This window comes from Balaenoptera acutorostrata, chromosome 3, assembly GCF_949987535.1.
Source record: "Balaenoptera acutorostrata chromosome 3, mBalAcu1.1, whole genome shotgun sequence".
NCBI lineage: Eukaryota > Metazoa > Chordata > Mammalia > Artiodactyla > Balaenopteridae > Balaenoptera > Balaenoptera acutorostrata.
The window spans coordinates 60,459,770-60,603,948 of NC_080066.1; the positions used below are offsets into that span (position 1 = coordinate 60,459,770).

The 144,179-nt window shown below is 37.5% G+C and overlaps 4 protein-coding genes across 14 annotated transcripts in view; 2 read left to right on the forward strand and 2 right to left on the reverse strand.

Moving 5' to 3' along the window:
- The first annotated feature begins 5,632 nt into the window (after positions 1-5,632).
- On the forward strand, positions 5,633-74,150 carry UBE2Q2 (ubiquitin conjugating enzyme E2 Q2). Of its 2 annotated transcripts, XM_057544030.1 has the most exons (13): positions 5,635-6,137; positions 17,244-17,345; positions 21,992-22,096; positions 29,131-29,187; positions 32,069-32,209; positions 35,100-35,184; positions 36,537-36,597; positions 37,349-37,439; positions 57,179-57,237; positions 66,093-66,141; positions 66,595-66,690; positions 71,734-71,800; positions 73,703-74,150. In XM_057544030.1, exons 1-13 carry the CDS (start codon positions 5,949-5,951, stop codon positions 73,732-73,734), a joined length of 1,134 nt encoding a protein of 377 aa, XP_057400013.1. In that variant the 5' UTR covers positions 5,635-5,948; the 3' UTR covers positions 73,735-74,150. The 2 variants fall into 2 exon arrangements, with proteins under 2 accessions (XP_057400014.1, XP_057400013.1); XM_057544031.1 differs by lacking the exons at positions 35,100-35,184; positions 36,537-36,597; positions 37,349-37,439 and having other exon boundaries at positions 5,633-6,137.
- Positions 56,606-57,008, reverse strand: LOC103014162 (eukaryotic translation initiation factor 1-like). The gene has a single exon (XM_057544032.1). It carries the CDS (start codon positions 56,954-56,956, stop codon positions 56,606-56,608), a length of 351 nt encoding a protein of 116 aa, XP_057400015.1. The 5' UTR covers positions 56,957-57,008.
- A 3,418-nt stretch (positions 74,151-77,568) lies between the features above and the next one.
- Positions 77,569-107,820, forward strand: FBXO22 (F-box protein 22). 2 transcript variants are annotated; one of them, XM_007173429.3, is made up of 7 exons: positions 77,569-77,661; positions 78,174-78,312; positions 87,947-88,034; positions 88,839-88,934; positions 92,706-92,870; positions 101,119-101,284; positions 106,649-107,820. In XM_007173429.3, exons 3-7 carry the CDS (start codon positions 87,980-87,982, stop codon positions 107,064-107,066), a joined length of 900 nt encoding a protein of 299 aa, XP_007173491.1. In that variant the 5' UTR covers positions 77,569-77,661; positions 78,174-78,312; positions 87,947-87,979; the 3' UTR covers positions 107,067-107,820. The 2 variants fall into 2 exon arrangements, with proteins under 2 accessions (XP_007173491.1, XP_007173490.1); XM_007173428.3 differs by having other exon boundaries at positions 77,599-77,817.
- Positions 107,821-108,960: 1,140 nt separating this feature from the next.
- The window catches only part of NRG4 (neuregulin 4), a 134,002-nt gene continuing 98,783 nt past the window's right edge, over positions 108,961-144,179 (reverse strand). For all 9 annotated transcript variants that reach the window (XM_007173425.2, XM_007173427.2, XM_007173426.2 and 6 more), the window contains 4 exons: positions 137,692-137,841; positions 128,585-128,664; positions 119,195-119,278; positions 108,961-110,129 (listed from right to left, as the gene is read on the reverse strand). In XM_007173425.2, coding sequence (XP_007173487.1) covers positions 119,262-119,278; positions 128,585-128,664; positions 137,692-137,841 — 247 coding nt within the window. In that variant the 3' untranslated portion in view covers positions 108,961-110,129; positions 119,195-119,261. The remainder of the gene's footprint in view (positions 110,130-119,194; positions 119,279-128,584; positions 128,665-137,691; positions 137,842-144,179) is intronic.

Consider the following 144,179-nt stretch of genomic DNA (forward strand, 5'->3'; position numbering starts at 1 on the left):
GAGAAAATGTGAAATTTGGTCTTCTTTTAACATTTATTAAACACTGAGTCTGTCAGGCACTGAAGATATGGTAATTAGCAACAGATGGTTGCTGCTTTCAAGGAGTAAGGAAGGACAGACATGTTTTAAAAAGTGCTGGACTGAGCTAATATGCGGTATTATAGAATTACCTAGTGCTGTGCTGTCCAATATGGTAGCCACTAGCCATGTGTGGCTATTTAAATTTAAATTAATTACAATTAAATAAAAGTAACTTTCAGTTCTTCAGTTACGTTAATCACTTTTCAAGTGCCCAATGGCCACATATGGCTAGCGGACAGTGCAAATACAAAACACTTCCATCACTACAGAAAGTTCTACAGGATAGTGCTGCTTTCGACTTTCTCCCCAGAATAATATTCATATGCACATCTACTTCAAATTCATACAATTTCAGCGTGTTTGCACCTTGGTGAAAGCCCCTTACAATACAGGCAAGAGATGGGCATCAGTAACTAAAAGTAAAATCAAAGATAGGAGTTTTATTATAAGCCAGAGCCCAAACTTGTGAAAATTTCAGCTTAGAACAGTTTCTGGCTGAGTTGGTTGCAGCAGAATAATGAGTCACTTGTTCATTTCAACAGGGATGGGCCCCGTTTCCTGTGCCTCTTGGGGAGCCCTGTGGTCTGGGCATATGCGGCCACATGCTGATGTGTGCACTCTTCAGACAGGGAGAGAGGGAGAGAGGTCCTCACAGCTTCCCTGAGATTTCACTGAAACTAGATCACTTCTCTCACAACTTACTTGCAGTCTCTTTAATTGAAGACGTTACATGGCTTTCACTTCCAGTAGGCTATGTTCACTCTGTGATCACTTATTGGGTGCTTTCTATGTCCCAAGGATTGGGCTAAGTGCTACAGATATGAAGACAATTAAGACAAGAAGTTTATAATCTAGTAGAGGAGACAAACCTAAAACCAGCTAGTCATAACCAAGGCAAAACCAATGAAATAAGTGCCGGAACAGGCAAGGTACTGGGAAATTGGAGAAAAGGAGAGATTAAATTCATTTTAGAGGACTAGGGAAGGCTTGAAAAAGGATAAAGGCATTTGAGAGTAGCCCTACAGGATATGTTGAAACAGAGTAGCATGGAATATGCTGTCACTGGGAATTATTCCACATTCAAGTTCTTAAAGTTTGCAATTCTGTACACGTTGTGATTTCTCCCACTCGTTCTTTCATACTGAACTTGCGCTGTCTCCCTGGAGACTTCCAGACTCTCAAGCCCACCTTTTTCTCATGGTCCTTCATGTACATCCAGGTGGGACTCCATGGTCAGAGTTTTCAACACATTTTTGTCAGCGCTCCGTTGTCCTCTGTCTTCTGTATTTATCTGTCTTGCCCGTCCCTGAACGTGCCTTGCTATATTCAAGGTCATTTATTCAGCATGAGGTCTCTCAACAACCCTCCACTCTAACTCAACATTTCTTTGTGTGTTCCGCAGTTCTCTCCCCCACCCCCATCCTCCTTGGAGGGGGAATTCCTCTCTATGAGTAGCTCCTTATCCCGTCCTTTCCCTCCTCTTCCAGAACCTAGTTCTACGCCTTATCTCCCCTCTTGTGTCTTCAGTTTTCATTGCCTGTAAATGGCTCTCTCCTTAGGGGCAGATCCAGGTTTTGTAGGGCCTGAAGCTTATTCAATCTTGAGAGCTCTCTTCAAGAAAAAGAATACAAAATTACAAATACCAACTTAAAACCAAAAGCTAATATTTATACAGAAGGGGGCCTGTGCCTGTGTAAGGGGCCCTAAATCTTAAGTGACACAGTAAATCCACCTCTGTCCATACTATAATAAAAACAATACAAAACCCCAAAGCTTCCCTTTGCTATGCTACTACATGACTGTTCATTTCTCTTTCTCATCACTCTGAAACCTTTCAAGGTAGTAGTCTACATACACTGTCTCCACTTCCACCCCATGCCCATCATTCTATTGTTTTCTCTAAAACACCATTGACCTCCTAATCCCTAAAGCCCACGGCTTTTTCTTGGTCCTGATCTTTCTTGCCCTTTCCACAAATAATTTGACACACAGGTCATCCTCTGACTTTCGACTTCAACTATCATCCCATTTGGCTGATCCACAATTATATGTCCCTTGCTCTGACTTCCCTTATAAACTCCAGACCTATAATACAATTCTCTGTGTGAGGTCCCATCAGCACCTCAAATTCATCTTTGTCTGGCTGTGTCAGTAGTATCACTCCTTCCCAGCCACCTGCCCTAGAAATTTCAAATTGTTACTTTAAACAAAGCAACACTTCTCTCCCTTCCTCTATCCCTGAATCAGCTCTAAGATCTAGCAGTTCTACTTCAGAAATATCCCTAGAATCAGTGTAGTCTTTCCATGCCCACTGCCATTTCTATTTCGGTGTTTCTCACTATTGACTTGGACCAATCCAAAAGACTCTATTGTTTGGAGCTGGAGAATGTCTGAATTGGATGTGACTTGCCCCATGGAATTAATGGCATGCCAGATCTAGAATCTGGGTTTCCTGCCTCTTCTTCGTGGGCTACTTGACAGTTTTAAACCCATTGTAATCTATTTTGTGCACTAATGCCGGATTAATCTTCTTAAAAGTGATGACTCTCACCAAATGAAACTGTAGTAGTCCCAGGTGTTTCAGGGTTCCAAAATCCAGGCTCAAATAAAATCTGAACTATATCTTCTTTTTGGCACCTTGCTGTACTATATAATAAGCTGGGCTCTTGGATGTTCTCTGAACATGGCCATAATTTTATGCAAATAATTTCTGGAATTAATTTCTTCCTCCTCTGATATGTCTTAGTTCAGTAGTTTGAACCTCTTATCAAATGTGATTTGATGTTGTCTTTATTTTTGAGTCATTATGGTTGACTCCCCAGTATCCATTCCACCCCAGATGACTGGAAGTCCAATGAATGATCCCATCCATTTACCTGTGATTGGTTTAGGGGTAGGCTTGTGACACATTTCTGGCCAACGACACAGAAGAGAAGTCAGCTGGGTATATTCTTGGAAAATCCCCACGTCTTGGAAGGAGGCATGGAAGAAACAGTCCTTTCTGATTCTGGATATTGTTATGTCTGGATGTGACCTGCAAGAACAGCTCCAGCCACCTTGCTCTCAGCTTGACAAAGGAAATGGAGAGTCTGCGCTCTTGATATTATCAAAGCCTTAATCAACCAATCCTAGTGCCTGCCCTGATTCTGGACTTCCTATTACGTGAAGTAATATATTTCCTTATTGTCCAAGCCACTTTAAGTCACATTTTTCTGTTATTTGCACCAGGAAACAATTTTGTTTCTGATGCTAGATTTTAAGCTTCTTGAATTCAGGGACTGTATCTATTTACATTTCTAGCTCTCTTAGGGCTTGGAACACAGCAGATACTCAAAAAATGGGATTGTGAAATTAATATATATATATATTTCTGAGATATAACTAGTAAAAGTGTTTGCAATTTATAAAGCTCTATTTTCTCATAGCAATTTAGAGATAAAATAAAGTTTAGATAGATTAAATAACTTATTCAGGGAATTTTATTTCTCAAAGTCATACCAAGTTCTGAACAATTTGTTCTCTTTGTCTCAAGTCCTTGTCTGTGACTGCCATGCCTGTTAGGGTCCCAAGAGTACTGGGGACTGAAGGAAAAAAAAGCAGCAAGCCATACTTGTGCTTAACCCAGCAATGCCAATGCCAATACAGTATCCTAGTTATTTCTGGCTCAGAGCTCAGGACTGGAACTCCTTCTTCTCCCAGTCCCAGTTCATAGTGGTACCTCTAGTGCCAGGACCAGGAATCCCCATAAATACAACACTTTACATGCAGAGGTATTTTCCTGGTAAGATGGATCATAGCTTTTATTAGATTCTCAGAGGGGTCTGTGACCCCTTGAAAGGCAATATAACATGATACGATATTTCAGAAGTAAATGAAAATAAAAACTTTTAAAATGTTCCCCATTCAGTGGACTTACTACCTCCCAGTGTTGTTCTGAATTTTGTTATCTAAAGGACCAGTAGACAAGGGACCATTTGTAGATCATGAAGTAGGATACATTTAGGCAGCAGAGAAGGCTAGGTACCTCCAGTCAAGACCAGTGCAAAAGGAAAATGCAGAGCCCCTTGTTGGAAAATTATTAGCAGAGCATTAAACCAAGCACAAGGCCCTTCTAAGCCAGGACCCCTATGCAACTACAGGTTGCACACCCATGAAACTGGTCCTGCCTCTAGTACATACCACTAAACACACTATTAATTACCTGCCCAATTATGTTATATTCCTTTGGACTGCCACGCAGTCCTCCATTCATTTTGGGAGCATCTAGAATATGCCAGGGATTGTGTTAAGTGCTGTGGATTCCAGATAGGAGCATACATTCATAACATTGGGTGTCTATTACATAAAAGGCCTTGTTCTAGGTTCTGGGACTATGGCTCTGCATAAGACATTCATGTTGGGCAGAAACAATAAATAAACAGGAAAAATATCAGATAGTGACAGGTGATGAGAAAGAAATTAACATAGGATGATGTGATACAGGGTGACTAGGTGGCTATTTTATTTATTTATTTTTTAAACATCTTTATTGGAGTATAATTGCTTTATAATGGTGTGTTAGTTTCTGCTTTATAACAAAGTGAATCAGCTATAGATATACATATATCCCAATATCTCCTCCCTCTTGCCTCTCCATCCTATCCCCACCCCCCTAGGTGGTCACAAAGCACCAAGCTGATCTCCCTGTGCTATGTGGCTTCTTCCCACTAGCTATCTATTTTACATTTGGTAGTGTATATATGTCCATGCCTAGGTGGCTATTTTAGATTAGGTGGTCAGGGAGGCCCTTTCTGAGATGACATTTGAACTAAGACTTTACTGAAAATAGGCCAGCCCTGCCTCCATGGGAGGTGGAGAGAGTTACCTTAAGCTTGGGCAATCACAAAACCTCAAGGCAGGAAAGAGGGAGAGAAAATGAATGCCAGAGTGAACAGAGGTAGTGGGTAAGGGGAAGGATGAAATTGCGAGAGTTGGGAGGGAGCAGCCGGCAGAGACCAAATTATCATTTTTTGGTAAAAGGATTGTTTGAGAGCAAAGGAGTGAGCAGAGTCCGGCGAGAAGGTCCTGGCAGGAACTCAGGCTAAAGTGGTGGCTAGGTGACTAGCATGAGAATAGCGGAGATGAAGCTAGGTGGGCCGATACGGGTCCCGAATGCTCCCCGAAGCCCGCAGTCTCCCACCAGGGAGGGCCCGGGGCTGGGTCAGGTGAGTGGGTGGCCCGCTCGTAGCCTCGCGGAGCACCGCCCCCAGGGGCCGGCGCGCGTCCGCTGCCCCGCCGACGTGGCTGGTGCAGTAGGCCGCGCACGTGTCTGGTTCAGGGCTGGGGAACAGGGGCGCGCGGGGGTCTCAGGCTCCTGATGATCAGAGGCCGGGGCGCCAGCTGGCCCGAGCCTGGCGTCTGCGGGCGCGAGCAGAGCCGTTGGGCCGGGCGCAAGGGGGTTGGGTCACGGCGAGGAGGGGGCGGCCTGGGGGGCGCGCGCGCTAGCCGCGTGCACGCACCAGAACGGGGGCGCGCGGGAGCGCAGGGGCGGGGAGGGATGGGGGCGGGGTGGGGGCAGCCGTTTCCCAGGCGGTAGCGGGGGCAGCCGTTTCCCAAGGCGGTAGCGGGGGTGGTGTCGCTGTTGCCCTTTTAAGCCGCGGGGCAGCCGCCTCCTGCCGGTGGAGTCAGTTACAAAGGGAGCAGCCGCCCAAGCCGCCACACAGCCCCTCGCCATTTTCCAGCCTCGATCCGACGCGGGCCGCGGCGGCGGGGAGAGGCGGAGCCGCGAGAGCGCGGCCCGGGCCGGCCCCGCGGGGCGGTCGCGGCCGTGACGGCGGCTCCGGGCCCGGCTCCCCTTCCGCACCCCTCCCGCCGGAGATGAGGGGAAGATGTCCGTGTCAGGGCTCAAGGCCGAGCTGAAGTTCCTGGCGTCCATCTTCGACAAGAACCACGAGAGATTCCGCATCGTCAGCTGGAAGCTGGACGAGCTGCATTGCCAGTTCCTGGTGCCGCCACCGGCGCCGCCGGGCAGCCCTCACTCCCCGCCGCCGCCGCTCACACTCCACTGCAACATCACGGTGAGGCGCCCGGCCGCAGCCTCGCAGGGCCGGGCCGGGGAGGAAGGGGGCGCCCAGAGTCCCCGGACAAAGGGGAGTCTGCCCCGGAGAGGCCCCTCGGACCCCCGGGCGGGGCGGGTCCGCCCCTTTCCCCGGAGAAGGGCCCGGCCCAGCCCCGCCGGGACTGCGCGCGGCTCGGGTGGGAGGAGGCGGTCGGCTCGTTTCTCCGGCTCTTCCCGCCGGCTTGGGTTTGGGACTCCTGCCCCTTCTCGGCCCCCGTCGCCGCGCCCTGAGGTGGGAGACCGCTGCCGGCCGAGCCCTCGCTGGGTCGCCATGGCCGCCCACAGCCGGGGGCCTGCCCCTGGGGCCGCGGTGCGGCGGGTCGGCTGTTGTTTGAGCCCCGGCGGGGCAGGCGAAGGGCCCTCAAGTTTGAGCGCGTCCTTCTCCAGTCAGATTTCTCTGGTTCCGCGTATTCTCCCAATTATATTTTAAGTTTGTGTTTAAGGAAAAACTAACATTGAAAACGGACGCATTTGAGGAAAAAAAGTTTAGAAGGCAGCCTCTGGCACTGTTTGAATTATCCCCTTCCTCCTGGCCTGGCTCCGCGCTAAAGCGTTTCCGAAGGCGCATTGGACCTTGGATGCGGCAGGTGTTCTGGGAGTATGTTTGTGCAGCCCCTCCTGTGGGTAAGCCGTTCAGATTAGGAGCTGGCGAAAGGAGATACGTGCCCAAGTCTGCTGCCTAGTAGGATTGTTTTATGTCACAAAGCCGAGAAGACCCTTTAAAGCTCACTCTTTAACTTCATATGAAAGCTCGTCAGAAACGCGTAAAAAAAAAAAATTGAAACGTTAAATAAGTTTCTTCATAAAAGTGTATGATCAGGCTGTTCGTTGTGAAATTGACTTAGGGTATTGGTCCAAACTGCGGAATATGCCTCTTATAACAGGAGTTAATGTTTCACGTTCCTCTGTAAATATGGCTAAAACCGAGTCTGGCGTCTTTAAACTCCCTTTTGTTAAGTTAGTAGGTACTTAAGTGCCTACCCTGCAGCGTACCTGGTGCTCCGGAGTCTCTAAAAGCCTTGAAGTTATGATAATTAACATTAAAATAGTTATCAGAATACTGGGGAGCAGGTGTATATTTCAGAAAAAAAAGTACAGTAAAGAGCTGTACTCAGGTGTTCTGTTCTAGGCGCTGGTTTTGCACAACTGGGTAGCGCAGTCCCTGCTATCAGAACTCAGTCTTCTTGGGGGAAGAGTTTTACACAACGAAGTGTGACCAAGTTCTGTGGTATCATCATGAAAGCCAAAGAGAGCAATTAACGTTGACTTTGTTGGTGGTGGTGGTGGGGTCGCTTCTGAGAAGGCCTTGAGGAGAGGCTGATTGTGGAGTTGGGCTTTCACAGGTGAGTAGAATTTTGGAAGGGAGCGAAAGGGCATTTCAGGCAGAGGAAACTCCATCCAAAAAAGACAGCAGAGCTTGAGAAAATGTGGATTGATTAGGAGTAGAGAAGTTATAATGAGACTTGAGAAGCCCAGGATATAGGCTGGTGAAGGTGAAGATTTTCCAAGAATGGAAAACAGGAAGTAGTAATAGTGAGCATGAAGTAGGTGATAATAAAGAGACTGGCTAGTCTGAATGGTGATTATTCTGGTACAGGTTCAGGTATGGCCAGGAAAAAGTAGGGCTGGTTTCAATGATAGAGTGAACTTGTAGGCTTGTGGGGGAGCTGCTGAGTTAGTCAGGTAAGTGGAAAGATGTCTTTGCCATCCAGGACTAGGAGTGGGTTCTCTACAGTGGGTGGCATTAGGAAAAGTGTGTGGTTTTGGTAATCCCAGTGCGGGTGGGATGGTGGTGTTGCTGTGCTGTGCTGGCATTTAGTGGCAGGGGTACAGGGATGCCAGATGTCTTGTAATGTTCAGGCAGTCTGCCACGACAGAGAATTATCCCACTTCAAATGCCAGCAGTGCCCTATTGAGAACCATATTGGAGGCTGATGGAGTCAGCTGCACAGAAAGATACTGAGTGATGAGCTGGATTAGGAAGTGGAACAAGAAGTGAATTAGAGACACCTGGCAAAAGAAGGCTCTGGTGGGGACTAGTATAATGGTACCACTAATACAAACTATTCAAATTGAGATGTTAGTGAATTATGACACATTATCAGAACATAATTATCATGGTAGATGCTCAGTGTATACGAATGTGTGTTAACATTATTATGGAGAAACATCAAACATATAAAAAGTTGAATAGTGTGGAGAACCTCCACGTACCCAGCCTCAACAGTGATAAACTTTTGGCCAATCTTATTTCATCTATACCCCACCTCGGATTATTTTGAAGCAGATTCCAGACATATCACTTCATCTGTAAATATTTTGGTGTGTATCTCTAAAAGATAAAGACTCTTTAAACATGGCTGAGTGTTTAGATAAAATCACCATGGTTTGCTCTTGTTGATGCCATTTTCTTAGAGGGGAAGGAACAAGGAAAAAATGGGGCTGGATTTCATATGTCAGGACCTGTCTACTGTGTTTGATTTGCTATTCTCTAAAAAGTTTTAGCTCTTAAAAAATAATAATTTTGATCTATCTTTTAAAAAACTTTTCCTCTTATTTCCTCTTATTCCCAGATATTTATTGAGCTCTTCTACATGCCAGGCCCTGTCTTCTCCATGCTTATCAAGAAGCATCCTTAGGCAGTTTCTGTAATGTTTGAGTGAATGGTACCTCACTAGTTGTTTCCTTATACACCTGCATGTCAATTTCTGAGTATTCCTCTAAAGATATTGTGCCCCCTTTTTCTTTCAGGCTTCTGCATCAGCAGTTTTTCCCATGTGGAATGTGCCCCTTACCCTACCCCAATCTGTCTCGACATGTCTGACCATCCCCGAGGCTCTTCTAGTCATAAGCTGTTTATGCTGATATCTGTTTCCCTTCCTGTCTTCTATAGTCCTTAACTGTGTACTGCTTTGGCTATGTTTTCTTAATGTTCTAGTATAATAGTTGTGGATTTTTTAAAAGTCTTTTTTATGGTGGCAGGGGGGAATATTCTGTAGTTATATTTTTCATCTTCCACTCACTAAACGCTCAGTAAATATTTGTACTGTTGATGATATGGCCACCATTTTAGCTATATTCTGTTTGAACAAAAATCTTGACTACCATGCAAGTTAACTGCCAAGAGTTGGTCAAAAGGGCAGAGAAAACATCAAGAAAGTGTCATGGGTAGTGCATAAATATTTAAAAGGCCACTTAGGGTTCAATAGGAAATCTGCAATTTGACTTCACATGAAAGCATTTTAAGAAGTAAACAAAACAAAACAAAAAACAAACCAAAAAAAAACAATGCATAGATGTGTTACTCTTTAGGCCAAGGGAGTGAAGCTAAGTTTTTTTTCTGTTTTATAAATTTGTCCTAATCTTAAATATGGAAGGGAAAGAGTGCTATTTTCAACTTCAAGGAGTCTTTTTTTACTTGTTTTCTGTGCACTCATGATATGAAAGTTTGTCATGCAAACTTAGAAGTATTGTCTTTCCATTTTCAACAAATAGATCGAATTGCCAGTCAGTGCTAACATCCAGTTGTTACGATCACACCTAAAAGCAAAGCAGCTCATTTTAATAACCTGTGCAGCCTTATTGGGAGCTAGTGTAGGACTTTGTTTTAGTCCTTTTGAAATATTTAGCATAACTTGGCAACTCCATTACTCCTTTTATGGACTTCTTGGCATTTGGGAACTCTTGGTAGGGAATCGCTGTTTTAGAGTGAGAAATCCCCCCCAGGAAGTAAATTAGCTGGTAAACAAATAAAACCTCATAGTACTTTATTATTTGTGTAGCATAAGTCATTACTCTTTCTGCCTGAGTGGCTATATGCCAGGCTATTTGTGGTGGAACATTTTTTAAATTAAATTTCTATTCATCATTGCCAAAAAGGTTACCCCCTCCCCACCCTAACAGCAAGATACTAAATTAAAAATGTTAGAGCTGAGAGTTTAGGAGATGGAAAAAAATTTAGTCTTTAGTCATTGGGACCTTAAGCAAATTACTGCTTTCACTGTATTTTTCTATAAAATAGATAATACTTTTTGCCCCACATGAGAGCATATATAGGGAAGCTCTTTAACAGTGATAATGATCTCTACAAATATAAAAGTGATGGTGTCATTAGGGGCTGAATAACACTTTTGAAAATGCTTTTTAATAGCTTTTCATGGGAAATAAATCAGTGCCGTTAATTTCTTAATTTTTCTTGTTTCTAGTCTTTACATTGATAAAAAATAGCCCAGAGAAGGTTATACAAAGGAAATAACAAAACTTGACTAAAGAGCCCGAGACCTTTTCTTTGGTCTACTCTCCTGGGACAGATTACTTTTCCAAATGGAACTCCTGGAGAATCTTTTGGAAGTATCACAGCTGTCATGTTAAGCACCTCAGTGGTACTTTCAGTCCAGAGGAATCATTGTTTCCCTTCATTTGGCCAATTTATAATATAGAGTCAAATTCCTAGTTGGTATCTCTCTTCCCTCATCCCCATTTTTATGCCCTTCCTTGAAAGGAACAGATACATGAAGAGAGGAGACTTAGATTTCCATTTTGTGAATGGTGTATCCTTTAGTAACTTGTTTTTTGTTGTTGTTGTTAAGCTTCCTTAGGCCTGGAAAAGGATAGTATTAGATAAATGTCAGCTAGTTGAGGGGTGGGGAATTGAATTTTAATAGTCCCTGCCAAATAAAGCATTACTGGAGAGCCAGAGTGGTGAAGCAGAGGTCCCTTTTTCCAAGGCCATTGTAATAGTGTTCTGTGTTCTCTTCTGAAAGATCATTCTGAAAGACAAAGCAGACTCAGAACCAAGGAAACCAGTGGTTTCTGCAGATGAGGTGGTTTGAATTCTCTTCAGCACTTTTGTTTTCTCTGCCTCAGTGCCTTTAGAATGAGGTTTTGATTAGCTGTAATTTGCTATTCAAACAAACACTTAGGAATTTTTTTCAGATCACAGGGGTATATATGCATTTTTCTTTTACCAAATGTTAGTGTTTTTACTCTGCTTCTCTGGGCTCTGGTCATGTTAGATACTTAGTTGTATGTTGTTTACTTGTAAAATGATTATCAGGGAGCAATCTCTTTTTCTTCTTTTTTTTGGGTAGCTTTTTTATGTTGTCAGGTCATTTAGAATTTTATTAAGCTACCATATGGTAATTCTGTCAGTTTATTTCATTCTCCATCCCACATCTATTGAACAGCAAAGTGTGAAAATAGAGTGTCCCATAGCTGTTCTCCAGAAGAATTAAAACTGTTATACCTTTGAACCTTCAACAAGAAGTATGTGTATCAATTTTCAAAAAGAGTTAGGATACAGCCATCTCCAAGGATTTCATGTCATTTGGAAAAATGCCAGAAACTGAGCATTCTGGCAGGCAGTTTTGCTGGCTGGTGCTTGATATAGAGCCACACATTGGTCTCTTAGTGGATTTATGTGGAAAAATAGGTAAAGAAAGCTATTTCTGAACAAGACAAACTCCTTAGGCAATGACAAGCAAAGAAGTTGATTAACCTTGAGTTATGTTGCCTTAGATTAGGACAACACAACATTTTATGGTGGCAGTGGCCGTGGTGGTGAACTTCTTTGAAATTTGTCCACTTATGGTAACCTTTATGGTGGTGGTCACAGACAACTTCATCCTTCAAGCCTTAAAATCACTATAAAACTAATAGTAGAATTGAGGAAAAACAGGGTCCCTGAGTAATTAGATGCTTAGATAATTGTCTAAAATTTTCATAACTGGCGAGAAAGAGAGGTGTTAGAAGCACTTAAACATTTAATGTAAGGAAAGCTGCTTGAACTTACACTGGGATTTTAGAGCACCATCTGTTGTTTAAAAATTGTATATCATGGGTCATTTTAAAGAGAAATAGTAAGGAAACTATCTTTTCAAGATAGATACAAAGCTTAGTTGTTAACCTTGTAAAAATTTAAAAGCTTGAGGTATATGAGAGGTTGAAAGCATTAATGCTTAGTTTTAAATATTGGTGATAATTTTAGATGCCTTTCAAAGTATGTAGATTGTCTTCTAAATATTACACTGAACAAGCCTTGACCATGATGTAAAATTTGTGCTGAAGATTCAGTTTCCAGAGGTGATGGTAGTGGATATTTTATAATGTGGACAATAAGACATTTAAGAAGTCTAAAAACCAGATAAGCAAAACTAGAAAAAAAAAATCACCTGTAGTTCTGCCACTCAGAAGACACCACTGTCAAAATAATGGTACATATCTTGTCATCTGGTCATCTTTTTTCTCTTATGTTTATGTAGATTCCCTCTCCCTTTAAAAAAAAAATCAGGTTATTTTGTTATCTGATTTTTCACTCAGTAATATTGTAGACCTTTGTCATAAACTTATTCCTCCAATGTCTTCAATTATCATGTGCTGTTCTGTTATATGACTATAAGCATTGAGTCAGTCGTGTCTCCTACTATCGGTGGTTTCTGTTTTCTTCTATTTTAAGTAATGCTTTGAACATTAACAGCTAGAGCTAAATCCTTGTGCATATAGGTAACATCCTTTGAAATTTTCCTAGAAGTGATAGCTTTCTTTTTTTGTTGATGAATTGGTTTTTGGAGATGTTGTAACAAATTATATTGTATAGGAACTTTTTTTTTTTCTTCCAGGTAGCAGCTTTTATTTATCAGATTGGTAAAAATGTTAGCAGGTGTGAAGTGAAATGGGCATTCTCACAGTCATGGCACAAAGTATAGTATAAATATCTATGACCCTCTAGAAAACAGTTTGGTTTCTTTTAACCCTCTCTATTTTGGCAAGATAAATGCTGGCTACCCCGGTTGGCCAACATTGTCCTTGTTATGATAGATTTCCAAGAAAGACGGCTCTAGTCCCAGAGAAGACCCAGATTTGCCTGGTTTAGCTCATCTGACAGCTAACCACTGGGAGTAGGATAGGCTGGTAGAGACTTGTGATCAGGTTTTGGGTCAAGGGAGGGAGGTAGGAGGATGGGAAGGAGATAGGAAAACTAACCTCAGTAGAACCACAATATAGAATGATAAAAGGATGTTTCTTCCAAGGAAGAAATTCTGAGAGTGAGGGGGAAAAAGGTTGGGGGAAGGGGGGCAGGCAGCAGTTATCAAGGTTTTTGGAGTCAAGACTCTTTTACACTATTAAAAATATATTGAGGTCCCAAGGAGCTTTTGTTTATGTAGGTTATCTATCAATATTTATCATTAGAAATTAAAACAAATATTTAAAATATTCATTAAGATAAACTCATTACATGTTAATATAAATGTTTTTGTGGAAAATGACCTTATGTTCTAAACCAAAAAGTTTTAACGAGAATAGTGGCACAATTTTACATTTTTTGAGGTGAATCTCTGATGTCTGGTCTGTCATTTGCTTCTGCATTCAATCTGTGGTGATATGTTATTCTGGTTGAAGTAATAGGAAGAAAATCCAGCCTCACACAGATACTTGGTTGGAAAAAGGAATATTGTTAACAGCTATTTTAGATAGTTGTAGATATTCTTTTTGGATACTCTACCCAAACTTGTTTTTTTCTTGAACTTTGAATGGATCTTTTACCCATGATATTATGACATAATGCATTGGTCATTTGGAAAATCTTGTTTCACTGAAATCTTCTAAATGTTGATACATTTCATTAGGTGACATGAAAACATATTCATTAATATCACCATCAACCTCATCAGAATACTGTTAGGAAGCTGTCAGGCTCACAGTGGTGGATACAGGTTTTGCAAAATTCTAATTTTTGCTTGAAAGCTTGAATTTTATCACTGGCAATAAATACTGTCCTGTGTTTTCCTTGAAATGACAGGCTCTCTTCATTCTTTTTGGAGAAAACATCTATCAAAAATACAAGTTGGAATAACCATTGTTTGTCAGTCATTCTTTCAAGTGAAAATTGTGTCCTGTGAAAGTGGTTAGTTCAGCTCACAACTCAGTCATACAAGTGCTTTTTCTCATGTGTTCTGTAGGAGTGCTCATGTGTACTTCACATTTCATCACTTGCAATATTAAAAAGACATAAGGATTGAGATATAGTAAAATAACTGCCTCATCACAGACATTCATGAGTGAAATGCCTTTTTTTTTCTTTTAAACACCTTGAATGAATGGTGGTGAATACCATGTCTTCAAGTATAGTTTGGTGTCACTGCCTTTATCTGTGCTAAGGTACCAGCAGTTAGTTTTTTTTTTTTTTTTTTTTTTTTTTTTATAAATTTATTTATTTATTTATTTATGGCTGTGGTGGGTCTTCGTTTCTGTGCGAGGGCTTCCTCCAGTTGTGGCAAGCGGGGGCCACTCTTCATCGCGGCGCGCCGGCCCCTCACTATTGCGGCCTCTCTTGTTGCGGAGCACAGGCTCCAGACGCGCAGGCTCAGTAGTTGTGGCTCACGGGCCTAGTTGCTCCGCGGCATGTGGGATCTTCCCAGACCAGGGCTCGAACCCATGTCCCCTGCATCGGCAGGCAGATTCTCAACCACTGCGCCACCAGGGAAGCCCCCAGCAGTTAGTTTTACCCACCATTATGTCTGCACCATTGGTACAGATGTCAATGTGAAAAAAGCAACTAACATCTTAGTATTCTTGTAGAAATAGTTTGGACCTAGGAGTCCAAGGGCCCCACTTGAGAACTGTTAACATAGTTGCTTAGACCTAGTATATATCCTGTCTTCTTTTGTACAGGATTAGAAAAATATGGCAGAGGTAGTAACTGATCTCAGTATTTCTTTTCTTTTTTTCTTTTTTTTGCAATTCTCATAATATGGTTTTGAGGGGTTTTAGTCCAGAGCAACAATTCATATATTTTCTTTTGCTTATGCAGAAGTTTAATCTACACAATGAAGCTGGGAATTTAGTGCTTTTTTTTTTTTTAAGGCTAAAGAAAATACAAATCTAAAACAAAAAAAATGGTTTAGATGGTGTGTTCTCAAACTAGGCTGAAGAATTTAAAGAAAATGTAATAAGTAATTCTCTTTAAGAATAGGATTAATTTTGAAGACAGTCTATCTACCTTTTAGCCTGAAAGAGGTTTGGGACACAGTAAGAGTTTGAGGAATGAGAATACAAAAATAAACCATTACTGAATGGATATAATGATGTCCTACTTCAATACAGTTTTTCTTTCTTTAAAGAACGTTTTGTAAAATGCTCTAAAAATCATCAGTTTCTGTGGCTCCAACTATATTATAATTGAGATTCTAGTTCTCAAAGCAATGCTTCTTTAAACTGTTTCTGCAGAATTGTTGTTTCTCTATGACTAGAACCTAACTGTAGCTAATACTAATAATAATGGCTTTTCCCTAATATATAATAGAAAACAGTACAAATGAACAGAGTAAATGTCTGTTAATAGGTGGAAACATGTCATACTTAGTTCATTAACTTTTAAAAATCAACACATGTAATTGTGCTTTTAAAAATACATATGTAGTAATAGCATTTCTTGGTAATAGTTTGTGTGATGGAATAAAATATTGGAATTTTATGGTTGAATTAGTTATGTATTGCTCTGCAACAAGTTTAGCAGCTTAAAACAAAATTACCTCACAGTTTCTACGGGCCAAGCATCTGTGCATGACTTACTTGGGTTCCCTGGCTCAGGGTCTCTGACAAGGCAGTCAGGGTGTTGGCTGATGCTGCAGTCAGCTCAAGGCTGGACAGGGAGAGGCTCTGCCTCCAACTCATTCATGCAGTTGTTGGTAGGATTCAACTCCTCAGGCTGTTGGTCTGAGGACCTCAGATTCTAGCTGGCTCTTGGTCAGAGGCCTCTCTCAATCCCTTGCCAAGTGGATTTGGGCCTCTCCGTAGGGAGCTGCTTCCATCAGGGAGAGCAAGTGAAAGAGCAGGGGAGGGTGAGCAAGACAGAACTTCTCCTCTTTTTGTAACCTAATTTCAGAGGTGACATCCATTACTTTTATTGTATTCTGTTTGTTAGAAGTGAGTCTTCAGGTCTAGGGGAGGGAATTACATTGTACAGGGTGTGACTACCAGGAGGTTAAGATTATTGGGGCCATTTTAGAGGCAGCCTATTACAGTGTTCAAGAACATCATTGACCTCGATGAGCTGGAGCACACAGACAGTAGCTGTACAAGGAGAATGCCTGTCTCAGAGCCCAACTCCCGTGGCTAGTGAGCACTGGAATGCAGCCCTAAAACAGCTATGTTGCTGTTTGTTCTGCCTTTCTAACACCTTGCTATATTTAAGAAGTAATCTTAACCTCATTTAAGAAATTTGTCCTTTAGAAGCTACAGTCTTCCTTGCAATCTAAGAAGGGATGGAAAATTATTAGGAAAAAGGCAAAATTAAATGGGATTGATTTTTAGGGGCCAATTTTCTGTTGGAGAGAAATCTCAAAGTAACTTCTGTAATTATACTACTCAGAAGGCAAGTAGTATAGTGAGTAGAAGATTTAAAAAATCATTTTTAACATTTGTAAGGATTTAAAAACATGGGCCTAGATATGTATTCCTTTGCTTTATTTAAAAAATTCAGAGTTAGAGCTCATCTAGATAAATCTTAGAAATGTAGTTTTATTATATTAAAAGGCAAAAAGTAGTATGGTTTAACTCTGTAGACTGCTTCAAGGTTGGGGTTTTTTAGTTTTTGGTTTTAATTTGTTTTTGCTTTTTGAGGGATTTATTGTGATTCCAGATTTTAAAGCCCTTAAATGTTAAAGCTGGTGAATCCAGGCCATGATAGACCTTTCTTTGTAAAGAAAGGAAGCCTGTCTTCCTTGGTGCTTGCATACTTTTGATGAAGCATAACTTTTGCAGTGTATTCTCTTCTGTTTGTTTTAAATCATATTGCTTACTGGGTAAAATCCTTTTTTTTTTTTTTAAAGACTAATAAATTATGTAACATGGAACAGGAAAGATTAAACTGTAAAACTTAATTTTTGTTTAAAAAAATCCATTAAAAATTTTGTTTCTCCACACATGGATTTTAATGTGTTACTTTTCTTTCCATGATATGTTTTACTTAAATTTGTGGTCATCTTGCCATTTAGTGGTGAGGTTTAATTGCATATCCAGGTTAGCCTGTCTGTAAATGTGTTTAACGTAGGTGTCTCTGTAACAGGAATCTTATCCATCTTCTTCACCAATATGGTTTGTGGACTCAGATGACCCAAATCTGACATCAGTTCTGGAACGTCTAGAAGACACTAAGAACAACAATTCGGTGAGAAAATAAGCCACACTACTTTTTTTTTTTCTCATGAACATATAGAATTTAAGTGTTAAGAAGTAATGTGATATAGAAGCCTGATTAATGATTATTTGATAACCTGGGTTTTAGCTTCTCTAAGATTTTTTTTTTTTGTCCTTCATATTCTACTGTTTAATACCTGGTTTTTCATTTTTATTCCACATAGGTATAGTCTTAATTTAGATCAGGAATTAGGTGGTCTCTTTTCCATGAATCCTAATCATTAAACTAAGCAGGCCTTTTTGGTTGGGACCACTAGCCAAGGTAGGAAGTACAAAAAGGGAAAAGGACCAAGGTAGATGTGAGTGGGAAATAATGACAGAATGACACCAATTGCTGCTTCTGTCAAGAGTCTGTAACTCTGAGGTAAAAGTCAAAGGTATATAAATAAAAAGTTATTTTCTAATATATAAAACAATCTAACTTTCCATTTTAGAAACCTGGTCTCTTTGATTATAAAACTATAAGTGACCATTGTGAGAGAACTAATAAAGTTAAAAACAACAAAAAAATGAAAATAGAAATCTTATTTTCTCTACCTGATACAACCATTAGTTGACATGATGGCTATTTTTTATCAGTATTTTTTTCCCTTGCTAGTAAAATACACATACTCTTATACATATGTTTAAATAGTTGAGGCTGTATTTTGTATAATTTAAATGCTTTTTTAAAGTTAACATTATCATTACATTTTTCCACGATGTCACAAAGTCCTTATAGAAAAATACCAATTATTATTTGCAGGTGACATGATCGTTTACCTTAAAAAAAAAATCCAAAGGAGTCAGCTGAAAAAGCAATTTTTAAGATGACTGGTTAAAAGTTCTATTATATAAAAATCAAGTTTTCCCAAATATCAGCTATAATCAGAAAATATGGTGGACAAGTATTTTATTGACAACTCTAATTAAATTAAAAAAATTAAATACCTAGGAATAAGGTTAGGTGTGCAGGTTTTGTATCAAGAAGACTACAAAAATTTGCTGAGTAAAATGAAAGACTTGACTACTGTGTTCCTAGTTGGGCAGACTCCATATTATAAATATGTCAGTTATCTGTATAGCTTCATGTTAGTTTATAAATTGAATGCAATGCCAGTAAAAATCCCAACAGATTTATTTTTGGGACTTGACAAGTGACTCTAAAGTTTTTGAAGAGTAAGTAATCAAAAACAATAATGGAGTTGAAAAAACATGAGGAGAGACTTGTCTGACCAGATATTGAATAAAATAAAATATTGAGTACTGGCACTGAGCTGGACAAGTAAAGGCAGTTAGAAGTTTAGAAACAGAGTCATGCAATTGAGAATTTAGAATGAGTTAAATTGAACCAAAATACTCAATAAGGAAAGGATAGATTATTAATAGTAAATGGGAGAACTAACCATTTGGGGAATTTAGAGACTTACCTCAGATTTTTGTCACCATAAGTTAGAGGTGGTTTAAGCACATCTATTCTTAAAATTAAGAACAGAAGAACATTGGTTTATAGAGTATTATAAGAGTAATAAGAGAGCCATGAAAGTTAGAGGAAAAAATTAAAAGCTAGACAGGCACATGTTCACATCTCCAGCAGGGGAGGGGCAACAGGACAGGTAAAGAGGGATAGACTTAGCTCCCTTACTGCTTAGGAGGTTGCCTCTAAAGATCTAAAGGTGTAAGTTTTGTAATAGTAGAAATGAGTGGGGTTATTTTTTGATGTCTAAAGTATCCATCAAAAAAATGCTCATAAAGTAAATTGACATAGGGGCTTCCCTGGTGGCGCAGTGGTTGAGAATCTGCCTGCCAATGCAGGGGACACGGGTTCGAGCCCTGGTCTGGGAAGGTCCCATATGCCGCGGAGCGACTAGGCCCGTGAGCCACAATTGCTGAGCCTGCGCGTCTGGAGCCTGTGCTCCGCAACAAGAGAGGCCGTGACAGTGAGAGGCCCGCGCACCGCGATGAAGAGTGGCCCCCGCTTGCCGCAACTAGAGAAAGCCCTCGCACAGAAACGAAGACCCAACACAGCCATAAATAAATAAATAAATAAATAAATAAATAAGTAAATTGACATAGGATATAAAATTGGATCCAATTTTATAAATAAATATTTACATAAAAGAAAAAAACGAAAACTCACACTTCACTCTTTCTTATACTCTCTGCCAGTTATTTTATAACCTAGTTTCTTGAATAAGAATAAGCTATATTTCCTCACCTTTAATTCATTTAATTCATTATAATCTGGATTCTGCCATCTTTGTTGTACTAAAATTTTTACTTCTAGTTGCCAAATCCAGGACTTCTTTTTTAGTCCTAAAGTTTCTGCAGCATTTTGATACTGTTGATTCTTTCCTTACTGAAACATTCCTCCATTCAACAAACACATATTCCTTATTGTCCACCAATAAAGAGCTGGTTAAATAAAAATTACTGTATAGTTTTATGATAGAATATCATGTTGAAGTTAAGAAGAATGCAGTCAGTCTTTCCACAAGAGCACATACAATGTTCCAAGATATACTAAAGTGAAAAAGCAGGGCATAGCATATTGTCTATAATCTGGCTCCTTTAGTATATGGTGTAAAAAAATAAATATATATACCTATGCTGGATTATACATACCTTTTTTTTTCACCTGGGTGGATACAGGAAACTATTAGTAGTAGAACGCAGAAAAGTATTTTTTAAAAAATTGGCCTCTATGCCAGGCTTTGTGGTAAGTGGTGGGTATAAAAGACAAGTCATATCCCTGTCCTCTGGGAACTGATAATCTGATGAGGATTTCCATCAGATCACTGTCTCCTGGTTTTATATCTTATTATTGCCTTGCCTTGGTCTCCTCTGAGCTCTTATTCCTTGGTCTGCCTCTTTCTTCTCATTCTGCGCTTTCTCTGAGTAATCTCTTCTACCCCCAGTACTTAAATCATGGCCTATATTCCAGTGATTCCTAAATCTGTATCTCTAGATAAAATTTCTCTCCTGAGTTTGAAACCCGTTATCTGTCTATCACAAGATCCAGGAAATCTTACTCAGATGTGCCGTGGCTGTTCAAAATGATTACACCTAAATTTAAACTCATCTACCTCTTAGTACTCCACCTCCCGCATCATGTTTCCCCTCAAAAATTCTCTCTGTGATTGTGAATGGGGCAAAATGAAATAATGAAACTCGTTACCCATGTCTGAAGCTGGGAACTATCTTAGAGTTCTTTTTTATACCAGTGTTTCCTGACTCCCACCCCCTCAACCCCAAACTATCTAGTAAATTTCTAAGACCTGACCATCTCCCTTCTATAAATATTGCTTAAATACTTCCTTAAATACTTCCTTCGATCCCTCAAACACTTTTTTGGGGGGAGCGTGAAGTTGAAATTCCTGGAAGGTGTGCTGCTCTGTTTCTTACTGCTTGGTGCATCTCCACCACGCTGCTGTCTTTCCCACAGTGCTACCGTAGCTCTTCCTGTACCAGGGGTTGGAGTGTTGGGTCTGTGTCCAGCTCACCCTGCCTCGTCTTTGTTATGTACTGAGCACAAAACAGAGCTTATCTGACAGATAACAAATCCACGGTGGGGCTTTGCTGCTTTTTAAGCTTGAGGATATTTTTTGATACTAATTTACTGCTCAACTTTCCTCATTTTTACTTGCTCCATTGTCCACTTTGGAAAGGCTTATTCTTTGCTTTGTTTAACCCATTCTAATTCTGTGTCTGTTTTCCTTAGTCCTTCATAAACCTGCTCCTTTCTCTTCATCTCTTTTCTTGGTTAGAGACATCCAGGAAACTGTTCCTGACCAAGTGAAGTCAGTTGCTTTACTTGCTGCCAATCATGGCTACTGATAGTGACCATTCTTCTTAAATCATAATTCTAAACTTATACATTGAAGACAATTTTTTAAACAATGAAAAACATGTTTGTGCACATAATTTACCTTGCTTACTTAAAGTAAATATGCTTTAAAAAAATTTGGATTTAAAAATGGAAACGAGTTATTCTTTGCAGTTTTCCTAGTAAGGTCTTTTTTTGTTTGTTTGTTTGTTTAGACAAACACTTAAGAGCCTACTAAATGTCAAGTGTTTTCACAGAAGAGTTCATTTAATCTTTACCCTTATGAGAAGGTTTTAATTTCCTTGTTTTATAGATGGGGAGACTCAAAACTCAGGGCATTAGATATTGTATCCAAGGTCACCTGGATTCCAAGGCTCTGTCTGCTAGACCACATTTGCCTCTACTTTCAAATGAATGACTGTGAAATATATAATTTTATAACCCACGTGCAGCAACACTGCCTCTGTTTTTTGTAGCCTCATTAATGTATTAATGTACTCTTGTAAGTTACTAAGAAAAGAAGTTAACAACTGAAAATTAGACAATGTCTGGTGCCCCCCTTCCTCTGCCATTTTGTTGATGTCATTCTGCTAGGTATCAGTTGTAGGGATTGCACTAAAGCCATAGTAACTTTCTTACACTAGCAGCCCCTAAAATATTTTTTAAAGACTGTTATTTTATCTGTAGGCTGTAATTGAGCAGTAATAAACTTTTCTCATTTCCTACTGGGTTAGTTACAGTAGTTATAGTGTTATTCATGTCTTCTAAGGGCTCTTTAACATAATGCTTATTTACTGAAATGTGTTTTGTAGCTTCGTCAGCAGTTGAAGTGGTTGATATGTGAACTCTGCAGATTATATAACCTTCCTAAGCACCTGGATGTTGAGATGCTAGATCAACCACTACCCACGGGTCAGGTAAAGTAAAAATTCTCTAGTGTTCAAGAGCTAAAATAAATTGTCTCAAGCACAAGTAAAACTAGGATGATTTCTCATTATTATACAACTCATTTAGAACTTAGTTTTTGTTTCCCTGTTGAATTGTTTTGTTTGTTTTAGATACTAAAAATAACCTTTTCATTCTTGGGAGCTGCTCCTATTTACTATGACAGGCAAACAGTTGCCCCCTCCCTACCACCACCTTTTTGTTGCTAATGTTCCTGGTTTCCATAACTGTTCCTTGCTTCTGCAGTTGTTTGCTTTTGTTTATTCACTTACCTTCACCTGGAATGCCATCTCTATACCCATTTGTGCTTCTTAAGTCCTAACTCAAATGTTATCTCCTCCAAGCAGCAGAAGTAGCCACTAGCTCACCACCACTTCTAACCTCTCTGGATTTCTGGATTTACCTATTTAGGCATAATTTATTGATTTGTACTATAATAAAGATTTAGCTCTTATACCACCCACTTACCCACCCACCTCCCCTTCCTAAAACATCATTATATTTAGTCATATGAATAATCACCACTTATCATTAGAACTTTGTCATGTAGAGTTTTCTATTATATTTCCTCTGTACAGTTTTTTGTTTTGCAATGTCTTCCTTATAATAATAATTCTTAGTTTAAAAAAGTTATGTTCTGTCTCTTTTCTATGAGATCTCCCTCTCTTCTGGAGCCTTTGGTTCTTCTGCACCAGACTTGGCACGTTGTTTTCTGGGCTGGCTATTAAGCTGTCATCTTGAAATTTTTCTTGTCTCCTCTGCTGGAGTAGTAGATCCACTGTTTCCAGATTTCATGTCTTCTTTTCTTGGCTTACCTTTTCTCATTTTGCCTGAGTGAAATGATTTTATGCAAGTAAAATCTTAAAAAAATGTCAAGGGGTAATACATTTTCTGAGTTCTAACTTCTTAAAAAAAAAAGAAATATATATATATATTGTGTGTGTGTGTGTGTGTGTGTGTATATATATATATATATATATATATATATATGTATAGCCAGACCACCATGGGTTTGAATCTTGGTTTAATTACCTAATTAGCTTGGGCTAATTACCTAGCAATATGTACATCAGTTTCTCATTTGCAAAATGGGGAAATGGTAGTAATACCTATATTTGGGGGGAGCTATAAAGATTAAATGAGTTGGTACATGTAAATCATTTAGAGCAGTTCCTGATGCGTAGTAAATGCCCAATAAATGGTAACTGCTGTTGTATTCTGCCTTCACTTGACTGATAGTTTGGTTGAATATATAATTCTAGGTTGAGAATAATTTTCCCTGAGAATAAATGGTAACTGCTGTTGTCTTCTAGTCAATGGTGTTGTTGAAGCCTGATGCCATTCTGAGTCTTAGTCATCTCTGTGTGACTTTGGGAAGCTTTTAGGACTTTGTCCTTTCCCGGCTGTTCTGAAATATCACAGTGGTGTACTGAGTTGTGGTTTGTTTGTTTGTTTTTCCATTTTTGTTGGGCACTCAGTATGGATGGACCTTCTCAAATTTGGATTCTTGAATCTTTCTTCTTGGGTAAATGTTCTTATATTTTTTTCTGTGGTAACTTTCTCCTTTCCATTCTTTATTTGTTCATTTTGGAATGCCTACTAATAGGATTTTAGACCTCCTCACTTGAGTCTTTGTATCTCTTATTATCACTATATTCTGTCTCTTTGTCTTAATTTCAAATTCTGGAACATTTTTCTTATCTTTCAACTTCTGGAAATTTTATTTGAACAGTCATAACTTTAAGTTTTATTTTGGTTATTTATTGCTGCTTAACCAGTTACCCTAGAACTTAATGGCTTAAAACAACAATTCTGTCTCGCACGACTGTGTGAGTTGGTTAGGCTTAGCTGGACAGTTTTTCTGCTGACTTCACTGTGCAGTCAGATAGTGGCTGGGACTGGTAGTTATTTGGACATGTGACCGCACTGAAATGTCCAGCATGGCTTCTTCATTCACATGTCTGGTGCCTTGCTGTTTCCTCACATGGCCTTTCTGTCCACATGACATCTCTTCATTCCAGGGTCTCTTCACATGGCTTCTCTTTCTTTAGGAAGGTAGTCAGAATTTTTATTTTTGGCTTCTAAGAGCACAAAAGTGGAAGCTGCCAGGCTTTCTTAAGGTTTAGATCTGGAACTGGCCCAGTGTCATTTCTTCCATGTTTATTGGTTAAAGCAAGTCACAGGGCCAGCCAATATGGTGGGAGGGGTCCATATAAGGGATGAATGCTGGGAGGTGTCGTTCACTATGGGTCCTCTCCAAAGATGAACCATAAGTTCTTGTTCTCTGATTATTCCTTATTCATAGCATTCTATTTTTATTTTTATCAATGTAATATATTCATGAGTGTCTTTAAGGAGTTACTTTGATACTCTCCCTCAAGCATCTCTATTTTTCTTTAATAAGTTTAATAAGTCTTTAATAATTTTATTTTAGTTTATCTTGGTCTTTTTTTTTTTTGAAGATTTTCCTCATATATCTATTTATTCTCTATTGCTTATTCATGTTTTTTCCTTCTTTTTCTTCATTCATATTTGAGAGAGGTATACTGAAAGGCTGATTGGGAGTTCTTTGTTGCCAAGACTTGTCAACTGATCACTTTTAGGAGGAATTTAAGCTGACTTCAACCCCCTATCCCCCACCCCCTATTTCCTGGCATAATCATAAATGATGGCTGGAACTATTTGGTTTCTCTGGACATGAAACCTTATAATCTCTTGCTTGAGGTAGATATGTATGCCTGAGTTTTGCTTAAGGAGAGCAGTGTGTTTTGGTGGCTGGACAGTTTGTTCTGTATACAGGCTTTCAGTTAATCTACGTTTTCAATCCTATCCATCACTCCTGCTGTCGAATGTACCTGGTGTCTGAGTCTAGAGCCTCTCCAGGGTGCTGTGGGACAAATTAGCCTCCTGATTATCTCCTATCCTATGGCTTTACTTGTTTGCTCCATTAATTACCATTCTTCCATTCACTGTCATCTTCTAGCATGAGTGAATTCTTTTTTCTGCTGGTAGCCCCCTTTTATTTTTTGTTACCATTGTGTGTTTGTACAGTGTTTATTCTTCATCGTATGTCTTCATTGTAATTCTAGTGGAGCCTCAGGAAAGAGATGGGAGAAGAATATATTTTGTGTTCAATCTGCTTCTTTAGAATGTCTGCAACTTAGGTTTTTAACTTAATATATCGTGGACACAGTACATATAGATCTACCTTGTTTTTCACGACTGCATATAATTCCATTCACAAGATATAACTTGTGAATTACATGAAGAAATTTCCTAATTTTGAGTCATCCTTGCATTCCCATGATAAACGTTCAGCACCTACATAGGTTGGTAGTTGGGGGTGGAACACAATAGATATGATACTTTATTTTTGGATTTTTATACTTTAAGTGAGATTGTAATATAGTCTGTTTCCTTTTAAGCTCTTCTTGTTTCATTTTGGTATCAGGGTATAAGCAGTCTCATGACTTGGGAGGCTTTGTGTTTTCTTCCTAAGATCTAGAACAGTTTTAATTTTAAACTGGGGGCAGTTTTGCCTCCCATGGGACATTTGGAAAGATCTGGCTATATTTTGGATTGTCACAGCTGGCTGGGTTGGAGAAGTGTGCTATTGGCTTTTTGTGGGTAGACAGGATGTTACTAAACATCCTGCAACGTCAGGACAGTTCCCCACAACAAAGAATTATTTGGCCCAAAATATCAATAGTTCCAAGGTTGAGAAAGCCTGATTTAAACAAAGATCTGAACCTGATCCATTTTTCTCTTCTGTGTATTAGTCTATTTAGATTTTCCATTTCTTCTGTCAGTTTTAGTAATTTTAGGTTCTAAAAAATTGGTAACTTTATCTATACATTTGAAGCTGTTGGAAAGATGTGCAGAGTATTCACTTTTTGCATCATCTTCATCTGTGGTTATAATCCTGAAGTTTTCTTCATTACTTGTCGGAGGCTTGTCTGTTTTATTATAATGGTCTATTGAAAGAACTGGCCCTTAGTTTTATTTGTTAAATCGAATGCTTTTCTTTTTCACTCCAGTCTTAATAATTTCTCCTTTTTCTTTTTTAGTTTACTGGATCAATATGATTTAAACTGCTTTTTTATCAAACATGTAAGGGTGTTCGTTTTCTTCCGAGTGCTGTTTGACTTTATTGCACAGGTTTTAAAATTTAGTATACTTATTTTCTAAATAGTTTGTATTTCCTAAGTAGTTTGATTCCATCTCTTGTTTGTATTACTCTTATATTTTGCAAGAAAAAGTTCAAAATAATAGTATTGAAAGCATATAGACATAGGTTTAGTATAAAAGTTATGGTGAATACCTGACAACTATACCACCTAGCCACCACCCAGGTAAAGAAATAGAACATTGCTAGCACTACAGAATCTTCTGCAGGCTCCTTCCAGATTATCATTCGCTTGTATGCTAATCCTCTCCTTACTTTTCTCTAGTTTTATCACTCATATATGCAACCCTGAACAATATGGTTTAGTGTTGCCTGTTTTTTGAGCTTCATATTAAGAGTTATACTATGTATTCTTTCATGTTTGTCTTTTCTCACCATTGTGAGTATATTCATTTATATTGTGTGTAGCTGTAGTTCTTTTTCATTGCTGTATTTATTCCATTGTTTGAGTGTACCATAACATACTTATCCATTTGACTGTTTACTGACATTTGGGTTGATTCCAGTTTGCCATTAGGAACAGTGCTACCATGATCATTCTTGTCTGTAGTACATGGTACACCCGTGCAAGTATGTCTCTGGGCATGTATTTAAGAGTGGATTACTGGGGCATGAGGGTCCATTTCTTCTTAAATTCAAGAATTATTTAGAAAAAAATTTTTTTTAAAGATTCTCAGACGGCTTTGGGGTTTTTCGTTTTTCACTGTGGTCAGAGAATATGGCCTGTAACCTTTCAGCTGCATTAGCAGCAATTGCTTAGACTTAACCATTGATGTTGCTGTTGTCTTCGCTTATTGCTGTTTCTTGTATTCCATGGTTGCCCCTTTCTGAAATACATCCCTGAATAATGTCTTTTTTTCTAGAAAGGATTTGTGGGGATGTGTATGAAGAGTGTTCCTTGAATACTGTGTCTGTTTTTATTATTCATTTAACAAGTATTTATTTGACTCTGTGTAAAGTACTCTATGTAAGTGCTGAGGATCCAGTGCTGAACAAACACAGGTATGGCTTCCATCCTGATGGAACTAGATATCGAATTCTAAGTTCATAATTGAGTCTCTTCCAAGTTCTTTACACTTTTTTCTTCTGGTATTTGTTGTTACAGATGAAAAGTCTGATGCCTGTCTGATTCTTAGTTCTTTATATTTTTTCTTTCTGGAAGTCGGCATGGTTTTTTTCTTTAACGGTGAAGTATGGGGTTTTACTTTTCAACATTCCTTCGGGGCATTCAGAGCCACTTGCTATTATGAAGTCCTTCTTTAGGTTGGCAACATTTGTCTCTTTCTTTCCCTCATCTTCTGAATGAATGCTGGATGAATATTTGACCTCTGTATTCCTATCTCCATTTCCCTAACTCTTCTCTTATTTTAATCACCTTCTCCCCATCCCGCACCTCCTTTTTCTCCACATTTTAGGGGAATGTCACAGTTTGGTTGTCTTCTTTAGTCATAAATATTTTGTTCAGTTAGGTCCATTGTTCTCTCTGACCCCTCTGAGTTTTTTTTTTCTTTGAGGGGAGATCTTTTTGATTTCCCAGAACTTTCTTGTTCTTTACATAGTAATCTTGTTAGGTTTTGTGGATGCAGTATCTTCTCAATTACTGCTAAAGATTCCAATTATTAGATTTTTAAATTCTCTTTTATTGCCTTCATTAATAATGCTTCAGGTCACTTTTTCTGCTTGTTCAACTTGGTGCCTTTCTTTCAGATTGCTGGTTTTCTTCAAATATCTGGTGATGCTTGGTTATCTACTCATTTATAGATGAGGTATACCATTGATCAGTGTCAGTTGTTATGAGTGTCCTCAGCAATTGTCAGTCTTCTCTGCTATGGCCTCCCCTTTCTGGTTTTGCACACCTGTGCTCTGCCTGTGGCGCGTGAATGGGGAGGTGCCGGCAGGTGGACTTTTCCAACTCCTGAGTAAAAGGGAGAGAGAAATCTGTTAAGAAATTTCTGCTGCATTGAGTTACATTAAAAAATTGTCTTTTCTCTCTGGTTCTGACACACTAAGAGGCCAGCAAGGTTGGTGTCCTATATGAGTATGATCCTTACCAGCTGTAGTTGGAACAAATACAGCAAGAATTTCTAGGGGAAAAAATCCTACTAAGTTTTTATATATTGTGTCCTAGAGAACTGTGCTCTGGTCCAGGAAGCTTGTCTTTATGAACTCTGACAAAACTAAGTATGAAGGCCCTTCTTAAAATCTCATCAGATTCGTTGTGAATGAGTGTTAAATTGTGTCTCATATAGAAATATTGTGGTAAATGACATGTAAAAAAAAAAAGAAAAATAGCTCCTTAGTGAAACGGTGATCCCTTTATAACTTTTAGTTTTGTGCAGTGTCTATGGCTGTGCAACACATTTGACCTTTTAAAATGTAAGCCAGTAGCATTTATGGAAAGATTCAGGCTTTTCAAAACTAAAAAGGTAGATATTTTAAGAAACCCATCGTCTGGGGTATTTTAAGCAAAAGAAGCCATTAGCCTTATACACATAGCTATATGTGTAAAATGTTTTCTGACTTTAAATTAGAATATGTTTAAAATTTTTTTCTGTTTTGCTTTATATTTGACTAATTGCCTTTCTTAATTTCTAAGGCATCTATTAAGTTGAATTTTTCAAAATTGTTTCTTCTTAAAAAGCTGATAAATATTATTTGTCAAATCAAAGCTGAATTTAAAAGTAAATGTTTCAACTTTAATAAGCTCTTAGTGGAACTGCAGTGACAGATGATTGATAGTTTGTCCCTAAAATCTTCTGATGTACTCAGTGTGTGCTTACTTGTTCTGTGTAGTCCTGGCAAACTCTTTTTTCTTTGCAGAATGGGATAGCAGAAGAAGTGACTTCAGAAGAGGAGGAAGAGGAAGAGATGGCTGAAGTAGGTATTCTATATAAGAATAACATTTCATAACTATCTTCACTTTTGAACATTTTATTAATTTTCTAATCTCCTTTATAAACCATTGTTAATGTGGAATAATGAGAAGCACATTGAATTTGGAATTTAAAACAATTTCTAAAATCTGACTTTACCTCTAATTCATCGTATGCTTTTTAGCAAATTGCTTATTTGATGTCCTTGGATTTGATTTCATGGAAAATAAGAGCTCTTAACATTTAGCACTAAAATTATATTTACATTTAATAGTAATCAGTACTTAACCTGATTTGGTTTAACAATAGGAACTACGAAGTTTCAGAAGTTTTTTGTTTGAATAAAAGGAGAATTTGACATTTCAGCGACTATTCACTAGAAGTAATGAAAACTATCTCATGTTGAAAAATCATCTAAGAATATCAAAGAGGAAATTCCAAAGACACTGAGCTTAAATCAGTTTAGTTGCCAGCCATTGATAAAATTTTAGAGGTTTTCAGGCTCTGAATCTTTGTGTTTAAATTCAAACTTCATAATGAAAATCTGTGTCTCTACATTGACCTGATAAAAAGGATTTGAGTTCCACAGTCTTGGTTTTAAAACATTTTTCTGTTAGGATCTTAGAATTAATTTAGGTTATTACCTTAAATCTAAAATACACTTCTTAGAATGCCTTAGAACTAAAGTAGTTGTTGGTTTGTTTTGTGAGTCTGGAAGTAAAATAGTTCTTAACATTGTCCAGTTAGAATGATTTTTGGGGGGATAGATTTTTTTTTTAATGTTTTCATGCAGTTTAACTTAGGAATAAACTGCAAGAAAACATTAAACTGGGACTTCCCTGGTGGCGCAGTGGTTAGGAATCTGCCCTCCAATGCAGGGGGACATGGGTTCGAGCCCTGGTCTGGGAAGATCCCACATGCTGCAGAGCAACTAAGCCCGTGTGCCACACATACTGAACCTGCGCTCTAGAGCCTGTGAGCCACAACTATTGAGCCCACGTGCCACAACTACTGAAGTCCACACACCTAGAGCCCATGCTCCGCAACAAGAGAAACCACCACAATGAGAAGCCTGTGCACTTCAACGTAGAGTAGCCCCACTCGCCTCAACTAGAGGAAGCCCGTGTGCAGCAACAAACACCCAACGCAGCCAAAAATAAATAAAAAATAAAATAAGTAAAAAAAAAAAAAAAAAATTTAAACCTTTACCATGGGTCCGATGTACAATAAAGTAGACATTGTACTCAATGAGTTTATCATGTACCTTTCTTTTTTCCCCTCACAAGATAATATAAAGAAAGGACAGCAACATTTAGAGAAATCTAGAAAGGTAGGATGGACTTGGGAGATGTCAAATTAGGATAGGTGAAAAGATATTCTAGGCAACTAAAATAATGTGGTAAAAAGGCCCAGAACAACCCTGGGCATGCTGTGTTTGGGTGCATTGGAGGCTGTCCTTTTGGGAGAAGGAGATTGCTGTATTGGAGTCTTGGAAAGTAAGTTTGGCTAGAAAAGGCAGATGGCTAAGTCTTGAATTAGAGACAAACATGTTTATATTTGGTGTGATTGTTGATAAGGCCTTAAGCAGAGAATAGTGTACAGTGAATATTGTTTTGTAAAGACGATAATGATGAATTCTGTTCTGTGTTGATTAATACTCAAGTGGAGAAATTTTGTGCACTAGAACATGACTGAGGTTGAAGTTGGAGGAGGAGGAGGAGGAGGAGGAGATACAGGCCAAGGGTATTTGTGAGAACTCTGAAGAAAACAAGTGTAGGACAGAAAATTGTAGCTGAAAGGTGCAAACCAGGGGAAGGGAGCTTCATGAAGCATGAAGTCATAGACAAGGTATGAATAGGAAAGGAATGTAATAGGAGTTGAAGAGATGGCAGTCCAAGAAAAAGACCATTGAGTCTGGACAAAAGTGGTCTAAATTAACCTGGTCTAGAAATCACAGTGAATTAGTCTGCTTGATAAAGTGGAGATAAAGTATAAACTACTTCTTTAGAGATTTTGATGATTGAGGTAAAGTTAGAAGTAAGATAATAGAAAAAGGTTAGGATTTATTATACAAATCTATGCAGAATTTTTAAATATGTAAGAGCTGATGTTAAGGGAAAGGAGGGAGAAGAATGATGTAGTGATTAAAGATGTTGGCTTAGCGATATTCAAATTCTTTTTCTAACTTTTTTCCTAGTTATAAAAATCAATAGGTGCTCACTACAGAAAACTTGGAAAAAGAAAAGCACTAAATGTCTCTATTGATAATTATTAGTATTTCAGTATGTGTCCTTCTATTCTCTTTTTTTCTGTGCTTATTTTGGCATAATTAAGATTCTATATATTCATTTTTATATTCTGTTTTTTTCACTTCATTATTGATACAGAAGAAACCATTATGCTCTGTTGGCATTTTAATGGTCTTCTGGTATTCCATCGAATTAAGTTAACTGTTCTGGTATTTTACACATGAAGATTTTGTTTTTGTGGTTATAAAGTTGAAATAGGCATCTTTATGCCTAAATCTGTGTTCACATTTTAGACTAGTTTCTAAACTGAATCTAATAGATTTCCAGAAGTCGAGTTACGGTTCTTGGTACCTCATGCTAAACTGTTTCAAAAGTTCCCCTTAATAGGAGATTTAAAGCGATTTAAGATGGCTCATTTGGTAATAGTTATGGCTTTGTAAAACTATTAAATATGCTTTACTCAGATTCTAGCTTTAAAATATAGTATATAAAAGGAGAGAACCTTTTGAATGGAATGTGAAGGCTTTTCCCCCTACTCATAGGATACATGTATTCTCTCCTCTTTGTTCTCTGAGTCAGGAATAATTTAGCTTTTGGCATTAGCTTGAATAAGCTATTTTTTAAAAATTTTTGTAGGATATAGAAGACTTAGATCATTATGAGATGAAGGAAGAAGAGCCTATTAGTGGGAAAAAGTCAGAGGATGAAGGAATTGAAAAAGAAAATTTGGCGATATTAGAGAAAATTAGGAAGACTCAAAGGCAAGACCATCTAAATGTAAGTATGTGTAAATATATAGAACCTGGACTTTTGTGGTTAAGTAATTACAGTTGACCCTTGAACAGTGCTGGGGTTAGGGGTGCTGACCTTGCACCGAAATCCACGTATAGCTTTACAGCCAGCCTTCCATATCCACGGTTCCACATCCAAGGATTCAACTAACTACAGATTGTGTAGTACGTATTGAAAAAATCTACATATAAGTGGATCCATGCAGTTCCAACCTGTGTTGTTCAAGAGTCAGCTATATAGGAATAATATAAATACAGGGCAATTCAATAAGATACCAATCAAAGCCACCCCCCTCCATCCCTGCCTTGGTTGTAGATTCAGCCATATGTTTTGTTGCCCTAGTTCCCCCCCACCCCAACATTTCTCATCTATTGATAGCCACTTTCTACCCTGTTCATCTGAAATCATTCTCTTTCCAACTTGTTTATCCTGTTTTCTCTCCTTACCCTTCTCCTGTGGGATGTGTAAATTTAAATTCAGTCTCTCGTACAAAGTATAATTCAAATTCTTTCTTCTTCATGAAGTTGCCATCTGGTTTGTCCTGCCCTGACTGAACCAAAAGTAATTTTTTCTTTTGACTTAACATCTTTTATGTGAAGCAGCATGGTGACAAACACAGCTGTGTGGCTTCAGTTTCCTCAATTCTATAATGTGGACATTATGTACCATTTAGATGATTCCTGTAAATAATAAATGAGAACAATGTATATAAAATGCCCAGAGTAGGGAAATATCAAATGAAAGTCTAGCTTTCCATCTCAACACTTACTATTTACTTACTGCCTTTGTGTTAGAGCTATTTATCAAACCCGTGAAATCTGAGAACCAGTTCTTTTTGTCCTGAGCATAGGTTCTCTAACACAGGGAATGAATTGTTATGCAAGGAGATGACAAGTGTTGTAAACAGGTAGATTACTGTCGCTTCTTCAGTCCTATTTACTGTATTAATGTAATTGGCAGATCTTTCTTTAGAAAGCAAAGAAATTTAGCCAAGTCCTTATCTTGACTATTTAAAAAAAAAAAAGCTTGTAGTGTCTAAGTTAAAGATATTTACTATACTTTCTGTATCTTGTGATTGCTTCCAGTTTGTGTGTTATAGTCAAAACAACTACAAATTATTGAACACTATCACATGACAAACTAAGCGAAGTCCTTTAACCTTTATATGCCTTCCCATTTGATTTTCATAACCACTGTATGAAATATTCTTCCTATTCTATAGATGTGAAACTGGGGTTTTAACCTATCAAGTAGTGTAGCCAAAGTCACACAGCTAGGAAGTAATATCTTTTGTAAACCTGATTTTCTACCCCACCTCAAAGTGTAGTGCAACTTTTGAAGGTGCAACATTTAAAATTTTACAAGGTCAGGTTTTTTTTAATTCAGAAGACATTCTAAATGTTTTTGTCTTATGGTAAATAGTTCCATTCATATTCAGTCTTAGGATAAGATACTGGTGCATTTTCATCTTCAGAGAAGTTGGAACACTGAAAAGAACTGAAACCAGTTGCATGTATGTGGACATGCTGTTTCTCAGTTTCTTCATATGTAAACTAGATTGTTAGTGTAAGATTCTTATAGTCTGATTAAGGGAACTGCTTTAGTTAATGTGTCACATTGAGGGTCTCCTGGTATTTTCAAAAATGCATGGAGCCACTACCCATCTGTTAGAATGCCCAAAATTCAGAACTCTGAAAACACCAAATGCTGGTGGGGATGTGGAGCAACAGGAAACTTTCCTAATTGCTGATGGGAACGCAAAATGGCACAGCCACTTTAGAAGACTGTCTGACAGAGTCTTACAAAACTAAACATATTCTTACCATACAATCCAGCAATTGAGCTCCTTGGTATTTGCCCAAATGAATTGAAAAGTTATGTCCACACAAAAACCTGCATGTAGATGTTTATAGCAGCTTTGTTCATAATTGCCAAAACTTGAAAGCAGTAGGAAAATGGATAAATAAACTATAGTACATCCAGGCAATGGAATGTTATTCCCTGCTTAAAAAAAAAAAAAAAAAAAAGTAATGAGCTGTCAAGGACAGGACATAGACATAGAGGAACCTTAAATCCATATTACTAGGTGAAAGAAGCCAATCTGAATAGGCTGCAGACTATGTTTTCAACTATATGACATTCTGAAAAAGACAAAACTATGGAGACAGTAAAAAGATCCGTGGTTGCCGGGGTTTCGGGGTGGGGGGTGGGATGAATCGGCGGAGCATGGAGGACTTTTAGGGCAATGAAAATACTTTGTATGTTACTATAATGGGCAGATACTTGTCATTATCCAGATCCATAGCATGTACAGTACCAAAAGGTAAAGGTACCTTAAGGTAAATTATGGACTTCAGGTGTAATGATGTGTCCAAATAGGTTCATCAGTTGTAAGAAATGTACCTCCAAAGGATGCTGATAATGAGGGAGACTATGCACTGTGAGGGGCAGCTATATGGGGAATCTCTGTACCTTCCTCTCAATTTTGCTGTGAACCTAAAACTGCCCACCCCAAATAAAATCATAAAAAAGAAAAAAATTAATAAATTTTTTTTTTAATTGATGGAATTTGAAATAGACCCTTACTAGTTGTAGGCTATTGGAGTGGCCATAGTGATCTGAACATAGGTTAGCTGTTTTTTTTTTTTTTCAGATGACAAATAGTAAATGAATCAGACCTGCCCCAAATTTATATTCCTACTGAAACTTCATGATCATTGATTTAATTGAACTTAACTTTTTTGACTTCTTAAAATGTTGAGTGGTGATCCATTTTTATGATATCATTGTAAATGTTTATTTCAGGTTCAGATACCTTAAATCTTTAGTTATTTAAATCAGTAGATCCTGGTAAACAGCAAATTTTATGTTTCAGGGTGCAGTGTCTGGGTCTGTACAAGCTTCAGATAGACTTATGAAAGAGCTCAGGGACATATACAGATCACAGAGTTATAAAACAGGTAAGGACCTCTGGATCTCTGCTGTTGTCCTTATGCCCTTTTAAATTTTCAGATAGTAACTTCATTTCTTATATTATAACTGGACAGAAACAGAAATGTTTATTAACTTTATTTTAGGAATGTGAAACACAAATTTAATCAAGTTACCAAAAGATGTGGGGGGTAAAATAGGATGAGTTCACTTGTTTGGATTTTTTAAATGTTTTTTATGGACACATAATTTTTTGTCTTCTTGCTGATGGGGATTAACTCATAATTTTTATCTTCTGGGAAAGGTACAAGAAATATATGCTTTGGAAAGTAAATAAGATGAGTATGTTTTATTGTATGAACAGAGAACTGTTGCCAAGTTGATTTTTGTTTTTTTTTTCCTTTTTTTGAAAACAACATAATCAACTCTTATTGTAGTTAAAGGTATTACTTCTAAAAATTTATAGTTTGACTTAAGAGTTCTTTCTTACCCAATAAGGCTTAAATATTGTGGAACCTCTCTAATTGAAATAAAATTCCCTCATATTATTGCAGAGAGTCTAACAGTATTGAATAAGAGAAAGAGCCAAACTTTAGTTTGTTTGAAAAGGTAGCATTATGATCCATTCAGAATTTTTCAGAGTGATCAAGTCTAAATCACTAGAGCTTACATAAAAACAAACAAGCAAAAAAACCCCCCTACTTCATAGAGAGCAAGATAAGTCAGATTTGTTTCTGAGGTTATTAGAATAGAAGTTTTGGTGTCCTAACAGTTCCTCTTATAAGAAATCTAAAAGTTTGTGTGTAGAAACATAATAAAGTTAAATATTTGAATACTGGTTTACCTTAATATGTTCAGTCGTCACTTGTTACTGCATTATTTGTAGTAGCAAAAAATTAAATTAATAACCAGCTATATGGTGGAATTAAGTTATGGCTTATCCATAAAATAAATTACTACAGTTATTAAAAAGATTGACAATAAATTTTTATATACTAATGGAAAGATGTCCCAAAAAGTTGAAGAAAGATTATAAAACTATATGTAGAGGGATTCCATTTTAATAGAACTGTTTGCATATATGCATAGGAGAAAAGTCTTAAGTACATATAATTTTGCATAAGTTTTTTTTTCCTCTTACAATTAATGGTAAAGTTTTTCAACCCCAAAAATCCTCTTCATTGATGGCTTTAGTTGTCCATCTGTTAAGGGCATAAGATACTCAGCTCCAGCACCAAAATATTTATAATACAGCTTAGTTGTTCCATGGTTTAATGGCAAAATTTGTAGCTTTTGTTGGCTATTTAGTGTATACATTTACACCAGAGCAATAGTTATAAGATCAAATGAAGAGTAACTAACATGCCCTATACCTTTACAGGGATTTATTCAGTGGAACTCATAAATGACAGTTTATATGACTGGCATGTTAAACTGCAGAAGTAAGTGCTTTTTTATGCTAACCCACTCTTTTTAATGGTAGACTATCACAGTGGAGATTTTTTCCCCCTTAATTTGATACCTATTTACTGTGGCTTTTACTTACTGTTTCTGTAGAAATAGTTCTTAGGTTGTTAAAATGAGCTGTTTCTTGGGCTTACTAAGTAAAGTGAGAAAGAAGGAGGAGAAAAAGAAGGGCCAGCTGTGGGAAAAAGTGTTTCATGGAGTCAGTGAGACAATTAGGAACTATACAAACAAAAGTGTATAAATAACTTGATGAGATTGACTGTGACAACCAGTTTATATTTGAAATAAGAAATTTGAGTAGGGCCTGAATATATAGAACAGTTGTAGACAAATTTAGATTTTGTTAGTGATTTCACTTTTTCTGGTCTTATCCATGGTAAATTTCTCTCCTGAACCCCTTGTCTAATAATACAGTTTGAGAGAAGCAGACTATCTTGAGAAGATTATGTACATATGACCCTTTCCTTTAGAATAACTGCTAACTTTGCATGCCCTTAGGAGAGTAGATGTAGAATACTGTGATCTCTTTTTGGACATTAAATCCCAAGGAGTTGGAGGCTATAGTTAATTTGTTTTTCCGGGAACCATAGAGCAGCTTTAGACCTTCTCTGTTTGGAATTTACCCTAGGGGCTTTGTTTTAGCTCTTGGAATGGTTCATTTTTGAGTTTAGTGAGAAAAAAAATCTGATTTTTTGTTTGAACTGTTTTTCGTTTTGTAATTCTTAGGGTTGATCCTGATAGTCCTTTGCACAGTGATCTTCAGATCTTAAAAGAAAAAGAAGGCATAGAATATATTTTGCTTAACTTCTCTTTTAAGGTAAGAAAATTGTAAGGGGACTCCATATGCTTCTAATGGCAACGTATATTTGTACAATTGCTTTGGAAAACCATTTGGTATAACTTGGTAAAGTAGAAGATACTCATATCCTGTGGTCCAGGAATTCTCCTCCTAGATATATAACCTGCAAGAAATGAGTACTTAGATGCACCAGGAGACAAACACAAGAATGTTCAAAGCAACATTGTTTATAATAGCCTCAAATAAAAATAACCCAAGTGTCTGTTCCAATAGAATGGAGCACTGTGGTATTCATAAAACGGAATAGAGCTATGTGCAATAAGATAGACGAATCTTAAACACAGTGTTGAGCAAAAGAAACCAGATTCCCAAAACATGTTTTGTACAATTTCATTTGTACAGCTCAAAAATAGGTAAAACTGAATTATATTATTTAAGCATGCATTCTCACGGAGGCAGTATTCCCCCGAATGGTGTGAAAATTGGTCCTTGGAGTGAAAAAGTCTTAGATATTACAATAGTCTGTAGCCCTTCAAAGGGCCACAATACATAAATAGATACACAGTATGTCTGTGGTGTGAAAAATTTTGTCAGGGAGCAGGACGGGGAGGAGTTAGGAAAAAATTATTCTAAAAAGGCTTCTTAGTGGAACAAAAATGAGAAATACTTATGGATTCATACTTGGGCAATAAAACTATCAAGAGAAACGAAGATGTGATTACCATACAGTTTAGCATAGCAAGTACATCTAGGTAAGCGGGGAGGGAGTTGTGAGCTGAAAGGGACACCTGGGGGCTTCTTGTTTATTGACTATAGTCTGTTTCTTGACCAGGGTGGTAGTCGCATGGATACTATTTCATGCTAGTGTGTAATGGTGTACCTTTATACCTATATATTTAAGTGTTTTTAAAAGATGCTAAAAAATAAAGGTTAAAGCAATGGAATCTAGATTAAATGTAGTGGTTTTAAATCTTTGTTTAAAAAAACTAGGAAGTGTTTCTAAGGGGTTATATTTTAATTATTTGGAGCTTCTTTTTGACCTGTTCTTTGAAATTGAGAAAAAATTGTGTAACAGTTGTCTTGCAGATAAACTTTTTTTTTTTTTTTTTCCCCATTTCAGTTAGGTGGACTTCAATGCATTAGGTGCTATAGAAGGCTTGAGGATGTGGGGCATCTAAATAATCCCTGTTCTTCAAGAGCCTGTAGTCTTTCTGGGGAGAAATCTGTGATGAAAACTATAGGGCTTTGGAGATCATGATGAAGAGTCTGGGGGCTTACCTTAATGCGGTAAAAAGCCAGCAGACGTTTTTAGGCAGGGGCATGATTGATCTGTTAGGCTTTTTATTTTATTTTTAAAAAAGAATTAGTATGCCTTCAGCATCAGAGTAGAGTTTAGATAGGATAGAGTAGATTTCTGGGAGACTAGTTGGGGACTTTGATTTTAATCTGGGCAAAGAGCAATGAAGGTTGGTAGTGGTAGGAATAGGTGAGAGTAGATGGATATGAGATGTTTTGAAGGAAGAAAACAAAAGGCATGAAAGGATACTTTTATACTTGCAAAAAGGAGTAATTTTCTGAAAGCTGCTTACTTAGCTTTTGTGTGTGTATATTCTTGTTTGGGCTTATATCCTCATTTATGATTGAACTTTCTTCAAATAGCCCAAATGTCAAATGTCATTGTTTTCCCACAGCTTTGTTATTGTAGAAATTATTGTGGCTATCAACTGGGTTGTCTTCCTAGAGAGTGAATCTGGTTTATATTTACTGAAATTGCTAGTGACTATTTTTACTGATTCATATGGTGAAAAAAACCCCTGGGAACGTATCTTTTTTTTTTTTAATTTTTAATTAATTAATTTATTTATTTATTTATTTATGTATGGCTGTGTTGGGTCTTCGTTTCTGTGCGAGGGCTTCCTCTAGTTGCGGCAAGTGGGGGCCACTCTTCATCGCGGTGCGCGGGCCTCTCACTATCGCGGCCTTTCTTGTTGCGGAGCACAGGCTCCAGACGCGCAGGCTCAGTAATTGTGGCTCACGGGCCTAGCCGCTCTGCGGCATGTGGGATCTTCCCAGACCAGGGCTTGAACCCGTGTCCCCTGCATTGGCAGGCAGATTCTCAACCACTGCGCCACTAGGGAAGCCCGGAACGTATCTTTTTAAAAAATACATGAAAAATATTTTTAACCTGAAATCTAAGCAGTCATATTAAATCGTATTCCCATAGGCCCAACACCAAGCTTAAGAAGTAGAACCTTATCAGTATCTTTGAAGACTGATGTGGGCCCCTCCCCTCTCACTTCCTCTTTCAGAGATATCTTTTTAGGGAATCTGAAATCTTGACCAGGAAACTGAAGGACTTGTGACTGCAGATAGTGTTTTCATTATATTTTCCTGCTCTAGGTAGAACTTCAGGGAGGGGACGATCTGGGAGGTAAATGGCTGAAATTCTGTTGGATTTGTGTTTCTCAACCATGGTTCCTGATACCAGAAAGAAGGGCCTTTGCTAGGGTTGAAGTATTTCTTAAGAGGCCTGGGAAGAATGTGATTGCCTTGAGCTAACTGACCTTACTAAGAGGACCTTAAACTCAATTGCCAAGTTATTAGTATCAGGATTCATAGACTTTGGAGGATTAGCAGGTATGACTCAGAAAGAAGGATTCACAGAAGGAGCATGAACAGTATTTAGGGCCTTGGATGGCCATGGTGACAACTTGAGGGTCATGGAGAATAAGAAAATGAAACTTGAGATGTAACATGACACAAGGATGGGGAAGGGGAAAGGGGTAGGAGGGAATGGGACCTATTAGATTTGTCAGCAACTTGGTAAGGAAGTGGTGGTCTGGCTTCTCAGGCCACATCTGAACTACTGAGTTGAATTTTGAGGTAGTACTTTAAGAAGGATTTATTTAGACAAATCTGGGTTTATTTAGAGAATAGTAGCAAGGATTAGAAAGATTCCGTACCATGTCCTAAGATAGCAGGTGAAATTATAGATTTGGAGAGGAGAACATGGGGGTTCCTGATAGCTTGTCTTCAACTATTTGAAGGGCTGTGTATGTATACATATTAGTTTGATTAGTTTTTGATGAACACAAGGCATGACAATAGAATTAGTAAGTCAAACTGTAAAGAGACAATTTTCAACTCAATATAAGGAGGTGATTTATAACTATTTAGAGCCATCCGATGATGGCTCTAGTCTTTTAAAAATAGAATGTTCCTCATGGCTGAGAATAGCTTGGAAGCCCAAGGTGTTGATTTGGAAATTGGATAACTTTATGACATCCTTGTAAACCCTGAGGTTCTTAGTTTCTGAGTTAGTATACCACAATAGCTTGCGTATCTTTTTTTTTTTTCTTTTTTTGGCCACACCCACACGGCTTGTGGGATCTTAGTTCCTTGCAGGATCTTAGTTCCCTAACCAGGGACTGAACCCGGACCCTTGGTAGTGAAAGCATGGAGTCCTAACCACTGGACCACCAGGGAATTCCCTCTTGCATATCTATTTAAACAGAAACCTTCCTCCACCCCACCCACCAATGCCTGTAAACAACCCCCCTTCCCCGCACCCCCCCCGCCCCCGCCAACCCCACACCTTTTTATTTCTGTAAAATCTTGATTACTGACTTCCAAGGTACAGAGTTTATGGAATAGAATCCCTGTTTTGATGTAGAATAGTTAATCTGAAGGATTACTTAAAATGAAGGGAGTTCTCACTGTCACATAATTAATTAAAAGAGGTTTTGGGGCTTCCCTGGTGGCGCAGTGGTTAAGAATCTGCCTGCCAATGCAGGGGACACGGGTTCGAGCCCTGGTCTGGGAAGATCCCACATGCCGTGGAGCAACGAAGCCTGTGCGCCATAACTACTGAGCCTGCGCTCTAGAGCCCGCAAGCCACAACTACTGAAGCCCGTGCGCCTAGAGCCCATGCTCTGCAACAAGAGAAGCCAACGCAATGAGAAGCCCGCGCACCGCAACCAAGAGTAGCCCCCGCTCGCCGCAACTAGGGAAAGCCCGCATGCAGCAACGAAGACCCAATGTAGCCAAAAATAAATAAAATAAATAAATTTATATATATAAAAACCAGGTTTTGTAGTCACTCATTTGGGATCACATATTTAAAGATCTGAAATACAGGAAATTAAATGAAGTGGTACTTTACCAAGCTTTGCATCTATGCCTTTCTTTATCTGTTAAATTGTAGATAAAAGGTAAGCTACTTATTTGGAAATGGATTGTAATAACTGTCATTAAGCTGGTTTCTTGTGTGGGTAGATTTCTTCTTTTTCTGCCTTGCAGTAGATAGCTGAGATTATCTGTTTTAGCCGTCAGAAGTGTGCTTTTTATCCCCCTCTCCTATTAGGATTGAATTTACATAGTTTACATGTTCCTCAGAATCTTACTTGAGGATGGGTAGTAAGGTACTGGAATTATGCTGGTTATTTTTCCAGTTAAAACTGTAGTTTTGTGTTCCTTAGAAATAACTGGATGAAACAAATGTTTGTTTAGCTCTTTTACCTGCAGATTGATTTTTTAAGAGGCGTTAGTTTCCTAATTCTCATTTTTTTGAACACAGAAATCAGAAGTAATTTCTCTTAGACTTCCTGCCATATCTTCGTGGAGGCAGCATGCTGTTACTCTACTCCGCTGTTGTAGGAAAGTGAGGGGTAGCCTTCTGGGCCTCCTGGCCCCTAGAGACTGACCTCTAACACTCTGGGCCACTTCAGCTACCATCTTTACTTCAGTTCATTGAGAGAAAAAGTTTTATTCTTTTGGAAACCTCCGTTTCCAGGACTGAAAATTTGAAACAGAGAATTGCGCAGCCAGAGAGTTAGCTGAGGTTCTATTCTCTCATCTTGCCTTTATATATTTTTATCAGATCTGATGATCGTTGTCAGATTAATTGGAGCAGTTATGTATTTGCATTTAATGTTGGTATTGCTATTCGGGTTTAAATCTGTCTCATTTACTTGTCCTTGCTCCATGTTTTTTTTTTCCCACTTTCTTTTGGATTTTTTTTTTTTTATTACTCCAGTTTCCCACTTCTGTTAGCTTGGTGCTTATCATCCTTTACTCTAATTTACTACCTTACAATTATAATACATATCCTTAGCTTGTCAAAGTATAATATAAATTCGTTAATTTGTGTTTTTCCTTTTCCTTGTCAAGGCAAAGACCATAGAACATGTACACCCTGCCAAATACGTGCTGTTGTTGTCATGCATTTTAGTTCTATATTTATCTAAAGCCTTATACATTATTGTTACATAATTCATCAGTATTCATTTGGATCTTTGTACATATTAGCTCTTTTCATGGTCTTTATTCTCCAGGTTTCCGTCTAGGATCTTCTTTCTCTTGCCTGAAGAATATCCTTTTTTGTTTCCTTCAGTGTGGGTCTGCTTATAGGAAAATATCTTTATTTGGACCTCACTTTTGGAAAGTATTTTTATTGTGTATAGATTTTTAAGGTGGAGATTCCTTTCTTTCAGTACCTCAAAGATATCATTCCCTTATTATAGCTTCCATTGTTTCTCTTGAAGTATTTATAGTGTGTAAATCTCATGAAGTCTTTAATCAGTTCTGGAAAATTTTCAGACATTATCAGGCATTATCTCTTCAAATATGGCGTCTGTCCCATTCTAGGACTCTACATATATGATTAGCCTTTTCAATACATTTCCCTATGTCTTGTTTATTATCTGTATTTTCCACATTTTTCTCTCTCTTAGCTTCATTTGGGATGTTTTCTGACCTATTTTTCTAGCATACTGAATTTCTCTTCCAAGTCTCCGTGGTGGTAAACTCATCCATTAAGTTATTAATTTCAGTATCTGTATTTCTAAGCTTCAGAATTCCTATATAGTTCATTTTTATAATTTTAATTTTCTGCCAGGGTTTTCAATCTTGCCTTTTCTTGCGCATACTCAGCATAGTTATTTTAAAATCTGTGTCTGATAACTCTCTTATTTTGACCCCTTGTAGTTTCGTCTGTAGTTTGCTTCTTATTTTCTGATCAGGTCGTCTTTTTTTTTTTTTTAAACATCTTTATTGAAGTATAGTTACTTTACAATGTTGTGTTAGTTTCTGCTGTATAACAAAGTGAATCAATTATATGTATACATATATACCCATATCCCCTCCCTCTTGTGTCTCCCTCCCACCCTCCATATCCCACCCATCTAGGTGGTCACAAAGCACCAAGCTGATCTCCCTGTGCTATGCAGCTGCTTCCCACTAGCTAGCTATTTTACATTTGGTAGTGTATATATGTCAGTGCTACTCTCTCACTTCGTCCCAGCTTATCCTTCCCCCTCCCCGTGTCCTCAAGTCCATTCTCTACGTCTGCGTCTTTATTCCTATCCTGCCCCTAGGTTCTTCAGAACCTTTTTTGTTTTTGTTTTAAGATTCCGTATGTATGTGTTAGCATATGGTATTTGTTTTTCTCTTTCTGACTGACTTCACTCTGTATGACAGACTCTAGGTCCATCCACCTCACTACAAATAACTCAATTTCGTTTCTCTTTATGGCTAAGTAATATTCCATTGTATATATGTGCTCCATCTTCTTTATCCATTCATCTATCGATGGACACTTAGGTTGCTTCCAAGTCCTGGCTATTGTAAATAGTGCTGCAGTGAACATTATGGTACATGACTCTTTTTTGTTTTGTTTTAGTTTTTTGTTTTTTTAATAAATAAATTAATTAATTTATTTATGGCTGTGTTGGGTCTTTATTGCTGTGTGCGGGCTTTCTCTGATTGCTGCAAGCGGGGGCTACTCTTCATTGCGGTATGCGGGCTTCTCATTGTGGTGGCTTCTCTTGTTGCAGAGCACGAACTCTAGGCACGTGGGCTTCATTAGTTGTGGCACGCAGGCTCAGTAGTTGTGGCTCATGGGCTCTAGAGCACAGGCTCAGTAGTTGGAGCACACAGGCTTAGTTGCTCCGTGGCATGTGGGATCTTCCCAGACCAGGGCTCGAACCCGTGTCCACTGCATTGGCAGGTGAATTCTTAACAATTGTGCTACCAGGGAAGCATAACATGACTCTTTCTGAATTATGGTTTTCTCAAGGTGTATGCCCAGTAGTGGGATTGCTGGGTCGTATGGTAGTTCTAGTTTTAGTTTTTTAAGGAGCCTCCATACTGTTCTCCATAGTGGCTGTTTCAATTTACATACCCACCAACAGTGGAAGAGGGTTCCCTTTTCTCCACACCCTCTCCAGCATTTACTGTTGTAGATTTTTTGATGATAGCCATTCTGACCGGTGTGAGATGATACCTCATTGTAGTTTTGATTTGCATTTTGCTAATGATTAGTGATGTTGAGCATCCTTTCATGTGTTTATTGGCAATCTGTATATTTCTTTGGAGAAATGTCTATTTAGGGCTTCTGGCCATTTTTGGATTGGGTTGTTTGTTTTTTTGATACTGAGCTGCATGAGCTGCTTGTATATTTTGGAGATTAATCCTTTGTCCACTGCTTCATTTACAAATATCTTCTCCCATTCTGAGGGTTGTCTTTTTGTCTTGTTTATGGTTTCCTTTGCTGTGTGAAAGCTTTTAAGTTTCATTAGGTCCCATTTGTTTATTTTTGCTTTTACTTCCATTTCTCTAGGAGCTGGGTCAAAAAGGATCTTGCTGTGATTTATATCATAGAGTGTTCTGCCTATGTTTTCCTCTAAGAGTTTTATAGTGTCTGGCCTTACATTTAGGTCTTTAATCCATTTTGAGTTTATTTTTGTGTATGCTGTTAGGGAGTGTTCTAATTTCATTCTTTTACATGTAGCTGTCCAGTTTTCCCAGCACCACTTATTGAAGAGGCTGTCTTTTCTCCACTGTATATTCTTGCCTCCTTTATCAAAAATAAGGTGACCATATGTGTGTGGGTTTATCTCTGGGCTTTCTATCCTGTTCCATTGATCTATATTTCTGTTTTTGTGCCAGTACCGTACTGTCTTGATTACTGTAGCTTTGTAGTATAGTCTGAAGTCAGGGAGCCTGATTCCTCCAGCTCCATTTTTCTTTCTCAAGATTGCTTTGGCTATTCAGGGTCTTTTGTGTTTCCATACAAATTGTGAAATTTTTTGTTCTAGTTCTGTGAAAAATGCCAGTGGTAGTTGGTAGGGATTGCATTGAATCTGTAGATTGCTTTGGGTAGTATAGTCATTTTCACAATGTTGATTCTTCCAGTCCAAGAACATGGTATATCTCTCCATCTGTTTGTATCATCTTTAATTTCTTTCATCAGTGTCTTTTAGTTCTCTGCATACAGGTCTTTTGTCTCCTTAGGTAGTTTTATCTCTAGGTATTTTATTCTTTTTGTTGCAATGGTAAATGGGAGTGTTTCCTTAATTTCTCTTTTAGATTTTTCATCGTCATTGTATAGGAATGCAAGAGATTTCTGTGCATTAATTTTGTATCCTGCTACTTTACCAAATTCATTGATTAGCTCTAGTAGATTTCTGGTAGCATCTTTAGGATTCTCTATGTATAGTATCATGTTATCTGCACAGTATCATGTCATCTGCAAACAGTGACAGTTTTACTTCTTCTTTTCCGATGTGGATTCCTTTTATTTCTTTTTCTTCTCTGACTGCTGTGGCTAAACCTTCCAAAACTATGTTGAATAACAGTGGTGAGAGTGGGTAACCTTGTCTTGTTCCTGATCTTAGAGGAAATGCTTTCAGTTTTTCACCATTGAGAATGATGTTTGCTGTGGGTTTGTCATATATGGCCTTTATTATGTTGAGGTAGGTTCCCTCTATGCCCACTTTCTGGAGAGTTTTTATCATACATGGGTGTTGAATTTTTTCGAAAGCTTTTTCTACATCTATTGAGATGATCATATGGTTTTTATTCTTCAGTTTGATCCTTCTAATGTGCTGTTGGAGCCTGTTTGCTAGTATTTTGTTGAAGGTTTTTGCATCTGTGTTCATCAGGATATTGGCCTGTAGCTTTCTTTTTTGTGACATCTTTGTCTGGTTTTGGTGTCAGGGTGATGGTGGCCTCATAGAATGAGTTTGGAAGTGTTCATCCCTCTGCTGTATTTTTGAAGAGCTTGAGAAGGCTAGGTGTTAGCTCTTCTCTAAGTGTTTGATAGAATTCACCTGTGAAGCCATCGGGTCCTGGGCTGTGGTTTGTTGGAAGATTTTTAATCACAGTTTCAATTTCACTGCTCATGATTGGTCTGTTTATATTTTCTATTTCGTCCTGGTTCAGTTTCAGAAAGATTTGCTTTTCTAAGAATTTTTCCATTTCTTCCAGGTTGTCCATTTTATTGGCACACAGTTGCTTGTAGTAATCTCTCATGATCTTTTGTATTTCTGAAGTGTCAGTTGTTACTTCTCCTTTTTCATTTCTAATTCTGCTGATTTGAGTCTTCTCCCTTTTTTTCTTGATGAGTCTGGCTAATGGTTTATCAGTTTTATCTTCTCAAAGAACCAGCTTTTAGTTTTATTGATCGTTGCTATTGTTTCCTTTATTTATTTTTCATTTATTTCTGATCTGTATGATTTCTTTTTGCTAACTTTGTGTTTTTTTTGGTTCTTCTTTCTCTAATTGCTTTTTTTTTTAGTAAAAGGCGAAAGATTTATTCTATCTGAAGAGAAACCAGAGTATTCTAATTGCTTTAGTGTAACGTTAGCTTGTTTATTTGAGTTGTTTCTTGAGGTAGGATTGTATTGCTATAAACTTCCCTCTTAGTTGCTTTTGCTGCATCCCATAGATTTTGGGTCATCGTGTTTTCATTGTCATTTGTCTCTAGGTATTTTTTGATTTCCTCTTTGATTTCTTCAGTGATCTCTTGGTTATTTAGTAACGTATTGTTTAGCCTCCATGTGTTTGTGTTTTTTACAGTTGTTTTTCCTCTAATTAAAATCTCATTTCATAGTGTTGTGGTTGCAAAAGATACTTGATACGATTTCAGTTTTCTGAAATTTACCAAGGCTTGATTTGTGACCCAAGATATTACCTCTGGTGGAGAATGTTCCATGAGCGCTTGAGAAGAAAGTGTAGTCTGTTGTTTTTGGATGGAATGTCCTATAAATATCAATTAAGTCCAGCTTGTTTAATGTGTCATTTTAAGCTTGTGTTTCCTTATTTATTTTCATTTTGGATGATCTGTTCACTGGTGAAAGTGGGGTTTAAAGTTCCCTACTATTATTGTGTTAGTCTCAATTTCCCCTTTTATGGCTCTTAGCATTTGCCTTATGTGTTGAGGTGTTCCTCTGTTGGGTGCATAAATATTTACAATTGTTATATCTTCTTCTTGGATTGATCCCTTGATCATTATGTAGTATCCTTCTTTGTCTCTTGTAATAGTCTTTATTTTAAAGTCTATTTTGTCTGATATGAGAATTGCTAGTTCAGCTTTGTTTTGATTTCTATTTGCATGGAATATATTTGTTCTTCCCCTCACTTTCAGTCTGTTTGTGTCCCTAGGTCTGAAGTGGGTCTCTTGTAGATAGCATATATATGGGTCTTATTTTTGTATCCATTCAGCCAGTCTATGTCTTTTGGTTGGAGCATTTAATCCACTGACATTTAAGGTAATTATTGATATGTATGTTCCTATTACCATTTTCTTAATTGTTTTGGGTTTGTTTATGTAGGTCTTTTCCTTCTCTTGTGTTTCCTGCCTAGAGAAGTTCCTTTAGCATTTGTTGTAAAGCTGGTTTGGTGGTGCTGAATTCTCTTAGCTTTTGCTTGTCTGTAAAGGTTTTAGTTTCTCCGTCGAATCTGAATGAGATCCTTGCTGGGTAGAGATCCTTGCTGGGTAGAGTAATCTTGTTTGTAGGTTTTTCCTTCATCGCTTTAAATATGTGCTGCCACTCCTTTCTGGCTTGCAGAGTTTCTGCTGAAAGATCAGCTGTTAACCTTATGGGGATTCTCTTGTATGTTATTTGTTGCTTTTCCCTTGCTGCCTCTAATATTTTTTCTTTGTATTTAATTTTTGTTAGTTTGATTAATATGTGTCTTTGTGTATTTCTCCTTGGATTTATCCTGTATGGGACTCTGTGCTTCCTGGATTTGATTGACTATTTCCTTTCCCATGTTGGGGAAGTTTTCAACTATAATCTCTTCACATATTTTCTCAGACCCTTTCTTCTTCTCTTCTTCTTCTGGGACCCCTATAATTCGAATGTTGTTGCATTTAATGTTGTCCCAGAGGTCTCTGAAACTGTCCTCAATTCTTTTCATTCTTTTTTCTTTATTCTTCTCTGCAGTAGTTATTTCCACTGTTTTATCTTCCATGTCACGTATCCGTTCTTCTGCCTCAGTTATTCTGCTATTGATTCCTTCTAGAGAGTTTTTAATTTTATTTATTGTGTTGTCCATCATTGTTTGTTTGCTGTGTAGTTTTCTAGGTCCTTGTTAAACGTTTCTTGTATTTTCTCCATTCTATTTGATTTTGGATCATGTTTACTCTCATTACTCTGAATTCTTTTTCAGGTAGACTGCCAATTTCCTCTTCATTTGTTTGGTCTGGTGGTTTTTACCTTGCTCCTCCATCTGCTGTATATTTCTCTGTCCTCTCACTTTGTTTAACTTACTGTGTTTGGGGTCTCCTTTTCACAGGCTGCAGCTTCTTAGTTCCTGTTGTTTTTGGTGTCTGCCCCCAGTTGGTGAGGTTGGTTCAGTGGGTTGTGTAGGCTTCCTGGTGGAGGGGACTAGTGCCTGTGTTCTGGTAGGTGGGGCTGGATCTTGTCTCTCTGGTGGGCAGGGCCGTGTGTGGTGGTGTGTTTTGGGGTGTATGTGAACTTAGTATGATTTTAGGCAGCCTCTCTGCTAATGGGTGAGGTTGTGTTCCTGTCTTACTCGTTGTTTGGCATGGGGTGTCCAGCACTGGAGCTTTTCTGGCCATTGGGTGGAGCTGGGTCTTAACGTTGAGGAGGAGATCCCTGGGAGAGCTCTCGCCAATTGATATATTATGGGGGGTCAGGAGGTCTCTGGTGGTCCAGTGTCCTGAACTTGGCTCTCCCACCTCAGAGGCTCAGGGCTGACACCTGGCCGTAGACCAAGACCCTGTCAGCCACATGGCTCTGAAGAAAAGGGAGAAAAAAAGAAAGAAAATAAAAATAAAAATTAAAAAAATTAAAAATAAAAAATTATTACCATAAAAAATAATAATAAAAAAGAAGAGAGCAACCAAACCAATAAACAAATCCACCTATGATAACAAGAGCTAAAAACTTAACTAAGATAAACATAAATATGAGAAACAAATCAGTCGCAGACAGAAAACCCTGAGTCTACAGTTGCTTCTAAAGTCCACTGCCTCAATTTTGGGATGATTTGTTGTCTATTCAGGTATTCCACAGATGCAGGGTACATCAAGTTGATTGTGGGGATTTAATCCACTGCTCCTGAGGCTGCACGGAGAAATTTCCCTTTCTCTTTGTTCCCACAACTCCTGCTGTTCAGCTTTGGTTTTGGCCCCCCTTGTGCGTGTAGGTCACCTTCAGGCATCTTTTGGGAAGTCTGAGGTCTTCTGCTAGTGTTCAGTACGTGTTCTGTAGAAGTTGTTCCACTTGTAGAAGTATTTTTGATGTATTTGTGGGGAGAAAGGTGATCTCCATGTCTTAGTCCTCTGCCATGTTGAAGGTCCCCTATTCTGAACTGTGCCCTGAAGAGCAAGCATATCTTCTACATCTGGTTATCAGAGGCCTTGCCATTCCATTGTAGGCATTGAAAAAATGGCTTTCCCTGGAGACTTGACATAAGCTAGACAGACCCCTGGTTCGGGTGTACCACAGACACACAGGCACCCAGGTTACTGAGGCCACAAGCACTGCCCAGGGCACTGACAAGCTGCAGAGTCACATTTAGCACAGGGAAAGAACCTGGAGAAGCTGCCCTTTGTTTTTTTTTTTTTGTTTTTTTTTTTACACACACACACTGTATTTTATTTTTACAAGAGATAAATAGACTGACACCAAGCATTGTACATGGATGACCACAACAAAAGCAACAATGACTGCAATTACCAAACATGAAACACACTCATACTATGTCATAATATACGTACAAAGCAATTTTCACTGCAAAGTAAAGGAGCTGTTACAGTGGAGGATTACTGGACTGAATGTCAATATTATGAGAAGCTGCCCTTTGCATGCAAGCAACTCACGTGGAGCCTCAAGTGCAAGAAGACCAGGCTTCACATGCCCGTCTTTAAGTCTTTCATGACTGGTTATTTTTGGTGATAGATATTATATATGAAAAATTAGAGAGGTAATTCGAAGCCTTGGATGCTGTTCCTCTACAGAGAAGATGTACCTTTGCCCCTGTCAGGTGCTTGGGCAGTAGCAATCCAGGATCACTGAATCCAGAAAGGCATTGAGATGATGTAAAGGTTCGCTTCATTCCTTCAGGGCAGTTTGTGGTTTGTCCTTCAGGGTCCCAACCTAAAGTGTTGGAGACTAGTAAAGACTTCCCTTGGTGGACCCTGAAATCCAATTTTTATCTTCTTAGCCCTAGCTTCTTTAACCTCTTACCTTTATCTCCTGTAATTGAAAGAAAACGCAAAGGGAAAAAAAAGGCCCCACTCTCTGGGGTTCCCTTTCTCTTCCTGATCTTAGCTCAGTTATTGTACATTTTTGTCTACCTTTTCTAATTCTTAGCCAGAGGATTGATCCAAATTACCTAGTCTATCATTATTGGGATGGTTCCTTTATATAGTTCTATTGGACATGGAACACCTTTGTGTATTTCTTTTTTATTTATTTGAATTTTATTTATTTTTTTATACAGCAGGTTCTTATTAGTCATCCATTTTATACACATCAGTGTATACATGTCAATCCCAATCTCCCAATTCATCACACCACCCCCACCACCCCCCCCACCACATTCCCCCCTTGATGTCCATATGTTTGTTCTCTACATCTGTGTCTCAATTTCTGCCCTGCAAACTGGTTCATCTGTACCATTTTTCTAGGTTCCACAGATATGCGTTAATATGCGATATTTGTTTTTCTCTTTCTGACTTACTTCACTCTGTATGACAGTCTCTAGATTCATCCACGTCCCTACAAATGACCCAGTTTTGTTCCTTTTTATGGCTGAGTAATATTCCATTGTATATATGTACCACATCTTCTTTATCCATTCGTCTGTCGATGGGCATTAAGGTTGCTTCCATGACCTGGCTATTGTGATAAGTGCTGCAGTGAACACTGGGGTGCATGTGTCTTTTTGAATTATGGTTTTCTCAGGGCATATGCCCAGTAGTGGGATTGCTGGGTCATATGGTAATTCTATTTTTAGGTTTTTAAGGAACCTCCATACTGTTCTCCATAGTGGCTGTATCAATTTACATTCCCACCAACAGTGCAAGAAGATTCCCCTTTCTCCATACCCTCTCCAGCATTTGTTGGTTGTAGATTTTCTGATGATGCCCATTCGAACTGGTGTGAGGTGATACCTCATTGTAGTTTTGATTTGCATTTCTCTAATAATTAGTGATGTTGAGCAGGTTTTCATGTGCCTCTTGGCCATCTGTATGTCTTCTTTTGAGAAACGTCTATTTATGTCTTCTGCCCATTTTTGCATTGGGTTCTTTGTTTTTCTAATATTGAGCTGCATAAGCTGTTTATATATTTCGGAGATTAATCCTTGGTCCGTTGATTCGTTTGCAAATATTTTCTCCCATTCTGAGGGTTGTCTTTCCGTCTTGTTTGTGTTTCCCTTTGCTGTGCAAAAGCTTTTAAGTTTAATTAGGTCCCATTTGTTTATTTTTGTTTTTATTTCCATTACGCTAACAGGTGGATCAAAAAAGATCTTACTGTGATTTATGTCAAAGGGTGTTCTTCCTATGTTTTCCTCTTAAGAGTTTTATAGTGTCTGGTCTTACATTTAGGCCTTGAATCCATTTTGAGTTTATTTTTGTGTATGGTGTTAGGGAGTGTTCTAATTTCATTCTTTTACATGTAGCTGTCCAGTTTTCCCAGCACCACTTATTGAAGAGACTGTCTTTTCTCCATTGTATATCTTTGCCTCCTTTGTCATAGATTAGTTGACCATAGGTGCGTGAGTTTATCTCTGGGCTTTCTATCCTGTTCCATTGATCTATATTTCTGTTTTTGTGCCAGTACCATATTGTCTTGATTACTGTAGCTTTATAGTATAGTCTGAAGTCAGGGAGTCTGATTCCTCCAGCTCTGTTTTTTTCCCTCAAGACTGCTTTGGCTATTCGTGGTGTTTTGTGTCTCCCTACAGATTTTAAGATTTTTTGTTCTAGTTCTGTAAAAAAATGCCATTGGTAGTTTGGTAGGGATTGCATTGAATCTGTAGCTTGCTTTGGGTAGTATAGTCATATTCACAATATTGATTCTTCCAATCCAAGAACATGGTATATCTCTCCATCTGTTGGTATCATCTTTAATTTCTTTCATCAGTGTCTTATAGTTTTCTACATACAGGTCTTTTGTTTCCCTAGGTAGGTTTATTCCTAGGTATTTTATTCTTTTTGTTGCAGTGGTAAATGGGAATGTTTCCTTAATTTCTCTTGCAGATTTTTCATCATTAGTGTGTAGGAATGCAAGACATTTCTGTGCATTATTTTATATCCTGCAACTTTACCAAATTCATTGATTAGCTCTCGTAGTTTTCTGGTGGCATCTCTAGGATTCTCTATGTATAGTGTCATGTCATCTGCACACAGTGACAGTTTTACTTCTTCTTATCCAATTTGTATTCCTTTTATTTCTTTTGCTTCTCTGATTGCTGTGGCTAGGACTTCCAAAACTATGTTGAATAATAGTGGTGAGAGTGGACATCCTTATCTTGTTCCTAATCTTAGAGGAAATGCTTTCAGTTTTCCAGCACTGAGAAGCATGTTTGCTTTGGGTTTGGCATATATGGCCTTTATTATGTTGAGGTAGGTTCCCTCTATTCCCACTTTCTGGAGAGTTTTTATCATAAATGGGTGTTGAATTTTGTCAAAAGCTTTTTCTGCATGTATTGAGATGATCATATCGTTTTTCTTCTTCAATTTGTTAATATGGTGTATCACATTGATTGATTTGCGTATATTGAAGAATCCTTGCATTCCTGGGATAAATCCCACTTGATCATGGTACATGATCCTTTTAATATGTTGTTGAATTCTGTTTGCTAGTATTTTGTTGAGGACTTTTGCATCTATATTCATCATCAGTGATATTGGTCTGTAATTATCTTTTTTTGTAGTATCTTTGTCTGGTTTTGGTGTCAAGGTGATGGTGGCCTCATAGAATGAGTTTGGGAGTGTTCCTTCCTCTGCAATTTTTTGGAAGAGTTTGAGAAGGATGGGTGTTAGCTCTTCTCTAAATGTTTGATAGAATTCACCTGTGAAGCCATCTGGTCCTGGACTTCTGTTTGTTGGAAGATTTTTAATCACAGTTTCAATTTCATTAGTTGTGATTGGTCTGTTCATATTTTCTGTTTCTTTCTGGTTCAGTCTTGGAAGGTTATACCTTTCTAAGGATTTGTTCATTTCTTCCAGGTTGTCCATTTTATTGGCATAGAGTTCCTTGTAGTAGTCTCTTAGGATGCTTTGTATTTCTGCATTGTCTGTTGTAACTTCTCCTTTTTCATTTCTAATTTTATTGATTTGAGTCCTCGCCCTCTTTTTCTTGATGAGTCTGGCTAATGGTTTACCAATTTTGTTTATCTTCTCAAAAAACCAGCTTTTAGTTTTATTGATCTTTGTTATTGTTTTCTTTGTTTCTATTTCATTTATTTCTGCTCTGATATTTATGATTTCTTTCCTTCTGCTAACTTTGGGTTTTGTTTGTTCTTCTTTCTCTAGTTCCTTTAGGTGTAAGGTTAGATTGTTTATTTGACATTTTCCTTGTTTCCTAGGTAGGCTCATATAGCTATAAACTTCCCGCTTAGAACTGCTTTTGCTGCATCCCATAGATTTTGGATCATCGTGTTTTCATTATCATTTGTCTCTAGGTAGTTTTTGATTTCCTCTTTGATTTCTTCAGTGATCTCTTGGTTATTTAGTAACGTATTGTTTAGCCTCCATATGTTTGTGTTTTTTATGTTTTTCCCTGTAATTGATTTCTAATCTCATAGCATTGTGGTCAGAAAAGATACTTGATATGATTTCAATTTTCTGAAATTACTGAGGCTTGATTTGTGACCCAAGGTGTGATCTATCCTGGAGAATGTTCCATGCGCACTTGAGAAGAAAGTGTAATCTGCTGTTTTTGGATAGAATGTCCTATAAATATCAATTAAATCTATCTGTTCTGTTGTGTCATTTAAAGCTCGTGTTTCCTTATTTTCATTTTGGATGATCTGTCCATTGGTGTAAGTGTGGTGTTAAAGTCCCCCACTAATATTGCGTTACTGTCGACTTCCTCTTTCATAGCTGTTAGCAGTTGCCTTATGTATTGGAGGTGCGCCTATGTTGCGTGCATATATATTTATAATTGTTATATCTACTTCTTGGATTGATCCCTTGATCATTATGTAGTGTCCTTCCTTGTCTCTTGTAACGATTTTTATTTTAAAGTCTATTTTATCTGATATGAGTATTGCTACTCCAGCTTTCTTGTTATTTCCTTTTGCATGGAATATCTTTTTCCATCCCCTCACTTTCAGTCTGAATGTGTCCCTAGGTCTGAAGTGGGTCTCTTGTAGACAGCATATATATGGGTCTTGTTTTTGTATCCATTCAGCAAGCCTGTGTCTTTTGGTTGGAGCATTTAATCCACTCACGTTTAAGGTAATTATCAATATGTATGTTCCTATGACCATTTCTGGATTGTTTTGGGTTTGTTTTTGTAGATCCTTTTCTTCTCTTGTGTTTCCCACTTAGAGAAGCTCCTTTAGCATTTGTTGTAGAGCTGGTTTGGTGGTGCTGAATTCTCTTAGCTTTTGCTTGTCTGTAAAGCTTTTGATTTCTCCATCGAATCTGAATGAGATCCTTGCCAGGTAGAGTAATCTTGGTTGTAGGTTCTTCCCTTTCATCACTTTAAGTATATCATGCCACTCCCTTCTGGCTTGTAGAGTTCCTGCTGAGAAATCAGCTGTTGATCTTATGGGAATTCCCTTGTATGTTATTTGTCATTTTCCCCTTGCTGATTTCAATAATTTTCCTTTGTGTTTAATTTTTTCCACTTTGATTACTATGTGTCTCTGCGTGTTTCTGCTTGGGTTTATCCTGTACCGGACTCTGCACTTCCTGGACTTGGGTGGCTATTTCCTTTCCCATGTTAGGGAAGTTTTCAACTATAATCTCTTCACATATTTTCTCAGACCCTTTCTTCTTCTCTTCTCCTTCTGGGACCCCTATAATGCGAATGTTGTTGCATTTAATGTTGTCCCAGAGGTCTCTTAGCCTGTCTTCATTACTTTTCATCCTTTTTTTTCTTTATTGTGTTGTGCAGCAGTGAATTCCACCATTCTGTCCTCCAGGTCACTTATCTGTTCTTCTGCCTCAGTTATTCTGCTATTGATTCCTTGTAGTGTATGTTTCATTTCAGTTATTGTGTTATTCATCTGTGTTTGTGTATTCTTTAGTTCTTCTAGATCTTTGTTAAACATTTCTTGCATCCTCTCGATCTTTGACTCCATTGTTTTTCCGAGGTCCTGGATCATCTTCACTCTCATTATTCTGAATTCTTTTTCTGGGAGGTTGCCTATCTCCACTTCATTTAGTTGTTTTTCTGGGGTTTTATCTTGTTCCTTCATGTGGTACATAGCCCTCTGCCTTTTCATCTTGTCTATCTTTCTGTGAATGTGGTTTTTGTTCCACAGGCTGTAGGATTGTAGTTCTTCTTGCTTCTGCTCTCTGCCCTCTGGTTGATGAGGCTATCTCTGTGTGTTTCTTAAGTTTACAATATACTGTCCTGTTTGGGCCTGATCTTAACTTTATTTTTACTAGCTTTCGTTTTCATTTCATTTCATTTTGGAGGACTATTTTTATGTTTATGATCCTCATTCATCATTAGATAATAAATGTATACGTTCTTTATAAACGATTTTTATTCTTTTTAATGTTTATGTTTTTTTTGGCTCTTTTCAGTTTATTGCATGAAGGATTACAGTAGTCCCAAGTTAAAAGCAGACCCTAAATGGTTACATTATACAAGCTCTGAGGTTTTTAAACTTGTGACAAGGGGCAGAAGGAAAATTCTACTCACTGCAAGGAAATCCTCTCTTAAGCTTCGGTGAGCCAGAAGCACTTAAAACCCATGAACCTTCAGCTGATCGTCCTTACCCAGTGTAGTCTCTACGAGGAACTGGCATATGTTCTTGATGTTCTTGCGCTGGTCACCCTGTAGCTGAATTACTTCTCCATATTCTGAATGCTCAATTACAGTACCATTGCAGGCAAATTTCTTCTTAAATGCCTTCGCTAATTTCTTTTTATTGTAACCATGAGTGATCCCTTGGACAGTAGTAAGGGTCTTCCTGCCGTTTTTCTGCTGAATTCTTATATGGATATAATCCTCAGTGCCAGCAGGAAGCAGATCATCACCCTTACTTGCATCAGCAAAGGGGTAGAAAGAGTGGAGGTTCTGGATAGTGGACATACGATACGATCCCTTTTCCTTGGTGGAAACGGCCTGCGGAAGGCGGCGGCTGGAGAAGGCGGGTTGGGGGGACAGAGTGTCGGGAAGCCAGGGGGCTCAAGGGGGAGGCTGCTGAGTCCTCAGCGGCGGCTCAGTGACTGGGCTATAGAGTATTTTTAAATCTTCTAAATAATACAGTATTAAGGATATTCTTAAAATTAAACTTGCTTATTTGTTTTTTAGGATAATTTTCCATTTGATCCTCCATTTGTTCGAGTGGTGTTACCTGTTCTCTCAGGAGGGTAAGTTTAAGTGATTGTTTTCTTCAATAGTCTACATCAGAATCATTTGGAGGGCTAATTAAATGCTAGGAGGCCTAGAATGCTAGGCTTTACCTCAAGGTTTCTGATTCAGTAGGACTGGGGTAGGGCCTAAGAATTTGCATGTCTTAGATGGTCTCAGGTGAAGCTGATGTTCTAGGCTGGGAACCATAATTTGAGAATAACTGGCATAAACCATCATGTTTACAGGTAGAGTTTTTAATGACCCCTATTTGTGCATACTTCACCTTAAAAAATCGAAAGATTTTCAAATGTAAGATGTGATTGAGGGTTTAGAGAAAGTTAAGATTAGAGTGAATCCCACATGCCTATGATCCTAGGAATAATCACAGGAAATCTCATGGGCCTATGGAGCTGGTCATTGATCTTCTAAAGCTGGTCATTGATCTTCTAACTGGTTGTCTCAGTTTGGTAGAATCAAATAGTAATTGTCATGCATTTTTTAATTGAAGCTTCTATTGCCTTTTGGTGATTAGAAGTCATATGAAGGATGGGGAAAAGATCAGAAATTGTACCTAGGTTAGTTGTGAAATGTTCTGTAGATCCTCAAAGTAAGAGCAGTTAAACTAATTTGAGAATTCTGATATGCTCAGCTAAGCAATTCCACTTTGTGAGACATATTATGGTGATTAAAACCTAAAAATATCCAGTCCTCTGATCATCTCTATGGTTGATATAGTAATAGTTTCATTTAGATTAAAGCAATCTGGGTGGCTATAAATGATTGAGGAAAATATTTGGAAACTTTTTGTCAATTCAGGATAAATATATAAAAATATTTTTATCAGATCATTTTGAAATCTGATGTAAACTTGACATAGATTTTTCACATTCTGTTGTGAAAAATCCCAAGAATTTTAAGAATTTATGATCTTAGTAGTTGACCACCTTGTTATAGAGACAAACACATGAAATTATGAATAATGCCATTTTCAGTTTAAAAATCTGTTATATATTGAATAGTTTCTCTTCATTGATGCCTTTTACCAAATGGGGTTAATTTCCCATTATTCAAGTGAATAACTGGAATAATAAGCTGGTGACTTATCCAGATAAATCTTCTAACGTCTAATAAAGTATTTTTCCATTATACTAAAAGGCAGCAATGTTAAAGATTAAAAGTATTGAGTACTCAATTGATTGTCAGATGTTAAATATGGACTTAAGTTCTCTGAGGTTGAAGGAGAAAGGGATTGCTTCTGGCAATAGTGATCTGGGAAGACTTGGACAAGTAGGTGGGATCTCAGCTAGGCCATGAAGTATTGGGTGGGGTTTGGTCAACTGACGGAGGTTGAAGGAAAATTGTCTATGTAGGCGAAAAGTAAACACAATCACACATTTGGGAAAGAGCATGCTGTATTCAGAGTGTGCCAGATCAGTTTGAGCTATAACACAAGAGGGGTAGAATTCATATAGAAGAATTATAAGAAATTGTGTTGACAATATCTTATAATTATATAGGAGCATGGATTGGTGAGCAAACTATTTCCCATGGATATTGAATTTATCTTTCTGTAACTGGTTCAGGAACAGGGAAATAACAGTAAAGAGAATGTTTTAGAAAGATAAATATGGTGACAGTAGAAGAGACTACAGGACAAATTTATATTCACAAAACCTGGAAGAATGCGAGCCTTGTTAGCTAGAGCTGAGGCCACTGTCTTAGGATGAAGTGATGACAACCTAAATCGGTACAGTAGTAATGGGAATGGAAAGATGAATGAAAGGTGAGTGCTAATTTGAGGCAGAATCAAAATGATGTTGAGGCAAAATCAAAATAACAGTCTACTATTAAGTAAAGAGGAAGAATTACTGGCTGACACGGGAAGAACTAAAGAAGAACTAAGATGTGTGAAGCCTGATAGAACAGAGCTTGCAATCTTAGAATAAGGCTAAAGCTTGAACAGTGTGACTCTGGATAGATTATTAAGTAATTTTTGTTCCAGATATTTTATATCCCACATCTCCTAGCTACTCCCTTATTTGTTTCTTGTCAGTCAAAAAATTTTTTTAAACATAACAGCTTTATTGTGATATAATTTACATATGATAAAACTTACCTTTTAAAGTATATAATTTAGTGGTTTAGTATACTCAGAGTTGTGCAACCTTTACCACTAATTTCCATCACCTTCCAAATGAAACTCTGTACCCATTAGCAGTTACTTCTCATTCCTCCCTCCTACACCCCACCCACCAGCAACCACAAATCTCCTTTCTGTCTCTCTGGATTTGCCTGTTCTGGACATTTCATTTAAATGGAACCAAACAAATTACAGCCTTTCATGACTGGCTTCTTTCACTTAACAAAATTTGTGGGCTTCCCTGGTGGTGCAGTGGTTGAGAGTCTGCCTGCCAATGCAGGGGACGTGAGTTCAAGCCCTGGTCCAGGAAGATCCCACATGCTGTGAGCAACTAAGCCCGTGTGCCGTAACTACTGAGACTGCGTGCCACAACTACTGAAGCCCACGTGCCTAGAGCCCATGCTCCGCAACAAGAGAAGCCACCGCCATGAGAAGCCCTGCGCACCGCACGAAGCGTAGCCCCTGCTCGCTGCAACTAGAGAAAACCTGCGTGCAGCAACGAAGACCCAGTGCAGCCAAAAATAAATAAATAAAATAAATTTATATTAAAAAAAATTTGTCAAGGTCCATCCACATTGCAGCATATATCAGTACTTCATTCCATTTTATTTATGCATGGACATTTGTTTTTTCCACCTTTGGGCTATCATGAATAATGCTGTGACTATTCATGTACACGCTTCTGTGTGCACATGTTCATTTCTCTTTCGCATATACCTATGTGAGGAGGCACTAGGTCCTTTGGTAACTAACATTTTGATGAAGTACCAGACTGTTTTCCAAAGTGGCTGCACCATTTACATTCCCACAAGCAATGTGTATATAACCACACTCTTCACTTCCTGTTCACTTTTCAGCCCCATGTAGTCTGGCATTGGCTGTTAGTGTTCCTCCCAAACTGGTATAGCCGATAGGGACTTTGGTATTGGTAAATACCGAAGTCCCTTTTCAGGCTCTGTCATATCTGATTATCAGATTTCTCAGCAACATTGAAACATTTTTCCCTTGGCTTCTGATTGCCTCTTCTCAGTCTCTTTTGCTGGAAACTCCTTGTTTACTTAACTTCTACCTATTGGAGTTCTTCAGAATTTAGTACTGGATCCTTTTTTCTTTTCCCTTCATTCCTTTGCATTTTCTTAAAAATTAAAATTTTAATTGAGTTAATTGTGTATTTGCACACAGTTGTAAGAAATAATAGAGATACCTTGTACCCTTTGCCTAGTTTCCCCAGTGGTGACATTTTTGCAAAGCTGTTAGTATAATATTACGAGGAGGCAGTGATACAGTATGAGACAGTGATACAGAGATAGTGATACGATAAGTAGAGATTATTCAGATTTTCCCAGTTTTACTTATAACTCATGTGTGTGTATGTGTGTATTAAGTTCTATATTGAGTAGGTTTGTGTATCCACCACCACAGTCAAGGTACTGAACAGTTCCAACACCATGAGGATCCTTCCTGAGGCCCCTTTAAACCATACCCATTTTCCTCTAATGCTCCCTCTTCCCTTAATTCCTGGCAACCACTAATCTGTCCTGCATTCTTAGTATTTTGTCATTTCAAAAAAAATTTACACAAATGGAATCATACATTTTTGGATTGCAACCTTTAGGGATTAGCTTTTTTTTTTTAACTCATAATTCCTTGGAGAGTCATCTAAGTGCCTGACTACTTTGTTCCTTTTTATTGCTGAGTAGTAGTCCATGGTGCACCGTGTACCACAGTCTGGTTAACCAGTAACCTGCTTTAGGACTTCTAGACTGATTTCAGTGTTTGGGTATTACAAATAAAGCTGCTGTGAATAGTTGTGTACAGGTGTTTTTTGTGAATGTATTGTCCTTTCTCTGGGATACAAGTCCAGGAGTGCAATTGCTGGATCATATGGTCATTGCACATAGAGTTTTTAAAGAAGCTACGAAACTGTTTTCCAGAGTGACTTTACCATTTTACATTCCTACCAAGAATGTGTGAGTGACACACTTTCTCCACATCCTTGCCAGCATTTGGTGATGTCACTTGTTTTTATTATAGGCATTCTGTTAGGTGTGTAGTGATGTCTCATTGTGGTTTTAAGTTGCTTTCCCTAATATTCCCCAGTGTTGAATATCTTCATGTACTTATTTGACAGCTTTATATACTCTTCCAAGAGATATTTGTTCATGTCTTTTGCCAATTTTCTAATTGGATTGTATTTCGTTGAATTTTGAAAGTTTTAAAAATATATTCTACATAATAGTCCTTTGCTGGATATGTGGTTTTTTAATTTCTTCTAGTATGTAGTAGCTTCATTTCATCTTCTTAACAGAATCTTTTGTAGAACAAAATATTTTAGCTTTGATGAAGTCAAATTTATAGATGTTTCTCCTTTTATAGATTATGCTTTTGGTGTCAAATCTAAGAACTCTTTGCCTAGTCCTAGATCCCAAAGATGTTCTCCTACCTTTTTTTCCTCAAGGTTTTACAGTTTATAGATAAGTCTGTGAATCATTCTGAATTAATTTTTGCATAAGGTATGAGGTGTAGGTCATAGATTTTTGCCTAATGTCCAGTTGCTCTAGCATGATTTGTCGAAAAAGCTCCCATGGCTTTTGAAATATTTCTATGTGCCAGTGACTCCCAGGTTCGTATCTCACATCCCTATGTCTTTTCTGCTTCCAATGTTCTTCTGCCTTCTTGACACCTCTACTTGAATGTCTCTTATACAGGCACCTCAGACTCTTCAGGACAAAAACTTGAACCCATCTTCTTTTCAGTTTCCCTTCCCCAGTCTTGCTTATCTTAATTAATGAACCTAGGAGTCATTCTTTACATCACCTTTTCCTCATTTTCCTTTGATTCTCCCTTTTAAAGAGTTCTCAGATCCAATTACTTGTCTCCATTTTTGTTGCTACCACCATCAGTTCCCACTTGGATCACTTCAGAGGATTCCTGATCGACTCCTGCTTCTGTTCCCTCATTCATAAAGCTTCTCTAGAGTGAGCTTTTACAAATTTGTTCTGATTATGTTGCTCCCCTGCTTAAGCTCTTCCCATGTCTTCCCACTGCTCCTACAGGTTGATGTCCTTACCATATTCTACAGGTCCTCTGTGATCTTGCCCTTGCTTCCCTCTTCAGTCATCTTGTTACCACACTTTCCCTCTCTGAGCTAATGCCCCACTAGTTGTCTTTCAGCCCCTAGTACCGAGCAGACTCTTTCCTCATGACTTCCATATACATTTCCTCTGCCTGGAATGTTATTCCCACCCACACTTCAATTCCTGCAGGTCTCAGCCTGTGTGTCACTCTTAGATATGCTGTTCCTGACCACCAAATTTAAAATAAGCCTCCTGGTTTTTCCTTCTCACAGAACTCTGGGTCTCCATCCCCCACTTTATTGTTTATTTGTTTAACATCTGTAATCTTTACTGGATTGTAAACATCATGAAGGCAGGGTCATGTCAGTTTTCTTCATTGTATGCTCTGTGTCTGGTTCAGTGCTTTAGCATACATACTATATATGCAGTAGATATTTTTGAATGAATGAACGAGATAGGAAAATATAGTAAGTTAGCAAGATGTAGGCAGTTTAGGGTAATATACAATTCCCAGTCCACTGATATTTTTATGAGCTATTTTATTGAGCCATCGAAACTTGACCATCTTTCTTGCTTAGTCCAGGGTGTAGTGTAGTGAGAATCAGAAGGATTATTTGATGATAATACAATACATTGTGAGAGAGCTGTTTGTAGGCAACTGAAGATGCTTTATTGGTTGATATAATAAGAAGTATTCTTTGTGTCCCAGTCATCCACAAAGAAAATACTTCTACTTCTAGATGACCATGGGTTGTTTCTGACTGTATTGAGAGAACATTATCTTAAGAATCTGGTTTTAAATGTCAGCATTTTCTTTATCCCTCTCTTAGGGCTCTATTCTTAGAATCCATGGCCCCTTTCCTTACCTCGAAAGGGGAGGATTATGATTGTTTTATGTGGGCTGATAAGCCTGCCTTTTTTTTTTTTAATGTCATTATCAAGAATTTGACTATAATATAAAAATTTTATTTCTCATCTCTGTTTTTTGGATCATGTTGTATGATTTAAGAATCATGTTGTATGGTTAATGTTACTTGTTGTCCCTTTAAGTACTGATTAATGGTATCTGTTGTCCCCTCAAAGCAATTAAGTGATCATCATAGACTGTGGGTGGGGAGGTTAGCTGGCAAACATTCTTGCAGGAACCTCCTAGTAAAACAAAAATTCTATAAATTGAATGCCTGAAGAGGCTGAGCTTAGGATAGTGTTTGCTATACAACTTTGGCAACTGAAAATTTTTTTAAGTTGAAAATATTAACTATGCCCATGTATATGGCATTTTATCTTTAGATGACTCTTAGATTATTTTTTTTTTTCTAGTGTTCTTGCATTGTCTCAATATTCAGCAGGAACTCTGTTTGGAGGCAAAGCGCAATAAGCGTTTGGAACACATATTGATAAAATGATACAGTACAGAAGTAGAGTTGATGAAATGATACAGTACAAAAGTAGAATTGGCTACTTCTTTTAGGTGTAAATGCTGCTGACAGTATATATTAAGGAAAAGTTTAGTAAGTGTATATTAAGGAAAAGTTTAATATGCATTAATATATACTTAGCTCACTTTTTGTATAGGTACTAGAACTACTTCTGTCTTGTGTTAGACATCCAACAAACATTTTTGTAGCTATTATGTGCTTGTAGAAAATGTACTTTCTTTTGATCTACAAGTATGAAAACTTCCCTTCTTCCCTCCTGACAAGACTCTCCACCCCAAAATGAAGAGTGGGGTGCTAAAAGGGAAGGTGGTGGTTAGATAATTGGTAACTCACTGTCGTCTACACATCTCCTTTTGCTAAAATGTTTCTCTTTAGCATTTCTGAAGTGTAAGGACCAATGAGTGTAATGAGTGTTAACTCATTAACAGATTACTAGACTTTGAGCAGTTTTGGAGGGGCCAAAATCCCAGTGAGAACTTGGATCTTGTAATTCTGTTAAATCAGCAAGTGCTTATTTAAAGCTGACTATGTACAAGATGCACTTTGAGCCCAGTGGGAGATTCAAAGAATTGGAGACAGATTTCTGAGTTTCAGGAACATAAGAGAATATACAAAGTTTAAAATCCCATGATTCTCCTCCCTAATTTAATTTTTTGGAGTGTTTTTCTTTCCTTCGTATTAAACTTTTACTTTGAAAGTTCCCAGAAGTTGGGACAAGCAAGTAAGAGAGACAGTTGCCTAAATTCTTCAGGATGGGGGTAGTTACTGACTACTTTATGTTAGTGAATAATTTCACTGTAACTGTTTTTACTAATGGTCTACAGTAGAAGTTTTTAGATTGCTTACTTCTCTGTAATTTGGTTTAGTTAACACAGGATGCATTTGGTTAGCCAGAATGCAAAATTTGCTGGCTAGAATGGTCTTGGAAAGTTTGATGGGGCAGGGGGGAATATGGCATTTGGAAGAGTAGGCAGCAGTGGGAATCTCAGGCAAGGAAGGGAAAGGCATGGGCAAAGTCCCAGAGGACAAAAAGAATTTGTGGTAGACTCACTTTTCACCTAGACCTGATCAGTGGTCTTACCTTATGTATTTTCAATATTACCACAGTTTTTCTTCTGTAATTACCATACCTTTGATTTTAAGCATGATATTTAATGTTTTTTTTTTAAAGATTCGAGCTCTTTTTTTAAAAATAAATTTAGTTTTTAATTTTTATTTATTTATTTTTGGCTGCATTGGGTCTTTGTTGCTGCGCACGGGCTTTCTCTAGTTGTGGCAAGCGGGGGCTATTCTTTGTCGCGGTGCGCAGGCTTCTCGTTGCAGTAGCTTCTCTTGTTGCGGAGCACGGGCTTTAAGCACACGGGCTTCAGTAGTTGTGGCACATGGGCTCAGTAGTTGTGGCTCGCAGGCTCCAGAGCACAGACTCAGTAGTTGTGGCGTATGGGCTTAGTTGCTCCGTGGCATGTGGGATCTTCCCAGACCTAGGGCTCGAACCTGTGTCCCCTGCATTGGCAGGCGGATTCTTAACCACAGCGCCACCAGGGAAATCCTGTGTTTTAAAGTTTAACATTAAAGGACGAATTACTTTGTTTGAGAAAGTATTACAAGGCTGAAGAATCTTGATCTAAATAATGATTTCCTAAGGGAGATCTGGGAAATCCCCAGTAATTGTTGGTTCAGAGAACAGTCCTCAGGACTGGGAAGAGAAATAAGGGAGTCCCAGAGAGGGGCTCCATGGTCAGAACCATTTGATCTTCAAAACAGAATGAAAAATATTTTAACTATAAATATAAATGCAGATGCTCATTATTATAGATAGGGTAAAGTCACTCCTGTCAGAGGAAGAACTCTTGGCTGTGTAACATGATGGTGGAGAAATCTTTGGATGAGTAGAACAGTTGAAGGCCATATAAGGAAATTTTTCTCCTGCCCCCATTCTCTGGAATATTTAGGGCTAAGTTCTTAGTTTCTGATACCTTAAAAGTCTTCTGTTATTAAGAACCATTATTTAAAAAAAAAAAAAGACATTTAGATGATGACATCAGAATTTTAGAATTACCCATAGTCCTGTAACTCTAACAACTATTTTCATTTTTGCATGTTATCTTCTAATCTTTACTTGTATGCATACTTTCTTAGTAATGGTACTTTAAAAATTGATGAAGAAGGAATACCAAGATCTAGAGAATTTTGTACGATTCCTTTTTCTTTTTAAGGTACGTGTTGGGTGGTGGAGCATTATGCATGGAACTACTCACAAAACAGGTGACTATTTTCTTATGGTGCTCGTGTTTTTCAACCATAGAGTGTTTTAACTATGTAAATTAGATTCTAAGTGGACAAAGCTCCTTGTAATAGTACCTACTTTAACATAATTTTTGTTTTTTGCTAATAGCACCTACTTTTAATAATGAAAGCTTTTTAAACTAGTAAAATGACGTTGTACTTGCTGCTTAATCTATGCTAGGATGGGCAATAAGAGTGATGTATATTTAAAGTTGTAATTTGCTCATTTTTAGCACTTTGAATGTTGGTTTGCTTTGCTTCTTTTTTTGTAAGATTTTGGAAATGGTCCAACTTTACTTTTACTCCTTGACCACAAACTTCTTAACATTAATTTGCTATTATTGAGTCATTACATGCCATTTTCTTAAGCTTTCCTAACTGGGAATCAGGAATATCATTGTGTTTTAAAAAAGTGTTTTCTTCTTTCTGTAGGGCTGGAGCAGTGCCTATTCAATAGAATCGGTCATCATGCAAATCAATGCCACCTTAGTCAAAGGCAAAGCCAGAGTGCAATTTGGCGCAAATAAGGTACTTTTATTAAGAATGTCACATAAACTATAAGATATATTTCCTGTTATCTTATGAGGCTTCTTTCTGTTCTCTTAGTCTTTGTTATTTCTACTATAGTTAAATATGTCTATAATTTAAAATTTATTATTGGTTTATATATACTAATAAGTAAAAAATTATATGTAGTTGCAAGTTTCCAAAAATTGAGATTATGTTGTAATAGTTAATTCCCAGCGAGCATATGCGTGCTAGGCTGTAATCTAAACTTTTTATTTGTATTAACTTTCAGTCCTCTTAATAACCTAAAAGTAGGTACTGTTATTGTCCTCATTTTATAGATGAGGAAACTGAAGTACACAGAAGTTAGGTACCTCGTCTAAGGTCACAGGTGGCAGAGTGAGGATTGGAACCAGACTTTCTGGCCGTTAGTCTCTGCTCTTAACCACTGAGTTCTTTTCTTTATTCACTTACTGTATCAGAAATATCTTTTCATGTCTAATTGTAGTTATCTATAAACACTTAAGTGGACACTTAAGGATGTACTCTGAAGTTAGTATGTTTTGGAAAAATATGTGATGGAAATCATCCTGACCCGACATTTAAAAAAATCTGGATGTTCCTAAATTTCCTTGTAAATTTTATATTAAATGCTTATCCAAATAGTACTAAATCTAAATAGGTATTTATAACTCTATTGCACATCAAATCATGAGCCCACTAGAATCTTAACTCACAGGGGAAGCAAAAAATTGAAAAGGCTGTTTTACAGAATTATATACTTGGGATAATATTATAAAATAACTTACTTTTAGCTTTTTAAACAGCTATTTCTTTGCATTAGAACAAAGTGCCATTTTGTATAAAATCTAGAAGTTAATTGAAAAGTAGTGAATTGCTTATAACTACATTTAACTAGTGTTTCTTAACTGTATATATTTTAGGTATTTTAAATGTGGCAATAGAATGATGTATTAGAACATCAAAACTTTGTTTTTCTAAATGACAACTTATACTCACTATACAATTTCTAAAGTAGAAACAAATACAAACTAAAAAAGTCATCTGTAATTTGAGTGTCTAGAAATACTATTAGCATTTTGGTGTACTTCCAGTCTTTTAAATTTTCTTCCTGGCATTTATTTGTATGTAGAACTTGATGTTAAATTTCATCATTTTTTTTTTTAATTAGCGTGTTTTTCTCATTAAGAGAAAATATAAAAGGCTTAGAATAGTGATTTTTTTGAGTAATTGAAAGAACATTTTTACCAGTAACTCATGCTGTAAACTTACCTCTCTGGGCGTCTGTATCTTTACCTGAAATACAATTGATCTGGATATTTTAAGTTTCTTCCAGTTTTAACATTCTGTAATAACAATACGCTATCTTTGTTCAGTGCTGTAATTCCCTTGGAATCAATCAATTTCAATATAATTGGCTTAAACCTTTACATTTTCATAATTGTAGTTTTGTTAGCAAGTAAATATAACCATTTTATATAGAGTGCCAAGTTAGGCAGCTAAATATGTTTGCATATTAGAGTATGTCTTAGAAGGTGAATTTTTTTAATTGTTAAGGTGAAACCTCACCCTTCTATTTTTTTTTCTTATTAAGAAATATATGTCAGTTAAGAATGTAGAAACTTTGCATGATGTAATATGGGTTTTACCTTCCAGCCTTCTATACTCAGCAGGGAATACTCTGAGTGTTAACTTTAAAAATACAACTATCAAAAAAGTAAGGTGCTAAATGGAGTTAAAAATACGCTACCATTTGTGTAAGAGGGATAGACAAGGACATATTATAGATGTGCTTTTATAAGCAGAGAATATCTCTGGAAGGAAATTCAAGAAAATGCTGATAATGATTATTTCTGACAAGGGAGTGTTGAAATATTGAGGGGGCAGGTTAGAATTGGGAGGAAGACTTTACTGTAAATCATTTGTGCTATTTGAATTTCTTTTTGCCATACAACTATTCAGAAATATTTAAAATATAAAAAAATACTATCAGCTATTGGTTCAAAATAAATGAGTTTGTACCGTAAAAAAATCTTATTAAAATGAGATAAATATATGTAAGTACTGAAAAACAGAAAAAGTTGCCCATCCACACACATGAAATTTGGAGATAGGGTCATATTGATAGAGCTGAGGATCTGCAGCTATGCCTGGGACAGAAGGATCTTGGCAAAGCTGGTTTTCTTATTCAGTTAACATGGAATAGAATATAGGCTGTAACATTAACTCTAGGCTATAGTAGTGAGAAAGCCTTCTAAAGTAGAGGTCTGATCATATGACTTTTAGCAGGAATTGGGGGTTTAAATAGGCAAGACAGTGCCTTCTAAGAAGCTTCTGTTCACTGTTTGGAGGGTAATGGTAGTTGAGCTAAATAGTGAAGTCCTAGAGCACACAGCCCTAACTAGCTATTTCTATAATCAGGAGAGGCATCTGTCTTCTCTACAACCCATAGACCTCCAGTTATTTACCTATAGGATCCCCTAGTCAGTGATCACATTTCAGATGAGAGAACTGATTTTTTTTTTTTTTTTCTGGGGGAAGTTGTTACCTATACTAAGCACTCCAGTCTTCTATTATAAATGAGCGAGATGGGGGAGCCGAATCTGGGAACCTTGAATAATCCCGAGATTCTCCAAGGAGACTAAAGTGGTCTCATGTTAGTTGTATCCACAGTTCTCATCAGCAGCAGGCACAATCTCTAGAGGAAAGCATTTCTAATTTAAGCCTGTAAGATTCTCAAAGATTAAGATCAAGCAAATATGAATTCAGTGAAAGATGACAAGCACATAAATAGACAACCTAACATACATGAGAACTGGCAGAAACAATGAATAAGAGTTACATATTCCCAAAGATTTGAGGTTTTGGAATTAGCAGATACTAGAATTGTGAGAAAATGAATAATTATATGTAAAATCTAGTGTAAAGAAAAAAGAATCATAAAATTGAGCAAACGATAAGACCAGGAATGATGAGACAGATCTGAAAAAGAATGAAATAAAATTTATAGAAATTGAAAATGTTGAAATGAGAAACAATAGATTAGACATCAGAAGAGAGAATTAATTGATTAGAAGAAATAACTCAGAATGTTGCACAGAGAGACCGGGGGATAGACATTACAGCAGAAGTTAAGAGGTAGAGATCAGAATGAGGTCTAAAACATGTCTTATTCGAATCCCAGGAGGAGATAATAAAATTACATTAAAGAGAGAAATAGAAACCAGAAAGTGAAGTTGTAGAAGCAGGTCCAAATAAATAAGTCATAACAAATATAAATGGACTAAAGTTACCAGTTAGACAGTTCAAATTAAGAAGTCGTCTTTAAGAAGTGTATTTATTTATTTTTATTAAAAAAATTTTTTTTTGAAGTATAGTTGATTTACAATGTGTTAATTTCTTTTGTGTTAATTTTTTTCTGTACAGCAAAATGACTCATTTATGCATATGTAAATATATTCTTTTTCATATTCTTTTCCATTATGGTTTGTCACAAGAAGTATATTTAAAATGTGAGGATACAGAGATTGAAAAAAAAATTTTTTTTAAAGAAGAATGATAAAGATAGGCCAGTATAGGCATACCTTGGAGCTATTATGGGTTCAGTGCCAGACTACTACTTCAATAAAGCCAGTATCACAATAAAGCAAGTCACATGAACTTTTTGGTTTCCCAGTGCATACAAAATTTACACTATACTGCACTCTATTAAGTGTGCAATAGCCTTATGTCTAAAAAACAATGTACATGCCATAATTTAAAAAAACTTTACTGCTAAAAAATGCTAACCATCATCTGAGTCTTCAGTGAGTTGTAGTAGTAACACCAAAGATCACTGATCCCAGATCACTGTAACAGATACAGCAATGAAAAAGTTTGTGTCACATTTTGGTAATTCACAATATTTCAGACACACAAAATGAGCCAGTGCTTCTGGGAAAAATGGAGCCTATAGACCTGCTCAACGCAGGGTTGCCAGAAACTTCAAATTGTAAAAAAGGCAATATCTGCTAGGTGCAGTAAAGTGAAGTGCAATAAAATGAGGTTTGCCTGTATACACTAACAAAAAGGTGATGTAGCTGCAGTATCAAACAATGTGATTTTGGAACAGAAAGCATTAGCCACTGCTTAATGATGAAAGTCTCATTTAACCAGGAGGATATAATTTTTTACTTTGTCATGCTACCTATCGTTTGTTGAGAGGAAAAAGCAGGGGACAGTGACTGACAGCAATAGGCTGTACATTAATTTTCTTGTATAACCTTAAGGATATACAAGGATACTAGCAGTAGTTAATTTGGGTAGAAGAAGGAAGGTGGATAAGGGGAGGAACTGGGTGGTTTCAGGACAGGTAGGAAGGAGAGTTGTTACTTAGAATATGTTTATACATTTATTCTTATGCTGTGTGAATTTATTAAAAAATTCTGTGACATAATATAATAGGTGTGTACCACTATGGAGAATGCTTATGATGTATTAATTGGAAGTTAAGATGTAGGCCAGTTGTACTCATGGGGATAAAATTAATGCTAAACTTGGCCCTTTAAAAGAGGTTCTAATCTAGAGGTTAACAAAAGAAGACTCCTTTAGTAATGGCTTGATGCCACTTGGACATTCTTTAGATTTTTAACTCAAAATGTCATTCATATGTGTAGTCCTTAAAGCCTAATGTTTCCTTACCTGAAGGTAATATTTTATAGTTCTTTTTTTTTTTTTTTGATGGAAGTTATGAGGAAGAGTTTTTCTACTTACATCCAAATAGCATCCTTTAACTTTATTCATAAAGCCTTGTACTTGTGCAATGGTAGGAGGACTTATAAAAATGAAGTGTGAATTTTGTAGATCTTTCCTAGAGAACAGTTTCGGTTTTGTTGTCCCTCTAAAATGGTAGAGAATAATAAAATTGAGAAATTTATTTTTGAAATGGAAATATAACTTAGTTTCCTGTGTTCTTTTAAGTACAGTGGTGATGCATCCATAAATTATTTGTAATGATTTTCATCTACTTATAGTTTTGATATAACATGTATAATTCTCTTTCAGAATCAATATAATCTAGCAAGAGCCCAACAATCCTATAATTCCATTGTACAGATACATGAGAAAAATGGTATGTTTAGTTAAATAAGTATTTATTGCCATTTATGAAATTTTACGTAATGTACTGTTGATATTTATCATGTTTTATTCTTCTGTTTTTGCTTTAATTTCTTACAAAGTACAGTTACTACAGTGAAAAACTTTAACCTGAGGATACACAAACTGTGTTTCATTCAAAATCTTTGTATCCTGAATACTTGGCCTGGGAACCTCTGAGTCACAGTCAAGATTTTTGAGTAGATTAAGGGATGGATCACTTTACTCACTTGAAATGTATGGTATTGGGATAGGAATTGAGTTAAAGGCAACTCTAAAGGTGGAGTTCTTGCTGTTAATACTGAGTAAATGCAGTTAGGATCATGAATCAGTTTCTGAAACATCTTCAGACTACTTAATGCTTTTTGACAATTGTACACATTTATTTATTCAAGTAAGAAAGTACTAATTTCAGTTTATACTTAAGAGTATTTGAGTTGTAAATTTAAAAAAAATATTAAAATATCTTTCAAAACTTTATTGGCCTTTTAAAATTTTGCTTATTTTCACAATGCATGTTTGGAGTTTTTGTCTCTTAATAGTGAGGCAATAAACAAGTAGACTTGGAATCAGAAGACCTATTATCAAGTGGCATTTGTGTCACTCATTAGCTCTGTGGCCCTGAGCAAGTCCCATTACCGCTCAGCCTCCATTTCCTCATCTCTAAAATTGGCATGATGTCTGTCTTGCCGAACATGAGGAAAAAGCAAGTAGTGTGTACGCACAGCATTTTATAACCAAGTGCTGATATTCATGGTAGCTGGGGTAGTGAAACTGATGCTTTTTTGTGCAGAGTAAGTAAATTGATAGGAAGTAGTTTTCTTCAAGAGTATTTACAGTAAAGTGTTCTTTACTTTGCTAGAATGTGGTAGTTTATGACTTAAGATTTGTGTTTTGTGTGTGCTCACTTTTAATGACAGAGCAAACTTGCCACTTTTGCAGTGACTGCTTACTTCTGAAAGAGTAGTATTCAAAACAATTTTCAAGCTTCTGAAGAGGGAAATGATAAAAAACTTGAGGACAAAGCTGGGTTTTCATAATAATAATCATATCTAGCACCATAAATTAACAGACCCAGAGACTCCTATATGCTACTTCATTAACCACGTGGATGCTTCACTAATCTTGGTATATTCATACTGTTGCAATGGCAATTTCATACCAAGCAATACTTAATCTCATTTGCCTTTTTAGAGAGAGCTTATATTTTTGTTGAGCTTAGAAACATATTTTTTTCTTATGTCTTACTTTTTGTTAAATTAGATGTTGTAGTCAGCATTCAAAAATGTTTATGGAAACTGTATTTGAGAAAGTGTGGGTGTGTGTATAATTAGCTATGGTGAAAGAGCAATAGATTCAGATTCAGGAGATGGCTTCTAGTACCTTCTGCTGCTAAATCTGATGTTGGGCTTACTCACTTAATCAGTGCACCTGCTGGGATGGCACCCTCACTGGTAAAATGACATCACTGCCTGATGACAGTCCAAGTTCCTCTTATTCTAAAATACCAGGATTTTGTTTGGGGGATAGCTGTTTTCAGTGTGGTTTCCTTTCAAATACCGAACAGAAATGAAATATGAAACCTAGCTTGTTGCCTAATATTTCCACACTGTTCTCTTTTGGTAGAAATGCCATTAATATAGAGATCTTATGTTGAAAACTCAAGTACAGTTTATTCATAGAAAATAACTTTATATTGTGAACATAAATATCAAAATGCTATGTTACCAACCCAAGTGTAAGTTTAATTTTTACAGTAGGTTTACAGAGAAAAATTACGGGTAGAGAAAGTATCTAACCTTAGTAAAATGCCATTTCTCCTAGTTGGTTTAAGAATTAAAATATTTTAACTGTTTTTTTCCCCATTCTTTTTCAGGCTGGTACACCCCTCCAAAGGAAGATGGCTAAATGTGTTGACTTTTATATGTTTGGACCAATGTTGCTTTAAAGAAAATCTTTCCAACATGCAGACACAAGCTTTGAGTGCCCCTATAACAGCAGTACCGAAGATGTTAGCTAATAGATATTTTAGTGGATAATCTGTCAACTGATCCAATATAAGTTACAGCCTTTCCATTTTTCTCATTTTAGGTATCTTGGACTGAGCAGTGGGGCCTTTACTATATTTTTCCTGATAAATACACATACTGGCCACTCCTTATCATCTCTTTCTTTGAAAGGTGAAATGTGTTAAGCAGACAAGTCAGCATCAGGTTACTGAAGTTGCAACTTGAGGGCAACTTTCCCATTTTGAGCTCATGTGTTATGAGGATTTGCAATATATTGTTCCATTTAAAGCCAATAAAAGTTTAATTGATGTTTAATGTTGGTTTAGAAAATTTTAAGGTGTTCTAAATCACAGTAGCTTTTTCAGGTTAAAACCATTTTATGATATTGCCAAAATAATGACAGGAAACATACTTATTAAACTGTTAAAGTTTTTTTTTTTATGGCTATGAAGATCTGAGTTGTTTTCCCAAGATTTGCTCTTTAGTAAGTTGTACTTTTCAGGCAAAGCAAAGCAGGGCTGTGCCAATTCAGGCTTCTAAGTAGTCATTTCCACTGGGGCATCAGAGTCTTGCTGGGCTGAATCTGCTTCTTGTTGGTTCAATATTTACTATGAAGAAGAGCTTGAAGTATAGAGCTTGAAGTTATTTTAAATACTAAGTCATTTTACGTTTCCATTTTATTAACGGGATGTTGCAATCAGTTGTAAACTAATAAACTTATAAAGTGATTGGCACAAAGACTCTGTGAACAAAAACTGCACAGTTAAGTACAAAAAGTAATTTGGAGACCTAAAGTTTTTGCTATAGTCATAACAATGGCTTTTACATTGAAAGACTAATAGGAACTCTACATATATTAATTCTTTTATAAAACCTGACTTAGATCAGTGTACTCTCCATTTTATTGCCTTACCAGAATCAGTCCTGTTGGGTTGGTAGTAGATTTTTTTATATACCCAGATTTGATTTAAAAGTAAACTCTAGTTATTAAGCACTTTTAAAAAGAAATCCAGAAGCACATTTTTTCTGCACAAACCAATTACAAAGTTCAAAAGTGTTTCTTATGCTTTGAGACTCAGTTTTTAACTTTGTAAACCACATCTGAGAGACTTGGCACTTCTGCATTATTGTGTTTAATTTCCTTTTTTTTTTTTTTTTTTTCTATTTTTGTTAAGAAGACAGTAGAAAAAGATTTTCTGGCATTCTTGTTCACTTGGTTACATTTGTATAAAGTTCTGATTGCCAGTTGCTCAGATAAGTGACAAGGCAGAATTCTTTAAAGCATTAAAGTTCCTTAAACCTAAGGCTAAATCTTGAATACATTATTGAATTCTTTAATATCCTGATGGCTAGCAGATTGACAGCTGCACATTCGGCATGCTTTGTTTTTTGTTTTTTTTTTGGTTTTTGGTTTTTTTGGGACTTTATTTTTCATTGCAGATTTATTTGGCAATGTACAGTAAATTTTGTAAACTTGCATCAAGTTTATGAATAAAGAACCATTTAAAAAATAACTTTGTCACTTTCCCTCATAAAAGATAGTCTTTGCTTCAAGTTTCTACAGGCTGTTGGGTTTCTGGAATAGGATTATATATGGTGGGATGGGGTGAGGAGAGGCTTGAGGGGAAGAGAGGCAGATTGATTTCACAAGAGAAAGCTAGAGAATCCAGAATTGGTGTGTATAGACTTGGCATACTCAGGGTTTCCTCAACCTATTCCCTCTCCCACACTCATTTTTTAATATAAATTCAAGTGCTACTTTCTTCATGGCTGTCCCTAGTTCCCCAAGTTACAGTAATCTGCTCCCTCTTTAGTATACCCATAGCCTCTTACACAATTGTCAGTTTATCTCACATACAAGAAGTCCAGAGGTAGGAAAATTCTAGGCATGGTACCTCTGCTTCTTTGAGATTTTTCCATGTTGGTTTCATCTTTGGATAGACTGTTGTCTTGGATGTGCAGCCACCTTAATCCATCCAGAGGTAGATAATGGTCCTGTTGTCTAGTGTCTCCTTAGGAAGTGAGGAGCTCTTTAGAAGTCCTCCCCACCCCCAAAGCATTATTGCCTCTCACTTTTCCTTGGCTAGAACTGGGGCCTGTGTCTACTCCTAAACTAATGGCTGGTGAAAAGAATGAGACCTTCATGATTAATAGGGACCAGTGATTCTCAAGTTATGATTTGGAGAATGCTGGAGACTCCTGAGGCCCTTCTAGGAGGTTTTTAAGATCAAAACAGTTCTCCTAACACTAAAGCATTATTTGCTATTTTCACTCTCATTCTCTCACAAGTGTACAGTGGAGTTTTCCAGAGGCTACGTGATGTGATAGACGTGATATTGCAACAGATTGAATTCAGAAGCAGATCAAGCTGTCTTCTATTAAGCCAGAAATTAGAGGTTTGCAAGATGTAAAGATGCTACACTTATTCAATATTGGAGGGGGAGAGTGGTGGAGATTTGGTAAAGTTATTTTTTCATAAGTTATTTTGTTTATGTGTCATGAATTATTTTAAGTGAATATTACAATGTTTTAATTTTTAAAAAAATAAAATTTATTTATTTTTGGCTGCGTTGGGTCCTCGTTGCTGCACGCGGGCTTTCTTTTAGTTGCGGCGAGCGGGGGCTACTCTTCGTTGCAGTCCGCGGACTTCTTGTTGCAGTGGCTTCTCTTGTTGAGGAGCACCGGCTCTAGGTGCGCGGGCTTCAGTAGTTGTGGCTGGCAGGCTCTAGAACACAGGCTCAGTAGTTCTGGCGCACGGGCTTAGTTGCTCCGGGGCGTGTGGGATCTTCCTGGACCAGGGCTCGAACCCGTGTCCCCTGCATTGGCAGGCGGGTTCTTAACCACTGCGCCACCAGGGAAGCCCCCAATGTTTTAATTTTTAATATGGTAAATATAAATAGTCATAACCCATGTAAAGAAGCTCTTTGGTGTTGCCAATATTTAAGATCGTGAAGCAGTCCTGAGGCCAAAATGTTTGAGACCAGCTTGTTTAGACCAACCAGATTTACCAGTCAAGAGCTGGGCATCAGATCAGGGCCTTGTTAGCAAGGAAGCGGCAAGAGGAATAGATGTTAGCTGGGGATACAGCAGTATCTGCTGTGCTTACATTCCTTCTATCTGTGGTTCTCAAGCTGGGCTTGCATCACGGGAAAGCTTAAATCACAGTAAAGCTAAAACTATGACTGCTGGGCCCCACCCCCAAGTGTTTAAGTAGGCTTGGGGTGAGGACCGAGAATGCGCCAAACTGAGAATTTCTCAGGTGAATCTTGATGCTACTAGCAGGGAACCAGTGTTTGGGGTGTGCTTTCACAGCAATGGTAGGTGCTCTTTAAGCCGTTGAACACATTCAGAACTTGAGGGCTGCACGGTGTTGAATAAAGGTGGTGATTTTCAGTTTAAAGCAGATACTGCCAGTTCAGAAATTGGACTCATGCTGATAACAGGCAGTGGGGCTGTGAAGACCCATACAACATTATTTAGTCTGTGCCTTCCAGAACTCATGAATTAGAGAAAGACCTGCACCGACAAAGAAAATACCGCTGCAAGTGCAGTGAGAGGCACAGAAGGAGGTGGATATGGTTCGACTGCGGGAAGCCTCCTGGAAAGTTCCGGGAGGATTACAGGACGCGTGGCCACCACCTCCAAGCACCTGCTGGCGCTCCCAGACCAGCGCCGGAAACGTTTTGGCTTGGAGTCACGTGGGCGCCTCCTCAGCGGCCCCACCTCCCCTGACCGGCCGGAAGTGGCGCGCGCGCCTGCTCAGTGCGCGCACGGCTCGGCCTACGCCGCTCCCTCGGAGCCGCCGTACTGCTTCCCCGTCGTGTTGGTGAGGCATGGAGCCGGTGGGCGGTGGCGGTGGCGGTGATCGCCGCGGCTCCTCCCCCGCAGACCCGCGAAGCACCTTCGTGTTGAGTAACCTAGCGGAGGTGGTGGAGCGTGTCCTCACCTTCCTGCCCGCCAAGGCGTTGCTGCGGGTGGCCGGGTGAGGGGAGAGGAGGCGGGAAGCTTACTTCGGGACTTGGCGGGGTGGGCGAGTACCGTCGGGACCCAGGGCTGACCCGGGCTCCCTATCCCTACCCCTGCCCCAGGTGGTGGCCCCATACGCTAGGTACCCCGGCCGCAGTGCTCCCGGGGACCTTTCCCAGAGGAGCCAGGTTTTCTCCTCCCCCGGCTCTCCCTCCGAACCGGCGCCCGACGCCTCCCCCTCCCGGGGACTTTGGATCCCGCAGGAATCTCCTGCAGTTGTGCTAATGGGTGGTGGGGGCCGGAGGTTTGTGAGCCGCGGGAGAGAGGGAAGTGAACGTCCGTTCACAGCCCTTTGTGCGTTTGCGTCCCCAGCGTGTGTCGCTTATGGAGGGAGTGCGTGCGCAGAGTGTTGCGGACCCATCGGAGTGTGACCTGGATCTCCGCGGGCCCGGCGGATGCCGGCCACCTGGAGGAGCATTGCTTGGTCCGCGTGGTAGCTGAAAAGCTTGAGGCAAGTAAGAAGGGGTGTTGTGTACAGTCCTTTGCAGGGTCGGTGGGTCAGTCGTTGAGAACTAAATGCAACAATTTTGTATACGGCGTTACTTTTTGTAATTTAGGCAAGTTTTTCTCGTGACATGAAAAGGTTTTGTAAACATCAGTTTTAATGACTGTGTATTGTAAGGATGTGCCGTGGCTGCTTTGACCGTTCTTCACATATTGGGCATTTTATGTATCCAGATGGCCACTACTATGAAAATGCTGTTTAGAACCATCCTTTTACCTGCTTTCCTTGTCACTGTTTTGCAGGGATGGTAACTGAAGGATCTCTATTGCATAGTGTCACATAAAAATGCCAAGAACCAATACTTAAACCCCAAAATTTCAATCCCTGGTCCTGTTTAAAATTATATGTTTAGTATAATCTAAATTATTAAAAGCAAAAAAGGAAGAACAGAAAAGAAATAAGCCAAAATGCTAGCAACAGTTTCTTTTGGGGGTAGAAGTGTGTGTGTGTGTGTGTGTGTGTGTGTGTACACTGTGTTTTTAAAAACTTTTGTTTCTTTTCCTTCAAATTTTTACCACTGCAAGTATTATTTTTATTTAGCTTTAAAAGTTTATGTATTGCAATGGCTGTTAAAGCCAGGCAGACTTAGGTGTGAACCCAGCTGTGGCACATACTAGCTGTGTGACTTTGAAAATGTTACCTTAACTCTCTGAGCCTGTAAAATGAAAAGAAAATAATACTGTTTACACTCTTACAGAGTTGTAAGGATTAAATAATGAAAAGGTAACCCATGTAACATTACCTACAGTGCTAGGAATATAATGTTTTCAATAATTGAAAGTATTATTCTCTGTTAATAGCGTTACTAAAATTCATATACTAATACCCTTAAAGAAATTTATACATTGTAGAAAACTCTAGTGTGGAGACAAAAACATGAAAACCTTGTCCAAATCATTCATGCTCTTTTCTTTGTGTTTGCCAAATTATCTAGTAGACATGATACTTTATAGCCATAAAGAAAGTTGATTTAGCATTTTTACTAGAAATATTTTAAAATCCACTAAAAATTTTATAAGACATCTGGTCATTTGGAACTTCTTTAAATGAGGTTCTAGTTGTCTTCTGTTTTGCTTTGAGAACACTTCATGTTGAGGATTGCCACTGTCACTTCTAGTGAGACTTGGGAAGGAAAATTCAGCAGTTGCTTCTCAGTGCGTACCAGAAAAGAGAATCATAAAACCTCAGGGTTAGACTTCCAAACTTTAAGAATAGGAAACCCAGGGCCTAAGCACTTCCAGGGGTTATTCTGCTGGTTTATGGCAGAGTCAGCACTAACACCTAAATCTCTTAAATTCTCTCTCCTTTACTCACTACACCAGGCATCACAAACTCAAATGACTCCAGAGTTAGGTAACTCACAGTGGGTGGATGACTCGGTGTGACGACATAAAAAGTGATAGGGCTATGGCAGACCAGATAATGCTTGCTTCTCCTTGGCCCCAGTCAAGGGGAATGCAGTCTAATAAGTGTTGCCAGAATGTGTACTTTTTCAAAATAAATCCACATTTTATATAAATATTTTGTGGGAATTTTAAATGTTGGCAACCAAAATACGTGTGTGTCTGTCTGCTTTGTTTTCTTCAGGAAAATTAATTATTTTAAAATTTAAGTATAGTTGAATTACATCACTAAGTTAGTTCCAGATGCACAATATAGTGATTTAATATTTCTATACATTACAAAATGATCACCATAAGTCTAGTTCTCCTCTGTCACCATACAGAGTTATTATAATATTGATTATATTCCCCATGCTGTACGTTTCATCCCTGGGACTCATTTATTTTGTAACAGGGAGGTTGTACCTCTTAATCTCCCTTACCTGTTTTACTCATCCCCCAACTTCCCTCCCCCATGACAACCACCTGTTTATTCTCTATCTATGATTGTTTCTGATTTGTTATGTTTGTTCATTTGTTTTGTTTTTTAGATTCCACATATAAGTGAAACCATATGATATTTGCCTTTCTCTGACTTATTTTACTTAGCCTAATACCCTCTAGGTCCATCCGTGTTGTCACAGATGGCAAGATTTCATTCTTTTTTTATGGCTGAGTAATATCACATTGTATACCACATCTTTATCCATTCATCTATTTGTGGGCACTTAGGTTGCTTCCATATCTTGGCTATTGTAAATAATTCTGCAGTGCATATATCTATTCAAATTAGTGTTTTTTTGTGTTTTTTTTTTCCTCCCAGAAAAATACCCAGAGGTGGTATTGCTGGTTATATGGTAGTTCTGTTTTTAATTTTTTGAAGAACTTTCATACTGTTTTCTACAGTGGCAATATCATTTTACATTCCCATCAACGATGCATGAAGTTACCTTTTCTCTGCATCCTTGCCAACACTTATTGTTTCTTGTCTTTGATAGTACCTATTCTGACTAGTGTGAGGTGGTATCTTGTTATGGTTTTGATTTGCACTTCTCTGATGATTAGTGATGTTGAACATCTTTTCATGTGTCTGTTGCTTGTCTGTAAGTCTTCTTTGGAGTCTATGCAGGTTCTCTGCCTTTTTTTATATATAAATAATTTTTATTGGAGTATGGTTGCTTTACTCTGCCTATTCTTTAATTGGGTTGTTTGGTTTTTTGGATAAGTTATATGAGATCTTTGTAGATTTTGGATATTAACCCCCATAAGAGATATATATTGTTTGCAAATATCTTCTCCCATTCAGCAGGCTGCCTTTTGGTTTTGTTGATAGTTTCTTTCACTGTGCAAAAGCTTTTTAGTTTGATGTAGTCCCATTTGTTTATTTTTGCTTTTGTTTCCCTTGCCTGAGAAGACATATCCAAAAACTACTGTGAAGACTCATGTCAAAGAGTGTACTGCCTATGTTTTCTTCTAGGAATTTTATGGTTTTAGGTCTTACATTTAAGTCTTTAATGCCTTTTGAGTTTATTTTTGTGTACAGTGTGAGAAAGTAGTCTAGTTTGATTCTTCTGCATGTAGCTCTTCAGTTTTCCCAGTACCATTTATTGAAGAGGCTATCTTTTCCCCATTGTATATTCTTGCCTCCTTCATCATAGGTGAATTGACTGTGTAAGTGTGGGTTTATTTCTGGACTCTATTCTGTTAAATTAATCTATGTGTCTGTTTTTGTGCCAGTACCACGGTGTTTTGATTACTGTAGTATAATTTGAAATCATAGAACGTGATACCTCCAGCCTTGTTCTTTTTTCTCAAGGTTGTTTTGGCTATTCCGGGTCTTTTCTGTTTCCATACAAATTTTAGAATTATTTGTTGTAGTTTTATGAAAATGCCTTTTGGTATTTTCATAGGGATTGCATTGAACCTGTAGTACATTGGGGCTTATGGTCATTTTCACAATATTAATTCTTCCAGTTGATGACCACAGCATATCTTTCCATTTGTGTCATCTTCAGTTTCTTTCATCAATGTCTTATGATTTTCTGAGTACAGGTCTTTTACCTCCTTGGTTATTTTATTCCTAGGGTTTATTTTTTTTTAAATTTATTTATTTTCTTTATTTTTTTGGCTGCGTTGGGTCTTAGTTGCGGCACATGGGATCTTCGTTGAGGCAAGCAGGATCTTTCATTGTGGCACGCGGTCTCTTTGTTACAGCGCTTGGGCTTCTCTCTAGTTGTAGTGCGTGGGCTCTGTAGTTTGCAGCATGTGGGCTCACTCATTGAGGTGCGTGAGCGCAATAGTTGCGGTGTGCGGGCTTAGTTGCCCTGCGGCATGTGGGATCTTAGTTCCCCAAACAGGGATTGAACCCACGTCCCCTGTGTTGGAAGGCGGATTCTTTACCACTGGACCACCAGGGAAGTCCCTTTTATTATTTTTTTAATATCTGTTATTTAAGCTGCGGCATGTGGGATCTTTGTTGCTGTGTGTGGGATCATTTTAATTGCGGCATGTGGGATCTTTAGTTGCAGCATGCAGGATCTTTAGTTGTGGCATGTGGGCTCTTTTAGTTGGGGCATGCGGGATCTAGCTCCCTGACCAAGGATTGAACCCGGGCCCCCTGCATTGGGAGCATGGAGTCTTAACCACTGGACCACCAGGGAAGTCCCAATTCTTTTTGATGTAAATGGGATTGTTTTCTTAATTTCTCTTTCTGATAGTTCTTTGTTAGTGTATAGAAACACAACAGATTTCTGTATATTAATTTTGTATCCTGAAACTTTACTGAATTCAGTTAATAGCTTTAATAGTTTTTTGGTAGTGTCTTTAGGGTATTCTATATATAGTATTATGTTATCTGCAAACAGTGAGAGTTTTACTTCTTCCTTTCCAATTTGGATTCCATTTATTTCTTTTTCTTGTCTGATTGCCATGGCTAGAACTTGCAATACTATGTTGAATGAAAGTGGCGAGAGTGGGCATCCTTGTCTTGTTCCTAATCTTAGAAGAAGTGTTTTCTTTCAGCTTTTCACTACTTAGTATGGTGTCTATTTAGTATGATGTTAGCTGTGAGTTTGTCATATATGGCCTTTATTATGTAGAGGTATGTTCCCTCTATATCCACTTTCTGGAGTTATTATCATAAATGGATATTGAATTTTGTCAACAACTTTTTCTGCATTTATTGAGATGATCATATTTTTATTCTTAAGTTTGTTCATGTGGTGTATTACATGGATTGACTTGCAGATATTGAACCATCCTTGCATCCCTGGGATAAATTCCACTTGATCATGGTGTATGATTCTTTTAATGTATTACTGAATTTGGTATGCTTATACTTTGTTGAGGAGTTTTGCATCTATGTTCATCAGGGGTATTGGCTTGTAATTTTCCTTTTTTGTGGTGTCTTTATCTGGTTTTGGTACAGGGTGATGCCTCATAAGAATGAGTTTGGAAGCATTTCTTCCTCTTCTTTTTTTTGGAATAATTTGAGAAGGATAGGTGTTAACTCTAAATGTTCAGTAAAATTCACCCGTGAAGTTCCATGGTCCTGAACTTTTGTTCGGGAGTTTTTAAACTACTGATTCAGTTTCAGTGTTGCTAATTGGTCTGTTCATATTTTCTGTTTCTTTCTGATTCAGTCTTAGGAGATTATATGTTGCTAGAAATTTATCCTGTTCTTCTAGGTTGTCCATTTCATTGGCATGTAATTGTTGATAGTAATCTCTTCAGATCTTTTGTATTTTTGTGGTGTCAGTTGCAACATCTCCTTGATCATTTTATTTTATTAATTTCAGCTCTCTTTTTCTTGATGAGTCTGGCTAAAGGTTTCTCTAAATTTTGTTTATCTTTTCACAGAACCAGCTCTTAGTTTCTTTGCTCTTTCCTGTTGTTTTACTGTCTCTGTTTCATTTATTTCTGCTCTGAGCTTTATGATTTCTTCTAACTGGGTTTGTGTGTTCTTCTTTTTCTAGTTCCTTTAGGTATAAGGTTAGGTTTTGTAACTGAGATTTTTCTTGTATTCTGAGGTAGGCTTGCATTGCTATAAACTTACCTCTTAGAACTGCTTTTGCTGCGTCCCACAGATTTTGGATCGTGTTTCCATATTCATTTGTCACTAGGTATTTTTTTCTTGTCACCAGGTATTTGATTTCTTCAGTTACCCATTGGTTACTTAGTCACATATTGTTTGGCCTACCAGTGTTTTTTTGCCATTTTTTTTTTCTTGTGGTTAATTTCTAGTCTCATAGTGTTGTGGTCAGAAAAGATGCTGGATGTGATTTCAGTCTTCTAAATTTATCGAGACTTGTTCTGTGGCCTAGCATATTATCTACCCTAGAGAGTGTTTGATGTGCACTTGAAAATAATGTGTATTCTGCTGCTTTTGGATGGAATGTTCTATATGTTATATCTATTAAGTCCGTCTATCTTAATGTATTGTTTAAGGCCAGTGTTTCCTTGTTGATCTTCTCTCTGAATGATCTGTCCATTGATGTAAGTGGGGTGTTAAAGTCCCCTACTATTACTGTGTTACTGGGACTTTCTCCCTTTGTTTCTATTTGGTTTATGTATTTAGGTGCTCCCTTTTTGGGTGCATATATATTTACAATTGTTATATCTTGTTGGATCAATCCATTTATCAAAGTAATGCTACGCAGCTTGCTTTTCCTTTCCATTTCCATGGAATACCTTTTTCCATCCCCTTACTTTCAGTGTGTGTGTCTTTAGATCTGAAGTGAGTTTCTTCTAGGCACTATGTATATGGGTCTTATTTTTCCACCCATTCAGCCAGTCTGTGTCTTTTGATTGGAGCATTTAGTCCGTTTACATTTAAAGTAATAATTGATAAGTATGTACTTATTGCTGTTTTGTTCATTGTTTCCAGGTTGCTTTTGTAGTTCTTTTTTCCTTCTTTTGCTCGCCTCCCTTGTGATTTGATGACTATCCTTAGTGTTAGGTTTGGATTCCTTTATCTTGTGTGTGTGTGTGTGTGTGTGTGTGTGTGTGTGTGTGTGTGTGTTTATCTATTACAGATTTTTGGTTTGTAATTACCTTGAGGTTCGTATATAACAGCCCATGTATATATTTGTGATTATTTTAAGTTGATGATTCTTAAGTTCAAACACATTCTAACAAACCTGCATCCACCCACACCTTTTATTGTTTTTTACATTATATTTTCCTTTTTTGTTTGTTTGTTTGTGTCCCTTAACTACTTTTTGTGGATATAGATGATTTTATTACTTTTGTCTTCTAACCTTCCTACTAGATTTTTATATTTCCTAGTGTGGTGTTTTTCTTTTCTGTTTAGAGAAGTCCCTTAAACATTTCTTATAAAGGCTGTTTACAGGTGCTGAACTCTTAGGTTTTGCTTGTCTGTAAAACTCTATATCGCTCCTTCAAATCTGAATAATAGCCTTGCCGGATAGACTGTTCTTGGTTGTGGGTTTTTCCCTTTCATCACATTGAATATATCATGCTGTTCCCTTCTGGCCTGCAAAGTGTCTACTGAAAAATTTGCTGACAGTGTTATTGGAATTCCCTTGTACCTAACTAGTTGCTTTTCCCTTGCTCCTTTTAAGATTCTCTCTTAATCTTTAATTTTTGCCCTTTTAATTACAATGTGCCTTGCTGTGGACCTCTTTGAGTTCATCTTGTTTGGGACTGTGCTTCCTGGACCTGGATGTCTGTTTCCTTTCCCAGATTAGGGAAGTTTTTAGCTACTATTCTTCAAATAAGTTCTCTGCCTCTTTCTCTCTCCTCAACTTCTGGGACCCCTATATTGTGAATGTTAGTACTCTTGATGTTGTCCCAGAGGTTTCTTAAACTATTGTCATTTAAAAAAATTTTTTTGTTCTGTTCAGCTTGAGTAGTTTGTACTATATCTTTTAGTACACTCATCCATTCCTTTGTATCATCTAAGCTACTGTTGATTCCTTCTAGTGTGGTTTTTATTTCAGCTATTGTGTTTTTCAGATCTGTTTGATTCTTCTTTATCACTTACTGTTAAACTTCTCACTGTGTTTGTCCATTCTTTTCCTGATTTCATTGAGCATCTTTGTGATCATCATCTTGAACTCTTTATCAGGTAGATTGCTTATTTCTCTTCACTTACTTTTTCCTCTGGGATTTTGTCTTGTTCCTTTGTTTGGGACATATTTCTCTGTCACCTCATTTTGCCTGATTTTTCTGTTTTTATTTCTTTGTATTAGGCAGGTCATTTATGCTTCCTGATGTTGGAGAAGTAGGAGATGTCCTATGGGGCTCAGGAGCACAGTTCCCTCTGGTCACCAGAGCTATATCCTCTAGGGATGCCCCTTATGTGGGCTGCAAGGGCCCTTCTGTTGTGGCAGGGCTGATTACTGTGGGTGTGCTGGTAGGCAAGGCTGGCCCCCCAGCCTTATTGGCTGCCAGCTGCTGGTGGGTGGGCTGGGTCCTGGTGAAGTTGGCTGTGTGGCCTGGAGAAGGGGCTGGAGCTGGTGGGTAGGTAAGCCCTTGGCACTAGTAGACTAGAGGGAGGACTCCAAAATGGTGCTAGGCAGCATCAGTGTCTTCCTGCTAGAACAAGTTCCTGTAAATGGCTGCTGCTAGTGTCTCTGTCCCTAGGGAGAGTCCCAGTTGCCTCCTGCCTCTCCAGGAGTCTCTCCAAGATCAGGAAGTATGTCTGACCCAGGCTCCTTTCAAATTACTGCCTCTTAGCTGGGACTCAGGGCATATGAGATTTTGCATGCACCCTCTATGAATAGAGTTTCTGTTTCCTCCAGCCCTCCGGCTCTTCTGTACACAAGCCCCGCTGGCCTTCATAGCCAGATGTTCTGGGGCCTCATCTTCCTGGTGCAGGACCCCTGGGCTGGGGAGTCCAATGTGGGGCTCGGATCCCTCACTCCTTGTGGAGAACCTCTGCAACTGTGATTATCCTCCCATTTGTAGGTCACCTATTCAGGGGTGTGGGTCTTGACTATACTGTATCTCCAGTTTCCCCCTTCTGCCCTTCTCATGGTGGTTCCTTCTTTATGTCTTTAGTTGTGGAAATTTTTTTCTGCTAGTCTTGAAGTTGTTCTCATCAACAGTTCCTCTGTAAATAGTTGTAACTTTAGAGTGCCTGTGGTAGGATGTGAGTCAAGGTCTTACCACTCTGTTAGCTTAGCCACTCCTCCCCAAATTATATTCTTTGAAAATGCCTTGTGGACAAAGGAAACTATATCCATAGGTCTTATCCAGCCCTTAAGCAACCTCAGGGTCATCATTCTTATCTCAGTATGTTTTATGAGTTTGTCTATATGGAATCTATTCTGAAACATCTTAACTTTCCAAAATCAACATTTCTTTTTCATTTAGTCAGTGTTGAGGCTTTGCTATATGCTCACTTCTTCATTCCATTTTGATAGTAAAAATCTTTGAAAATAACCAGCTTAGGAGGAAAAATATGTTCACCTTTTCATTTAGTTGAGCCACTTTGCCACTTGTCTGTTATGAACTTTGGTGGAAAACAAATAAGCCCAGGTTGTAAGGGCTTACAGCCCTCCCTTGTAAGTGGAGACAAGACACAAACAAGAATGACTGGGATGTCAGGGATGTCGCATATGAGGTCAGAGGTCCTAAGGAAGTCTAGGAAAAGGTTTTATAAAGGATCTGGCACTTAATGCTGTTTCTTAAGGGAAACAGTCTTAAATCAAGTACAAAAAGGAGAGAGCTGCAGAATATATACAGAAGTGGGCTTGTCTGGATAACAGTGAACAATAGATTCCTGTAGGAAACTAGTTGGCAAGCTGGAAGTGAAGGCCTGGATTATTTAATTCGGTAGGCAATGAAAAGAGGAATGATACGGTCTGTATACCTTCCCTCTGTTGCTGAGATGTTTCTGTTGCTGTGATGCCTGTTCACACAAAGCAAGTGGAATCTTCTGCTGGTACTTATTGTTTAAGAGCTTAAATTATTGTGAAAATGAACGTCTTGAGTCAGGCTGGAATGAGTTTGACTTGAAGAAATAATAGATGCTCAACAAATGAATGAACTGAAAATGAAAGCTCATGAGTAAAAAATGAGTGAGAAATGGATAGACTCAGAATGCCAATACTGACCTGAAGGGAGGGTAGGGCAATAGTAGTTTGGACCAGGGCAAAACTTTAAGTGACCACAAAAGCATTCATAGATTTGTGTGATCAAATTCTGATTTTTTTTTTTTTTTTCCTTTGCAGAATGTCCATATCTTACCACGGACAGTTCTTTACATGGCTGATTCAGAAACTTTCATTAGTCTGGAGGAGTGTCGTGGCCATAAGAGAGGTGAATATCAAAGGAAAAAGTTTTGGATTTTTTTTTTTGTTCCCTATGTACCTCTTTTTGGAGATAAATACTGTTCTCATTCTGAGAGTTACTGACTTTCTGAGGCTATGGGCCTACTCCCTGCAGAATGCATGAATATGCTGTCTTTGAACTTTGAGAAGCCCTTTTGCTTTGAAGATTGATTTCTAAACCTTGTGGTACAATTGAAACAAATTCTTTAGTAAGGTGTTTTTCTCTTTTTGAAATACTTAATCCTCCAGGCACTTCTTTTTACTATTGAAACAGGATGTCTTTGGCTATTCAAGCCTTTTATTGTATTGGATGACCATTTACCAAGGTTATCTGTAGATACTGTGCATTCTTCTTGGCTTGCTAAACAAAGAAGCAGACTGTATCCCATGTTGGGCACACTGAGGCCCAGAGTTAGACTTGGATAGTGGATTATCATTGTCTGATTTGAAACCAGGTGACTGTGTGGTAGAAAAGTCATTATGCTTTAATATCAGCTGAACAGAAAGATATAATAGTAAATCTGAAAATCAGCTGCTACTGCTGATGTCATTGAGGCAAAAGCATATGTGAACAAGTAGAAAAAGGCAAACTGGCAATGTTTAAGGTCAGATTTAGAATTTAACATATAAAACAAGGGCTCAAAACAGAAAATTTTGTTTTTAATCGAAGCTTTTAGATTTCCTTGTAAAGTGTTCTGGTGTAAAATAATTTAATACTTGCTTTTTTACCCCCTTCCTCATCAAATTTGACCTTAAATGGATGACATTGAATAATTTTCCTGTGTTATTACAGCCAGGAAAAGAACTACTATGGAAGCAGCATTTGCCCTTGAGACGCTATTCCCAAAACAATGCCAAGTCCTTGGGATTGTGACCCCAGGGATTGTAGGTGAGAGAATACCAACTTGATTTCCTTGCTTTGCGTTAATGTGGGGTCCTATAGATTGGTGGGTTATTTATAGCTTAACAGCATGTTTATATTTTTGGCCATCCAAAGTACAATGAAGTTGGTCATATATACCATCGTATTATATTTCCCTTAGGTTATTGTGGTTAATATTTCAAGTCTCAGGGCTGTCCATGTAAACCAAATCTAATTCATATCTTTCCAGGAGCCATTCATGAGAGGGCAAAGACCTCATTCTTCCTTTCTACAAACTGGAAAGTATTAGCAAGCATTCTTACTTTTGTCAGTTCAGCCAGAACTGTTTCTGGTGGATAGGGGTGAGGTAGGGCTGGGATCAGGAGCTGCAGTACGCCTTACTAGGAAACTTCTCTTTCTCTGCTTGGCTGCCACTGTTTGAAGTTTATAGCAGGAACTTTCCTTTTCCAAGTTTGCTGCTGGTGAATTTTTGCTGGTTTTAATTATTTTGACTTCTGTTCTGTAGCTAATGGGGGGAGCGAGATCCTGTTAAAGCTGTCATGGTGCAGTGGTTCAGATCCCTAGATTGGGATCCCAGCTGTACCACTTTAGTATCGGTATGACTTTGGGCGAGTTAGCTGACCTCATGGGGCTTCAGTTTCCCCATCTATCACATGGGGGTGATTGATAGTACCTTCTTCAGAGGGTTTGAGGATTAAATGAGTTAGCACATGTACAGCATTTAGAATAGAGATATGCAATAAGCGGTGACTAAATGTTAGCTATTATTATTTCTTGTACTCCATAAATGGCATTTTTAATCTTCACTGAGAGACTTTTGATTGGAATTTAGGAGTCTTGTACAATGAACTACAAAGGATTTCAAGTGTTTACAGATGAATAAGGGTAAATGTATGGTTGATGGGGGACTGTTTCATCCCTCCTGCTATCGGCTCCCACCCCTATACTATTATATCTGCCCCATCACCACAAATTTCGTTTCTCATTGGATTAAAAAAAATGTCGGCAGTGACTGATTTTCTTTTAACTTTCGAATTTTCCTTAAATGAGTGATCTAGTTTTTAACCATTAATAGTTATTAACAAATGCTTCTATAGAAACATAGCTTTCATTTCTTACATCATTTGGTTAGGCCTCCCCACCCTACACGCTGTGGCGTCCTCAAAGCATGACTAAGGTTCTCCTCTTTAAAATTTCAGCTGGGGGTTAGGGACAGGAGAGGGCGGGCCAACCTGGGCAACACTCTTGCCTCCATGACCCCATAGTGAGGGGTGGCCAGTCTACCTGAAGCCTTCCTCTCATGTTTGCCAAGTTTCAGAGCAGTTGGGCATCTTTCTTCCTAAGTTCTCTTACGATCTTCATGTCGGGAGTGAGTATCATTCCAACTCCCTTTCGTCGGGACCTGTCCTCTTGTGTTTTCTTGGACCTACTCCTTACCCTTCTTATTGATTCTTGTTCCCACAGCTGAGCACTTTCTTTGTTCCACATATGTCACAGAATAACTTCCACCAAGACAGTTGATTGGATTCCTTTTTCTTAGGCCACAGTTAGTGATTATTTCTAAAATAGCCATTGGCTACTAACCCATCTTCCTTCTTTAGGTTGGGAAAATTTCAAGTTTGAGAATTTGTTCATTTTTATATATACAGAGATCATTTTCTTTCTTAATTGAGGTAAACTTTACTTACAGTGAAATGCACAATCCTAAGTGTACAGTTTAATGAGTTTTGACAAATTCATATCCTGGTGAAACTGACATGGTAGTCAATATTTAGTATGTTTCCATCACCCCAGGAAGTTCCCTCATGCCCTCTTCCTGCCATTCCCTACTTGCCATAGGAAACCCCAGTTCCAATTTCAGTGACCATAGATTAGTTTGGCCTGTTGTTGAATGTAATATAAATGGAATCATGTTATATACTCTCTTTATCCTGGCTCTTTCACTCAACATAAATATTTTTAACAACATGATATTTTTGAGACTCATGTTATTTTGCATATGAGTAATTCATTAAAAAAAATTCTAGAGTAGTATTCTGTGACCTAACTTGAATTAATTTTTGTGTATGGTATAAGGTAGGTTCAGGGTTAATTTTTTTTCATGTTTATCTAGGTATTCCAGCAACATTTGTTGAAGACTTCTCTTCCTCATTAAATTGTCTCAGCACCTTTGTCAAAAATAATTGGCTGTATGTTTGTGGGTCTGTTTCTGGATTTAATTCTGTTCCATTGATTTATTTGTGTATCCTTAAGCCAGAGCCATATTACTGTAGGTCTTGATTTCTTTTTAAAGATTGATTTCCATAGATCTTGATGTCCTTCTTTTTAAAAATTGCTCTGGCTATCTAGGTCCTTTGCATTTCCACATATATTTTAGAAGCATCCTGGCAATTTCTATAAAAAAGCCTATTGGCTTTTAATTCAGATTGTCTTGAGGCCTGCTATAGACAAAAAAGTTGCTTTTATGTTTTGATATTTTTTGTAGAAGAGGGCCTCATAATAAACTCTTAAATTTTATTTTCTTGTTTTTAAATTCAGAATATGTTATGTGGGGTTTGATTAGATTCTGAAATTTTCTCTTTGAAAATTTTTTTTTCCATTTTGCTCTATCTTTGGTTTCTAAAAGGCTTATTAACACTTTTTTTAAAGAGTTTCTTTTTTATACTAGTAATAGCCATTTACTGTTTTAAAAAAAAAGTAAAGAAAAATTAGAAAAGAAAAAAATTAAGCTACTTTAAGCTTTAAGTAGAGTTAACCACTCTGTTAATGTTATGATGCATAACCTTCCAGACTTTCGGTATGTAGTACAGAGTATAGCTACAGATAGATTTGTAGTGTAGATATACGTATAATATGTGTGTATATGTATGTGTATGCATAAAATATATATATATATATTTATATAAAATACAGTTTTCAGTGAACTTGTAATCTGCAGTATTTGTATCGGTCTGCCAGGGCTGCCATAAGAAAATACTATAGACTGGATGGCTTAAAGAACAGAAATTTATTTTCTCACATTTCTGGAGTCTGGAAGTCCAAGGTGTTGGCATTTTTCCTTTCTCCTGAGGCTTCATTCTTTGGCTTACATACAGCCACCTGCCTTCTCACTGGGTCCTCACATAGCTTTTTCTCTTTTCTCTGTATGCCTTCATCTCTGATGTTTCTTCTTCTTCTTGAAAGGACACCAATCTTACTGGATTAGGGCCTGACCCTTGTGACCTCGTTTAACCTTAATTGCCTCTTTATTTAAAGGCCTTATCTCCAAATACAGTTTTATATATATATGTGCGTGTGTATTTCAATTCTACACACACACAATATACATAGTGTATATAATTGTCAAATGTTCTATGATAAATTTTACAAGTAGAATAGCTGTGAAGATGTAGTTACTACCCTCCCCCCAACTTTTTATTTAGAAAAGCTTCAAACCTATAGAAAAGGTGAAAGAATAATAGAATAGTACAATAAACACCCATATATCCTTCATCTAGATTCACTTTTGTAAAAAATTTTGCAACATTTGCTTTTTCTGTCTTTCTTTATGAAAACATTTCTTTCTGAACAATTTGAAAGTAAATTGGAGGCATCATGACCTTATACCTCTAAAAATTTCAAAGCTGAGAAACTCTTACTCAGGTAGTGGCCTGTTACCTTATTGATTATGTTAGTGACCTAAACTGAAGTTACCTAGGTGTGGCTGGGTAATTTACACCAGATGAAACTTCTGTTTTTATTGAATCTGTTCACAAAACTGTTTAACTTTTTTCCTAGTGACGCCAATGGGATCAAGTAGCAATCGACCTCAGGAAATAGAAATTGGAGAATCTGGTTTTGCTCTATTATTTCCTCAAATTGAAGGAATAAAAATAAAACCCTTTCATTTTATTAAGGATCCAAAGAAATTAACACTAGAAAGGCATCAACTCACTGAAGTAGGTAAGTTGTTATTATTTACCATTAATTGCCCATATTGTTGATTGATTTTGTTTGTTACTTTGACAGAGTCTGAGTTAAGTACACGTTACTGCACATGTGGATAATTCAAATTAGTGATTAACAGAGGCTAGTGCAATATTTTTTTTGGTAGAATGGATTTACTTTTTAAATTATTTTACTTACATTAAAGCCTGAGAGAACCAGAGATGAATTTTCCATAAATACTCTGTTGATAATAAACTTACTTGTATTTAATTCTGAATTTTGAAGGATTTCTTCCTCTTTGAACATTTTCTTTTTTTTTTTTTAAATAATTTTTGCCCGCGTTGGGTCTTTGTTGTTGCGTGTGAGCTTTCTCTAGTTGTGGCGAGCAGGGGCTACTCTTCATTGCGGTGCGCAGGCTTCTCATTGCGGTGGCCTCTCTCGTTGCGGAGCACCGGCTCCAGGCGTGCAGGTTTCAGTAGTTGTGGCTCGCGGACTCCAGAGCGCAGGCTCAGCAGTTGTGGCTCACGGGCCTAGTTGCTTCGTAGCATGTGGAATCTTCCCAGACCAGGGCTCGAACCCGTGTCCCCTGCATTGGCAGGCGGATTCCCAACCACCGTGCCACCAGGGAAGCCCTTGAACATTTTCTTATCATTTTGCCCTATTTTGTTTTTTGAAGCTGAAAAGTTTAAGGTTTTATTTCTCTTTTATGCTAGCAATAAGCATTTGTTTTTTCAAAAATTAGAAGATACAGGTTAGTTCAATATTGACTAATTAGAAAGATGGGAATAAGTGTAATGAACTTGATAAGTTTTAGAAATAGTGTAAGTTAAGGCAGAGTCTATCAAACAGCGGTTTAGTAGGATATGTCAGGCAGGAAGCTTGGCTGGAGTAGACAGGTCATGCATGAGGTGATTTTGAAGAGGTAAAGGGTTAGCTCAGTTTCTAAGCTCTGATAAGAAAGCTTAATATAGTAAGCAACAAACTAATTATTCAAGCAAAGCAGTGTTAAGGCCTTGCATCTACCTCTGCAGATGAACTGATTGGGGTTAACTTGTTAGAGAAGCTTGTTTGGCCTTTGACTCAGTGCCTTTGCTGAAGGTCATATCGCCAAGCCTCCTCTGTACTGTCTTTTTGGGTCCAGAAGTAAGTGTGGTGCCTCCTGGGCATGCTCCCCTCTGCCCTATAGCAACCTGGGGAATCCATGATTGAGGTCCTCATGGTAGCACTGCTTGAAGCTAGAAGCCTAGTTTTGTCCATTTACAAGAAAGACCCAAAATCTTGAGTGGAAGGAACCATCTATTTTATGATAAAATAGTTATTAGATTTGTTTTAGACCTTGTTTGCATTACAGTGCTAAATAAGTATAGGAATCAGAAAACTGAAATGAAAAAGAGCCCCACGTTTTTCTGCTGTGTGAAGCGTTTTTATTGGTGTCCTTTCCCTAAGCTGTTTGCTGTCAACAATTTTGGCTTATTCCAAGGCATCATTTTCATCCTGTTCATGGCCTTCTAGAAATTGAGGCTTTGCCTAGATTGAAATGATAATCTCTATTCTTTCCCATCTATTTTCTTCACTTCTAAAAATTGGACCATTGTCTTTTATGTGGACAAGAAGATGGAGGCCTCTAAGGTGGGAAGGAGTGAGTGGTTGGAGGCTGTGGGACGTGCCTTCTCCACAGCGTCCCAGCCTGCACTCCTGAACCAGACACCCGGAGCAGCTCTTACCTATGTTCTGTGACAGTGGAAGGCACCCCGTTCCTGGTAGTGTCCCTCAGACTCAGCACACTTTCTCTGTAAAGGCCAGATAGTGAATATTACAGGTTTTGCCAATGATACAGCCTCAGTTGCATCTATTCAACTCTGCCGTTGTAGTGCAGAAGCAGCTATAGACAGTATGTAAAAAATCAGCTTTGTTCCAATAAAACTGTATACAAAAGCAGGGTCGCCGGATTTGGCCCCTGGGCTGTGGTCTGTCTTCCCCTGCATTGTAGATTTGGCCGCTCTGACTAGAAGGTGGTGTGTGAGCAAACAAAGCAGCTCGGCCTCCTGTGAAATAGGCAGTGCCTCTGTGTGCAGGGACCTCGTGTGTGATATTATAGTTTTTCCAGACCCTGTGTATAGGGGGTGTTGTAATCGGACCCACCGTCACGGTACATATAAATTTATATATATACATACACGTGCACACTTTCTGTTATATTCTTTTTGAAGAACTTACCAAAATGGTGCATTTTTTAAACAAGGCATAGGTTGTTTTAAAGTCTGTATGGTATCCTGTGTTAAAAATAGTCTCTGGAATGAAAAATATATATACATATGTGTGTGTGTGTGTGTGTTTATGTGGGCTAGCACTTAATTCTTAAGGAGTGGAGGCAAAAATACCTCTGTTCCCTAAGTTCCATAAAAACCAATGTCCATTCATTCAAAAATTGTTCACGTGCATGTCATATGCCAGTCCCTGTACGTGCGGGGCTCTGGAGATGCTTGTTGGAGACACACTGTCCTGCCTCTTGGAGCTTCCAGTCTAGCAGGCCAGGCCAACTTTGAATACAGTACCACAGATGTGCAAGTGTTACCAAGTAGAAGGGGTGCTAGGAAGCATAATCATGGACTTAATCCACTCTGGGGTGTTGGGAAAGTGACATTTGGGCAGAGCGCTGAGTAGAAGTGAACTAGAGTGGGGAGAGGTCCCTCAGATGTGGAGTCAGGAAGAGTATCGTAGGAGTATTGTACCTTCTTTCCAGCTTACTGACAAAAATAGATGAAAGGACAGGAAATAGAAAGGGCCTGGCAAGTCACATTCAGGATTTAGGTGCTGTGGATTCACCGGCTCATATGAAATGTAAGGAGTTCCAGCGTATCTGGAGAGTGGTGGGTGTGAGGAGGGATGTGGTGTGAGGTGGAGCTGGGATGCAAGGTGGGGCCGGCTCGGCACTGAGGATCTTGACATGCCCAAGGGCAGCGGAAGCCGGGATTCTAAACTAAGGAGTGGCACAACCAGATGGGTGTTTGGATTTAGGAATATCAGGTAATTAATGGTGATTGAAGAAAAAGGAACTAGCGCAGTAATTGGAGGAGGCTCGGCGGCTGATGTTGCTTGTCCGGGGTTGACACTGACGTGATGCCATCACCTCCCTCCCTTAGGCTTACGCTGAAGGCTTTATTGAGACTCCTCAGTAAGGAGGTTCTTCAGTAGTTTCCTAACTTTTCTTTTAAACAGCTCATTTCTAAGTAAAATCTCACATGGAAACCAGCATAAAAATAAAGCAGATAGAGCAGAGCTGCCTCCCATGGGCACTGGTGGAACCCTGTGCCCAGCAGAGCATAACAGTCTGTACTGGAGGGGAGGCGCCTCCCGCCCTGAGGTGGTCTACGCTTGTTCCTTAAAGGCTTCGAGTTACCCAGTTAAGTGGCTCCAGCATCAAAGCAGTGTGTGCTGACCCACGTTCCGTCTACAGACAGGACAGCTGGAGACGGCAGCCTCAGGACTGCTGATTGCTTGTAAGATGAGCTTGAGCTTAAGAGCCAGGGCTTTTTTCCTCCTTGGAGAATGCTGGAGGGTGGGTACCTAGCACATCAGTATATCAGGTGTCCCACACCTGTGATTCTCTGCCTTTCTCTTTTACAAATATAATACATCCTCTGACACTCTCCTAAGTAAAGCTCAAATCTGTAACAGTGCCCCTTGGGGCACAGTGTTTTTTTCTAGGCTTCAGTTTTATTTGTAGAGATTGACATTAGAAAAGATCTTCCACTGAATTTTACATTTTCGGTCACCAGAGGAAGTCGTGAAGAATGCTCAAGACTTGCCCTTGGAAGGAGAGGAATGGACGTGTCTGTTTCCCAGAGCCCAGTGGGTACCAGTTCCTTTTGGGCAGCCACTTCTAGAGTGTGTATTTATTACTACTTCTTTGGTCTGAATTAGGTCCTGTAATAGGGGATACAGTTTGCATGTTTTAATGTGAATTTTGAAGACGTTGAATCCTCATAGACTTTTATAGGAGCTAAACAGTACGTAACAGGTTGTTATGGGCATTAAGTAAGTTAATTTCTATAAAGCGCTAGGAATGCCTGGCACAAGTGCTGTGTTTCTTGTCACATTGTTGATCTCAGGATCTTGTGGGATGTTCAGGTCCTTTCTGCTTACTTCTTTTTGGTCTTCTGATGACTACTCTGCCAGCAACTGAGAGGGGTAAAAACTAAATTTTAATTATTTTTTAAGTCAGAGTCCAAAAAAAATTTGAGGGATTAAGTTTTTAAATTACCTGGAGATTTCGTAGGGAATCTTGAGGGGGCCATAGTCAGTGATCAGGTGCAAAGCAGAGAAAAATGGTGCTAAAAGTTGTGACGGAACTTGTCCTGCTTTAGAAGCTGCCTAGCCCTTGAAAAAGCTGGGCAGCTTCTAAAGCAGGAAGGTGACTTAGAAGGAGGGTGGTGCCAGTGTTCTGTTAGGCTTTCCTGCCCTTTGTGGTGGATTTCACTCAGCTCCAGGAACAAAGAGCTGGGAGAGAGCAGAGAGCTAGCAGAGGTCTGTAAGGGGCCTGGTGGGGGCCAGCTCCCAGGTTACGGTGCTGGCAGGATACAGCCCCTGAGCTTCTCTTTTGTTTAATCCCCTACCATGTACGTAAAGTGACACGGCTTCTCGTTGAACGACATCAGAGAGATTTTTGGATAAGGTGCGTCTCAAAAAAGCATGACAACTACGTGAAAGCCAGAGCAGCACAGGTGACCCCTAGCTGGTTTGGAGGATAGGATGCATGGCTTCTTTGTTCTCCCTCTAAATATGATGTTTACGTCAGATTCATTTGATTCAAGGTGAAATAGCGTCTTGAGTGTCATTTCATTATTTGATAACTTGTGTAACTCGTGGTCGGGGCCCTCAGTTTAGCCAGAACATGTTTTGATAGCTCTCCTCTATTGAACCTTTACTGGGGGCCAGGCACTGGGCAGGGTTGGATGCTTCCTTATGACATGATCGTATTTAATCATCACAACCACTCTTGAGACTTGCTCCTGCCCCAGTTTTAGAGGAGGCAGCTGCACTTGGAGAAGTCGAGTAAATTGCTCAGTCAGATGGCTGCAAGGGGTTGAGCCTGAATTCTGACCCAGTTCTGACTCCAAAAGTCATGTCCTAGTGTGCTGACTTCATATTTATACATGTTTAGTGTAAAAAAGATGGGTATAAAGATACAGGGAAGGAAGTGATGCTAAAACTAAGGTTGTGAGGAAGAGAGAACACAGCTTCTGTCTATGAATTGTTCACAGTATTAGCCTCTCATTTCAAGTAGACATTTTCTTTCACGTAGGTTTTCTACATGCATTTAGATTACGTCACTTTCAAACAGGCCATAAAACAGCTGTCTTCAGAGAGGCTTCCCTGAAAAGAGTAGAAATCTGAACACGCAGACCTAAAGCCTTTTCAAGCAGTCCTGGCCAATCTTTGGAATAGTTCTTCATAGTTGGCTTTCCTGAATCTGATGCTGGTCTTGGTGTCTAGATTTGATTTTTTTCCTTTTAACCTTCCAGCTTGAGCATAGCTATAATGAATTTATATTCTGCCTTATTTGAAAATGAATTTAAGGCAGCATACAAAGATACATAGACTATCAGTGGAGGAATTCTGAGTTGAGGGACATGTGTAGGAGGAATATAGTGCAACCAGGATGGAGGGTAGTACATGAGATACAGACCATCATCATTTGCTAGATGTGGGCCACAGGTTTGGCTGAGCTAGGGCAGAAGAAGCATTAACTCTTCCCAGTTTTCTGAGAACTGAGATAAATTCTAGTGGATCCATATGCCCTTATAATAAATAGCTTGTTTTTCAAGCTGTTTCTTACCCCATGTCACTCTATGAACACCAGTGGCATCACCCCAACTATGACTCCTTAAAATAAAAGCAGTTGTAGGATCCAAACCAATGAGGTCTGGTTACTGAGCTCTCTGCAAAATCTAAGAATGTTTAGAGCTGCCAAAGGAATGGATGGCCCACGTGCTCTTCAGCCACTCAGTCTGCTGTGACTTAGATCTCATGCTGGATTTCAGGGAACAGTGAACTGGAGCTTGCACCTTTTATAGTTGGGCTGGTTGACTATGTCATCTGCCCAACAAACATCGGAGCTGAGAATACGGCTAGCGTGCTTTCTTGAAGTTGAAAGTCCTCAGATACTTGTACTGAGCAGAGGGCCCTCCTGTTTCCCCACAGAGGCAGGACTGAAGGCAGTGCCAGGATTTACCTCAGAATGAGCCGGGTAGTCATCTTTTCAGGCTCGTGTATCTTAGGCCTCAATTTTTAGTGGCAAGGAGTTTGAATTGTACCTTCCTTCTGGTACATGATACAGACCTGTCTGCTCTGTCAGGCAGCCAGCCTGGGCTAAGGCAGATTTGTTCTCTAAGTTGGGTGGGGGGAAGTGAGTCTAGTTTCTGGATTTGTGTGTGTGTGGTCCCACTGTAGAACAAGACCACTGGAGGAGGATGTTGAAAGCACTCGGTGTGCGTTGGATGAATAAGGGCGGTACCTATAGAACATTCAGATGAAAATTTTAGTAGGCAATTGTAAAAGAGGGCCTAGAGCTTAGAAATCAGGAAACGGAGAGATTTAGAAGTTTTTAGGTTTCTAAAACTTAAAGCAGAGTCAGGAGATGTGGGGCTAGAGTCTGCTAAGATGCTGTCCTGGGCCAGTCACTTTTCTAGGATTAGCAGCCCTTCTTTGTAAAATAAGCGTAAACTGTTGATCCCACAGGCCTCTTCCGACTCTGAAAATTCATTCTAAAAAAAAAAAAACATTCTCTGAAAATTTGCTGGGCTGGTCTGTGTGGAGAAAAAGACCTTTTAGTAATGGTTTGGGGTATATGGTATCTTGAAAGTACTGGTTTGTACTAATATCCTTCTTACTCTCCAAATCAGTGATGTACTGTATAGAGAATTAGAAATGGACCAGAGGCAGTCTCCCTAGATAAATCATTATTTGGTGTTAGGAACTGGTCATTCACTTCCACCCCACCCCGTTTGCTTAAGTGAGCCTTATTTCTGGCAACCTTTACCCTTACGTCTGTGAAGATGGAAGTCATGTGGCTGAGTCAGTGGAAACTCGAATGTGGGTCAGGTGTTTGATTTTTTTTTCTTTTTTGTGTCCCAGAGCCACCTCTTTGGCAAATTTCAAGTTGATAGTGTATAAACAAGTTGCAAGAGGCACATGTGAAAGCCTGGGAGCTTGTAGGGGAGAGCATGAGTACTGCCTGCCTCCTGATAGACTATGCTGCCCTCTAGTGGTAGCTGCTTTTCATCCATATGCTGCAGAATTGAATATTTTCCTGCTTTGAAATGAGTTTCCAATGGTTAAACCACCTTCACTCCCACTCCCTTTCCTGGAATATATGGATAAGGCCTGTATTTTAATGGTGTATTAGTTTCCCGAGGCTGCTGTAACAAATTAGCACAAACTTTAGTGGCTTAAAACAACATTAATTCTATCACAGTACAGAAGGCCAGAAGTTTGGAATCAGGGTGTTGATGGGGCTGCATTCCCTCTGGATGCTCTAGGGGTGAATCTCTTGTCTCTTCCACCTTCTGATGCCATCGACATTCCTTATGGCTGCATCATTCCAGTTTCTGCTTCTGTGGTCACATTGCCTCTTCTGTCTGTCTCTATTTCTCTTATAAGGATACTTGTATAGTATTTAGGGCCTATGGATAATCCAGATGATCTCATCTCAGGATTTAATTACATCTGCAAAGACCCTTTTTATTTTCCAAGTTAGGTCGCGTTCTTCTTTCCAGGGATTTGGTGTGGATATGTCTTTTGGGAGACCACATTCAACCCACTACAGGTGGTTAGTGCCATTTCTGTCCATTTTCTCTGGATGTTTAAATTCCCACTGCATCTAACTCTGTCCTTCGTAAACCAGTGTTCCCTTCCATTCCAGGTGGTGGCCGTGTGGAATGGCTTGCACCAAGGTCCACCAAGGGTGCTGCTTAGTTACATAGCTGCTTCCTTATTTGTGTTGAGTGTTGATTGTATTATTTTCAAATAGCCATTTAGTTTTTTTAATGATGAAAAATTAATTATAGCAAAGATTTTGAGTAATGTTAAAGTTTGCCAAAAAAAAAAAAAAAAGGACTTGACAGCTTAAACAGTAAATTGCACTTAACTAGGCATACAGGACATTAGCAGTAACATTTCATTTTGCAAAATAATAAAGAATTCCTTTTTAAGGATTTCTTTTTAAGGCTATCTTTAATTGTTTCTCTTCATTTCTCTGCAGGTCTTTTAGATAACCCCGAGCTTCGTGTGGTCCTTGTATTTGGCTATAATTGCTGTAAAGTGGGAGCCAGTAATTATCTGCAGCGTGTAGTCAGCACTTTCAGTGATATGAATGTCATCTTGGCTGGAGGCCAGGTGGACAACCTGGCATCGCTGACCTCTGAAAAGTATGTCTGATGTGCTTCTGATTTCTTCTGTGCATCATGGGAAATGTTCTCAGCTTTATATTACTTTGGGTTTTTAAAAAACATGCTTAAAGAATTGCTAATAGTTCATTCCGTTTTGTAATAGACATAGGTTGAGGGGCTCACACAACGTAATTCTGCTTAACTTTGAAGAATGAAATTTATATATGTTATCCTTTAAGAACTTAGTTGGACTTGTACTCTCCTCAAAATTGACTTTCAACATTGTCTACTGAGCTCCCTTAACAGCTCTGTACTCTGTAACTGCAATACAGTAAGTCCCCTACGTAACGAACCTTCAAGTTGCAAAACTTTTGTGCGTTTGCATGTCCAGTCATGTAAGTTAGTTCACGTGACTGGCATACATTGTCACACGCGTGCATCCTCTACAGGTGGTTATGCGTTTGAGTACTTTACAGTACTGTATAGAGTACAGTAGTACAGTATCTTTATTTAAAGCCCAGGATGTCCGGAAGCAAGCATAAAAGCAGCGGTGATGTAGCTGATACTGCTAAGAAACGCCAAGCGAAAAGAACTGAGAGTGGAGCGAGGTGAAAAGATGGTAGACGTCACTCATTATTATAACGTGAATCGTTCAACCATTGGCACAATTCTAAAGAACAAGGACAAGAACATGTGAAGTCTGCTGTGCTGGTGATGTTGACAATGTTACTGAAGAAGCGTGGAAAAGTGATGGAGGAGATGGAGAAGCTTCTTAGTGTGCGGATGCAGGATCAGCCTCAGTGTTGAGTCCCGCTCAGCTCAATGCTGATTCCAGAGAAAGCTAAAAGCCTTTATGAAGACTTGAGGAAGAAACATGGTGAAGAATCAGAGGGCACATCTTTTAATGCCAGCCATGGCTGGCTTCATTGGTTTAAGACTAGAGTCAACCTTCATGATGTAAAAGTAAGTGGTGAGGTAGCGAGTGCAGATATGGTAGCTGCCCAGGAATTTCCTGAAATGCTTCGAGAAATTACTGATGAAGGCACGTATTTACCTGAGCAGGTTTTTAATGTGGATGAGACAGGACTGTACTGGAAGAGGATGCCAGACCGAAGTTACATCAGTAAGGAGGAAAAGTTGATGCCAGGCTCTAAAGCAGCAAAGCATAGGCTAACTCTGTTGTTTGGTGGCAGTGCTTCCAGCGATACGAAGCTGAAGCCTCTCTTAGTTTATCATTCAGAGAACCCAAGAGCCCTTAAAAACATAGCCAGGGGCTCTCTTCCTGTTGTGTGGAAGAGTAACCCCAAAGCCTGGGTTACATAGGCCATTTTCCAGGACTGGTTTGTCCACCACTTTATCCTGAAGGTAGAGAAATACTGCTTGGAGAAGGACATCCCATTCAGCATTCCTTTGCTGCTTGGCAGTGCTTTGGGCCACCCCCCCATTCACGGATGGCTTTCATCCCACGTCAGAGTAGTGCATCTGCCACTGAATACAATGTCTCTCATCCAACCTATGGACCAGGGAGTTATAATGACTTTCAAGAAATATTATTTATATCACACTTTTCGTCAGGCAGTAAAGGCAAGTGACAAATCAGGAACAACCTTGTGACAATTTTGGAAGGACTATAACATCTACAAGGCCATAAAAAACGTTGACTTTGCTTGGCTTGAGGTTACGGCTGTCACCATGAATGGGGTTTGGAAGAACCTTTGCCTGCAGTTTGTTCGTGACTTTTGTGGATTTGAGAAGGTGGACGAGGAGTCCAAAGAGGTCTTCAGCAACTTAGTGACCCTCAGCGAGAAGCTGGAGCTAGATCTGCAAGAGGATGACTTCATTGAACTCCTCCTTGCTGTGCAACATGAGGAGCTTACTAATGAAGACCTGATGGAATTGGAGGCCCAGAGAAAGGACACAGAAAAACAAGAGGAAGAAGAAGAAGTAACTGAGGAACCGAAGAGATTTACAACACAGGAAATGGCAAGGGGATTTTCTTTATTTGAGGAGGCGCTGTTAACTTTTTGAGGCACAGGACCCGAACGTAAAACGGTACACAAAGGTTGCAGCAGCCGTTCAGAATGCAATCCAGTGCTACCGTGTCACCTGTGACGAGAAAGAAAGAGCTACTACCCAGATATCACTGGATCATTTCTTCAAGAGGGTAGATAGAATTGAATCCAGCAAGGAACCAGAACCTGTGGCATCAACGTCAGGCGTGAGTGAAATTGCAGCTTGCCCTCCGTCTCCTATTGCTGACGATCCTTCAGCTCTACCATCTCCCACCTCCTCTCCCTCCTCCAGTCAGTAACTCTTCTTGCCTGTTCACTCGATGCCAGCCCCTGTATGCCAGCTGCTGTACTGTACTACTGTACTTTTCAAGGTACTGTACTGTAAGATTAAAAATGTTTTATTTTTTGTTTCTTTTTTATGTATTATTTGTGTGAGAAGTATTATAAACCTATTACAGTACAGTACTATATAGCCGATTGTGTTAGGTGGGTACCTCGGCTAACTTTGTTGGACTTAACGAACAAATTGGACTTAAGAACACGCTCTCGGAACAGAACTTGTTCATATGTAGGGGACTTCATATGGTTCATATGTATGTCACTTCCTCTCTGGTTCTGTTTTCCTCTAAAGGAAATGTGTGGTTCAACAGTACATTTTTTTTTTTTTTTTTTTTTTTTTTTTTTGTGCTAGGGCTTTCTCCAGTTGTGGCAAGTGGGGGCCACTCTTCATCGCGGTGCGCGGGCCTCTCACTATTGTGGCCTCTCTTGTTGCGGAGCACAGGCTCCAGACGCGCAGGCTCAGTAGTTGTGGCTCACGGGCCTAGTTGCTCCGCGGCATGCGGGATCCTCCCAAACCAGGGCTCGAACCCGTGTTTCCTGCATTAGCAGGCAGATTCTCAACCACTGCGCCACCAGGAAGCCCCCAACAGTACATTTTTATGGTAAAACTTCTCAGAGCCTCTAATACTGTGCTCAGTACTTTGGATCTTTTAGAGGGAGGGGGAATATTATTACCTGTGGTCCTTCTTAAATCTGTTTGGCCACAAAACCTTTTGTCCATGGAGCATCTTGCAGGCCGACTGGTATTACTTGGCACACATTTTTGGAAATACTGTACTAGATCTTTTTTTTTAACATCTTTATTGGAGTATAATTGATTTAGAATGTTGTGTTAGTTTCTGCTGTAGAGCAAAGTGAATCAGTTATACATATACATATATCTACTCTTTTTTAGATTCTTTTCCCATATAGGTCATTATAGAGTACTGAGTAGAGTTCCCTGTGCTATACAGTAGGTCCTTATTATCTATATTATATATAGTAGTGTGTATATGTCAGTTCCAATCTCCCAATTTATCCCTCTCCCCCCCCGCCACCCCCCGCCACTTCACCCTTGGTAACCGTAAGTTTGTTTTCTACATCTGTGGCTCTATTTCTGTTATGTACATAAGTTCATTTGTACCATTTTTTTAGATTCCACATGTAGCAATATTACTTGGCACACATTTTTGGAAATACTGTACTAGATCTTTTGAAAGGCTTTTTCAAGCTCAAAAATGATGCATCTTTCATTTTATTATTAAGGCTTTTGTTTTCAAAGATAAAAATGTTTGCTCTTCTATCTTGAACCATTACTACTTTTCCATTTCCAACGAAAGTATGTAGTATTTTGAGTTTGAGCTAATTAAGTGGACATAAATATCAGCTGTTTCCAAAAGCAAGAAAATGAGACCCCCCCCGCCCCCATCCTCCAGATGTTTCCTGCAAGCACTAGTATTTGTTTCTCTCTATATTTGTGTTTAATATTTGGATCCTAGAGTGGTGACATGGAGACACACTGTTAGAGATCAGTATCATCAAGAGCAGCTTAAATCATCCCAGTCATAATCTCCCTCCTGGTAGTCAGCACTGATGGGTCAGGGAAAGCAGATAGCTAAGTTGAGTTCCCTGGAACCTGAGAAAGAAGGGAGGAAAGCCAACTGCACTGAACTCTAAGCACTGGATTTCATGCATAAGTATACCTGATTCTTGTTAGCTATCTGTGGGTTATTTCTCCTTTTGCCTAATTTTCCTAATTGTCTTTGAAATTATATACAGATAGGGCAATGGCGATTTAACATACAGTTGATCTTTGAAATGCAACTTACTCAGACATACAACATCTGAGGTGCTAGCCTGTTAGCATGGCTGTCTGTATATAATCTACTCTTTATACCTAATATGGGAAATATACCCTCAACAATCATTACCTCTTACATGACACATTAATTTTAACGTGGTCTTTACACTGTGTCATGGAGTAAGGGAAGCCATTGAGTAAATCAATGCTCCATGTTAATGGTGTCCAGATAGGAGCCCCCCTCCCTCCAAAAAAAGGTGAATACTTCTTTAAGGCAGGAGACTCTTGTTGCAGTTGTATACCAAAGAGGAAATGTAATAAGGTTAAAGGAACAGCAGCGGACTTTAGAAGATGGATTCTGCCCCTCAGAAACTGGATTTGCCACTAGTTAGCCTTAAGTCGCTTAGTGCTTAAGCTTTTTAAGTCTTAGTTTCTTGTTAACCCACTGAATCCTGCCCATTTCGTAGACTCAGATGTTGGTAAACCTGATAGAAATGTTAGAAATGTAAGGTACTTACTTGGTTTTCCCCCAATGGGTGTTCACTATATTATGCTTTACAACTTTATTGGCATTTTATTTTTATTTTCTTTAGTAACCATAAAATATTTCATTAAAAAAAAGTACCAGGCAAATAGAAACAAAAAGAAAATGTATGATTTTACCTTCAGATTAAGCTAAATTATCAGGTCAAAGCAATAAATAAGATGCAGCAATATAATCTATTCCTTTATGGACCAAACAGCATAGAGCTTAAAACTTCTGGAATTATGGGTTCTTAATAAAATTATCCTCCATGATTGAATATTTAATACACCTCTTTTAGAATTTGACAGCTGAGGTAGGGGAGAAGAGATACCAAAGAGGTAAATAATACCAAAAGCTTTAATACATATTATAGTATATATGAATAAAATTGTAAGATTCCTTTTTCAGGGAAGTGAGAAAGGTAAGAATACTCTGTACCCTTCTAAAACTCAGGTTGGATTTTAGAAATCTTTGTGGAGATGCATTTGCCCCTTTGTATCTGTGACTGAGGAGATGGTTGCTTTCTTCTCCGTAGATCTGCCTTCTGCATTCTTTTAATATGTTAATTTCAGTAGTTTAATTTTTAACCCTTATTACAGTCCTCTGATCAGGGAGCGAGAGCCTCAGACTAACTGTAGACTAAGGCAGCACTTCCCAACCAGTGAATCAGGAGGATTTTTCTTTTATACTGTAAATTTGAATGGTGTTTCATGATATATCGCCACTTTTCTAATTTAATTTTCTAGGAACCCTCTGGATATTGATGCCACCGGTGTGGTTGGACTATCATTTAGCGGACACCGTATCCAGAGTGCCACAGTGCTTCTCAATGAGGATGTCAATGACGAGAAGACTGCTGAGGCTGCGATGCAGCGCCTCAAAGCAGCCAACATTCCAGAGCAGAATACCATTGGCTTCATGTTTGCGTGTGTTGGCAGGGGCTTTCAGTATTATAGAGCCAAGGGGAATGTGGAGGCTGATGCATTTAGAAAGTTTTTTCCTAGTGTTCCTTTATTTGGCTTCTTTGGAAATGGAGAAATTGGATGTGATCGCATAGTCACTGGAAACTTTATACTGAAGAAATGTAATGAGGTAAAGGATGATGATCTGTTTCACAGCTATACAACAATAATGGCACTAATTCATCTTGGGTCATCTAAATAAAGCCACCTGTAAAGTGGCTTTCATAATGTATAACTTTCGGGCTCTGTCTTTTCCAGAAAATGGAAACTTGGGATATGTACATTACAAACGAAAAACTTTATATGTATCTGTTTTGTAGCTTTGACACTCTAAAGATTATTTAGTAGTTTTTAATATATTAGATGAAGGACAAGTTTGTACATAATGTAATGCAAGACCAGGAGTTGAGAGCTTTTGCATCAGGCACAAGTGAACCAATTATGGCTATATTGCACCAGATTATGTAGCTGCTGTGTGATAGGACTTTAGTCTTCTGCATAGGAAGACTGAAAAAGGATTCATCAACAGAAAGGAGATTTAGGACATTCCATGACTACCTCTGCAATGTTAGATGATCTTTCAGCAGAATCATGAAGATATTTTTCTCCCTTAATAAAGGAGAAAAATACACAGATGGCTTGGGAAATTTTTCTCTGCTTTACAATTTTACCATTTTTTTCAGAAGCTGTAACAAATTACTGACTTTTTACTTATTTGATAAATGTTAAATAACTATTTTTGTTTTAGTACTCTAAAGTTGCTTAGTCAGAGAAATTGCCAAGACTAATCAGTATTTTATTACCTTATAAGGAAAAAATTTTTCCTTTTCCCTCAATAAAGAAATTGCAACAGAAAATTCTTTTTTTCACCTACTTCTATATAACTAATTGGCAGATGAGACAATTACATCACCTTATTTTGGTTTTATACCAATAAAACATACCTTGGAAACTCAGATAGCTGTGTACTTCATTGCTTTTAGTGAGTGAATGAAGGAATCCTTTAGAAAAGAAAACCCAGAATAATGGTATTTGTTAGCTAGCAAATCCTGGCATATTTCCAGTAAAATGTTTTTCAAGTTTAAATTTCTCATTATGTAAATATCAAAATGAAATCTGTGCAGAGAACACCAATTTCCCCCCAATATCCATTCTTTCCTTTTCACATAGTCATAAAACCTTTGATTTTCAGCTAGGCACATGCACACCACAATAAAGACTACATCCTTGTCTCCCTTGCAAGTATGACTGTTCTGGCTGGTGAAATGTGAGGGAAATGATAACGTGTCCTTTAAAACAGTGTGACCGTTTTTTTGTTTGTTTGTTTTGCCTTTTTTCGATCCTTTTGCTTAGAAGTGGATACAATTGTGAGCCATCTTAGACGCTACAGAAGAGGCAATGCTCTATTGTGGAAGAGCACCACACAGAATGATCCTATGTTGCCATACAGTTTTGTTGAAGTGCTACCATTACTGATTTTGACTGCCTATCTCCAGAGTGTTTTACAAGACAGAAATTAACATCATTCTTGCCTAAGGCACTTGTTTTTTCCAGGTCTTTGTTACAGGATATCTGTATTAGCATATTCTAATACAGTATGATATAATATATGGCACTTTTGTAATAGTCAGTGGTTCTAACGGGATAGAAGAAAACTTGCAAGGTAAGTGAAATCACATATATTAACATTCCTGCTTTTCTATTTTTAATCACTTTTTTAAATGAATTTTTACTTCAAAAGATTTTTTTTCTTGCTGTTTATATGAATGATAAAAATAATTAGAAGTTTATTTAATTTATGGTTATACTCAATCTTAGTTCCTGAAGCAAGTCCAAAGAAAAGTTTGATTGCCATAGAACTTTTAATCTGTGAATATTAATATTTAGCCATTTTTATTTATTAACTCTTCTATTATTTGACATTGGTACCCATTATCAAGTAGACAATATCTCAAAATTTAAGTCCTTGGTTATGCTTACATAGCATGTAAGGAAAATACTTTGTAAATTTTCTTTGTCCTTGATATTAACCAGAGTTGACTGAACAGTAGAGGAAAAAGGATTTTGAAAATGGAAATATGAACAAAATGCACCAGTTGAATGAATTGTTTTATTTTTTTCAAATTAATACATAAAATGTTTTATTACTTCTCAAAGGAGAGTCTGCTGCAAGGTCATTTCATACAATATTCGAGGTTAATATATGGCTCCTTTTTATAGCTGAGACTTTGGAGCTTGTTATGAACAATAAATTCATTTGGCCACAAGATTGGAACCCTGGTGCAGAATAGAAAGGGAAGAAGTTGAACCAATTGAAGGAGTAGTACTGATGAAAACAAAAGTTATTGGCCCTGCCTCTCAGAGGCTTTGACATTCTGTGGAAAGGTGGGGGGGATAATAATTTAACCAAAGTTAAAACAATTTATTAGTTTTGAAAGGCTTGTCTTAAAAGCAAGCATTAATGGAAAAGTTTCTGTTTCAGCTAAAAACATACTAAATTCCTAGAAATGGCAACAGTTGTAGTCATTTGTGAAACTGGAAAAATGATCACATGAAAAAATTGACATGAGCACAAAAAGAGAAGATGTACCCTTACTGTTTTCTTTACAATACTGAGCTGTCTTCTATCAGGTGACAAGGATAGGATAGTTTAATCAAGGTGTTTAAAAAATATTGATTTCCTTAATGTGCTTTCAAAGTAGAATCTTTCTGCAGCTACAATTTGCCTTGTTAAAGGCTGCTTCAAAGGAATAAACTCCTTGAAAAGCCAAGTAGCAATATAAGAAAGAGTAAGGAAGCTTGGAATTAAGATCTCAAAACAGACACCCTATACATTGTTATATTTAATAGTCTGTGACCTAGAGTAATGAAGGGGGTCCAGAAGGCCAGTTCACTACTGTAATTAATTCTCAACTTTGCTTAAACCTGCATCATTGGTAAATAAAACAACTTTTCAACCTAGTAAGAGAAGCCAAACAGCAAGAGTTTCGCCACTAATTTATATTACAAATTTAACACAATGAACATGCAAAGAATGTAAAATAAACTTTTACAAATCTGAGAATTTCCTAGGCATTCTGCAGAAATTTTTGAGAAAAAAATCTACTTTTGTCATTTTGTGCCCAGTCTAACCCATTTGAACACCACCATAAATTCCATTTTAATGAAAACAGAAGACTAAATCCTCTTGATTTGAAATTGAGATTTTAGATGACTGACTTGGTTTTCATTTGTAGAAAGGGAATGAGTCTGCTTAATGAAAATCCTAAAATAACAAAACATAGTATTAGTAATGACATCCTTGTTAAATAAACAAAACTAATATCTGTGCTATGTAAAGTTTTTTTAAATATTAGACTGTAGAGAAAAATAGTCAGATATTTACAAGACATGTTATTTTTGTTTCATTTCTGCCTTATGCCATGATGGAGGCAGAGTAGAAGAATATATGCTACTCTAAAGTAGAAAACATTGGCAGAGGCCAATAAACTTCATTTAATGTCTTGTTACTAAGAGTGTATAGAGCATTTCATTTCATAAAGTTTTTATAAAAGTTACTGTTCTCTAGTGACATCACAGCCAGTAAAAATGGCAAGATTGATAATTACAACAAATTGGAAAAAAATACATATATTCATTAATTTTAAATGTAAATCAGTGAAGATAATTGAGACCATTTTCTTAACATTTACACAATACCTCCACATCTAACCAAAATTCAGTCACCATACATGTATCTAAAACATAATTCTGTTCAAGGCCTAGTCAGGATACTAGAATTACAGATAGGAATAAACATAATTGACCTGAGTGACACTAGCAAAATTGTGTACTACAGCACTCCAAGCTTTTGTTCCTCCACAGAAACATTGAGGAGGAAAGGAAAAAAGCAGCAACTGTGTGAACCAAATTTGTTGGCGCTCTGGAAAACAAAGGTTTACAGCAGCTAACACAGTGCCCAGTGAAGAAATCCCATCCTCAAAATGGTAGGAAAGTTTTGTGATTTTTTACTCACCCTTGCCTCCCATGCAGTGGTGCTCTTATTCTTAAAATGACAGAAGCCTGGTTTTCAGTTCCCTCCCTCAAACCAGAAGAGGAAGAATAGACTTTATTTGCAAATCACTGTTTGTCTTTTCTAATCTGTGGGGGGGATTAGAAGGACTGACTCAAGATGCTCATCACTGTTTTGCATAACTTGGAAATCAGGCAAGAAAGAATGGGCACTGCTTGTGAAAGCTGCAAGATGACTGCAGAATCACAGGCACCTGGATATGGGTGAAGACATAAAACAGGCTGTGTAAGGCCTAGAGGAGAAGCTGGGGTGAGATTTTTGAGAAACTGGGCATTCAAAAACAGTTGTACCCAGGGGAAGATATGGAATGCCAAATGAATGCACAGGCAAAACATGCTCACAAAAGATTTAAGAGAGCCTAGGTTTTCATCTTGGTCTGATCCCTAGGATAGAAGCAGGCCTAGCTAAGAGCTGCAGGAGTGCCTTAGCACACAGCTGAAATGCAAAAAGGAGAACTGGCATTCAAGGAAATCTCTAAAAACAGCTGAACATGAGATAATAGGAACAGAGGCTTCAATGATCACACACAAGGGATAGTCTTTGTAAAAATAGCTTGGAAAAGTCTCAAAAACAAATGAACAACAGCGTTCAGCAGTCAGTAACAACTGGTAAACACTGGGAATAGAAGAGAATGTTATATCCAGAATTACAGTATTGTAATAGTGAAATGCCCAATTTTCAACAACAAAAAACCTGTAAGGCATACAGAGAAACAGGGAAATGAGGCCTATTCAATGGAACAGAAACTGGCCTGGCCCACACATTGAACTTACTAGAAAAAGACCTTTAAATATGCTCAAAGAACTAAAGGAAATCAAGAAAGTGATGAATAAAATGAGAATACCAGTGGAGAGAAATTATAAAAAGGAACCAAACAAATTTTGGAGCAGAAAGTTACAATAACAAAATTTTCACTGGAGGGGTTGAACAGCAGATTTGAGCAAGCAAAAGAACTCATCAGCAAAGTTGAAGACAGGACAGTTGAAATAATTGTGTCTAAGAAAACAAAGTAAACAATCTAAGGGATTTGTAAGATACCATCAAATGGAGCAAGAAACATTACAGGAGTCCCAGAAGGAAAAGAGAAAGCTACATAAAGTTTATTTGAAGAAATAATGACAAAAAAGCTTGCCAAATTTGATGCAAGACGTGGATGTACGTATCAGGAGGCTCAACAAACTCCAAATAGGGTAAAGTCAAGAGAGACACCAAGATACATTATAGACGGTCCTTGACCTAGGACAATTTGACTTAGGAATTTTTCAACTTTACGATGGTGTAAAGATGATATGCGTTCAGTAGAAACCATACTTCAAGTTTTGAATTTTGATCTTTTCCCAGGCTAGCAATATGCAGTAAGATATGCACTTATGATGCCTAGCAGTGGCAGAGAGCTGCAGCTCCCAGTCAGCCACATGATCATGAGTAAACATCTAATACACGTACAACTATTCTGTTTTCAGTACAGTATTCAGTTAATTACATCACTTCAAAATAGGCTTTGTATTAGATGATTTTGCCCAGCTACAGGCTAACGTAATTGTTCACAGCACATTTAAGATAGGATAGGCTTAGCTATGATGTTCAGTAGGTTAGGTATATAAAATGCATTTTCGACTTACATTTTCAACTTACCATGGGTTTATCAAGATACAACCCCATTGTAAGTGGAAGAAAATCTGTATAATTAAGCTATACAAAGAGAAAGAATCTTGAAAGCAGCAAGAATGAAGAAACATCACATAAAAGGGATCTTCAATAAGATTATCAGATTTCTCAAAACAAACTGTCAACCTAAAATCTTCTATCTGGCAAAACTGTCCTTCAAAAATGAGGGAGAAATTAAAACATTACCAGACACTGATACAACTGGACCTGCCCTGCAAGAAATGCTAAAGGAAATTCTTCAAGTTGAAATGAAAGGACAAAGGATAGGAACAGGAAACCATATGAAGAAGTAAAGCTCTCCAGTAAAGGTATACATGAACAATTATAGAAGCTAGTATTATAACTTTGCTTTGTAACTCTTTGTTTTCCACACAGTTTAGGAACTAACATATAAAAATACAGTTATTGGTCTATGTTTTTAGTTGGTTTATGTTTTTAGACACAGTGCTTAAAGATGTAATCTTGTGACAGTAATAGTTGAAAGGGAGTGAGGGTGAAGTTATATAAGAGCAAAGTTTTTATGCACTATTGAAGTTAAGCTGCTGTAAATTCAAATTAATGTCATTACTTCATGATGTTAAATGGAATCCCCATGGTAACCACAAAGAAATAGCTATAGAATACACACAAAAGGAAAAAAGAGAATTTTAATGTTTCACTGTAAAACAAAACACAAAAGAAGACACTAACACAGAAAATAAGGAGCAAAAATATTCCATGCAAATAGTAACCAAAAGAGAAGAGTATACTATTATCAGACAAATAGACTTACAACCTTTTTGGATTTAAAGAGACAGAAAAGTACATTGTATGTTAAAAGGTTTTATACAACAACAATGTAACAGTTATATACATTTACACATCTAATAACATCCTCAAAATACATTAAGCCAAACACAACATACCAAAACAGCACTGTTTTCATTGCATCCCATAAGACAGAAAATTCTAGCTGTAAATGCTTACGTTAAAAAAAAAAAATCTGAAATCAACATTCTAACTTTATAACTTAAGGAACTAGAAAAAGAATAGACTAAACCCAAAGCTAGTAGAAGGAAGATTAGAACTAAGATAAGCAAAATACTGAAAAGAAAATCAATAGAAAATTTTGAACTAAAAGCTAGTTCTTTGAAAAGGTTAACAAAGTGGACAAACCTTTAGCTAGATCAATAACAAAAGAGAAGACTCAACTTCTAAAAACAGAAATAAGAGTAGGGTTATTACTAACGAGTCTACAGAAATAAAAAGGATCATAAGAGTACTATGAGCAGTTTTAAACAAGTTGAATAACCTAGATGAAATGGATATATTTCTAAAAACAAAAACACAACCATACTAAGACTGATTCATGAAGAAATTAAAAATCTACATAGACCTATAGCTAGAAAGGAGATTGAATCAGCAGTCAAAAACCTCCCAACAAAGGAAAATCCTGCAACCTCTGGCTTTACTCAATTCAACCAAACATTTAAAGAAGAAATAACTCCAGTCCTCAAACCTTTCAAAAAAATTCAATAGGCGGGAACACTTCCTAATCCATTGTATAAGGCCAGTATTGCCCTGATACCAAAGCCAGCCAATGACAACACAAGAAAAGAAAGTTAAAGACCAATACCCGGATGAATATTGATGCAAACATCTTAAAAGTATTAGCAAACTGAATTCAAGAGCACATTAAAAGTTTTATACATTTTGAACAAGTGGATTTATTGCTGCAATGCAAGGATGGTTCAACAGATGAAAATCCAATCAAATACAATACACTGCATTAGCAGAATGAGGGTCCCACATGGATCCCATCAGTTGATGCTGAAAAAGAATGTGACAAAATTCTTTTTGATTAAAAAAAACCCACCACCTCCCCCTAGGAATTGAAGGAAGCAACCTCAATATAATAAAGACCACATATGAAAACCTTATAGCTAACATCATACTCTATGGAGACGGACTGAAAGCATTTCCTAACGATCAGGAACAAGACAAGGATGCAGCTTTTACTACTGCTATTCAACATAGTGTTGGAAGTTCGAGGCATAGTAATTAGTCAAGAAAAAGACTGAAATTAGAAAGGAAGAAGTAAAATTATCTCTGCAGAATACATGATCCTATATGTAGAAAACACTAATGATCCCTGCACCCACAAATCTGTTAGAACTTGAAACAAATCAGCAAAGTTGAAGCATACAGAAGCAACACACAAAATCAGTTTCCTTTCTGTACACTAACATGAACAACCCAAAACAGAAATTAGGATAACTCCCTTTACAATAGCATCAAAAACAATAATATACATAGGAATTAACTTAATGAAGGTGAAAGACTTGTACACTGAAAACCACAAAACATTGCTGAATGATGTTAAAGATGACATATAAATGGAAAGACATCCCATGTTCATAGATTGGAAGACTTAATACTGGTATGATGTCAGGTGATCTACAGATTCAATGTAATCCACTTCAAAATCTCAATGACATTTTTTACAGAAATAGAAAAATAAGCAGAATATCTAGGATCCCCAAATAGCCAAAACAATCTTGAAAAAGATTAAAGATGGAAGGCTCACACTTCCTGATTTCAAATTTTACTGCAAAGCTACAATAATCAAAGAATAAAGAATCCAGAAATCCTCACATATATGGTCAAATGATTTGGGGGAAGTGCACCAAGACCATTTAATGGGAAAGGACAGTGTTTCCAACAAATGGTGTTGGGAAAATAGGATATCCACATGCAAAAGAATGAAGTTGGATTTTTATCTAACACCATATAGAAAAATTAATTCAAATGGATCAAAGACCTAAACCTAAGACTTAACTCCACTCTTAGAAGAAAACAGGGGAAAAGTTTCAGGACTTTGGATTTGGCAGTGATTTCTTGGATATGACACCAAAGTCATAGGCATCAGAAGAAAAAACAGACAAACTGGGCTTCATCAAAAATTAAACATTTATGTATCAAAGGACACTATCAACGGAGTGAAAAAAGCAATCCACAGAATGGGAGAAAATATTTGCAAATCACATATCTGATGAGGGATTAATATCCATTAATGTATTAAAAACTCCTAAAATGCAACAACAGCAATGAGACAACCCAAATCAAAACTGGGCAAAGGACTTGAATAGACAGGAATCCAAAGAAGATACAGAATGGCCAATAAGCACGTGAAAAAATGCTCAACATCACTAACCATTTGGGAAATGCAAATCAAAACCATGATGAAATACCACTTCATACCCATTAGGGTGGCTATTATTGGGGAAAAAAAAACGTGTTGACAAGTATGTGGAGAAACTGGAACTTTTGTGTATTGCTGCTAGGAATATAAAGTGGTATAGCTGCTGTAGAAAACAGTATGGCAGTTCCTCAAAAAAATTAAATACAGAATTAGCATTTGATTCAGCAATTCCACTTCTGGGTATTTATACAAAAGAACAGAAAACAGGGGCTTGAAGAGATACTTGCACATGTATGTTCATGGAAGCATTATCTCAGTAGCCAAAAGGTGAAATGACTCATGTTCATTGACTGATGAATGAATAAGCAAAATGTGGTAGATACATACAGTGGAATATTATTCAGTCATACAAAGGAATGAAATTTGGATACATACTATAGTGCTGATGAACCCTGCAGACATGGTAAGTGAAATAAGCCACACACAAAAGGACAAATACATGATTCTACTTACATGAAGTACTGAGAATATTTAAATACTTAAAGTAGAATGTTGGCTACCAGGGTGTTGAGTGAAGGAATGGGGAGTTATTGTTTAATGGGTACAGTGTTCAGTATGGGATGATGAGAAAGTTCTGGAGATGGATGGTGGTGATGGTTGCACCAGTGTGAATATAATTAATGCCACTGAATTGTATACGTAAAAATGGAACATCTTATGTATGTTTTTCTACCATAAAAACTTCTTTAAACCACCAAAAAAAGTCATATAACCTAGCTATTAAAAAAAAAAAAAGGTTATCAAGCCACAAGACACAGAGGAAGGTTAATTTGTATATGGCTAAGTGAAAGAAGACAGTCTGAAAAGGCTACATACTGTATGACTCCAACTATATGACATTCTGGAAAACTATAGAGATAGTAAAGGGATTAGTGGTTATCACTGTGAGATTGGGAAGGGTGAGTAGATGGAGCACAGGAGATTTTTAGGGTGGTGAAATTATTCAACATGATACTGTAGTGGTGGACACATAAAATGATGCATTTGTCAAAATCCATAAAACTATAACAAAAAGAGGAGCCTTAATGTAAACTATAGACTTTTGTTAACGTTGTTTCATTTGTTTCATTTAATTTATAATTGTTTCATTTATATTAGCAAATGTAGCACACTAGTACATTTTACATAGATGTTTAATAGTAGGGAAAACTGTATGGGAGAGGGAAGTATATGGGAACTCTGCACTGTCTTCTCAATCATTCTATAAATCTGTAACTTTTAAAAAAATAGTCTGTTAAAAAATTTGATGAGGGTTTTTCGTTTTGTATACTCTAGTGTCTCAAGCTCATATGTATTAGTTGTAAGTGAATGATGGGTAAATGAATGAGCGAATGAATGAATCAGTGGCACTAGTGACAGATTCAATTCACAGTGCTCACACTGGGCTAGACTGTTGGGAAAAGTCAGTGTGTACCGACTGAGGGATTAATAACCAGAATATTTGAAGAACTTAAATGCAACAACAGCAACAAGAGACAACCTAGTTCAAAATAAGCAAAGGACTTGAATAGGCAGGTATCCAAAGAAGATATACAGATGACCAATAAGCACATGAAAAGATGCTAAACATCACTAATTAGGGAAATGCAAATCAAAACCACAATGAGATACCACTTCACACCTATTAGGATGGCTATTAAAACAAACAAACAAACAAAAACAAGTGTTGGCAAGGATGTGGAGAAACTGGCTTGAAGGGGAAGTTGTTCACAGGTGGGCTGTTACGTTTGCCCAGAGCTTGCTCCTCTGCCTCAACCATTTACTAGCCTAGACCTTTGGTGTTCAGAACTCCCACTGCTCCAAGCTACTCCACAACTCTTCATACGTCCTGAAAGTTGCCATTGGTTTTTTTCTATTATATTTCAGGGTAACTACACAGTTGGAAAAACTGAAGAAACTGTTCTGGCCTAATGAATTCTTTATTTTGCTCCTAATAAGGTGAAAACCTCACATTCTGCAAAATCATGCCCTAAAATTAAAAGCCTTTTGGGGAAAATAAGTTTGGAATTTTGTAACCTGAGCAGTAACAAAAACTAGAATCCTAAATTTCCACTAGTATCTGTACTGCAAATTAGTCCATCTTCGGTATACTTAAACTTTTGGGCTTGTGTTTCTTTCAGATATAGATCCTTGAAATCAATTGCTTCTCATAGAGAAACGATTTTCATCAATATATTAAAAATATGATCTAAAGGTAGCTGCCAATGATAGGGATAGAGCAGGATAGTTACACAGGTAGTTTTAGAAGTCCCACTAGGGGATTATAGACACAAAGGGAACTTCGGGAGACCATTGTAAGCTAATGAACACTCAAGAAAGCAATCAGAACACTATGAAACAAAACAGGTCTTAACAATGAAACCATGCAATAAAAGCATGAGATATGCCCCAGGCCATTAAGTGAAAAAACAAGGCCTGCAGCCTGCTGGTCAAGGTCAGCAAGATAATGATCTTTAGGACATGCACCTGAGCATGTACCAAGGACAGGAATACAGGGGAAAGGTGGCATTCCAAAGTAGAAGACCCTCATACTGAAACCTGAGATGATTTAACATATTTTAGTCTATGTTACCACCCTTCTGCTGATTTGAATAGCACCATGACAGTCCCCGTTTGACCAAATAGGGTCAAAAACTCCTCTGCCCCACCCAAAGGAGGAGCTAGTGATGTAAGTGTGATGTCTACTCAAAGAATGTGGAAGAAGGTGGTCTTCTCCCACTTCCCACTTTTCCTTTGATTATAAAAACGTAGCCCACTTAGTTCTTGGGGCAGAGCTCTCTTGCCTGCCCACTTGTATCCTTCACAAGCATCCTATACTAAAAAATCCACTTCTTACCTCCCACTTTGTCCCTCACCGAATTCCTTCTGCACAGACATAAAGAACCTGTGAGTCATTAAGTCCTGAGACAAGTTGTGTGGTTTCACCTTCATCAATCAACGCTTTTTTTCTAATCACCGGGTGAAATGTCTTCATGCCTTACCTGTACTTGCAGCTTCCCCAGGCAGCTTAACACAGTGAAAGCCACTAAAGCCACTCCTTGCCCTTAATTAGGATTTTCATCTTTTCTCTTAGGGTCTTCATACATTGCTAAAAGTTTCTCCTTAGCTGTGAGAAAGTTTGCCTCTGGATGCCTCAACACATTAGCTTACTGGGAAAAATCATGTTTGACCAATGCAACTTTCACATAGGATTAATATTACTCCCCTATTTACCGACTGCAAATGAACTAATAATATACGTGACAGAAACACACATACCTTGCAATAGGACAGACTGTGTTTCAGGGTATAATAACTTTCAGTCTTATTTAGAGAACAAAGAAGGATTAACTTGTTTAATTTCTTTTACCTTTTGGTGTTTCATTTTCTGCCTTTGTAACAAAAAAGCAGTGATTTGGGTTCACTGTGCTATTTCTTCAATGTTCTCCATGACCTACAGAAAATAAGAATTAAGATGTTTTCTCCATCTCAATTTTTCTTTATATGCACACCTGCCAACACATCTTTATTTTATTCACACATAGTCATCCACCCCTTCTGTTTGTGATATGAAGAGTTGAGGTGAACTAGCCTAGAACATACAAATAAGCCGCACAACGCTCCTCAGAACACAGAAGAGTTGTGTCAGCACCTCCATTCAGATCTCACAGAAGAAAGTGTCCCTGCCTTTCTTCACTGCCTGTTTTCTGTTACCTGAAGTTCTAACAAACCTGGTGAATTTTTTTTAAAGATATTACAAATGATAAAGAGAGTATGGGGAAAAGATTGCTAGTGAGTCATTCTAACGGCAATAAAAATTAATAACTGATGGCAAGAAAACAAGAAAGTAGCAAAAACAAAACAAAACAACAAAAATCAGGACTAAAAACCAAAACAAAGCAAAACAAAAAACCCTGTGGCTAGCTAGGACTATTTAATGTAGGGACAATTCCCTCCATAGCCAATGAGCCCTAAGTCTAACCCATATCTGTGGAAGCATAAGCGCAGTACAAAAAACTTGGGGGCTTCCCTGGTGGCGCAGTGGTTGAGAATCTGCCTGCCAATGCAGGGGACACGGGTTCGAGCCCTGGTCTGGGAAGATCCCATATGCTGTGGAGCAACTAGGCCCGTGAGCCACAACTACCGAGCCTGCGCGTCTGGAGCTTGTGCTCCGCAACAAGGGAGGCCGCGACAGTGAGAGGCCCGTGCACCGCGATGAAGAGTGGCCCCCACTCGCCACAGCTAGAGAAAGCCCTTGCACAGAAATGAAGACCCAACACAGCCAAAAATAAATAAATAAGTAAAAAAACAAACAAAATTAAAAAAAAAAAAAACTTGGGGTTTAAATCCTTGTCCTACCACCTTCTGATGTGTGATCTTGATCTTAACCTCTCTAAGCCTCAGTTTTCTCTTTTGTAGGGTGAGAATAATACCACCTGCCTCACAATGGGTGTTAAGACTTAAAATTTTGAGTTCTCCTTCTCCGATATGAAATATCAATCACAGTGCCTGGCACCTACAGACACCTGATGTTCATGATTACATATTACACTGCTTGCTTTTCATTTGAAGAGCTGTACTTTCAGAACTATTGCATTATTGCAATAGGGATGCATAATCACAATCTAAATGTATGCTAGGACTTTAGGCTGTAGGTTTACTTAATGAACGAATTGAAAAGATTGCCTAGGGAGGTTTATATTCCAGAGGCACACAGGGTGACACAAACAAACCTATCAGAAGGGAGTGATAAAATAAATAAAGCTTTATGGTGTGGTGGCAAGAGGAGTTCCCTGGTGAAAGCAGGTCATTAATAAAATTTAAAATAGAATGTACCATCATGCTGTGATTTTCATAACAAATACGAGCTAATAGCATTAAGCAATTCCCAGTCCCCGTGATCAACTTTATTTTCATGACACAGATCTTGTCACATGCAGTAAAAGGCATTTCTTTTTGCTTTTCTTAAAGTAATGGCCTTGCAGTTACTGATAGACTGTTTGACCTTGAAAAAATAAGTGGTCAGTCAGCTAATTTTGTGAGCTATGCCCAATACCTTATCTAGATTTTTACCCTCTGTTGTGACATCTTTTTTGCCTCCATTAAAAGAAAGCAGCAATTTAATACTTGAGTTCCAAAACTCTTTTCTCAATGAAACCAGAGTACCTCTGTGTGGAAAGACTCCAAGGTAGCTTCTATTTTATTATAAACAGGAAGAGGTCGACTTGTTTTTTATGTGTGTACATTTTCTAAAAAATAATTGAGTTTTTACCATCCCATTGAACATTCTGAAAAAAAAATTAAGAGGCAAACCTTTTGAAGAGAGATGTTACTGGTGAATTACAAACACGGATACTTGTGCATTCAAGCATTACTGGCAGTCAACCATTCCTACATTTTTTCCTGTCAGACTTAGCCTTACTTGTGTTAATATTCCCAGTTAAAACCATGCTCAATAATAAATTTTCAGTTCTCTGAGAATTTCTTCACTGGTTACTTTACCATCAGGCATTTTACAAATGAATGTAGTTCCAGACAATATCATTACAAATTTAGCAAAAATCAACAAACTCACCAAACCATTAAAATACATGATTTCACTCAATTACAAAGTAGAGGAACACATCTCAATCTCTTGATAACTCAAAAGTTAATTTTGAGCATATTAAAATGAATCATCTGACAGTATCATTTAATAACAGCATCTCTTTCTGGCTTTTTATTGTGAAATATACATAATAAGATTTACCATTTTAACCATTTTTAACTGTACAGTTCAGTTCCATACTGTTGTACAATCATCACTGCCATGCATCTCCAAAACTTTTTCATAATCCCACACTGAAACTGTAGTCATTAAATAACTCCCCATTCTCCTACTCTTAGCCCCTGGTAACAACCATTTTACTTTCTGTCTCTATGAATTTGATTACTCTAGATACTTCAAATAAGTGAAATCATGTAATACTTATCTTTTGTGTTTGGCTTATTTCACTTAGCATACTGTCTTGAAAGTTCATCCATGTTGTAGCATGAATCAGAATTTGATTCCTTTTTAAGGCTAAATAATATTCCATTGTATTTATGTACCACTTTGCGTTTATCAATTCATTCCTTTTTTAAAAAATGTTTTATTTAAGTATAGTTGATTTACAATGTTGTGTTAATTTCTGCTGTACAGCAAAGTGATTCCATTATACATATATATACAGTCTTTTTAAAAATATTCTTTTCCATTATGGTTCATCACAGGATATTGAATATAGTTCCCTATGCTATACAGTAGGACCTTGTTGTTATCTATTCTATATATAACAGGTTGCATCTCCTAACCCCAAACTCCCACTCCATCCCTCCCCCACCCCCATCCCCTGGTAACCACAAGTCTGTTCTCTATGTCTCTGAGTCTATTTCTGTTTCATAGATAAGTTTATTTGTGTTATATTTTAGATTCCTCATATAAGTGATATCACATGGTATTTGTCTTTCTACTTGCTTCGCTTAGTATGATAATCTCTAGATCCATCCATGTTGCTGCAAACAGCATTATTTCATTCTTTTTTCATGGCTGAGTAGTATTCCATTGTATATATGTACAACATCTTCTTTACCTATTCATCTGTCAGTGGATATTTAGGTTGTTTCCATGTCTTGGCTATTGTGACTAGTGCTGCTGTGAACATAGGGGTGCATGTATCTTTTTGAATTATAGTTTTGTCTGAATATATGCCCAGGAGTGGGATTGCTGGATTATTTGGCAGCTCTGTTTTTAGCTTTTTGAGGAAACTCCGTTTTCCATAGTGGCTGCACCAGTTTACATTCCCACCAACAGTGTAGGAGGGTTTGCTTTTCTCCACACCCTCTCCAGCATTTGTTGCTTGTAGACTTTTTAATGATGGCCAGTCTGACCAGTATGAGGTGATACCTCATTGTAGTTTTGATTTGCATTTCTCTAATAATTAGAGACGTTGAGCATCTTTTCATGTACCTGTTGGCCGTCTGTATGTCTTCTTTGGAGAAATGTCTATTTAGTTCTTCTGCTATTTTTTGATTGGGCTGTTTGGTTTTTGTTGAGTTGTATGAGCTGTTTGTATATTTTAGAGATTAAGCCCTTGTTGGTTGCATCATTTGCAAATATTTCTCCCATTCCGTGAGTTGTCTCTTTGTTCTGTTTATGGTTTCCTGGCTGTGCAAAAGCTTATAAGTTTGATTAGGTCCCATTTGTTTACTTTTGCTTTTATTTCTATTGCTTTGGGAGACTGACCTAAGAAAACCTTGGTACAATTTATGTCAGAGAATGTTTTGCCTATGTTCTCTTCTAGGAGTTTTATGATGTCATGTCCTATGTTTAAGTCTTTAAGCCATTTAGAGTTTATTTTTGTGTATGGTATGAGGGTGTGTTCTAACTTCATTGATTTACATGCAGCTGTCCAGTCAATTCATTCCTTGATGGACATTTGGGTGGTTTCCATCTTTTGGCTATTGTGAATAATGCTTCTGTGAACAGTGGTATACAAATAACTATTTGAGCTCCTGACTTGGATTCACTTATGTATATACCCTGAAGTGGAATTGCTGGATCATATAGTGATTCTATGTTTAATTTTTTTGCAGTCACTTCCCATTCCAAACTCAACCCTAGGCAACCACTTGCATAGTATCTTCAAGGTTCATCCATGTTATAGCATTAATCTTAATATAAGTGCAAGCATGCAATCTGTGGTCTTTTGTGGCTGGTATCACTTAGCATAATGGAGATTTATCCATGTTACAGTGTGTGTCAATACTTTGTCCCTTTTTATGGCTGAATAGTATTCCATTTTATGGACATACCATATCTAGTTGATGAATATTTAGATTATTTCCACTTTGGGTTTATTATGAATATTGCCACTATGGACATTCAAGTCTTTGTATAGACATATGTTTTCATTTATTGTGGGTTGTTATCTAGGGATGGGATTGCTGGATATTAAGATAAATTTATGTTTAACTCTTTAAGAAACTGCTAAACTGTTTTCCACAGTAGCTATACTATTTATTTCTTCTTTTCTTTTTTCTTTTTTTAAATTGAAATATAGTTGATGTACAATATTATTTTAGTTTCAGGTGTCCTACATAATGATTTGACATCTGCATACATTATGAAATAATAAGTCTAGTTCATCTGTCCCATACAAAGTTATTATAATATTATTGATCATATTCCTTATGCCGTATGTTACATCCCCATGACTTATATAACTGGAGGTTTGTACCTCTAAATCCCCTTCACCTATTTTGTCCACCATCCCTCCTTTCTGGCAACCACCCATTTGTTCTCTGCATCTATGAGTCTGTTTTTATAGATTCTTCCTTTTGTAATTTTTATATTTCTAGCTGTGGTTTCTTCTTTTCTGCTTATGTAAGTCCCTTTAACATTTCCTGTAAAGCCAGTTTAGTGGTGCTGAACTCTCAGCTTTGGCTTGTCTGAAAAACTCTTTATCTCTCCCTCCTGGGTAGAGTATTCTTGTTTGTAGGTTTTTTCCTTTCCTCACACTGAACATACTGTGCTGTTCCCTTCTGACCTGCAAAGTTTCTGCTGAGAAGTCAGCTGACAGTGTTATGAGTTCCTTTGTACATCACTAGTTGTTTTTCCCTCACTGCTTTTAAGATTCTCTCTTAACCTTTAATTTTTTGCCATTTTTAATTACAGTGTGTCTTGGCGTGGACCTCTTTGGGTTCATCTTGTTTGGGACTCTCTGTGCTTCCTGGACCTGGATGTGTTTCCTTTCCTAGGTTAGGGAAGTTTTCAACTATTATTTCTTCAAATAAATTCTCTGCCCCTTTCTCTCTCTCTTCTCAATTTCTGAGACCTCTATAATGTGGATGTTAGTACTCTTGATGTTGTCCCAAAGGTCTCAAACTATCCTGATTTTAAAATCTTTTCTTCTTTTTTCTGTTCAGCTTGGGTGATTTCCACTACTCAGTTTTATTTTTTTACATATACATGTAACAAATATACATGTTAACAAATTCCCAGTATACAATATAGTATGATTAACTACAGTCATCATGTTGTACTTTAGATTTCTTCATTTATTCATCCCTACATAACCGCAACTTTGCAACCTTTTGACCAGCGTCTCCCCACTTCTCCCACTTCCTTACCCCCATAACCACCCTTCTTCTACTCTCTGTTCTGTGTAACTTTTTGTAAGTAAAACATATAAATGTGGGACTTCCCTGGCAGTCCAGTGGTTAGGACTCTGCACTTCCACTGCAGGGGGCGCGGGTTCGATCCCTGGTCGGGGAACTAAGATCCTGCAAGCCGCGCAGTGTGGCCAAAAAAAAAAAATAGATTAAAAAAAACATAAATGAGGTCCTGCGGTATTTTTCTTTCTTTGTCTGGCTTATTTCACTTAGCACACTGTCCTGCAGGTCCATTCATGTTGTTGCAAATGGCAGGATCTCCTTTTTAAAGGCTGAGTAATATTTCGTTGTATATACCACCATTTCTTTATCCATTCATCCATTGATGGACACAGGTTGTTTTCATATCTTGGCTATTATAAATAATGCTGCAATAAACATGGGAGCACAGCAATCTCTTTGAGGTACTGATTTCATTTCCTTTGGGTATATACCCAGAAGAGGGATTGCTGGATTATATGGTAGTCCTATTTTTAATTTTTTGAGGAACCTCCATAACATTTTCTATAATGGCTTAACCAATTTACATTCCCACCAACAGTGTACAAAGTTTCCTTTTTTTCCAACATCCTTGCCAACACTTATCTTTTATCTTTCTGATAATAGTCATGAGGTAATATTTCATTGTGGTTTTGATTTGCATTTCCCTGATGATTAATGATAGTGAATACCTTTCATATACTTGTTAGCTATTTGTATGTCTTCTTTGGAAAAATGTCCATTCAGGTCCTTTGCTCCTCTCCTCCTTTTTGGTCACATACACAAAGGAAAAAACTAATTTCTCGAAACTCCGGGAAATTTTTTGTCTCCTTCATGGGCTTATGTATTAAGATGTAATTGGTCCTATGACACTCAGTAAGAAGAGAGAGGAATCTTACTTGAACTTAAGGTTTAAAAAAAAATAAAACTTGCTATTAACTCATAAGAAATCCTACACTTAAAATCCCATTTGACTGCTTTATAAACTGTTATTTTAATATTTCATTTATTTAGAATTATAGGGGTAAAAAGGCATTCCACATACATTTCTCTGAGAACTCAAAGAATGAGCTTAGCATGCTGGAGAGGCCCATTTTAAAATTGGGTTGGTTGGTTTTTTTTGCTATTGAGTTGTATGAGTTCCTTATTTATTTTGGGTTTTAACCCCTTTTCTGATATATGTTTGCAAATATTTTCTCCCATTCCTTAGGTTGCATTCTCATTTTGTTAATTATTTCTTTTGCTGTGTGAAGATTTTTAGTTTGATGTAGTCCCTCTTGTTTATTTTTGCTTTTGTTGCCTGAGCTTTTGGTGTCATATCCAAAAAATCATTGCAAATGCCAAGGAGCTTTTTCCCTATATTTCCTTCTAGGAGTTTTATGGTTCAGGTCCTGCATGTAAGTATTTAATTCATTCTGAGTTGATATTTGTGTGTGATGCACCATAGTGGTCCAATTTCATTCTTTTCTATGTGGCTATCCAATTCTCCCAACACCATTTATTGAGAAGACTATCCTTTGTATATTCTTGGCACTCTTGTCAAAAATTCACTGACTGTACATGATGGGATTTATTTCTGGTTTCTCAATTCTGTTCCATTATCTATGTGTTTCTTTTTATGCCAGTACCATACTGCCTTGATTACTGTAGCTCTGTAATATAATTTGAAACCAGGAAGTATGTTGCCTCCAACTCTCCTCTTTTGCAAGATTGCTTTGGCTATTCAGAGTCTTTTGTGGTTTCATACAAATTTTAGGATTGTTTTTTCTATTTCTGTGAAAAATGCTATTGGAATTGTATGGTTTTCATTGTACAGATCTTTCACCTCCTTGGTTAAATTTATTCCTAAGTATTTTATTCATTTTGACACTACTGAAGATAGGATTGTTTTCTTGATTTCCTTTTTGTATAGATCACTGTTTGTGTAGAGAAATGCAACTGATTTTTATATGCTGATTTTTGTATCCTGCAACTTTACTGAATTCATTTATTTGTTCTAACAGTTTGTTAATGAGTGTTTAGGGTTTTCTACATATATGATCATGTCATCTGCAAACAGAGATAATTTAACTTCTTCCTTTCATATCGGGATGTTTTTTCCTTTCTCTTCTTTTCTTTTCTTTGTCTAATTGCTCTTGCTAGTACTTCCAGTACTATGTTGAATAGAACTTGTGAGAGTGGGCATCCTTGCCTTATACTGAATCTTAGAGAAAAAGCTTACAGTTTTTCCCCATCGATAATGATGTTAGCTGTGGGATTTTCATAAATGGCCTTTATTGTGTTGAGGAAGTATCTTTTTATACCTATTGTGTTGAGAGTTTTTATCATGAATGGATGTCAAACTTTGTCAAATGCTTTTTCTGCATCTACTGTGATGATGTGGTTTTTATCTTTCATTCTGTTAACGTGGTGTATCACATTGACTGATTTTTGTATGTTAAACTAACAGGTTTGTAATTTTTGATTGGATGTTAGATATGCGAATTTTACCTGTTGGGTATTGGATTTGTTTTTTTTTGTATTATTGAGCTTTGATCTTGGATGCAGTTATTTGGAAACAATTTGATGCTTTCAGTTCTTGCTTTTAAGGTCTGTTAGGCAGGACTGGAGCAGTGCTCAATCTAGGGCTAATTATTCCCCACTACTGGGGAAACACTCTTCTGTGTACTCTACCTATTACCCAATGAATAATTAGGATTTTTAGTCTTATTATTGGGAACAGGCACTTTTCCTAGCCTTGTGTGAGTACTGGGTACCTCTAATCCCTTCAGGTAATTCTTACCCTAACCTCAAGTATTTTCCTACTATATATGTGCTGATTATTACTCAGCTGAATGCTTGAACTGAAGATCTCTGAAATTCTCTCTCTTTGCAGCTCTCTCTTTTCCAGTACTCCATTCAGTGAACTATAGCCACATTGATCTTTCTGGACTCTCAGCTTCATCTTCTCAATTCAGGGAATCTACCAAGCTCGGCCTGGGCCATCCCCCCAAACCCCTGTGCCACAGCCTGGAAACTCCTTCAAGGCAATAATCTGAGGCAATCATTGGCTCATCTCAACTGTTTCCCATCTCTTGGGGATCACGATCCTTTGTCTCCTGTCGTCCAATGTCTTGAAAACCACTGCTTAATGTATAATGTCCATTTTTTAATTGTTTCAAGTAGTAGGTAAATCCAGGCCCTGTTACTCCATCTTGGTCAGAAGCAGAAGTCTCACGATACTTTTAAAACATGAACTGACCTACAAGCTTCCCAAAGATTTGCCTATACTTGTAGGTAAAAATCCTCCTCCTCCTCCTCCCTGTGTACCAGCCCACTTCAAATTACTTCTGGAGAAATCAGTCCCTTACAGTAATCTGTGTAACACATTATAGCTAACATCGTAATTTCACATATTGAGATAACATGGTTTTCTTTGGCGAAAAAAGGTGACTTGTATCACATAGCTAGTAAGAAATTCATCTTCACATGAAAAACCCATAGAAAAAATTTTGGGGTCAACCATTTTTTGGATAGATCCAAATCCCATGTAATAACCACCATCTAATCTAGGGCTTTAAAATAAGCACTTCATTTTGAATTTACTCACTGTGGTGGACACTGGTACTACTTGTCTCTACCAGGCTGATATCATACTGGATCGAATTGGCCCTCTGAAGGTGGCCCTTCCTGACAGTAAAGAGGAAAGAAACACACAAATGGAAAATGGGTAAGTGGAAAACCGGAAAGAAAGTTTTAAGTTGAATATGTGGAGGTACATTTTCTTTTCCACAACTCTCTGAAACTGCCAGAGCTTCCCTAAAACCATGCCCCATTATTTAACAAATCCACCAGGGCAGGTAGGTCATCTGTGGGGACCTCAGATGCTGATGATGCCACTTAGTCTTCCTCCTTTAAGACAGCAGAACTGTTGTATTTTAGTGTAATGTTTTTGTGCTCTTCTTCAAGTGGCTAGCTTTCATTATTAGTTGGGACCCTTATGTGACATGGGGTGGCTTTAGTCAACTATTGAAAAACTCATTTGCACCTTTTTAAGGTTGCAGTTCATCAATCTTTTTGGTCATCGAGTCAATTAATATAGGTTCTAATTGTATTCAGGTGTCATGACAGAGTTAAAAAACTACTTTTAATATTAAATAAGATTTTGGAATGTACACTTTCTTTCAGTTTTTTTCAATAAGTCAGTGCCTAAAATATTACCTTACATTAATGAAAATGAATTCAAAACCACTTTTACCATAGCAAAATGAAAGTGGTTTCTAAAAATACACTGATTCCTCCTCGTGAAACACAATTGGTTCTAGCCTGGAGTTCAGCATTAGTGGGTTATCATTTTGGACCTCATTCAAATACGGCATTAATTAGTTATTAAATTTCAAAAGGCCCTCAGCTTAAAGCAATTTCAACCACTGATGGACCTAAAAAATACTACAGTAAACAGTGACTTGTTTTAATTCTTGAAAGCACCACATTTCAGACAAATACATTTCACCTGGTCAGCATGCATGAGCCTAAATCTTACGACTAGATTCTATAAGCAATACCTACTCATGTTGTTTTTCAAATTCTGCTCTTGATATTGACAAGACACATGTAAAAATACCTCTGCTTGTGTTGTCATTTAAAAATGGAAAAGATACAATCTGAAGCATATTGCAACCCTATCTGAAAATTATTCAACAATATTATTTTTGTAAGAATGTTAATGATGATATTTTTCTCATTAAATTTACATTCATTTTCCAAATGTTTTAAATGAAAATGTTTAACTTTTGTATACAGCAAAAAGTTGCTTATTTTTAAATAAAGCATACATATGAAAAGAGTAGATAAAAATGTTTATGTCCAGTTTAAAAATCAGTAATAGACCCTTATGTACACAGCACAAGATTAGAAACAGGCTATTAATGTTGTGTGTCTTCTCTAATTGCTTCCCTTTCTCTCCCCACCAGAGGTAACCATCATTCTGTATTTTGTGCTAACCAGTCTCTTACTTTTTTTATATACTTTTACCAATTATATATATATGACTCTAACCAACACATCATTTAGTTTTGTCTAGTTTTAAACTTTATATGAATGGGATCATACAGTTATGTTTTCTTACATGACTTGCTTCTTTCATGTAAAATTATGTTTCTAAGATTCACCCAGTCAATTTGTGTAACTGTAATTCATTTCTGCTTATATATTATTCTTTTATAATAACATACCACAACTTATTTGTCCATTCTTTTGTTGATGGGTACTTTGGTAATTTCCAGTTTTTTGCTATTATGAATAGTTCTACTATAAACTCCTGGTATACATGTGTGAGTTTCTGTAAGGTACAGACCCAGAAGTGAAACTGCTTGGTTGCAGCACATATACTTTTTTAACTTTACATGACATTTGCAAACTGAATCAAAAGTGTTCAAAACTGTTTCAAACTCTAAAATCTCACATTTTATATTGTTTGGGTTTTTAAAAAAAGTTTTGCCAATCTTATGGGTGAGATAATTGCAGGCTGAATTCGCAGTTTCCTGACTAAGAAGATTGAGCATCTTTTCATGTTTATTTTATGGAATTTTCTTCATCTTTTATAAGTTTTTTTATTTTTCCCATTTGTCTACAGGTTTACTATTTTCTTGATTTGTAGGAGTTCATGATATAGTCAAGACATATATGCGTCTATTTTCACATGCTGTAAACATCTTCTCCCACTTTGTAGCTAGGCTTTTTTTTCAATAGTGTCTTTTGATAACTAGAAGTTTTCAATATTAATATAGTCAAATTTATCTGCCATTTGTTTTACGATTTGTACTTCCTGAATCTTGTTACAGAAATCTATCCCCACCCGCAAGGGCACAAAGACATTCTTTAAATGTTCTTCTGAGAGTTTTCATTTTGCATTTCACATTTAGGTCTTTAATCTACCGGTACTGATTTTGAGGTATGCTTTGAGGCAAAGATCCAACTTTAGTTTCTTCCATGTGGATAAACAGTAATGCCAATACTATTTATTGGAAAGTCCATTATTTCCCCACTGCACTGTATACCATTTCTGTTATACAGTTGCCCTGCTGTATCAGAGGGTTCTGCATCCGTGGATTCAAACAATCTCAAATCGAAAATATTTGAAAAAGAAAAAAAAGAATACAGAAAGCTCCAAAAAGCAAAACTTGAATTTGCCTAATGCTGACAACTATTTACATAGTATTTATATCATATTTACAACTATTTACCTACCATTTACATTGTATTAGGTGTTCAGAGATGATTTAAAGTATATGGGAGGATATGTGTAGGTTATTTGATCTTTTTAATGTCTGTGGCACCTGAGTTATTATATCTTTATTCATTCCTAATATTATTCATTTGTGCCTTTCCCCCGCTTCTTTGAAAGAGATTTGTCAATATTATTAATCTTTTCATAGAACCAAATTTTGTCTTTGTTGTTCCTCTCTATTACACCTATTGTACATTTATTTTCTTTAACTCCTACTCTTTATTTTTACTTCCTTCTAGTTTCCTGGCATTTATTTTGCTATTCTTTTTCTAACTTAGTGAGATGAATGCTTAGCTTATTTATTTCCAGGCTTTCTTCTTTTCTCATATAAGCATTTAGGGCTATAAGTTTTCCTCTGCTGGTTTGTTTGCATCTCTCAGGTTTATTATATAGTATTTTCATTATAGTTCCAGTCAAAATATTTCCCAATTTCCATTGTGAGCTTTTTTTTTTTTTAATTAATTTATTTATTTATTTTTATTTTATTTTTGGCTGTGTTGGGTCTTTGTTGCTGCGTGAAGGCTTTCTCTAGTTGTGGCGAGCAGGGCTTCTCTTGTGGAGCACGGGCTCTAGGCGCACGGGCTTCAGTAGTTGTGGCACGCGGGCTCAGTAGTTGTGGCACATGGGCTTAGTTGCTCCGCGGCACGTGGGATCTTCCCAGACCAGGGCTCGAACCCGTGTCCCCTGCATTGGCAGGCAGATTCTTAACCACTGTGCCACCAGGGAAGTCCCCATTGTGAGCTTTTTGATCCATGAATTATACAGACATGTATTTCTTAATTTCCGAATGTGAAGCTCTTTGATAGTTATTCTTGTCCCTGACTTTCCTCTTAATCACACTAAAGACTGAGCATGTGGTATAACACCAAACCTTTGAAATGTGTTGAAAACTGTTTTACTGCCCAGCACAGAATAATATTCATAAATATTCTGTATGAGTTTGTAAAGAATTTTGTACTGTGTTCTAGAATATGTCTAGATCAAATGTGTTAATTACATTGTTAAAATCTTAAAGTCTTACTGATTTTTATCTCCTTTCTTATAAATTTCTGAGACTCATACATTAAAATTTAACTGTGATGGTGGTTTTGCTTATTTCTCCTTTGTATTTCAATTTTTGATTTATACTTTTTAAGATTTTGCTTATAAGAGCACATACATTTTTAAATTGTTAAATCCTCCTAGTGAACTAAATCTTTTACCATAACATTTATTTTGTCTGATAGTTATATGACCTTTTTACTCCTAATCTATTTGTATTCTTTTCTGGAAGGATTTAACATCTAGAATTTAGAATTTAAACAATAGGTGTATTATGACAATCTTTGTTTTTTACCTGGAATCTTTAGTACAATTATATTTAAAATAATTACTGATATATTTAGATTTAAATCTACCATGTTATATCATACTTTCTATTTATCCTTTTTTCTCTATTTTTCTTTATGTTTAATCAATTGATTATTTTTTATTCCTTTTTGTCCTTCCTCTAATTTGGAAATTATGTGTTTTGATTTTTTTTCTTCAATTGTCACCCTAGACATGTTCATTCCTAATATATCAAGGTCTCACATTAACCTATATATTATCCTCCTCCCATTTAAAAACCTTTAGTATAGGTTAATTACAATCCTTTCAACTTATTTGCTATTGCCATCATGCGTTTCTTTTTAAAAATAAATTTATTTATTTTTGGCTGCATTGGGTCTTCGTTGCTGTGTGTGGGCTTTCTCTAGTTGCGGCGAGTGGGGGCTACTCTTTGTTGTGGTGCACAGGCTTCTTTCTCATTGTGGTGGCTTCTCTTGTTGCAGAGCATGGGCTCCACGGAGCACGGGCTTCAGTAGTTGTGGCACACGACCTCAGTAGTTGTGGCCACTGGGCTATAGAGAGCAGGCTCAGTAGTTGTGGCGCACAGGCTTAGTTGCTCCGCGGCACATGAGATCTTCCCAGACCAGGGCTTGAACCAGTGTCCCCTGCATTGGCAGGTGGATTCTTAATCACTGCACCACCAGAGAAGTCCTGCCATCATGGGTTTTAATTCCTCTTTTCAAAGACATAGTACAGTACTATTGTTAAAATTTATATAATATTTGTTTTGATTCATTCACATAATGACTTTCTCTGATCTTTCTTCTTTCTTGCATCTCAATATACCATACAGGATCAATTTCCTCCTGCTTGAAAATATGAGAGGACAAATTCTTACAAGTTTTGCTTATCTAAATGTATCTTTGGGACTTCCCTGGTGGTCCAGTGGTTGAGAATCTGCCTGCCAGTGCAGGGGACGTGGGTTCAATCTTTGGTCCGGGAAGACCCCACATGCCGTGGAGCAACTAAGCCCGTGCACCACAACTACTGAGCCTGCACTCTAGAGCCCGCGAGCCACAACTACTGAGCCCGTGTGCCACAACTACTGGAGCCCATGTGCCCTAGAGCCTGCGTGCCACAACTACTGAGCCCATGCGCCGCAACTGCTGAAACCCACATGCTCTAGGGCCCCCGTGCCACAACTACTGAAGCCCGTGCGTCTAGAGCCCGTGCTCGGCAATGAGAGAAGCCACCTCAGTGAGAAGCCCGTGCACCACAACAAAGAGTAGTCCCCACTCACCACAACTAGAGAAAGCCCACAGGCAGCAACAAAGACCCAATGCGGCCAAAAATAAATAAAATTACAAATAAATAAATAATTAAAAGTATCTTCATTTTACCCTCATTCCTGAAAGATGTTTTCAGTGATACAGAAATTTGGGGTTGATGGTTATTTTCAGTGGATACTGAAAATATCATTGCTTGCTCTGTCTTCTGGTTTTGCTTCTTTCCTACCGAGCAGCCAGCTTTCAGTAAAATTGTTGCATTTTTTAAGATAATCTGTCATTCTTTTGTAACATTTTTGCAATTTTCTCTTTGAGCATTCTACAGTTTTACTGGGCTGTGCCCGTATGTAAATTTATTTTTATTTATCCTGCTTGAAATTTGTTGGACTTCTAGAATCTGTGGTTGACTTTCATCAGTTCTGCAAAGGTCTCAGCCATTACCTTTTCAAATACTGCCTTTGCCCCTTTCTCTCTTCTTCTATCATACATTTCTAGATACTTTCTCTCCGGTCTCCCTTTTTCTTGACTTCTCTTGACCTCTCTATAACATTTTCCATTTCTTTTCCTCTCAGAATTACCTTCTGGGTAATTTCTTATCTATATCTTTCACTTCATTAAATCTTTTATTGTGTCTAATTTGCTATTAAAAACATATTCTTGGTTAAAAAATTTTATTGAACTAAGGCATGTATTGGCTTTTAAAAAATTACAATTATTATATTTTATGTATTAGAGTTCTGTTTTGGTCTTTGTCAAATTTGCTTATTTACAAGCCTCTCATTTATTTCTTGGTATATATTAAACATATGTATTTTATATTACGTATCTGATTCTTCCAAAAAGTAAAGATTTTGAATATCTGATTTTACAATCAGTTGTTTCTGTGGGTTCTAACTCATGGTGCTTCTTTTCTTATATGTTTGGTAATCTTTTTATACTGTGAGATACTTTTTAAGGTAAAGGATGAAAGTGGGTTCTTCAAGAATTAATTTGCATTTGTTTCTGTCAACCACCTGGGGCACCACCAGCCTGGATTATTCAACATTCCTAGCTTTTTTTCCCTAGACATTCAGACTGCATCAGGATGCAAACCAGATAATATTTGTGATTGGAGGTTCCTTTTGTCCTTTCTTGTTCTTATATACAGTTGACCCTTGAACAATGAGCAGTTAGGGGTGCTGACCACCACACAGTTGAAAATCCACGTATACCCTTTACAGTTGGCCCTCCATATCCATGATTCCACATCCAGGGATTCAGTCAACCATGGATTATGTAGTACTGTAGTATTTATTGAAAAAAATCTGCATATATGTGGGCCCATGCAGTTCAAACCTGTGTTGTTCAAGGGTCAACTGTACTTTCTTTTTTCTTTTATCTATACTTTCTACCAAAAAGGTATTGTTTAGCCTGCTCATACTAGCAATATTGCTAAATTCTGGCTCAAGCCTGCAGAGTTGCTGTGTTCTAGAAGGTCTCCTCTGAAACTTTGTGTCATTAAGCACCTGTGGGGTACAACATACCATGGCACAAACTCAATGGGTTTGCACAGGAGTTTCATTTTTAGACAATTACAGCAATGTTAAAGCTCTGTGGAATAAAAAAAAAATCCCTCTTAACAATTCCCAGTGGAACGAATATTAGATTTCCTAATAAATCCTTTGGTCATTATGTAGGACATGTATTTCTAGCTCTCTACCTTATAGGCATATGGTAGAATTGCATTTCCTGGTACCCCTTGTAATTAAGTAGGACCATGCAGCTCATTCTGGCCAATGAATCATGGCCAGACAGATCATTTCAACTCAAATATGAGACCCTCTGGCAGAGCAACCCTCAGCATTCAGGATGGTGGCTGCTCCATCAGTTGGAGATTTTAAGTGACTATGATTATAAAAGCCGGTCTGCCAAATGATAATAATTATACACTATGAATGGAAAATAGTCTTATGTTTTTAAGCCACTAAACTGTTAGGGTTGATAGTTACCTAGCCGATCCTGATTGATATTACAAAAGTATTTATTATCCAATCAATAACACATGAAATGCTATATCTCCAACCTGGCACTAGAGTGATTAATGAGGGAATTAGTCAGTTGGTCTTCTCCTTAGCATATTAGACCAACAAAATATTTAGAGGGATAGAATAAAATAATAAATCATTATTCATTTTTTTTCCAAACACGATTTAAAGTCAAGAGTATACCTAATCCCAAACATGGGTGTTCTGGTTATCTATAACAGTATAACAAATCAACCTGAATTTAGTGGATTAAAACAATTTATCTCTCATGGTTCTGTGGGTTGACAGCTGGGCAGTTTTTGCTTGGGATCTCTGTGGTTGCAGTCAACTGGCAGCTAAATCTGGATCAACTAAAGGTTCGGCTGAGCTGGATTTCTGAGGTGGCTTATTCAAATGGCTGGTAGTTGACACTGGCTGTCGGCTGGGAGATCAGCTGAGGCTGGTTCTTTGTTCTCACAACATGGTAGCTGATTATGTGAAAGAGCAGCAGAAGTATGAGTGACAGGAGATGGAAGCTGCCAGGCCATTTAAAGGCTATGCCCTTAACTAGAACAGCACCATTTCCACAATATTCTGTGGTCAAAGCAGTCTGAATGCCTGCCCAGATTCAAAGATTTAGAGAAATAAACTCTTCCTCGTAATGTAAGAGTGGCAAGGTCACACTGCAGAAGAGCATGTAGGAATGAGAGATATTCTTGTGGCTATCTTTGGGAAATATAATCTGACACAATGAGCTTGTATTTAAATTTTTAAATCTGTAGTAAGATGCTAAAATTATGAGAGATAAAACATATTAGATTGCCTAAATAATATATTTTAGAATAGAATATGTAATACCAATACCACATATTTTAAAAGCACAATCTCCAATTGTTATTACTCCATGGTGTAAAGTAATTCAGAAAAGAGGATTTTATGAAGTATAATTTTACATGTTACTTTTCTTAGAATATAAATTTCTCAAGCCCACTGTATCTCTTCTATGACTACCCTCAGCTCCATTTTCCATTTGCACAAATATCTATGATAGCATACAGTGTGCATTTAATATTAATTAATAATGAGAGTTATGGTACCAGATAACTCCTAAATTTAATAAATTCTATATTCACTTACTTTCACAAAAATTCAGAAAAAGCTGAAGACCAAAACTAATGAATGAAAGTAATCTTCAGTGCATAGCGTTGTTTCATGTGAATAAATTTTCCTTTTGTCTTATGAGTTACTAGTCTTCTCAAATTAATTGCCTGCCTATTCATCTGTCTCTCCAAATTGATTTAAATCTCTATGAAGTTAGGGAACATGTCTATTTTCTTCACTATTATATTCTTTATGCTTATCAGCACAATGTCTAGCACATAGTAGGCATTAAATAAAGAGCTGATCCTAGATATTAACTATATGTCTTAAATTTATATTTACAGCGTGTTGCATAAATTGTTTCTTTTCTTTCACAAAATCTATTTTAAATAGACCTAGTCCAAATATTTAGGTATTTTTGGCATGTTGACTTTAGTGAATGTGGGTCTACCTTACTAGTTTAGAAAAGTCAAGGTAAATAATAATGATGACAGTAACAAAGAATAAATAGAGACTGCTTAAGATCCTTTCAAAAATGACTTATTAATTTAATAACAAAAATAAATAAATAATAAAATTTAATAACAGTAACTCTATTAGAGAAATAACTATAAACAGAAAAACAATCTGGAAAAATAATCTAGAGCTAAAGGGCATATTGATTATTTAGTAGGATAACTACTTTATGCATTACTTTTTCTTTTCAAAAGCATGTTTTTATTTTGGTTACCTGCAAAGGAAGTAGAGGGCTCCAATGATAAGAGTTCCTAGAAGAACAGCCAATGCCACGAAAGCTGCAAACAGGTCGCTTTTAGTTTGGATGCTGGAGCTTGGGAGAAAAACCTCTTCACAACGAGCTCCTGTATAATTTTCAATGCATCTACAGAATAAAATTTTAGATAAAGAATTGCATTCTCTGTTCCATTAACTAGTATAGAAAGCATAAGGTTTCCAGCTGGTATGAAAAAAAAGTAAGACTAATTTTCAGATTGTGAACATAGAATAGGCATGCTTTCCTATAATGCTCACAGAGCTAGTTATAATAAAACAAATTAGCATGTGCAGTCTAATCTTTGCTATCTTCCTTTTCCAGTTTTCAAATTGTTTAGAAATTCCAGAGAAATTATAGAATATTCAGTCCTTTTATCTTTTAGATTTTCAATATGTTAATTATCCACACTTAAGTTTATCTGAAATTTATTTTGTTATTTCTGGTATAGATGTGGTTCTAAGTATATTTTTCCTTGACATTGCTAAGTAGTTATTCCAACCCCATTTATTAAATAATCATTCCCTTTCCTACTGTTTAACAGTGCCTCCTTTAATGTATGTCAAATTTGTATAAGTAACAGCATTTCTTTATTCTTCAATGATCTATACATCTAATCTTGGGCTTCTACCATATTGCTTCAATATTGTTGCTTTATAATATGCTTTAGTATCCGGTAGCTCTACTCCTTACCTTATTACTTTCCTTTTCTAGAGATTTTGTGATATTTTCATTTGCCAGCCAAATATTTTAAAGCCAATTACTTTCAGCTCTTTAAAACTATGTGACAGAGAACCATAATCTTTGGTAATATCAATCAGTTCCTTCTTCCCTGTTAATATGTTCAGAGATTATAAAACTAGAGATTGATATGAACTAATGAGTTTGGCACCAGATCAATTTCATTATTTCACAGTTGCAGTTAAAATAAAGAATAGTATTTTAATATATACGAATGTTTGTTTATAAACCAACCCATGAAGTTACGGAGTAAACCAGGGGTCCCCAACCTCCGGGCCACGGACCGGTACCAGTCTGCGGCCTGTTAGGAACTGGGCAGCACAGCAGGAGGTGAGTGGCGGGCCAGCAAGTGAAGCTTCATTTGCTGCTCCCCATCACTCACATTACCACCTGAACCATCCCCCTTCCCCACCGGGTCCGTGGTAAAACTGTCTTCCACAAAACTGGTCCCTGGTGCCAAAAAGGTTGGGGACCGCTGGAGTAAGCTACACTTAGCAATAATTTTGCATAAAAAAACGTGTGTGTGTGTATATATTCTTTAAGCTAGTATTACCAAAAATAGAAATATCTATTCTACTAAATTAATTCTCCTCCTCACCTCTTTCCAGTTTAGGAAGTATTTACAAATGTTATCTTCTTTTCTCCCACCCTAGTCTAACAAGGATGCAGGCCTAGAAAGTTACATGCTGAAGTGATTACTAAAAAAGCTTGGCAACTAATGCGATAGGCTAATAAAGCAGTATACAAATAAATAAGAGAAAAGAATATCAAGTTATAGCACAAGGGATCGATTTTACTTAAATGAGCATATGAAAGATGTTTTATGAACCTCAAGCCCTACCCATGGTGAGGCAGTGGTGTTATTGGTTATGGCCTCCACTGAGGGGGGAGGGGTGTCAGTTTGAGCAAAGAAGCAGTTTTGATTCTCTCAAACTACTGTAAAGATGGAGTTGAGGAAACAGAGAAAGGAAAAGAAAGGACAGAATATGAGTGGCAAACTGAAATGCAAGTAAAATACTTTACAAAACACAATTACCTAATGTCTAAATAAAAAATACTTATTGTTTCCAAAGATCAAGTCAGTTAAATAAGTACGAGGAGAAAAAAGATTAAATGAAAATAATTTGTTTCTTTCTCCTCTAGCCCCACATCCCGCTTCCTAAAAAGGGAATAAATAACACACAGAGACACACACACACAGACACACACAGGCCTAGAAAGTTAATATAGAGACTACCAAAAAAATCAATACATATGTAATCACAAAATAACCAAAGAAGGAAAGGGGCATTCCACACAGTTAAAAAAAAAAAAAAAAAAGTTCTAAATTTTTCAAAACCAGAATTCAATAAGTAGTAATTATTTATGACTTCCGAAGGTTTTTAAAGAAAAGATTTAGCCACTGAAAAAGTTACAGTCATCGTTTTAAAATAACTCTCAGGTTTTGAAATGATGTTAAAATGGGGTTCAGTTTCCATTTGAATATAGCTAGAACCCTAAAGAAATAAATTCTGAATTGAAACAGTATAATTCTTCTTTATAAGGAAGATTTCTTTTTTAAAATGCTATAAACTCATTACTCAAGGCTGTTCAAGTTTAGGTAAGGTTGAACTTCAAGGAAGAAGATGACAAACTAGCTGATGTAACTAACCCTATGTGTTTACTTTGAGCTGGAAGGAGTCAAGAGAATGGTATAAATATAAGCTGAGTGGTCAGATCAGGTTGTAAGCAAACAAAAAAGGCATATAAAGGAAAACAATCAACACTACAGTGTTGTTCTGTTGTCTTACAGCAGGGCCAAGCAAACACATGCTCTTGTGGGAAAGTCAAAAGCTGATAGTATCTTTAAATAAAGCAAAGTGAAGAATAAACATATCTTGTTATTATTTAACTAGTCAAATCAGAATTTAGAGAAAAGCAAAGAAATTTAAATATTATGTTGTTATCTAAGAAGTTGAAATGGCTAACCTAAAAATTAATTTAAAAATTTCAGATATTTATCATACAAAAAAGTAAACACAGCCTACCAATGAGTATGTACAAGGATTCCACTTTTAAAGCTCGAGCTCATTTATGAAAATGTTATGACCCAGTTATGACACAAATATCAAACTTTAGGCAAAGTCAGCTCCTTTAAGGATAAATAAGGGTGAATTAAGAAGATTTAGACAGATAACTAAATGGTAGTACTAGTTGAAGCAAAACAGAAAGGTGAGGCATTTGTACCACCATTTCATGCAGAACTAAGTAGTCTTCAGTCTTTATGTAACTTTCTTGCTAAATTATTTCCGGACATCACTTCTGCACAGACTGCCAAGTAGCAAACAGTTGTGCCACCTAATGAGGTGAATACCAAGCACTAGGATCACACACATTCTCCTGGAACTGAAAGATGAATGCTGGAACAGGTACAAATGCTCAGCTAGGTGAGAAATTCCAAAACTCAGAATCCAAGTCATATGTGTTGGTTTTCTGGCTGAATACCACCAACAATCTTGCCCTTAAACCCAGAAGCTATGTTTAGTACACTGGACATGAAATAAACTCATTAGATTCTACAGCATTCCAGGTAAGTTGTAAGAACCAAGTTTTTAATCATGTAAACAAACAGTGCCATTTAGCTTCAAGAAAGAGTATTGGACTATGAGCTAGAAAAAACTGATTTCTTCATCCCACTCTTATGATTGTTGGCTGTGTGACCTTGTCTCTAAGACACTGTAAAAATCAAAATAACACCTGCTTTTGCTATTTCATAGGGCTATTGTCAGAATCAAATAATGTCTAAAAGTGCTTTGAACATTGAAACACACTATGCAAGTGAAACAAATTAAAGTAGTTACTTTACAAAGACCATGTTTACATCTAATGTAGGACTACAGGCAATAAAATGCTCAAGAAAAATTACAGCCAGAAAAAGTTAAGAGCGTGGAGATCAATAAATGTGTTATTATTATTAAATATTTTTCAGAAACAAGAAACAACTTTATAAGAGTCCACTAACCAAATAGTGATTCAATGTCAATGCCACTTCACTTGGGCTAATCTATCCTGGAAAGAAAAAGTATAATATTGGCATATGCCAAAATTGACTTCCAAGTTTGATTCCTACTCTGTAGTAATCAAAGTTCAATCTGAAACCCATGAAAAATGGTAACAAAACCAAAATAAAATAAAACTATTAGATTGTTCAAGAAACACGAACTAACCACATGGGCTTAAATCCCTTTAGCATTCCAGGGCCAGATAACAATACACAAACATGCCAACATCCTATGAAACTCCTACTAGATTTTTATAAGCCAAGAGTTCAGGGAAGACTGACTCTTTTATTAGCTAGTGCCATAAATGTAACTTCACTAAGCATTTATTAGATTCTTAATAGTATCCAGAGATACTTAGCTAATATTCAATCTTGCAAAAGTTTTAATATTTCTATGATATTAGCACCATTAAAAACCAATAACTAGTATGCTTCAAATGTGTAAGTATAATCTAAGTCTAGTAAAAAAGCAAAATCTATTAGGTTCTTCCAAGATTGACTATGAACAAGATAATTCATGTGCTGAAATGGACTACAGATTATATCTGTATATAAATGGATAAAACATCCTGCATAGAGAATAATTCATATTTGTCATTATGTATGGTATTGTTATAATTTTATTGTGAAGGGTTATAATTTTTTTGCTTAAGTAAATCACTGTGAAAATTTGAAATATTTTACTTACTGAAACTAGCTAAAGCGCCGTGAATGAAGGAAGCATGTAAACAAATGATGAGCAACAGTAGTTTAAAACCCGACCTTCATTACTGCATCCATTCAGTATTCTTTTCCAATTAAGACTTTTTGGGAGAGACACCCATAGAATGCTGCCGGGTTCACCAGAGTACTTGGGGAAAATTTTGTGATTAAAAAATTTTTCTTAAATGTTGTCTTCCTCCATGTGAGAAAAATAATTATCTCAATTCTCACCCTATTTTGCTTTCCTCAAGGGAAAAAAAAAAAAAAAAAAAAGATCAGGGAGGAAATCCAAAACTGCTCTTGAAAGATAAGGTATATATGTTTTAAAAAAATGATCAGGGAGGAAAAGTAAAACTACAAGCAGAAAATACATACATTTTTTTTGTATTCTATTTTGTTATGATCCTTGGTGTAAAAAATACACATATATTTGTATATACAAAGACTTATTTATACATAAAAACTGGTATATGTCAGTTCTTCCTTTAAGTAATAATTTCAGTAAATATAAAGCTATATTTAAAATTAATAAATGATAAATTATAAATGGGCCTTCCAATTGTAGACATTTTTCACATGTTTTGGTAAAACTTAAAGGACATCAAGACCATAAATCCAGGAACAAATGGAAAGACTTATGCTCTTAAATCACCAGACACTCAATTAAACCACAGTTCTAAACGGACAGTTTTCATGCTGGCATCTTACCTTCCCAGGCTTCAGGTCTCAACAACCTTCTAATGCAGGGAAAATCTCATGCCCCAACTTGGAATAAGACAAAGAGAAGCCAGCATCAGTTCACTTCCTGACAAAAGAAGTTAAGTATTAGAGCTGAACAAAAGTCACAGTTGTCACTTTGCATGGTATTCCTATGTTGAAAATGAAATCTTACTGATGAGGAATTGGGATATTTTTCAGGGGCCTTTCAAAGGAAATAGTGGATGAAAAGACACTATCTAAAAGGATAACCAAAATTCAGAAGCAAATGCATAATCTGATATAACTTATTGTGCAACAAATAAGAAGAAAATGAAGGAGCTTTAAAGGAGGACATTCATTCTCTTTCACTGGCATTCTGCTTCCTAGAACAGCAATGAGCTAACCTGAGTTAGTTCTGAAGAGTAGTTTCTACTCTTGAACAAGTGACACAATTGAGTAAGACGAATGCTGGTGGAAGACAAGCAGACCTAAGAGAGCAGTTATGTTTCCACTGTTTCAAAACCATATTCTGCCATGTTTGACAAGCAGATGATCTGGAAAAACATGAGGTTTCAAGAAGATTTATCCTCTTTTAAGTTTTTGTTCTAAGCATGGTGAGGTCAAGAAAGATGTATCAGTTGTTTCTGCTGAGAATACTAATGAAAAAGCTTTTATCAGAAGTAAGGTTACTAATATGAAAAGTGTTAACAAAATGCATAGCTAAATAGAACAGTTGTTTCGTGCTTTTTGCAACTGTTCTATTATCAGCTTCAAGGCTGTGATTTCCTTTCTGTAAAGGTGTTCTAAAGATCAATCTAAATCCTGATGTTTAATAAAGCATATTGTACAGTGCCAAAAGTCAAAGTAAAGAGGACTTTTTTCTGATTAATATCACCGTAGCATTTTGAATTTTTTTTCTTTGAACCATAACCTTCTACTAAATTTACAGATGAAAAAACAGAAGTCTTACCTAAAAAGAGTGCCAAGAACTAGCCTATGGTAACCAACTGACCTTAAGAAAACTTTAAAATTTTATGTGGTTAATAAAACAACTCATAAAACCCAGACGATTCCTTTTGGAAACTGAGTTTAGTAAAAAGCACACTGAGGTCCAGCAAAACTGTGGACAGACACACACATAATATACAATTAAAAGAGGCAACGTATCAAATGCAGAAGCACAATAAATGTTGATTTTCTTACATTTTTCCAATTGTGATTCTCAACCTCAATTATTTTACTTTCATAAAACAAGCCTTTCATATAT

Coding starts and splice junctions, on each gene's coding strand:
- UBE2Q2 (XM_057544030.1), top strand. CDS start 5,949: ATGTCCGTGTCAGGGCTCAAGGCCGAGCTGAAGTTCCTGGCGTCCATC. Junction 32,210..35,099: donor AAAGGCAAGACCATCTAAAT/GTAAGTATGTGT, acceptor TTTATGTTTCAG/GGTGCAGTGTCTGGGTCTGT. Junction 66,691..71,733: donor TGCAATTTGGCGCAAATAAG/GTACTTTTATTA, acceptor ATTCTCTTTCAG/AATCAATATAATCTAGCAAG.
- LOC103014162 (XM_057544032.1), bottom strand. CDS start 56,956: ATGTCCACTATCCAGAACCTCCACTCTTTCTACCCCTTTGCTGATGCA.
- FBXO22 (XM_007173428.3), top strand. CDS start 77,669: ATGGAGCCGGTGGGCGGTGGCGGTGGCGGTGATCGCCGCGGCTCCTCC. Junction 78,313..87,946: donor TGGTAGCTGAAAAGCTTGAG/GCAAGTAAGAAG, acceptor TTTCCTTTGCAG/AATGTCCATATCTTACCACG. Junction 88,935..92,705: donor TGTGACCCCAGGGATTGTAG/GTGAGAGAATAC, acceptor CTTTTTTCCTAG/TGACGCCAATGGGATCAAGT.